The sequence below is a fragment of the Phyllostomus hastatus genome, unplaced genomic scaffold (genome assembly GCF_019186645.2).
Source record: "Phyllostomus hastatus isolate PE091 unplaced genomic scaffold, TTU_PhHast_1.1 phas_contig_198, whole genome shotgun sequence".
Classification (NCBI taxonomy): Eukaryota; Metazoa; Chordata; class Mammalia; order Chiroptera; family Phyllostomidae; genus Phyllostomus; species Phyllostomus hastatus.
In genome coordinates, this window is record NW_025333715.1 from 1,044,030 (window position 1) to 1,182,058 (window position 138,029).

Sequence of the window (138,029 nt, forward strand, 5' to 3'; positions counted from 1 at the left end):
AATGTCACGTTCATGGTGTTCCATGTATTAAAACAAAACTCTCCATCATCGCTGAACACCCTGCAATGGGATCTAAATATACGGCATCGCCCGTATTTTAAGGGATCAGTAAATTCTTGATTTACAGCCGAAACTGAAACTGAACGCTCTTTTTCTTTTTTACCTTTTATATTTCCAGCCTGGCCCTCCACGGCACTGCAGCCTGATAATAATACAGGGGGCGGGCAGAGTCGGTTCATAGTTGTGCACACGCAGAACACAGAGATTATGCTCGTGCTGTGATTTATTAATTACTGGATTCTTTTCCAGAGGAACCACTGTCATCCCACCTCTACCTCCCCAGTAGTTTTGCTTCCAGCGCGTTGATAGCGCTCTCGCAGCTGCCCTCGGAACGGGAATAAATGCGTACACAAATGTATGCTTTTAGGACCCCGTGGGCTTCGACCACCGGAAGTCCTCCCTGGGTGAGTTATTACTGCAACTTCTATTAGCAACACGAGGCTAAAAGCTCACGGACCTATCACGCATCCGACAAAGAGTTACTAAACACAAAAAGCTGTTTTCCAAATCCGTGCATCGCATCCCACGACCTAAACGCCCCTCCCCCACCTCGCCCCCCGCGGCCGCCGCCGCAGTCAGGCCCCTCCGGCGACAAAGGGCCGAAAAGAGGCGGCAGCAGCCTCCTCGTTCTCTTCCTCACTTTTGTTACTTTTTTCTACTCCAAAGGCCGGGGGACGTGCTCATGCGCAGAAGGCGCGAGTAGCGGGCACGTGGTCACTACCTGTGCCCCAGGCCGTGGGAAGTGCACGCGGAGTCCTGTGGCTGCGGCAGCGATCCGCCTGCGTGCCCACAGCACCCCTCCCCCCCCGCCGGGTCCCGAGGGACAGCATGTCCTCCCCCGGGCTTCCTTTCCTGGCGCCCCCCGCCCCCCGCCTGGGCTCTGGGGCTTCCGAAGCTGGGACACGGGTGACGTAAACCTCCTTATACCTGGGGGGCTGGCCGGTACCCCAAACCCAGAGGACCACAGTGTTGCCAGGAAGTGGAGGGTTCAACCGCTGCCCAACGAGGTCCAGCCCAGCACGGGCATCAGCGACCTGTAGGCGAGGAGCCACCCGGAGTGACCCCCACCCCGCTGCGCCCAGTCACCCGGGAGGGGCAGCAATAGCTTGGCTGCGGTTGTCCGAAGCCACTGGTGCTCAGGACTTGGGTGACACAGTGATCGAGGGACCGATCGTGCCAGACCCACGTGGGGACTGTGCACCCTGAGGAAGAAGGGTGCGGACACCTGCTACAAGGGCTCCCGGCGCCTCCCGGGGCTCCGGCTTTAAGAACTGGAGCCTCCCCGCCACTGCCGCCCAGGGCCCTCCCACCAACCCGCCCTGAGCCGCCCGCCTGCACTGGGTCCTGCAGCTGAGCAGCCCGGATAGAGGAGTCCCCATCCTGTCTCAACCAATAGGACTGAGGCTTTCCCCGTCCAATCAGAGCTGTGGCGCTCTACCACCCCCATCAACATCTTCAGCAACCAATCAGCGCTCTGCTGCTATAGCCCACCTTTACCCACCAATCAGAGAGGCTTTATTCTGACCAATTAGGATAGTGATTTTTGGAGCCCTCATTTGCATGAAGATGGACCAGCCAGGGGTGGGGCCTTCTGTCCACAGAAACCAGCTGCCCTCGGGATCGAAGAACACACTTTTTCTTCTGTGTTTATCCGTCTATTTTCTCCAGCTGGAGCCGAACCCGCGAATGTGCGGTGGCAGCGGGGCCCGCCAGGGCTGGCGCAGGGGGAGGCAGCCCGAGGCAGAGGAGAGCAGACCACAGTGGTGTCGCCAAACCCAGGCGTCTGCGGAACCCTGTCTCACCCCGGAGCCTCCCCGTGGCGGCGCTGCACCTCCATTGAGCTGTTCATGGGGGGGAGGGGGTGTCATTTCTTTCTGTGCCGCATTCCTCTCGGGGACCCCCTGATGGGTCGAGTTGGCGCCAGTGACCCAGGTTGACAGGCTCTGTAACCAGACATTATGGCTTACAAAGTAAAATCGATTTATCGTCACTTGATTAAAACTAAGTTGTTACGAGAGTGACCTCAAGTTTCAGTAATTGATGCGGCAGTTTAGTTGGAAGGGAGAAATTTAAAACCGGCCTGAAGGCGCCCGGTGACTTGTTAGCCAGTCGCGGGAAGCTGTTTCCCTCCGGCGCCCGCATCCCGAGCGGTGCGCTGGCTGTAGGACAAGCCCCGGAACGCTTCCGCCTGGGGGCTGCGTTCCGCCTGCCGTTTGCCTTGTGATTTTTCCTCCTCGCACGGCCCGTTCGCTAGAAATGAATTTCTAGGGGGTCGTGCCAGCAGTGGACACGTGACAGAGGCAGCGTGTGGCTGCAAAGGCGGGGCGGGGACCGCCTGGGCCCGGGCAGACCGTCTCCGGGCCTGGGCTGCAGGACCGCCTTTCCCGGCACAGGCGCCAGATTCCCTGCCTTCGCTGGAAAAAATCTCCTCTCTGCTTTGCTCCCGGACGCCGGTTGTACAATTATGGATGGACGCGCCTCTCCTTCGGTCCTCAGGGGTGTCCTCCCTCCGCGTCCCCTTGCTTCTGCTGCCCCCCTCCCCCCCTGGAATCTGATCGGCACAGTCACCGTGCTCTGGGGGGGACGCGTCTTTTTCTCCAGCTCCTTTCCAGTTCTGGTCCTGTGATGGCTCCTCCCGGGTTTTCTCGGTGGGGACTCTTGTTGTCACCCTGCCGTGTGTGTGGTTCGCCTTCCACGCGGGGGCCTTGTCTTCCACCGGCGCTCGAGAACGGCCCCCGTGGTCTCCCTCCGCCGCCTCTCTCTGGAGCTGCGGTTACCCGGCGCCAGGCCCTGAGCATCTGTCCCCACGTCCCTCCCCGCCTGGGGGGGAAACCCAGTCAGCTCTAGCTTCCACTTTTGCCAATCCTTTCTATGTAAAAAAAATGCGATTTTTTTTTCTAACTTCCTAAGGCTCCATTTTTTTGGTTCTTTTCACAAATTCTTGGTGCCATTTCAGCAGTTTTCAGTGCTAAGTTGCTGGTGGCCTTTTCTGTACTTGCTTAAACGTCGCAAACACACGCGTTTTGTAGGCGCGGTGCTGCCCGTCTCCCAGCCGCCCTGCTCCATCTGCGGCCCCGGGGGGCCTCAGGGTGGCGTACGCCCTGCGTCCTGTCTCTGGGCACTGGGGGCTGGTGTGCCGCCGGCCCCCCTGGCCCACGCCCGACCCGGGTGGAGAGGTGCTCTCGGGGACACTTGAGTTCGGTGTGGCAGGGGGACCGCGGCACTGGGCATCGAGAGGCCTTCTAACCTCATTTTCCGTCGTTTCGGGATTGCCAGTCGTGTGGGCGGCAGGGTGCCCACTCCGCGGGGCAGGGCTGGGCTGGGCTGGCAGCACCCATGGGCGTCGCTCCCCTTCCGCTCCACCTCCACCCTTGCCGCGATCACAGCCTTCCCCGCACTCCCCCCCTCGGAGGCCTCGGGGGTGGCTGCCGCCTGACGCCGGTCACCCGCTCGGCTGGTCGTTAACTGGTCGTGCGGAGCCCGAGAGAGCGCTGCGAACCTGTGCCCCCGTGTGCGGAGCACGGGAGGGGCTCAGGGGACAGAGCTGCTGCTGGGGCGCGGCGACCGGCACGGGCACGGGAGCAGCCGCTTCCCTCCGAGAAGCCGCCAGGGGGCAGGCAGGCTGGCACGTCCGTCCGTCCGTCCGTCTGCCGGGCGGGGGAGGGGAGGGAGGGTCGGCGGACGTGCGCCTGGGCTCCGAAAGCGCAGTGGGCGCAGCTCGAGGTGCGCTTGTCGCCCGGCACGTCACGCAGGGCGCCGCTGCACGGGGGTCGGGACCTTCCAGTAACTTGACTCTCCCGAAAGCGCATGCGTATGCTAATTTTTAATTGCAGGGAGTGCGGCGTCAGCTGTGCGCTCGGGAGACTGACAATGATCTGCTCCCCGCCCCCCCCACCCCCCTCCCCCCCGGCCCACCGTGCGAGGCTCCTGGGGAGGGGTCGCGGGACGGGAGCGGAGGGATCCGAAGCGACGTGACGTCGGACTCACACACCGGCCGCCGGGACTCTGGGGGGGGCCGGTGCTGGACCTTTGCCCCCCACGCCGGTGCCCGCAGTGCCGGCCTCCCCGTCTGCATCCACACCAGGGCCCGTCCCCACCCACCGCACCTCCGAGCGGCCGTGGCCGGTGGCCCCTGTCACCGGGCACCTGGGTCAGGCTGGCCTTCCAGCGGACACCCCGCCTCGCCCCTGGCTGGGCCCCAGCTGGGTTCGGTTGTGGCTTCTGGGTCGTGTCCTTGACCCCCACAAAGAAAAATCCGGAAGCAGAGTCTGTTCGCAGCCCCGGAGGAAGTCGCTGGGAGACCCTGGGAGCGTTGAGGGGTCCCCCAGGCTGGACCTGCCTGGGTGGAAGAGAGACCTGGGTCGTGGGTGGAGGTGGCCGCCTCAACGGTCACTCAGAGAGGTGGCAAGGGACCTGGCTCAGTGTGGCTGGTGGGTCCTGGCAGGCGGTTTCACGGGGGGGGCTGCCCACAGGGCTGCTCCCCTCCCTGAGGGCCCCTCCTGTCCTGCACCGCCGACCCTTCCCCCACCTCCGCCCCGGCCGCCGGCAGGCTGCAGGCTTGAGGCCGTGTAAGCCCGCCCGCGCCAGGCCGTGACAGCGCGTGAGGCCCAGGGGTCCTGGCCCCCGAGCCCCGAGTTCGGGGAGGCCTGTCCCCGAGAGTGGACGGAAAAGCACCCCACTCCGGCCACAGCCCAGGGCCCCTCCCTGGACCTGGCGGGTGGGCTCGGGGGCCGGCGGCATGAGTCCGGTGAGGTCAGACCCGCAGGAGGAGGGCTTGTGAGACACGGTGAATTTCCACGTTGAAGCCACAAAGTCTGGGGGTGGTTTGTCCCCAACCACAGAAAGAGCTTGAGAGACGCCCCCGCCTGGGGCTTTGTGCCTGCTGCCCGGACCCCTGCAGGGACGTGCAGGGGGACCCCGGAGCGGGGAAGACGCTGGGCTCCGGTCTCCGCCCCCCGCCCCGCTGCAGCAGCACGAGGGGCTGTGCCCCGCTCTCTGCAGAGCTTGGGGGAGGGGGAGGGGGAGGGGGGGACGCAGCAGCCTGTGGCCGGAGGAGAGGACAGCAGGGAGGGCCCGAGGGCCCAGCAGAGCCCCCCGGCACCTGCCACCGCCCCAGGCCGGGCCCCCCCACACTCCCCCACATGTCTGCAGTCCGCTTTCATAATAGGAACTGACAGGATGCAAATGAGCTTCTGAAGGAACCAGCAAAAGTGGCAATTTTTCTCATTTAATCTTCAGATGAGCTGCCTGTCTCTGGGAGCACGGTCTCATTAGGATGCGGAGACTCATTCCGTCCATCAGCACGAGATCATGGGTCTGAGGGAGGCTGGGGGGCTCCCAGCAGGGAGGCTGTCCCCGGGGCGCTCCCCGCACCCACACGGGAGACGCGAGGGTGGGGACAGCCAGGCGCAGCCCTCGGAGCCCGCAGGCAGTGAGCGGGGTGTCCTCCTGAGAGAGGGGGCGGCCTCAGGCCTGCGGGGCCGAGCCAGCCGGCACGACACGCTCCCCACAGTCTCCGGAGGCCCAGCAGGGCCTGGTCTGTGAGCGGCCGAAGAGTGGGCGTCCCTCCAACAAGGAGGGGTGGCACCCAGTGGACGGACCCCTCAGTCCTGGCCAGAGCCCGGCACGCCATCCCCGTCATTGCACCGGGCCTGGCAGAGCTCCTCCGGAGCCCGGCGCTGACCCCCTCACACGGGGAGGAAGGGGCCGCGCCCTCCGTTGAGTGGCAGAGAGGGGCCGGACCCCCGAGTCTTTGTGACTCTAGAACCTGAGTCCCGGTCTCCACGGCCAGCGCCTCTCAGGTGACATCCACACGGAGGTGCCTGGGGCTCCCGGGGCCAGTTCCTCTGCTCAGGACTGGTGCACCCGGCAGAGCCTCTGCCCGCCGGTGCCCTGCTGGTGCCCCGCCGGCCGCGCTGGCCTGTCCACCTTGGGTGAGGAGCTGCCCGAGGGGCCGCACTGGGCCACGGGGACGGCTGCTCGCAGTCAGGTTTGGAACATCCCGAAGACCTCCAGAGGCGCCAGTCAGTGCCACACAGACGCAGGTGGGGAGGCGGGGGAGGCGGGGGAGGCGGGCAGGCGGGCAGGTGGCCGCCTCCAGGCTCACAGGTGGCGTCACGCTCCGAGGCCCGTTCGAGAAGGCGCTGGCAGGCCAGCGGGCTCCTCTGAGCCTCCTCCTCTCCGGCCCTGATCCCACAAGGCGCCCCAGCTGGCGGCTCGGGGCTGCACCCAGAGCTCTGATGGGTGCTAACAGCGCCTGGAGGAGAACGCAATCTTCTAATGTTCTCCAGGAGGAGAACCTGGAGAACCTGGAGTTCCGGCCTCTGCCGGAACCCTCTCGTGTCGACAGCCCGAGGAGGCCGCTCCCTGCGCATCTGCCTGCAGAGAGCATTCAGTTAGCCGGCGTGTGCAGGGCTCCGGAGGGAGGCCTGGCCGCCACACCAGGCTTTGGAGGGAGGGGCAGGGCGGGGGACACACACACGAGGCCGGTGTAATGAAGGGCTGGGGTTCCCACACCCAGGCAGCTCTCGGGGCCCCGATGGCACAGGCCAGGGCCCACCTTCGAGGAGAGAAGAGAACCCCGGCGGAGCCCCAGGCCCCCAGGGCAGACCCCGACCCGGCCAGACACTGGGTCCTCCCGGGACAGCCAGAGCTCCCCGCTCTGAACTGGGGACCTGAGTTTCGGGAGCTCGTGCCCCCCACCCAGGCTTCAGCTAGAGCACAGCCCGACTCGGCCAGCGTCCGGCTGGTCCCCCGCACCCTCCTGGCCGGGCGGAGCCCGCCCCGGGCTGGCAGCTGGCCCAGCCCTGAGCAGAGCCGGGAGGCCCATGCAGCCATTGGGCTTCATCTGGAGGGGCCGTGCTGACCTGGCCGCACCCGAGACCTGTGACCCTTCCCTGCTGTGGCCACCCTGAGGAGCGGGGTCCATCCCCGCATGCCAGGCTGCTGCTGCTGCCCGTTCGCCCAGCCCCGTGAGGTGCACAGACACCAGTGGGACCCCGAGATGGCAGAGCCCCTGGGGAGAGTCCCCGCAGCCCTGGGCAGAAGCGCCGCACAGCCCGAGCCCCACAGGGCCCCACGGCCCCTGGTCCTGTCCCCGCTGTGGGGGACAGGGAAGATGCGGTCCCCCAGACCTGCCCCCTGGGGTGCAGCCCCCCACGCAGCCTCCTGGCTCCAGCCGCGCCTGTCAACTGTCCTGCGGGCCCCTCGAGGGGACCCTCTGTCCTCTGGGACAGACTCGGGGGCCATGCGGCTGCTGTTGGCCGGGGACCGGGCAGACGCCGCACCCCCTCTCGACCGAGGAAGGCACCTGGCCCCCCGGGTGGTCGGGTCTGGGGAGACGGCAGCTGGACGGACCCCGACTCTGCGGATGAGCCTGCTCTGCGGGCACGGCCGGCTCCTGGGGGAGGCTCAGGGTCAGGCAGCTCTGCTCCTTCTCCTTGCTCCTCGGTTACCATGGGAGACCGGGAGACTTCCGCCTGCACACCCAGCCTCCCCCGGCGGGCCGGGCTCAGCCCCTCGGGTCTGCCCACCCCCTCTCCGAGGTCAGGGCCCCCTGTCCATCCCCAGGACTCCCAGCGGGGGTGCCGTCCCCTCTCACTGAGTCCCTCCTGCTGGCCCACCCCCATCCCCCCGAAGCCTCACCCTCCACTCCACGGTCAGCTTCGGGCCTGGGTGAGCCTTCCCACCTCCGCCCCCCCCCCCATTTCTGACTTCGTAGTGCGGAGGAGCCCCACCCTGCTTCCCAATCAACACCCTGATCCCCGGCCGCCTGGTCCCCCCACACCCCCCCCCCCAGAGCCCCCGAACACCCTCTGTGAGCCGGGGGGACATGGAGGAAGGGCCACCAGGAGCAGTAGAGATGTTCCAGCTGCCTTGGGAGGGGGACCCCCCCATGTCCCACCATGGTGCCACCCGGGGATTCCAGCCTCCCCGTCCAGGGGACCCCCAATCTGCTCACCTGAGGCCCCAGCCTGGCTCTCGGATTTCGGGGCCAACACTGCCCCTCGGCGGAGCTCCCGACCCCTCACTGTCATGCTGCCCGGCCCTGTGTCACTGCAGGTGACACCGTGCAGGCCACGGCTGGCTCCCTGTCCACTGTCTGTCGGCCTTTACCTCGGCCCCACAGTCTCCTCCGCCCCCGAGTCCTCAGCACCATGGACAGTGCCAGCAACCCCGGAGGATGGGGCAGGACCCCACAGGAGTGCGGGTGGGGGAGGGGGGTTTGTGTCTCCCCCGCCCCTCCCCCCCCGCCCCCGTGGCCACCTGCTGGGGCGTGTCAATGTTCACCTTGTGCAGGTTGGGTGACCCCCTGGGGTGCAATCGTGGGGAACTAGCCGCCTCCTGCTCATAGGTGCGCTGTTCCCAGGGCCCCCCCGGAGGTCAATTTTGCAAGTTCTCGAACTTGACAGACACAGACAGGGCCGCTCGCAGCGGGGAGATGAGCCCATTTACGGCCCCGTGAAAACTCACGCAGCCCAGGGGACGGCAGCAGAGTCCCTTGTGGCCCGGACTCAGCGCCGGCCGAAGGGAAGGGGTCAGGGGCAGGAGGGCCTGGACCGGATCGCGGCAAAGACGCCTCAGGAAATTCTCAGGGTGACCCGAGGCCCACGCACCAGGGCGGGGGGCCCCCTCGGCAGCACAGCCGCCGCGCAGGCCGCACGAGCGCCCCTCAGGGGCCTGGGCCGGGCGATCTCAGGGGCCGGAGTCTGGGCGGGGCGTCCCGTCAGGGTCTGGTCACTGCACCGTCTACATGACGTTCGGCTCCGCTCCCACAGCCCGAGGGCCCCTTCCTGGTGTCAGATCCAAAGCTGGGGTCCAGACATCGGGGTGTCGGGGACGTTTTCCTGCAGGGTGGAGGCGGCAGCTCTGGGTGGGGTGCAGTGCGCTCAGTGCCCTGGCCCGGCCCAGGGACGGGGGAGGAGTGTCTCGTCCGGTGAAGACACCTCCTTCCAGTCAGAGACAGGAGGGGGCTGCCCTCTCCCCCCAGGACGATGCATTTGTTGCCCCCACTCGGCCGTTGGAACCCAGAGCCCCGGCCCCCCTTCCTGCCCCCCAAGAAGCCCACACAGCTGCTCTCGCAGACTCTCGGTCCTGCTGCGGAGCCACCCCGCCCCCAGCACACTGCTTGTCCCCCCTCACGCCCCGGGGTGGGTGCTGTCTCCCGCCCCGGGGGCCTCAGATGCCCACCCTCCTGGGAGCCTGGGGACCAGGAGTGCCCCCAAGGGTGTCGCTCTGTTTTCAAACGTCGTGAATTGAACTGTGTCCCCGGGATTCGTGTGTTGAGGTGCAGCCGCAGTCAGAGACAGGAGCGACGTGGCCGCGAGCCAGGAAACACCAGGACCGCCGGGCGGCGAGGAGGGGTCCGCCCGAGAGCCTCGAGGGGCGCCTGGTCTGCCGACACCTGGGTTCTGGGTCCCGGCCTGCACCCCAAGCCGGGTCAGGCTTCCCCAGCCGGTCGCGGCAGCCACCGCCCCGCCTCCGCCCCCGTTTACGACACCAAACACGGGGTGGCGTGTGGTCCGACAGCTGTGCCCCCGCGGGGACACACACCCGGCAGACACCTGGAGCTCGGCTGACGGACGGGCCCTGAGGAGGCCCCGTCCAAGGCACCCGAGTGACCGCCAACGGTGCAGAGAGTGGAACGGGTCCTGCGGAGGGGACGCCCGCCGCGCCCAGCACGGCCACACCTCTCCCGGAGACCGACCACGTGGGGGAGAGGAAGCCAGGCCCAGAGGAGGGGGCTGTCCGGGTCCCCTCCATCGCGGGTTTGCGGACCCCGCCTCCACATGGGCCATCTGCCACCTGGGGGGTGGCCGCAGGGGGCCCCCGACATGTGTCCGGGGTGCTGGGCTGGGCTCAGAGTAAAGCCTCTGACCTACAGGCAAGCGGATGGCCGTCCTGGGCTGGCCCCCGCCCTCCCCTCGCTGCCCTGGGGGCCCGTGCCGCCTGGAGCTCCGGCCCGAGTGGGGAGTGGGGACGTGGGGCGGGACTTCATCCTCCCGGAAGCCGCTGCCCTGCGAGCACCACCGACGGCCCAGCCCCGGGAGGCCGAGCCGCACGCTGGCGGAAAACATTCGCACAACGGCGTCTGGTGAGGGACTTCTGTCCAAAACGAGCCAGGAATTCTTAAGACTCACCGGTGAGAAAACAGCCCAGGTAAAAAGTGGGCCAAGGACGTGGGCTAAACACCTCGGGGCCGAGGGGCATCCGCCAGACAAAGGGGGCGGGGACAGCACGTGACCTGTCCCCTGGGGGGCGAGGGCATTCCCCTTGGGGGTGGGCTGCCCCTCTGGCTTGCTGGGCACGCAGGTGATTGGGGGACCCAGTGGAGGCAGGTGGCTGGGGGCAGCGTCTCCCTGTCCGGTGGGAGGTCCGGTCAGCCGGGGGACGAGAGGGGGAGGCATCGGTGAGGACTCACGGGGTCCCCGGTCTGCACATGGGGGGCACGTGCCGATGGGCACATCATGCTGGCTGGCACACACACACTATTCCCTCGCCCTGTGAGCCGAGAAGAGCCAGGAGCATCAGGCCCCCACAGCACTGAGCCCCCCGCGGTCAGGACGTCTGACCGCTCTCCCTGATTGGACGCCGGGCTCCTCCGGCCCTGGGCAGATTCGGGGACTCGGAAGCACACGGACCGTGTGGAGCAGGCCGCAGTGCCGGCCGGCAGCCAGAAAGCACACGAGAGGAAAAGACACACAGTGACCGGTGCCCGGGGACCCCGGAGCCCCGACTCCTCTGTGTGACCAAGGCTGGAACGAGGGGCCACAAAGGCAGTTAGAGGGCGGCCGTGGCCAAGACCCTAAAGAAAATGCCAGCGAACCCACACCGACACGAGTAACTGATGGAGCAACTCGTGGGAGAAAAGAGCCAACACTCCCGGGCAGAACAGTCACGAGTCATTGACGTCGTGACTCCCGTCCTTGACCGTGGCCCTGCCGAGGGACTCCCTGCCAAGGAGGCCAGGTGCAGAGGAGAAAACTGGGGAGCGTTCCCGGCGGCAGCCTGGCGGCCCCCCCAGCCCGGTGACCCGGGCCCAGCTCACGGTGATAAATCACGCTGACAGCCGGGGCCCCGGGGGGGCTCCCTCCAAAGCGGCAGCAACGCCAGACGCGTCCCATCCACAAGCCCTGCCAGCTCTGTCCGAGCTGCCAAGGCCACTGGCACCGACAGGAGGAAGGTCTCGGACAGGGTCACCCCCAGGCGGAGCCCAGGACACATGCCACCAAATGTCACGCTGGACCCGACACAGGGGCCTGGCACAGACAAGATCAAGGGGTGCCGAGTGAACCCCGGGCTTCTGGTGGCAGCGACTTGTCAGTGTGGGCTCACTGATCGCTCCGGTCGCATCCGGCTGGTGCAGGGCATTGACGAGAAACAAAGCCTGTTTCAAAAAATCAGAGCCAACACCCACAGTGACAGCCCCCGTCTGCGATGGCCCTTGCTCCCGGTGCGAGCTGGGGACTGGCCGCGCGGCTCCCATCTTGTTCTCTGGGTGTTACGTTATTTGAGTTTCCCGGCCTCAGAGCGCTCTCTCGCCTCCGCGCTGTTCCTCATGCTGATCCGTGCACCAAGGTTTCCCATCACCTCCCCCCTCTGGAACCTGGCCTGCGCTCCAGAGGCCTGGTGAGTGCTGGACAGTTCTTGCAGCACCTCGGGGCGCCTCTCTGGGATCATGGCCCCTTGGTGGTCCCTCCAGGAGCAGGTCCTCTGCGGGAGGCCCGAGGACGCAGCCAGACCATGAAGAGCACGTCCAGAGACAGGAGGGAGGGGCCCAGGCCTCCGGGACCTGCGGCTGCCGCCCGCCACCCGAGACGGGGGTGGGTTTCACGAACAGATGATGTGTGTCATCACTGGGGCTATCATGTTTTTAATGTTGGAATTAACGATCCAAGATTCCTCTACCTCATTTACGAGAAGCCCCATCACCCCTGAGCTCCAGGCGACTCGTCGGAAAGTAACGCCTGCAGCGCAGAGTGGTCTAGCTGGGAGGGAGGGCAGTCGGACCCGCAGCCGGTGGGGCTCCGGTGGGCGGGGCGGGGCCGAACTGGCCTTGGGGGCGGTTCAGGGTGGGGGTCGGCCCCGGGGAAGCTTCGGAGACGGCGAGCCGGCGGGGCGACACCCGGAAGGTGCCCGCGTGGCCCTGCCGGTCGGGAGGTGGCCGGCACCCAGACGCCGCACCCAGCACACGTCTAGCTGGGGTGGCAGCCGTGGCTGTGGGCACCGCAGGGGACAGGGCGCTGCCGGCATCGTGGCCTTGAGCTGTTCACACTGAGGCCGTTCACCGCACCGACGCCGGGACACGGCGGGGCTCCGCCCCCACCGCGGAGGCTGGCTGAGAAGCAGTGTTTGTAGCGATTGTGGCCGCTGGTTCAGCGTCCAGAGGCTGCCGCTGAGCCCCAGGGCCGGGGCGGGAGCCCTGCAGCCTTCCGCCTGGGGCAGAGTTCCCGTCAGCATGCGACACCTCTCTCCGGCCGAGGCCTCCCAGCAGCTGCGTCCACCCCGGAGACACGGAGCCCAGGGCGAGGCCGGCGGGGTGTCGCAGGGGCAGGGGCGGAGGGGGGATGCTGGGCTGGGCTTGGGGACATCCTGGCCGGTCTGCCCGGCCTCCTCCACCCTGGGGCGGGGGCCTCGGGGGTGCCCCTGCCCAGGCAGGCTCTTAGCACCCCTGACATGCGAGGCAGCCTGACATTTTAACGGCTTCACCATGTTAAGGACGTGTTTGCACACACGGCCCACGGACACTCGGAGGGGGCTGATGCCCCGCAGCGGGCGAGGGCGTGCAGGTCGGAACAGCGGGGAGGTGGGCGCCCCTCCTGCTCAGCGCAGTGCCAGGGGCTGCAAAGGTCACCTCTGGTTGGGGCACAGGCTGGGCCCCTCCGGGGGTCCCCTCGGGTGGGCAGGCGGCCCCCGTTTCGGGTCTCCTGGGTCCCCAAAGACTTCCGGGTCACGGTGTGAGCACAGCTGCCTGTTTGGGGCTGAATGGTGCCCCCAAAGCTCACCTGCTGGAGCCCCGCCCCCAGACCTCAGGATGTGACAGTGTTTGGACAGAGGCCTTGGGGGTGACGGAGTGACACCGAGGCCACTCGGTGTGTCCTGGCCCAACACGACCGGGGGCCCGAGGAGAAGGGCCCAGGACGCAGACGCGCCCAGAGGGACCCTCAGAGGACACCCTGTCTCCACCCCCGCCTCCTCCACCCCGGCCCCGGCCCGGCCCGATTCTTAGAGAACAGCGGCCTTTCCTTCTGTCCCTCCTGTTCCCCCTCGGTGGGTCCCACGCCGCCCTGTCAGGTCAGGTGGCGTTAGGGCTGCGTGTCGACCTGATGGGGCCCGTCCGTCCGTGAGTCTGTCGCTGGGGGACGCCGGGACTGGAGCTGGTGGGCGGAGACGGACCTGCTGCCACCCCACCTGTGGGAGGCCCCGCCCACTCCTTGCAGGTCCAGGTGCCGCAAGGAGGCGGAGGAGGGGAGGACGCACCTGGCGGCCAGCCCAGCCAGCGCCGGGGAGCCCGACGCTGTGCTGACGTCCAGTTAAATCTTAAGTAAGTTGCTTGGAGAGTTTTGCAAAGTCCAAGGTTACGGGAAAATAAAGGCAAATGGCCCATTTTATGGTTTCGCATCGGCCGCCACTGCACAAAAGTGGGCACCTCCATGCAGGGATGGGCGGGCGCTTCTCCCCCCGTCCACCCCGGTGCTGGCCTGGGAGCAGCGCCCGCCCTTGCCTCTCGGCCAGTTTCCTGCCGGTGGGGCCGGTCGGGGAGAGCGAGGCCCGTCTGAGGAACAGTCCCCGAGCCCCTGCCGGTCCAGCTGGGACTCCCGCTCTGCTCCCTGCTGCCCAGCGTCTTCCCAAGTCCCAGCCCTCAGCAGCCAGCGGCCTGCGGCCCCCGAGGCAGGGCAGCCGCTGCTCTGCGCAGCCCCCCGACCCCGTCTCCGCTCAGGGGGCAGCAGCCGGTCCTGCAGGGTCCCCAGCCCCAGCCTCCACCCCCCACCGGGTCTCCGGCCTCCCCTCGGGGCCCTCCGCCCATCCGCTCCCGTTCTCAGCCGACCTGCGCCCAGGGGGCTCCTCGTCCCCAAGGCCTGCGCACCTGCCCCCCTCTCAGCTGTCCCCACGCCTCCTCCTGCCACCCCTTACCTCTGGGAGGCCTCCCAGGTCCCCCTCAGCACCGCGCCCCGACCCTCCCCATTCCCACCGGCTCTGTCTGCCCACGGAGCCTTCGCTGCCCGACCGCAATGCCGTCCACTGGGGGGGGGGGGCACGCCGGCCGGGGCCACAGAGTCCGTGTCCCTTCCTCGGCGCCCAGGACAGGTGGACAAAGCCGTCCGAGGCCCCGCTCCTCCAGCGCCGGGTCCCGGGCGTCCCTCTCAGAGACTCGCCGACACCTGTCGGAAGGTCTTGTGCCACGAGCTGCCGCTTGGCGGCTGCCTTCTCCGGTGACACAGGTGACAGTGAGGGGCATGAAAACAAGTGACTCTACAGCGAGAGTGTCACGCTCCCCGGGGGCCCGCGTGCACACGGCACGCCGGCCGAGTCTGCGCTGGCGAGGTCCCCCGAACGGTGAAGGTGGACGGACAGACTGAACCCCCCGCCCCCCGACCCCGCGCTGCAGGACTGCAGCAGAGCTCCGGCGGGCGTCGGGGAGCAGCACCTCCGGGAGTGTCTCAGACACTCGGGTCACAGGGCGGTCACCGGGAGACCGACCGCCGGCCCCCGCCTCCCGGGGGGCCGGGGCTTCCTTCAGTGTCTGGGGGACACACATGGAAACCGACCCGGACCCGGCGGCACGTGAGACCTCCACACACACGTTCCGGGAGCAACGGTTTTACCGCGACGCGGAGTGCGTCTTGTGAACGCGATTCCATCACCCATGGGGGGCAAAAGGAGAACTCCGAAACGCCGACATGTGGAACGGCCGCACGGCCCACTGTCCATCCACGCCGCGATCGCCGCTCAGCCGCGGGAGGAGCCACGCACGGACTTGCACGCCCAGCGGCGTGCGAGGCCCTCCAGGGAAGCGTGTGAGGCCAAAGCCAGTCCCCAAGGCTGTGAGCTGCCCAGTGCCCGCAGGTGACACCTCTCGGGGGACGGAGGGTGGAGCAGCACCTGCCAGCAGCTGGGGGGGGGGCGGGGGGGGCGGTGAGGAAAGGCACCGCAGGGAGGCTGTGGGGGTGGGCGGGCTCCTCGCTCTCCTGACTGTGCCGTGGGGGACACGGACCTGCGGGGGGGACATGGAGAGTGCAGTGTGCACGCACACACAACACGTACCACACACACACACCACACACACATAACACACCCACACCACATGCACACACCACACCCACCACACATACACATGCCACACCCACCACATACATAACGCACACACACCACACACGCCACACACACATGCCACATGCATAACACACCCAACACACACCAGTCACATACATGCCACACACTACACACAGAACACACACACCACATATCACCCCCTACACCACACATGCCGCACACATCACACACATGCACGCCCCATGCGCACGCCACACCCACCACACATATACATCACTCACACATGCACATCCACATGTAACACACATATAACACACACATCACTCACACATGCACACACCACACACACACACACACCACACACAGAGGACGGGGAAGCAGGCAGATCTGACCAGCAGGAGGGGCAGGGCCTGGGGGGCCGGGAGGGGCCTCGCCCCGGGTCTGTCCCCAGCGCCGAGGCTCGCCCCGGGAAGACGCGGCCTCGTGCGCTCCTCCTACTGCCGGGGCCCTCTGGCCCTCCACTCAGGGAGTTTTGTAGCTGGTGACCTTTTCAGAAAGAGAAAAAGGTGGACAGAAGAGGAGGAGCAACACGTTTGAACCCCAGAAACGGGCTAACGAAGGGACAGCTGACCGAGTGATTTGGAGAAAGCTGGACCCCCAGCGACCACCAGCAATGCTGAGAGCCAGCAGCGCTCCGGAGGGTTCCGGGGGCGGGAGGACAGAGGGAGGAACGGGGGAGGGTGGGGGGGGCGGGCTGACAGGGAGGAAGGCGGGTGTCCAGGGGCTGGCACCTCTGCGGCACAGCGGGGAGCTGAGACCCCCTGAGACCCCGAGGGGTCCGTGGCTCGTCTCTGCCGCACACCCTCCCCTCCCCTCCCCTCCCCGCCCCCCTCTCCCCGCCCTGCAGCCCCCACCTCCCCTCCCCTCCCCTCCCCGCCCTGCAGCCCCCGCCTCCCCTCCCCTCCCCTCCCCTCCTCTCCCCCCTCCCCGCCCCGCCGCAGCCGCCTCCAGACGGGTTTCCAGGAAACAGCCGCGGGGGGATGAGTGTGAGGGCACCGCAGGAAACGCTGACACGCACCTGGAAGGCACACCTTCCTTGTGGGCAAGGAAGGGGGGGGACCATGCTCGGGGGAGGGGGCCACCCTGGAGGAGAGGCCGGGAGAACGGACAGAGGGGCGTTCCCAGGAACAGCGCATCCGAGTCTCCTTGTACCAAAGTTCAAGGTCAGGGAGATCTGCCTGCGTGACCTTCAGACTCTACCCCTTCACCAGGAGCCATCCATCGGTCACTGATGTCCCCCCCACCCCAAGAGGACGGAGGTCAGAACAACATCCCAGCAGCACCATCCGGGAGAAACGGGGCCTCACAGGCAGCGGGACCCTCGAGAGGGCATCAAGTCCCCCAGTAAAGAAGAAAAAGACGTCCCGGCTGGTGTGGCTCAGTGGGCTGAGCGTCGGCCTGAGAACCAAAGGGTCGCCGGTTCGACTCCCACTCAGGGCACATGCCTGGGTTGTGGGCCAGGTCCCCAGCAGGGGGCGTGCGAGAGGCAACCACACACTGATGTGTCTCTCCCTCCCTCCCTCCCCTCTGTCTGAAATAAATAAAATTGTTTAAAGCAGAAACAGACCAAAATGAAACCGAGCCTGAAGCCGCCCACAGCCCCAGGGGCGGGCGGAGAACAGCACAGCAGCTGCTGGGAGTTAAACGCGCGTCAGCCGCGGAGCAGAGCCGGCAGAGACGCCGCGAGGCCATGTGAGGCAGGCTCGCGGAGAGTCAGCAAAGCTGACGACAAGATAAAAAAACAAAAAACAAAAAAAGAAATGCCAGAAGAAGGCCCACCCTGCGGGTCCAATATCCAGATTCAACTACAAGTTGTAGGGGGGGGGAATGTTTTAAAATGGAAGGGGTGAAACCGTCAAACAGTTCAGAAATGGTTCTCAGGAAAAAGGGACCTCAGTCGATGGATGAGAAGGTGCCCCTGCCCCCCAAACAAACAGACATCTCAGCGGGGGGAGCTCAGTCCCCACCCGGGCTCGTCACTGTGCAAGTCGGCAGTGGGACGCCGGCCCTGGGCCCCGGATCCTGCTCCCAGGGAAGGGTCACAGGTCGGAGGGTCGGTGGGTCTCGAGGGCTCGACCCCCAGCAGCAGCTCGGACCTCGAGAAACCCGTGGGCACCGCCAACCTCAGGGGGAGAGGTTTCCGACCGAACGTCCTTATCCAAACCCTCAAGCGTGGTTCTCAACAGGCACAAAGGGAAGCGCGTGGGCGGCCATCCCACCCGGCAAGGCGGGGCCTGGGCACCTGCGGGCCACTGCGGGGGGGCGGTGAAGGGACGCTTGTGCAGACAGCTGACCCCAGTGCACAGGCGGACCCCTGCCCCGGACTGTGGACCCTCGGGACCCCCGGGCGCGCCTGGTCCCGGTCCTTTTCTGAGCTGGACGGGCCCTGTGCTCGAGTCCCGCCTCCCCGCACCCTGGGCCGGTCAGAGCGGCCGGTCTGTCCCCCGCCCCTGCAGGGCACAGTGGGCCCCGGGCACTCACCGCACGCGCCACCTGCCGGCGGAGTCCTCCGGGCTCCAGGACACGCTCCAGCGGCCGCCGAAACCGGGCCTCCACCTGGCAAACCTCCCTCACCTGTGTGCGGCGCTCGGGTCCAGCGCCTTCACCTGCAGAGTGGCCACGAGCCCTTTGCTTACCGTCCTTACAAAGCCAGCGCTGTCTCTCCGCCCCTTTCACACTAACCGATACAATGTTTCGGGTGCGTTCTGATGCCGGAGCGCCCGGAGGGACGTGAGAAGAAGACCCGGGGCACCGAGCCCCGGCAAGGGGGGCTCTGGGGAGAGAGAACTGCACCGGAAGGTTGGGGTGAGGGTGTGGGGGTGCGGAAGGGGCTGCTGGGGACCGAGTCCTTAGCGCGGGGGCGGGGCGGGGGCAGCGAGGGGGCGGCTCCTGTTTACTGCACTCTCAACGGCGCGTGCACCACGCCGCACACGGGAACCACGCCGCACACGTGATAATTCTCCTGGTAGAGACACGAAAGATGACAGGATTCTCTGAACAGATTTGTAATGGTAAATGCGCACAGTTAAGGGAGCTAGAAAAATGTCTAGGACAGTGTAACTTCCAAAAATAGACCCAAAAACAAGCGGTGAGGCGGCACAGACCCGCAGGCACTGAGGAGCCCGCGGCGGAGCTTTGAGGCCGGTCCGCGCCGAGTTTTCCACTGGAAGAGGCACCCACGGGCGGTCTTAGGGGTGACGCTGGGCAGACAGCCCACGGGCAGGCCCTTCCAGTTTCATAAAGAACATTCCTGCCCTGGCTGGCGTAGCTCAGTGGATGGAGCTCGGGCTGCTAACCAAAGTGTCGTTGGTTCGATTCCCAGTCAGGGCACGTGCCTGGGTTGCAGGCCACGGCCCCCAGCAACCGCACATGGATGTTTCTCTCTCTCTCTCTCTCTCTCTCCTTCCCTCCCCTCTCTAAAAATAAATAAATAAAATCTAAAAAAAATCTAAAAAAAAAAAAGAATGTCCCAGACAATAAAGATGAAAGAACTGGTTTTACGACTTGAGTGTCCTCTTGATCCCCACCCGGCAAGAACACTTTCAGAAGAGAAAACCGCAGGTCGATATCATTTATGAGCATAGATTTAAAAAAAATCAATGAAAATATTAACAGTTCCAGTGCAGTTAATCCGTTAAAAACGGCTCCTCACCACCTCAGGTGTCTGAGGAGGAAAAGGAGGCAGGGACGCCACCTGCCGAAATTCGCCACAGAAGCCCACGCAGGTGCAGGAGCCCACGCAGGGGGCTGCTTCTTGAAACCTCGACCCCACTGTTGCTGGAAGCTGGGAGGAGTGGCCAACAGGAAGGGGGCGCCCTTCACGTGACACAGGTCCCTGGTACAGAGTGACAGCCAAGAGCAGATAAACCCCCTACACACGCTCTCCTTAAAACTGGGGACGCGTGAAGACACTTGAGTAGGACAGGGAACATAAACAGTACGGAGATGAAATAGAAGAAAATTCTGTCACGCCAGACAATGTGATTATGGGCAGACGCAGCGTCCGGACGAACAGGAGTTTCCCCACGCCGCTCTGTGGAAAACTCACACGGGGCCACACCTGCCCAGGTGGCCGGCTGCCCAGGGGGGCAGCACCTGTCATCTATCAAATGACAGAAAGATTGGAGCCCCCAGGAAGGCCCAGTCGCTGACAAAGCGCGGTTTTCCCACGTTGTCCCACAAGTTCAACGCCATGCTCATGAGATTCCCAGGGGCCTTGGGGTGGAAAGGGACACACTGAGATGCAAATGTGCTGTGTTCAGCTGCGGGGTGTTGCTGAGTCACGCCTCCCTCGGGCGCGCTGGGAGGTGGGCGATGGAGGGACCCACCAGAGTTACGCCCTCCCCTGCCCCCACCCCCTCCCCCTCCCCCAGAGCCTGGCGGACACACACACAGCCCATAAAACACTCCCGAGGGCGGACCTGTTATTTCCAACAGTGAGGGCTGCCGCAGAGAGACAACAGTCTCCACTTAATGATCAGAAACAGCGCTATTTATCATGCACACTCTCCATAAAGGAGCTTCCGCATGTGTGAGGGAAAATTACTGGACCTACTCGGGGAAAAAAACATAACAAGACATCATTTTAGAGCGCTATTTAAGTAACATCCTTTGGAGGGGCCAGGCTGAGAAAAACCAGCAGGCCAACCGGCAAGGATGCTCCGTTTAAACCGGAAGGAGGAGGCAGCAGGCACAGGAGGAATAAATGCCTCTTGCAGGCGCAGGTGGAAGAGTTACAAGGTATCTTTCCATTTCCTGGATGTCTGCTCAGGTCCGTGGGACCGCCTTGCCCCTGCTCACGCGAGGGTGGATCTGCGGCTTTTCCTGGTTTCCGGAGGCGGGAGTTCGAATCAGCCATTTCAGATGCCCCCCGAGTCCCCCCTCCGCCACTCAAGCTTCTAAAGCCACGCCACCGCCCCACGCCACCGCCCCACGCCACCGCCCCACGCCACCGCCCCACGCACCACGCTGGCAACGCCACGGACTCCTGCTGGGTTGTGCTTTTGTTGCCCTTCAAGTCAAATACGCAAATTAATTTAAATATGCATACATTTTAGTTTCCTTTTTCTAACTCACGGATTGTTCAAACAATATTCCCACTTATTCAGGAATTTTTTCAGATACCGTTTTCTCCCTGATTTCTCCTTTAACTCTGTGCGATCGGAGAGCGTGGTCGGTGTTATCTTCGGTCCGCGGCGGTCTCGGAGGTCTGCTTTTCCTCCGCCGTCCCGGGGGTCTCGCCCGGCCGCCCACGTGTGCGGGGCGGTCAGGCAAAGTCGAGACTGTGTCGACTGGAATTGCAACCACTCACAGACACCGATGCGATGCGGTAGGGCCGCCCTTGAAGAGGTTCTGGCAACTCCCAGAAGCATAAGCACACCCCTACCGTGAGTGTCAGTCATTCTGCTCCTACGTGTTCGTTCCCGGGCATTTGGAATGTTCTAGAAACGCCGGTGGGATGTTGGCTGATACTGTCCACGTCTTCTCCGTACTTGCTAATTTTCTGTCCATTTGTCCTGTCAGTTGCCGGTGAGGAGCAGGGAAGTCCCTGTTTTCACTCCTCGCACGTCGTGTTCTTGCAGGCACACGCGCCCTCACCACTTTCTCTGTTCCTGCTGCGGTGACACCTTCTCGCCGGCCAGGGCCTCTCCGTGGCGCTAACACCCCTTGTCGGAGGGTCCCCTTGGTCCGAGCCGACACCCCACCGCAGCTCCCTGGTGCCTGCTGTTCTCCTGGGGAGTGTACCCCCTTCTCCCCCTTCACCGGCGGGCGTCCTCGAGGCGAAGCTGTCTGTCTGCTTAAAGCCCGCGTGGTATTCCGGCCGCTTTGTCGCATCGGCGGATCCCTGGCTTCCGATCAGCGCGTTTGTTCTGTTCGTAGTGGGTACCCGGGCTCTTGCCCTCCCCCCTCCCCCCACGGGCCTCGTCTCCCCTCGACCATCCCGAGCCTGGGTCTGGTCTCGGCCCCCCCCACCCCAGCGGTTTCATCAGCGGTTTCCGGCACGCCCCTCCCACCCACGCCTCTCTCCCCCCGGCAGGTTCCTCCGCGCCGGCGTCCGGGGCCTGTGCTGCGGGCTGGCGATCAGCCCGAGGCCCGGTCACTCCTGCAGACCACGGGGACGTCGCCGCGGAGTGTTTGTGCGTGCGCCGCCCCTCCTGGGCCCGCGCGCCCGTGGGCGGGGAGACACGGACCCTCCGTCCCCTTGGACCTACCGACGCGGAGTCACGGGGTCGTTTACACGGCCGCGCGCATTCCGCAGAACCTGCGCGCCGGCGCGCGCCCTCCTTCACTCGCGTCTCCGTGACACGTCCGCACGCTGCGCGGCGGCCGCCCGGCCGTGGGCCTTCTCGGCTCTGCCCCGCGCGCAGTGTCTCTGCTTCTGGCTCCGGGGAGAGCACCGCTCCGCTCCAGCCCCGCTGGCCTCCCGGCCGCCGTCTCCGTGGTCGGGGGTGGGGGGGCCCGTGCGTCCCGTGCGCCCCTCCTTGTCCTGGCCTCCGCTCTCTCTAACGGGCTCGCGTTTCGCCGCCCCGCGGCCGCTCTGCGGAGTGGGGCCGTCTTCCTCCTGCGTCTGTCCTGGCCTCTCCGAAGTCGGACTGTCTCGCGCTGGGCTGCAGCTCCCTGCGCCGGCCCTGTTTTGGGTGGCGACCCGTCTGAGTCTGTGTGTTCATTTTCACCAAATCTGGGGAGTCTTCCTGTCGCTTCTTCCGACGCCTCCTCCTGCCCCATGTTCTCTTCTCTTGCCAGGACCCCCCCACCCCCACCCCGCCGCCGTGGGGCTGCCTGCCGCCCTCCCCAGGTGTCTGCGGGGCTCACCTTTCCTCGCACCGACGTTCTCCGCGGGCTCCGGACCGGACGGTGGGTGCCGGTGTGCGGCAGGCTCGCCGATCCCCTGCTCTGCTGTGTCCCGTTGCTCCGGGGCTGCCGGGCCAGCTCCTGGACTGTCCTCCCAGCACCGTCCTTTCATCCCTGGAAACACCCTTCTGCGCTTTTAATAGTTTTCATTTCTCTGTTGACATTCGCTACCTGTTCACTCACTAACATCACATTCTCCTTTAATTATTTCGACACACGCCTAAGCGTCGGCAACAAACACGTTTGCCTCGCCGGGGAGACACACGGCAGACCGGGGGCGGCCCTCCTTTGGGTGGGCACGTGGGGGGCGGACGGGCTCCTGGGACCCGACGGCGACGCTGCCGGAGGAGGAGCCGCGGGGACAGAGGAGGCCAGACCTGCACCGACTGCCTCCACAGGAGGGGCCCCGGCTGCGTCCACGGAGCCGAGGCCGGAGCCGGGGGGGCGGGAGGGACAGCAGGGGGACGCCGCCCGCTCGGGGGTCACCGAGGGTCAGCGCCGATGCCCCGGCCCCGGCCACACGCCGCAGCTCCCGAGAGGGAGGTTGTCGCTGATGCAGTGTGAGCGCCGACTTGGAGCTGGTTTCCACACTGCAGGTTTGTTTCTTTTTCTCACTGAGCAGAGATCACACTTTCCCGCGTTTTCGAAGCCTGGTAAATGTCGGCGGGAAACGCGCTGTTTCGGGTGACACGTCGCGGCCGCCGCGAGCCGCCTCAGTTTTTGGAGGGCTGCCGGTCCCGTCCTGAGCTCAGCTCCCGGCAGACACCAGCCGGGGCGCGTTCACCTGGTCAGGCCACCTGGGCGTCTGTGGGTGGGTGAGGGGGGCGGGCTGTGCCGGGAAGACGCTGGGCCCCAGCTCCGGCCACAGCTGGCTGCCCGTTTCCTGGGGCGTCCCTCCTGGGGACACGGGGCGACTCTGGGACCGAGTGGGGACGGCACTCCCTCCCCTTCAGACCGGAGGTGACCGGAGGAGGGAGACCCTGGCACGCAGCGCCACCTGTGCCCCCGGCCACTGGCCACCGTGTCACCACGGCCAGCACGGCGGGCCCGTCGCAGCGCCAGGCCCGCACACCCACTGCGGCCCCCCGGGAGCGCCCCTCCCGGTGTGCCCACACACCCCCACGTCTCTCCTCCCCCGCTGCCCCGTGCCCAACGGGGGCCCCCGTGCCCTCCCCACCGCGCCTGGGTCTCTCCCGGCCGGAGTCGGCTTCTACTCGTCCACTCGTGGGGAGCCGCCTTCCAGCCCCCCAGCCATGCAGACACACAGCACATGGACCCGGCAGCCTGGCCACAGCGAGGGCCCTGGGTCCCACGACCACCACGTGTCTGCAGTCGGTGAGTGGGGGAAGAAGTGAGCCCCACCTCCAGGGACCTCGGGACGTCGGAAACGGCGGCAGGTGTCTGTCGGGGAGGTGAGGGGGAGGCAGGGCCCGGGGGAGCGCCAGGCCGGGCGCCGGGGGGCCCCCACCCCCGGGAGGAGCTCAGCGGCCACTGAGTGGGGCGCGTCCCCAGGTGACCTGCTCCCTAGAAATCTCCTTCCTTTTGTCACCTTCTCTTTTCCTTTTTCGAACATCCTCTCTGGGGTCCGTGGCTGGCAAAGCCCCCTGTGACCGGGGCCGCCTGCGATCAGGCCACTGGGTACTGCCCCCCTGCACCCTCTGGCCTGTGGGACTCGTGTTTCGGGGGCGCTACAGGAGGGGCCCGTGGGGCTGGGTAGTGGGTGTGTGCCCGCACAGGGTGCCTGGGTTTTCCTCTGCCACGCGCCCAGGTCAGCACGAGGCAGGGACACAGGAGGGCCCACGCGAGGAGCCACGGGGACCGTTCAGGGCCGCATGGCGGCGGGGGGGGGGGCGCGTCTGTCTTCAGGCCCCTCTGCGCACACAGCCGGTCCCAGAGGGAGCGAGTCCGGCAGACGAGCGAGCAGGTGGGGGGGTGCGTGCACATGGGGCGACCGAGTGCGCACTGCCCCCCGCCACACGCGCACCCCAGGGTGCCCGCCCCCCGCCCCCCCGCCCGCCCTGCGCTCCAGGAGGCGGACTTCTTCCCCCACGGCCCTCGCCTGTGGCCTCCGCTCAGCCCCCGGTGACGCAGGGGCCTCGCAGCTGTAACGAACGGGGCGTTTGAGAATCCGGAGCAGAAACGTACGTGTAATTAGTGAAAAGTCAGAGGCTCATTCTCTGCCGGTGACTCATGGCGTCCAGCCGCCCGGCCTCGCCGCCTGCCTGCGGCAGAGAGGGGCCACTGGGGGGGCTAAATGGGCAACTCGGCCAAACCGACTCCATTAGCGGCTCTGCCGTGTCCACCGTTCACGGCAGCGAGTGTGGACACGGCCAACGCGCCCCTGAAGGACGGGCGGGCCGGAGAGAGGCCGACAGCCGGGGCCACCCGCGGCGCAAGGCTCAGAGCCTGGGCGGGTGTCGGCGTCCTGGGAGCACGCACAGCCGGTCTGGCTGCTCCTGGAAGGGGGAAGGGGGGGCGATTCGGGAAGCTCAGCGGCTGCCTAGGAGCTCGTGGGACCTGGGCCCCGAGCCTGATCTGCCCCTCCCTGCGGCCCTGGGGCAGAAGGGGGCCCACAGGGTGGTGGCAGAGGGCCCACCAGAGCTCACCGCCAACGGGGGTCATGGGCACCCGGGCTTCTGGCCCCAACGGGCCCCGCCCTCCACAGCCCAGCAAGCTCCCAGTGAGGCCACGTGCCGATGCGGCCGGCCCGAAAGGCACCTGTGCCCAGATCTCCCGTGAGGGCACCCCCCAGCCGTCCCACCTGCCTGGCTCGGTAAGGCGTCACACCTCAGGTGGGTCCCAGAACCACCGGCAGTGGGGACCCTGGAGCTGAACAGGTGTCCGGGTCCCGTCCTGGCGTCCAAGGGCCTGACTCTGGACAGACCCCACGGGGCCACAGCCCTGTCACTCACGGATGGAGCGCGCCGGCCCCCACCCCCGGATGGGAAGGGAAGGGCGTCCCACTCGCTCCCGCTCCACAGCCGACCGGTGGCTGAGCGCCCACGGTCCCAAAGTCTGGGAGCGCCAGACCGCTGTCGCCCCCCTGGCGGCTGCAGGGCGTGAGCCTCCGCCTCCCCGCTCCACGGGCTCAGCACGAGCCACGTCCCCTCCGGGACCGAGAGCGGCCCCCTCTCCTTCCGAACCTCAGGGGTGGGGCGGGCTCGGGAGAGGGGGCTGCGTTGTGGTGCTCGGTGTGGGCGGGGCCGTCCCTGCGCCCCTGCAGCAGAGAGAGCCGCGTCCAGCCCTCCCAGCCACGCACCCGGAGACAGGGCCCAGGCTGGAGCGCTGGCTCTGCCCAGAGCTGGAAATTCAGGTCCCCCGGGAGCAACGCCTCCGGCAGACACACCAGAGGGCCCGCGCACAGTAGGTACGCAGTGTCTGGGAACGGTCCTGCAGTGTCCCCTGCCCCCCGGTGGCCGCCACCCGTGGGGGCGAGCACAGGGCAGTGAGCAGCACCCGCAGAGTGGGTGCCGCAGGGAGACAGGGAGGCGGGGTGCCTGGCGCCAGGCAGGCAAACGGGGCCTGAAGTGGGGGCTCCAGGACGCATGGGCCTGGGGAGGGTGGGCTGCCGTCCCCAGCCATCACCAGGGCCCAGGCAGGTCCTGGGCTGAGCGGGGGTCTGGCCCTGTGCCCCCTGCCCTCCCTCCCCGCTGCCCCTCCGTGCTCCGGGCCCACTTCCCCTCCCATCCACCCGCTCCCACTTCCCGCTGGGACCCCCCTCCCCGGGTCTCTCGGCCTCTCAGTCCGAGTGGCTGTGGCCCCCCCCATACCCCCACAGCTAGCTGGCGCCCAAGAGGGAAGGAGGGTCCCCTCATCACTCGACCTCCGCCCTCTGTCCCCGTGGCCGCCACCAGCCACGCCGGCCTCAGCCCCTCTCCCCACCGCACTGCGGGCCAGCGAACAGAAGCCATGCTTATCAAAGGGTTTTTTCCTTTATTTTCATAATTTAGCTGAATCAACACAAAATCGAATACTGTAAAACAAGAAAAGAAATGGCTGTAACATCTCAAATCTCCCGGCCTCTGCCCTCGAAGGTGGCTACACTCCCCATCGGAAGCAGCAGGCGAGAGGGGGGCGGCCGCCCCGGCCGGGACGTCTGGGCTGCTCCGGCCTCCGCGGGCCTCCTGCCCGGCCGGCCGCCGGGGACAGCGCCCCGGGCGGACTCCCCGCCGCCACCGCCGCCCTGCCCAGAGGGCCGCCCCTCCACCGGTGCCTGCACGCCGAGACACATGCCGAAGTCTGTGGTGGCTGAAAGGTAACTTAAATACTCGCAGACGCTGGGACGGATCTTAAATAAATGGATTCCTGTCCTATGTTTAGTCTACAGGTGGCGGGAACAGTGGCTATATAGTAATTTCCCCCTTCTGTTTAGTAGCAGAGAACTAGCATAACACGCCTGTTAATCGGACTCGTAGGTAGTATGCGTCCCCGGGACTCCGGGAGACGGAGGGGCCTGGCAGGGCAGGGCCAGGGCAGCGAGGGACACGGCGGTGCCCCCTCGTGGGGCCTGGTGGTCCGCCTCCCAGGTGGGAGGGCTCGGGAGGCGGGGCTCCTGCCGAGTTGCGTGCCGAGGCCCAGACCCGCGCCCCGACCTCCTGCCGTGGAGACCGGGGGGGGGACAGTCGGGGTGTCCGGGCAGGGACGGAGGGAGGGGCGGCCCGCTGCCCTCAGGGTCTGTGGACGTGACGGCTGAGGAGGGGGACACGGCCCTCCGGGAGAGGTGACATCCAAGCTCTGTACACACAGTGGCCACCAAGACAGAGGCCGAGGGGACCGGCTCTGCACAGGGTCCAGGCGCCAGGACTCGGCCTGCCCGGGCGCCCCCCGCCCTCCGCTCACCCGCCGCCCCGTCCTGCCCGCCGCGCCGCCCCCGAGGCCCCCGGGGGCACGTGGCCTCGGCCAGGGCCACCCCGTGGATTGTTAAATAGGATTTTCTACAAATATACAACATATAAAAACTGTTAAATATATAACTTTAGGCTTTGCAAAATACATTTAATGATCTCTTTCAAACGAGTGTTACTTCAGTTTCCTTTAATTGGCTTTCGGGAGCTAAATGGTGCGTCGGATGAGGCGGCGGTCCGGGGAGACCGGCCCAACATGCTCGTGGCGAGTACTGGGTCACCCCGCTACCGGGGACGGGGCGTGGAGGCGAGTCTAACCGGTTAAAACAGCGCGTTTAGTACCGTCGGGTCCATCTACGTACAGAGGGGCGGGCGGGCGGGCCGCCATCCGTGGCCTGGGGCGGCGGTGGGCGGGCTCCGCGTGAGGCCATGGCCCCCGTGTCCGTCCCGCAGGGCGGCGCCGTCCTCCGGCGGCGGCTCGGCCGGCTCAGGGCGCGCCGCGGTGTCCGTGTGGTGGGCGCCTCTGCCGCAGCCGCCCTCTCCGCCCGGCTGGCGCCCCCGTCGGCCCCGGGGCCGCGGGCCTGGGGGCGCGTCCACGTTAAAATAGATTTGCTCTTTGGTCTATCGAGTACATACTGACAGGGTAAGAAAATAAAAGTGATTCAGACAGTCCGGGCGCAGGGAGAGGCCGCGTCCGCGCCCCAGAGTCCGTCTCCCGGCCGGCGCTGTCCTCGCCGCTCCGGCCTCGGCCTCCTCCTGTGCGTCCGCGTCCTGGTCCTCTGCGGGGGGCACCGCCAGTGTCCGGCCAGGAAGGGCGGGCGAGGCTGGGCTCCCGGGGCCCCGGGGGCCCCCCTGCGTCCCAGGCCGACTCCTTCTGCAGCCGACAGACTCAGCGCAGGCGGCCCGGGGCGTGGGCTGTCCGTGTCGGGCCGAGGGGAGTCGGAGGGCGGGCCGACGGCCGAGAGCGGGGAGCATCCGTGGTGGGGCGGCCTGGCCCAGGTGTGGCCTCGCCAAGGTGGGGCCTCTCCGGGCAGCCGCGGCCCCTCGCAGGCCCCTGGGGGGCTGCGTCTGTCAGGAGACCTGAGAGGCAAACAGACAGGAGAGAGCGGTCAGCGCCCCCGACATGCCGGGTCCTCGTCGGGAACGCCCCCGGGCTGGCCTGGCTGGCACAGCGGTGCCCTGGACAGATGCCGGGTGACGTCCTCCGGGGCATGGAACTAGAGGGGGACCTGCCTCCCTTCGTGCCCTGGGGGGGACCCCCTCGCACACGAGGATGAGAGGGCACAGGCCGGCCGGGGTGGGGGTCCGGTCCCCTCCACAGGTCTCCCTCACGGGGCCCCCCGCTGCCCCCGCCCCCCACACACAGCAGGCGCTCAAGCCGCACAGAGCGGGGGGAGGTGTGTGTGGTGCCCCCGGAACCCCATGGAACTGGGGGGGCGGGCTTGTCCCTGGTCTATGGGGTGCCCGGCATCCCGGAGCCCGGGGACCGCGGCGGAGCAGCCAGCTAACAGCTGTCAGGTCTGGAACGACAGGCCCCATGTCACGGCTTTGGGGCGGCGGCGGAAGTACCTTCCGAAGGAGGGCCGGGAAGCCGCAGACCCCCGGAGCCCCGTGCCTGGCCCCCTCCCGTCCGTGTCCCTGCTGGGCCGCTGGCTCCGGGAGCTGCTGGCCCTCCTCGTCAGGGGCCACATGACTAGGGTCACCGAGGCGCCGCCCAACCCTGACCCAGGCCCGGACAAAGCTCCGGGCTCACGTCCCAAAGACTGGGGCTGGTGCCGGTCGGGAGCCCCCGCCCCCGCCCCCCAGTGGGAACCGGCTGAGCCCGGGGGTGCCAGCGCAGCCTCCCCGAGGTTCCTCCTGGACTCTGCGTCTGTGCCCCCTGCTGCGGTCCTGGCCAGCAGAGGACAGTGGGACCGGGAATGACATGGCAGGTGCCCGACCCCCTGACAGCCACACCCGGCCCTGGAGGTCGAGTGGGGGCGGGGGCGTTGGGGGCCCGGGCAGAGCTGTGGGAGCCCCAGAAGGAGGCTCCCCCGGGACGTGCACGCACAGTGCGGGGGGCGAGGGGAGGGGGTCTGAGAGCTTTAGGAACCCAGCAGTCACCACCCCCCACATGTTCCTTCTCCGGCAGCCCCTGCTTTCAAGGAAAAGGCACTGCCCGGTCCCGAGGACTCACCGTGGGCCTGCGCCCGCTGCCCCACCTCCGCTCTCGAGCAGCGGGCGTGCCGGTGGCGCTGCAGCCTGGGCGCGCACAGGCCCCTTGTCCCCGGAGCGGCCCGTGCGAGGGGCAGCCCCCGCGGAGGGCGGCCCGGCACCCCTGCGCGAGGCCCTCCCGCCCGTGAGCTCGTCTGTGGGGCGGACCCGGCTCCCGGCTCAGGTCCCACAGCGAGTCTCGGTGAGCGTGGGGTCCCCCGGCAGGGCCCCCTGGGAGCCTGCAGGGCTGCGAACACTCGGTCTGCCCAGGGAGGGGCCGGGGTCTGGGGGGGGGCGCAGCCCACTGAAGACGAGCACTTTCCCGCCAAGAGTTACCCGCCACCGGGTGTCTGCGACGTGGACATCCAGGGCAGGTCCTGGCTCCCCTCCGACCACGATAAGCCCCTCCCCCAACCGACCCGGAACCCGGGGCTCACGGCCAAGTCCCTGCTCACTCTCGGGGTTTCGAGGTACGGCCCCTTAGCAGGTCTCCCACGTGACAGCCGCCCTCCCCTTCACAGAGCACCCTTCCACAGCTCCTCTGCCTGAGAAGGAACCCCCCCACTCGGCCCCGAGCAGGTGGGTGGGGGCCCTCCAGCTGGGCCCCATCGACTCCGCAGGCGGGTCCCGGGCTGGGTCTCACGACACCCGGGACGCGGGCAGGAGCAGCCCCCAGCCCCTCAGGGTTCATCCTCGGAGCAGCTCAGCCCTGCCCGTGACCTTGGTGGGGGCCCGGCAGGGACCAGAGTGTCTTCCTGCCTCTCAGCTGCCACGCCCCACGGGGACGCCACGGGCGCGGGCCCACCTGGCAGGCCCCCTCTGGCTCCGCGGCTGGGCTGGTCACCACCCCCCGCAGCCCCGCTTGTCCCTGGGACCCCGGCTGTCCGGGCGGCACTTCAGGGGGGCGCTGCCCGGGGCGGCTCGGGCTCCGTGTGCGGCCTGGCAGCTGTGTTCTCCGTGTCCCCTGGCTGGGCCCCCCGGGCAGCTCAGCCCTCGACGTCTGCTCCAGCCCACACTGGTGGCCGCAGCTGCCCCAGCAGCCTGGGGGACCTCGGCCGCGGCCACTGCGGCTCCAGGCGGACTCCTGTCCCCAGTCACAGGCAACGAGATCGAGGGGACGCGGAGAACACAGAGCCGACGGGAGGAGGCGGCGTCAGGACCTCTCCGGCGGAGCCCAGGCCCTCAGCAGCAGTGGGGACGGGTGGGCCAGGGGCTCCCGAAGCTCCGGGTTGAAGCCCCTCCCCAGGCCGCCTCCTGGGTCCACTCTCACGGGCAACAGCCACGCGGGGATGGGGAGGTCACCCCTGCCAGGTCCGCCAGTCGCCTGCAGATCAGAGGGAGCTCGCCGGCCCAGGCCCGCCGGCCCAGGGCTGCGTCTGTCTGTCCCCAGCAGCGTGGGTCCCGGAGACGAGGCTCCCACGGCACACACCCCGACCCGTGAAGGGTCGGCGCAGGGGCGGGCAGCCTGTCCACAGCTGTGCGACCGCCGACACAGTCACCCAGAGCCCTGTCACCCCCCGCAACGAGGCCTCACACCCGTCCCCGCCCCCACCTCCCCCGGAGGTTTCCTAGCAGCGGGCCGGCACAGGATGGAGCGGCCTGTGCGTGTCTGCTGCCCTCGCCGGACCGCAGCTCTCCGGCCCCTCCCCCGCAGCAAGCGCCCGCTCTTCACCCCTTTTCCTGGCTGCGTAGCACTCCCTGGGGTGGCTGCCCCGCACCAGCAGCTGGACCCCAGCGGCTGCCCTCTGGGCTCTCAGGACACGTGTGTGCGAGTGTCTGCGTGGACACAGCTCTCAGCAGCCCCACCCAGGATGCCCCCAGGAGTAGGAACGCTGGGTCGCAGGTGACTCTGGCTGGACTTTCTGGAACTGCCGCAGTGTCCTGGGGGCAGGGTGAGGTGCAGGTGCACCCTCAGGCTCCCCCCCCAATGGACATGGGTCGGCCCAGCCCCTCCCACGCAGGTGGGCGAGGCCACCTTCCCACCGGCAGCCCCGGGAGGACGCCAGAGCCGCTGCTGCGCCCGACGGGTGGCCCCGGCCGTGTTTCAGCCCCGACCGCCCCTGACGGGGACTCGCGTCATGCTCCTTGTGGCTGTCCTTCCCCACGTCGAGTTCCAGGAACTTGCGGTCCCCACTCCGCCAGGTGCCGGCCTCCAGCGACGCCGACACTGGTGGGCGGCGGGATGCAGACTCGGGCCAGGCAGCCGCCACCTGGCCCGGTCCACTGCGTCCTCCCCAGCAGGAGGTAGACATGTGGGCGGGGGGTCACCGTCCAGAGCCCTCCCGCACACCGTGACTGGCACTTGGAGAAAACACGTGACGTCATTCATGACGTCTGAGAAGCCACTGAGACATGACGGAGGTCGCACTCTGTCTCTTCGGTCCTCCCAGGGTTCTTGTCGTGAGGCTTTGCCAAGGTCCCCGTGGGGGCCGGCCCCTCTCACCACAGGCTTTCGGGGTGTCCCACGTCTGCGGCGGCTGCTCCCGGAGCCCTCTCCCCTCCTGTCTGCTCACTTCGGTCTGACCTAAAACCGCTGGACGCGCCCGGGAGTGAGGAGGCCACCCGCCAGCACCGGCTCTGGTCCGCGGCGTGTGCTCGCAGCTGCAGGGGCGGCGGGAGGCAGGTGTGCACGCGGTGGGCGCGCGCCGGTCCCGGCGGGGCTGGCGGACATGTGCCGGGAGGGGCCGTGCCGGGAGGGGCCGTGCCGCGGGTCTCTCCCGCCAGGACTGGGCTCCGTCACGGCAGCGTGGACGCGTCCCTAACGACAGGCACGTGGACGAGCAAGGCTGCCTGCCGGTAAAGCTTTATTTGCACCGATGGCTAAGGGGGGCGGATTCGCTGGCCTCTGGTCTCGGCCGCCGCCTGTCTGCAGCTGTGCAGCTGGAAGCTGCACGCACGCGCAGACCCCCCGGGACCCTCATGGGTCCCACTCCCTCAACTGCGCCATCACCTCCCGGGGCACCTGGCGGGCCCCCCGGGGAGCCGCACCTGCGTAGCTCGTCTGTAAGCAGTGACGGTTGTACCTGCTCAACCGCACACTCACGTGGTGGCCTCTGCCGGAAGTGCCCACAGGTAGGCGGTCACGGGGACAGCCGAGGGCCCGCCGGCCCCAGGGTGCAGTGGGTGGGCTCAGGTCTTGGGGGACGCCCGGCTCCAGAGGGCCCACCTGCTCCCGCGGGCACCCAGGTCTGCCGGGGGCACCGCTCTGGCCCGGCTGATGGTTCCTGGGAGGGAGTCCGGTGTCCTCCTGCGACTTCTCCCGGGTTCGGACACGTCGTGTTTTATTCGCCTGCGACTCTGGAACATTCACGCGTGCTCTGACCTCTCGTGTCCACCCGCCGGGGGCGGTGGTTTTGTTCCTTCCAAGGACGGCAGACTGCGGTGGGCTGCAGCTTTCTGCAGGCACGGGCGACCGGCGGCCCCCGACACCTCCGCCCCAGGAGAGGGCAATTCCAGGGGGCAGGGCCCCCCCGATTCACGAGCAAACCCCCAAACTGCCAGGTGCACGGGCCTCTCGGGCGCTGTGCTGGGCGATCGTGCCCGGCCCACGGCCTCTGGGCCTCACTCGTCCGTCAAGAAAACTGGCGCATTTTCCAGTATTTTGGGAAAAAACACCTACAGTCAACGTTTCCAAGCGTGCGCCCGTTGAACCTGAGTCTGGAATTTCCGCTGGAGAGTGGCAGCGTTTTTCTCCTTCCTTAGTTATTTCTGCTGATTTCCCCCAGAAAACCACCCGTGTAATCACGTCGTCCGGACTCGGCGGTCGACACACTGACTGCGCACACGCATGCGTGAATCACTCCAGACCCCAGCTCGCGCTGACCTGCCTCGTCTCCTGTCGGGTTTATTTTCTAACTTAGAGAAAGTGGCTCCGCTCTGGGAGGTGTGCTTCTGCAGTCAGGGCTCCCCTGAAGCCCCGTCCTGACGCCCCGGAACTCTCCTGGCCCCCACCGGGGTCCCCTCGCAGCACGGAACTCCAGTGTGGGCCTCACAGCCAGTTTGAACATGGGTTTCCATCTGGGGGTCTGCTCCCGCTCAGGGCACTTCACGTGGCCAAGTGTGCTGGGGTGAGCACCGCTCAGAATGTTCCAGAACGCCAGCACCGGCACGTGCGGGCGCTGACCTCGGTGGAGAGGAGGGCTGGGCTGGCGGGAAGAGGTTCCGCTCCTTGTGTGGACCCGGCTTCCTTCCCTCCTCCCACTCGGGGAGCCTCCCCCATCGGGGGCCGGGGGGACGGTGCTCTTGACCTTGGGCTCAGCCTGCAGTGCCCCCCAGGCTTGTCCTGCCCGACGCAGACGAGGGTCCACGGGGCATAGAGGGGAGGAGCCAGAGCCTGGACCAGCAGCAGAGACTCGGGTCCGGGTCCTCCCGGCACGGCACCTGCCCGGGGTCCACGTGCCTCTCGGCGCAGGCCCCGCCCTCGGACTCCGAGGTTCTCGCCCCGAGTCTTCCTCCTCCTCCTCCTCCTCCTCGAGGCTGACCTTGATCTGCTACATTAACCTCAGGACCACCATGGAGGGTGAACGGCTGCGCTTTGCAAAGCGGTGGCTGGTGGCCGGGTAGACTCGAACATCCGCGCGTGTCTGGGCCCGCACGGGGTCCAACAGGGGACCGGTCCGTCTACCATGCACGCCTGGGGGGGCCCTGGGAGAGGGGCCGGGAAGCGGGACCCCTGAGGCCCCGAGTCTGCCCCCCAGGGGCTCAGTCGGGGGGCCCAGAGGAGTGGGCAGCCACCGCCCCCGTGGACCAGGGTGACAGGGTGGAGACGGAGGCTGTCCCCTGCAGGCGTGGCTGTGGCTGGAGGGCAGAGCTGGGCGGAGCCCCGGGCCACGGGGAAGGAACCGGCAGCCCGGAGGCTGAGCCACCCCGAGGCCCCCGACAGCCCATCCTCCAGAAAACCATTTACGGCCGACGAGAAGCCCTCGGCGCTGATCTGCCGCCTGAGAGTCAGGATGCGGGTCTGAAATCGGGTCTGAAACCGGGTCTGTCTGCCCCGGTGGTGAGGGGTGAGGTGTTTGGGTGTTTGGGCCGAGAGCTCGACCAGCCTTTCGAGGGAGCTTTGAAAGGGGGTTGCCGCCCCCCCTCCACAGGGCCAGGGGTTCCGTCAGAGCCGCAGGCCCCTCGCAGGTCCTCGTGGAGAAACCAAGCACACCGGTCCCCCCTGTGTCCCCCCTCTGCTGCTCCGCGGGACCCACCCTCCCCGCTCCTGGGAGACAGGCCGCCCAGCTCGGCCGGGCTCGCTCCGCCCGGGGGAGGGGGCCGTGCCTCCCAGGGCCAGCGGTGTCCCCTCTGGGGTGTCGAGGACCCTGAGGGTGAGCACCGCCCCCTGACCTGCCCAGGTGTGGCAGGTGTCCGTCCTGCGCCTGGAGCACGGTCAGAGGCCGGATCTTCTGAGCTGAGGGCTGGGGGGCTGCAGGGCCAGGCAGACCCAGCAGATGGACACCCGGCTCCAGGGCCCACCGACCGCAGGCCGTCCGGGGTCGCCTGCCCCTCCCAGGTGCACTGTCCATGGCTGTGAGCCCCGAGGCCCATGAGGCCGAGGGGGTGAGTGGGTTCCAGTCTCGGCCGGTGCTCGGAGCGAAGGAAGGGCCGGAGAGGTGTTCCCATGGGGAGGGGCTGGGCCCACCGAGGGGCTGTGCGTGGTGGCTGGGTGCCCCTGCCCCACCCAATGCGGGCAGCCAGGCCCCAGGACCTCTGTGGGGCTGGGGTGCAGCACGCAGGGAGCCGGGCAGGGCTTGGGGCCAGTGGAGAGGCAAAGCCTCAGTTCACACGGGGGTCCCACCTGAGCCTCGAGGGCAGGCCTGACCGCTGCTGTGGCCACGCCCCCAAGCCCCTGACCGTGGCCGGCCATCCGGAGCCTCCTGCTCTGAGCCTCACCTCCTCCGGGCGTTCGCTCAAAGGCCCCTGTCCCCGCGAGCTCTCCTGGTCCGGGGCTGCCCTGGGCCTGCGGACGACCCCACACGGATGCGCTCGCGGGGCCCCCGGGTCTGAGGGTGGCGGTGGCCACGCGGCACAGGGTCCACTCGTCTCCAGGTCCCTGCCCTGCGGCGGCAGAGCGCAGAGGGGACCCCGGGCCCAGGCGCCCCTCAGACATCCAGCTGGCGGGCCAGCACACCCAGCGGGTGTGGCGACGGGATCGCTGGCCTCTACGTGGAGCACAGACAAGCGCAGACGCGAGGCTCTGGCCCTGCCCTCGGCGCTCTCCATGGCCGCTGGGCCCCAGCGGGCCCCCCGGGCCACCCCCGGGTGCCGAGGACCCAAAGCCCCACGAACACCGAGCCCTCCGACCAACGAGGGTCCGGCAGAGGGTGGCCTGGCCCGGGTGCAGCCTCGGCCGGGGCCCCCACGCCACAGCCTGTCCTGAGGTGGGGACGGGGGGCTCCGGGGCTCTCCTGTGGTGGCCGCGCCCACCTGGTCTCTTGACCAGATGGTGCAACTGCTTGTCCGAGTTCTCCCGCAGAGGCTGCTGGGCCCAGAAGCGGGGGACAATCCCTCCTGTCCTGTGCGCTCCCCGCGGACCCTCTGCAAGGGCCCAGGCCCCCTAGTTCCCGGGACCCTGTGGCGGGAATCCTGGACAGGACCCCACAACCCTTTGGGGTCTCTTTCTCTGTCCTAAGGGCCATCACGCAGAGCCTGGGCAGGGGGACAGGCCTGGATGTCAACCCCGAGCCTCCCCAGTCCTGTCTCTTTAGAGGACCCTTCTCCCTGGGGGCAGACCCCTGAAGCCCCTCTGTGGGGCGGGGCAGCTGGGGGGGTGCTCCAACATCTCCCCCCGAGACCAGAGGACGCCCATCAGTGATCTTTCCCGGGGGGGCGCAGACCTCGCTTCTGTCCAGCAAGCCTGGGGGGCCGCTCTGTCCAACCCCACACAGTGACCATCTGATGGGATAGGACGTCTGGGGATGGCTGGGGACGGCTGGGGCGGCTGGGGACGGCTGGGGTGGCTGGGGACAGATGGACGCAGCCCCTCGGGGAGGGAGGTGTGGGGGTCTGGGAGGATGAGGGGCTGGTGGCGTCCAGCTTCCTCCCGCCCGGGCACTGCTGGTGTGAGGTCTGTCCCCCACAGGCCACGCCACAAGGCCCGCCCTGCCCGCCCTGCCCGCTACGCACCGTGGTGGTCTTTATGCGCCCGCCGGGCTGCGTGCACGTCCAGCCCGAGCGGTTGATGAGCAGGTCGCAGCCTTCGCCCTCCAGGCAGGGCCGCATGTCGCACCACTGCTTGGTCCTGATGATGCGGGCTGCGGGGCGGGAGACAGCAGTCGGTCAGTCCGGGCCGCCCGGCTCCCAGGGGCGGCAGAGCCCGGCCGCCGGGTCACCGCTCCTCCCCCGGTCACCCAGCTTTGTGTGAGCCTCCCGCCCGAGTCCGGTGCCGCTGCCGGCCATGGTGACCGAGGGCAGCGCGGACAGCCCAGGGAGCTGCTGCCAGGCCCCTTCCTGGAAGGGACGGCCCAGTGCCGTCCTTGGCCTGGACCCCCTGGGGACCAGGGAGGGAGCTCCCGGTCAGGATGCCCCTCGGGATGCAGCCAGGACAGTCTGCCCTCCCCGGGGGCGCCCTCCGCAGTCAGGCCGACCCTCTGGTGGACCTCACAGTGACCCCGCCCCCACCCTCGCCCCCCGCCTCACAGTTGACCCAATGCCGCTCCAGGGCAACGACCTCAGGGCCCCAAAACCAAGGGCCCTGAGCCCTCGTCACCTGGGGCGGGGGGTCGAGTGGGAGACAGGACTGGGCACAGCCGGTGGCCGCCACCTGCCGCCCAGGGAGTGCCAGCCGCCCAGGAGAGAGCCCGCCCCTCCCTCCCGGGCCCTCCCCGACGCTGCTGGGAGGGGCTGATGGACCGTCTTCCCCCAGGACAGAGCGCTGGCCTCTGCACCCCACCCCCGCCCGATGGCAGGGCCGCACTAGAGCGGAAGAGGGGTCTGTGGAAGGAGGGGCTCCAGGGAGGGCCGGGCATTCGGGTCCCATTGACGCGCCCCAGGGAGCATCTCAGCTCAAGGTCACGTCGCCGACACCCACACGCAGTGCCCTGCTCTGCCCCCCCCCCATGGACCCCGCTGCTGCGGAGCCGGGAAACCTGGGGCTCACAGGAAAAGGGGGGACTGTAGAGTTGGGGTCCAGGTGTCCAAAGGACAGACATGTCTCCATGTGTCTGCCCCGTGCTCAACGAGCCAACTCTGTGCCCACGCCGGCCGTCCTCGCCCGAGGGGAGGGGGCAGGTGATGGAGCTCTGCGGGGGGGGCAGCCGGGAGGGAAGGCCTGGGGCCACCCCCTGGGAGGGCCTGACGGAGGGGGGACACCCGGGGGGCCAGCCGTTCTGCCGGTTCTGGAGACCTAGGGGGCCTCCTGCAGCAGGGCCTCCACCTCCACGGGGCAGGGGCCTGGCGTGAGCAGTGTGACCCGCGGGTGCGCAGCTGGTGGGTCGGGGGACATGTGCGCACACTGGCCAGTCCTGCCGCTGGCCCAGCTGGGCCATCTCCACACCCACAGGGGCGGGCAGGCTGTCCCACGGCTGCTCACCCAGTGACGGGCTGCTTCCTGGGCCCTGCAGTGGACGGCCCTGTGTCCCCCTGGAGTCCCAGGCTGAGGCCCTGAGCCCCACCCACGGGTGCCCGTGGAGACGGGACACAGTTCCGGGTAAGTGAGGTCATGGGGGTCCTGGTCTGAGAGCACTTGTGTCCTTCCAGCCCCTATCATGTCCCCTCCCTGCCCCACGAGGACACAGCAAGGACATCGGCCGTCTGCCACCCAGGAACAGTGCTCCGACCCGGCACCCAGTGGGAGACCCCTCAGCCCCACGTTTCCAGCCTCCGGAGCCGGGAGGCAAACCTGTCCATTGTTTGAGCCTCACCCACCCAGTCCTCGGTCCCTTCTCACTGCAGCCCGAGAGGGGGGGTCAGCCAGGGGGACTCCGGGACATGGACGGGGTCCCGCCCCCGGAGGGGGCGGTGTGGGGCGGTGCTCCTGGGGGGGCCGGAGCACCCCCCACAGGCTCTGCTCGCCACTGCACGTGTGTGCGGCCAGGGGGCCTCCAGGCTGCCTGAGGCCTCTGAGGCCAGGAGCCGGCACCCAGCAGACGTGAGGGGAGGGGCCCGGCCCTGCCGTGCCAGGGAGGCGGCCGGGTGAACGTGGGTGAAGACGTCCAGGGGGTGGGGGGTGGGAGGGGGAGGCAGCGGGGAGGGCACAGGGTCCTAGCGGCCTGAGGCTGGGAGACGGGGCCCGTCCTCCCCCTGCCGCAGCCACACGGTTCGCACACATGGGCACACACGTGTGCCCCATGCACAGACCGTGTGAAACAGCACACATGACCCCCACACCCACACACATGCACACTCCCATGTGCACACAGCCACGCGTGTGGGACCACTGGAGGGCCGGGCTGCCTGGGCCGCAGCGGGCAGGCTGACACGCTCGCAGAAGGGGCAGACCCTCGGAGGCCCTGGCCGCGGTCCCTGCCGCCAGGCCGGGCCGGGGGCCTGGTGTGCGGGGGCCAGCCCTGCAGGGGGCGCTGCCGGCCGGAGCTGAGCACACACCGCCTTTGTTTGTCCGGAGCCCGGCTCTCCCCGCCGGAGCCCACTTCCTGCTGGGGGCGGTCGGAGGCTGGCCGCCACGTCCCGGGGACAAAAGGGCCTTTCATGCCCACGTCACAACTTCATCTCCTCCGGCCCAGACGCGGGAGCAGCTCCCGGCCTGGGGACAGTGTCCCCGAAGCGCGACTGTGTTGAGTGACGGCGGCTGAGGGCCGGGGACCATGGCCACAGCCCCGAGGGGCTCTGCAGGAGGGCCAGGGCCAGGGGTCATATTCCTGGCCGTGTCCCCAGCGCCTGCACCCAGGCCCAGTGGAGAGAGAGCAGGTGTGTCCAGCCCGGGCCTCGGAGACAACAGTGCAGCCCCGATGCCCGGGCCCCAGCCGGCCTGGCTGCTGGGGCCTCACTCCCTTCCCGTCCCAGACCCCCCACCTCGCACACGCACACACACACACGCACACACGCTGGGCCCCGCACACATCCACAAACGCACACACGTGCCCCCAGCGTGCACCGGGGGAGACCCCAGGGGCTCGGGCTCCGGGCAGGGCGACCCGCTCCTTCCTGGGCTCCGGGCCTCCCCGTGCGAGGACTTTCGGGTGGCCGAGGACAAGGGTCCTTGGGGTCAGAGGTCTGGGGCCCAGGAGAGCACGGGGCGAACGCCTCAGGGAGGGGCGGGCGAGGGGGACGGAGGGGGAACGCAGGCGGGCAGAGGCAGGCGTGGGGACATGGTTGCGTGTGGCGACCGCTGGCGCAGTGGAACCTTCCGTGTGCCCCCACCCGCCTCGCTCGCCCGCCCCCAGACCGGAGGAACCGGGCCGCCGGACGCCCCGCTGAGTCCTGGAGCCCGTCCTGGCGCGCGTCCACGGGCAGCCGCTGCGGCGGAGGCGGCACACGCCGTGCTGAGCCGGCCCGGGCAGATGGACGGGGACAGGCCGTGCCGATCGGCCGGGGACGCGGGGGGACGGCTGCCCGCCGCGGGCCCGGCCCTCGCTGTGCGCAGGCTGCGCGGCCCCCTCGGAGTCCGCCGTGCCCTCCCCTCCGTCCGCACGTGACTCCACTGGCTTTACTCGGCCGCCCGGAGAATGAGTCACCGGGGCAGAGCCAGCGGGGCTCCGGGGGGAGGGGGGAGCTGGGGACACGTCCTCGGAAGCAGTCACCAAGGACGGGAGGCCTTCCGGACGGTCGGGGAGGCAGCTCTCCGGCAGCCTCTGGCCCAGACGGACACGTCCCCAGACTGTCCCCGATCTTGCTGGTGACAGAGGGGTCAGGCCACACACAGCTAATCACACAGACACACACGTACGCCCGTATCCACAGGTCCCCACACACGGTCACACCCACCGACCCCCAGAGGCAGGGGCAGGCCACCTGCCCTGAGGGTCCCAGAAGGATCTGCCGCGTGAAGACTGAGCCAGGCCCGCCGCAGGCCCGTTGCGGGTGCGGTAAGGCCCCGCGGGCTGGGGGTCGAAGGGTGCCCTGGGGGCCCCACCTCCGGGACCCCAGTCACAGGCTGGCCCTGGGGACACAGAGGAATCAGGGGAGCCCGGACGGGGTGGTGCACTGACCAGTGACAGGTACGCTGGGGCACCGGGGGGATGGGCATGGCGGCCCTTGGAGCTCACCTGCCCGGGCTGGCTGCCCCGGGGCCGGGAAAGTGTGCACGAACCCGGAACTCGAGCTGGGGCGCCCCGAGTGCCCGGGAGACACTTACTTTGCTCCCGCCCCCCCCCCCCCCGCCTGAACATGCCCAGATGCTCCTGGGGAGCGAGCCGGCGGGACAGCACAGGGCCTCCGGCCCGAGGGGGCCTCCACAGCCGCTGCGGGGGGACCTGGGAGCTCTCTGTGGCATGTCCAGCCCTGGGCCTGCTCCTTCCTGCGTGGCCAGGGGGTCCCAGGGGATTCCGGGAGGAGGGAAGTTGGGGGCTGGAGGCTCGGCTTAGTAGTGGGGCGACAGTGCCCACCCCTCACAGGGGGACCCCTCACCGACACCCTCCGCCAGCCACAGGCCCGCCCCGCCCTGGAGAAGGTGGGCGGAGCTGGAGGAAGGGCCCCGGGAGTCTCAGAAGCCCACGCCTCCCACACCATGCCGTGCATCTGCAAGCCTGCAGCAGGAGCTCTGTGGGCGCCAGGTCCCGGCAGGGATGTGGGGGGGCGGGGGCAGGGAGGAGACTGCAAGGGCCCAAGCCTCTGTCCTGGGCCCCGAGGGCCACTTCCCGTCATGTTCTGCAGGTCAGCGGGGGCACCTGGGTCTGTGTCAGGGGACCAGGAGGTGGGGGGTCTCCTTGCAGCCCCTACTCCCGCCCCCCTCCCCCGCCCCCGGCCTCCCGAGCAGCCTGGGGATCCGGCACCTTCTCCCCCAGGACCCCGGACGCAGGAAGAAAGGGGCACCATCCCTTCCTCTCCACGCCAAACCCTTTCCTCACCGAGGACCAGAAAACCCTGCAGGACCCAGATTACGTCTTAAAAATCAGACTGAATTTTCTTGCTACAACTTCTAGACAGCATAATTTAGTGAGAACAGTCTCGGCAATTATTTTTTCTTTAAATAGTTGCAGTAGAATGCATTAATTTTCAAGATGGCTCTCTGATTAGTGCGATTCATTAGCGGCCCGGGAGCTGCCCCCCGGCCCCCCCGGCCCCCCAGCCCACGGAGTGGGACAGTCTCTGGCCCTGATTGCTGGACGGCGCCAGCCGCGGAAAACACTCCAAACCCGGGTAATCTGATTAGATGGAGAGAAATAAAAACACCGTTGTCGCGAGCTACCTGCTTCATTATTTCATTAGGGCTAAGCGATGTAAGGAGAGGGGAGGAAAACCCACTCCAATCATTTTTCTTGGGTGATTTTCCACACACTGACGGGAGCTCCATGAGAGGCAGAGAAAGCGAGGCAGCCGCCTTCAGCCGTAGCGTGGGGAGAGAACAGCGCGCCCCCGCCGGTTTGGGGGGCGCGGGGGCGCCGTGCTGGCGGCAGCACCGGCAGCCGCGGCAGAGCCAGGTCGGGGCGGGGACAGCCACACGTTCCTTCATTCAGACACGGGACGCGGCTTCCTTTGGGGAGGCCCGCCCTGGAGGAAGTCACCTCCCGCGTGCCCAAGTGTCCGAGGAAGAGGCAGGAGCTGGGCTGTGGCCGTCCCCCGGGAAGGGGGCACGGTGTGAGCCCGGGAGCTGGGTCCTGCCCCGGGGGGAGGGGCTGCCGCTGCAAAGAGCCGCCGAGGCCCAGCACGCGGAGCGCTTTCCCGGGGAGCCACGCCCCCGCCAAGACGCAGCCCCCTCACTGCTCACAGAGGGCCTCTCTGGGAGGCCCGGGACCTGTTTAGAAGCCTCCCTTTGTCCATCTATGCTGCCGTCTGTCTGTCCATCTGCTTGTCCATCCATCTGCCCACCCATCCATCCAATTATCCAACCACCCACCCACCCATCATCCATCCACCCACCCATCATCCACCCACCCACCCATCCATCCATCCACCCACCCATCATCCACCCATCCATCCATCCACCCACCCACCTGCCCACCCACCCATCATCCATCCATCCATCCATCCACCTGCCCACCCACCCACCCATCCACACAGCCACCCATCCACCCATCCACCCACAACCCCATCTTCCCACTTGCCCACCTCCCACCCAAACCTTTGGGGTGCTCGCCACCAGGCAGCCCCGGGCTGGCCCCCCGCCCCGCAGAGGTCAGAGATGCTGGGAGCCTCAGACAGGGTCCTGCTTGCTGGGAAGGGCCAAGGGGCGGCTCGGGACCCCTGTCCCCCAGCCTGCCTGCAGCAGCTTCAGGAGGAGGGGCTGGTGGGGGGGTGGCTGAGCAGGCAGGCTCTGTCGGCCCCCCCAGGCTCCCTTCTGACTGCTGCCTGCTGTAGTTGGGACCAGGCATTTGGCCCCCGGCCCCCTCTGAGCTTCTCCCGCAGGCCCCAGGGCGGTCCGCCCTCGGGGGCTGCGCAGAGGGGACCGGCGGCGGCCCGGGGCGCTGGGACCCGCTGAAAGCGGAGCCGTGAGGCGGCGACCTGTGTGTGCGCACCTGTCCGGAGCAGGCCGGGGAGGAGGGGGCTCCGGTGGCTGTGAAGAGACGGAGGACCGTCCAGCGTTCACGGAACCAGAGGTCCCGGCGGCTCCTGGAGGATTTTCTCCAGAGCCGACCTCTCCGCCTGCCCAAGGTCACTGCTGCACCAGGACAGCCGCGTCCATTCCCCAACCCGATCGAGCTGGTGACAGCTGGTGTAGCTCAGATTACGTAAGCCGGGCCACCGGAGACGTGCGGAGCAGCCTGATGCAGGCCACGTCCACACTCCGTGTGCCGCGTCCCCACTCGGGAGTGACCGGCACAGGGCCCAGGACGGTGGGCTCAACGATGAGCCAGGCCGCCCGGACCCCAAGACCGGGGATTGCCGCCGACCCCCAGGCCGACACAAGGCGGCGGCGTCTGCTGGGGAGCGAGAGGCAGGCGGCGTCGGGGCGACCCCCGAGACCTGCCGCTCCTTCCGGATCCAAGGACGTCACCTGTGTTTTATCTCCGACTCTGAAAGAGGCGTCTCCGTCAGGGCGGCCACACACACGGGGCGGCTGGACCCCGGCTCACTCTCGGGGCGGAGGCGAGGCGCCGACCCGCCAGCAGCGGTAGCCTCGGTGACTCCCGGGGACCTCCCCGTCTCCCGCCGACAAAGGGAAACCGAGGCCCTGGGGTGTGACCCTGGCCCTCTGGGAGGAGGGCCTGACGGCGGGGCACCCTGACGCCCATGCAGCCGGCTCAGCGACCAGCAGCTCACGCTCCAGGGGGGTCCTCCATGCATCCCCCCAGGCCCCCCGCCGTCGGGAGGCGCGAACCCGCCGCGGCTCCCAGCCTGGTGCTTGTTCCCCTTCGATTCGGCCCTGCGTGTGTTTGGGCGTCACGGCGGTCGTGGGAGAATCGTTCCCGCGAGCGGCGGCCCCCATCCCGAGGGTGGGCGGCAGGCCCCGTCTCCTTGTGGGACCCAGACCGCTCTGCCCACGCCCACCTGCCCCATCTCCCGCCTCCCCACCCGCGTGCTCGTCCCCGACGCGCTTCCCGCGCCTCGCAGGGCCGGTCTGGCCCTTCCTCCCCTCACAGGGGCCGCTCTCGGACCTGCCCCTGGCTGGGGCCCCGCGTTGTCCCTGGGGTGCCCCCCAGGGTGTGAGGCCCAGTAACGCCCAGATTTGAGCATGGACTTGGGAAGTCTGGGTCCCCCAAGCCTGTGTCCCTCCAGGACACAGGTGGCAAACACAGGGCCTGCGGGCCGAATCCGGCCCCCCACCATGTTTTACCCAGCCCAACGCCTGGTTTCTACCCGGGGGCAGCACTGAGCTCTCACTTAACAGTTAAGGAGTGGTTACATTTGTACGGTCCTGAAATGACATCCGGCCCTTAGAAGGGGACCGTGAGGCTGATACTGCCCTGGTGACAGTGAGTCTGACACCCCTGCTCTAGGAAGACGGTCATCGGCTCCACACCGCCGGACACCCTGGCCGCACAGCGTCTGCCCCCTGTCCCTCCCGGGCCCGGCCCATAACTGGCCTGTATGCCCCCCCCGCCCCACACACACACACGGAATGACGGTCCTGGGGCGGCTCCTGTCAGCCGGGAGCACCCGCGTGAACCTCTGTGGGGATAAAGGCACCTTCGTGGCAGGGCTGGTCGTCGGCAAACCTGCCCTCGGCTCTGGGCGGCTCTGTCAGGCCTCGTGCAGGCCCGGAGGAAGGAGAATGGGGTGGGGGAGCCGGTGAAGGGCGCACAGGCCGCCGCGGCACCCTGGCCTCAGGCCCTGCCCACCAGCCCAGGGGAGGGTGGGCCCTCCTGCTGCCCTTCTCTGGACGAGGGGCAGTGGGGGTGTCCCCTAGTGTCAGGGCGGAGAGGGCTGGGGTACGCGCCCCGCTGGGGTGGGGGTCCCCAGCCCCGGAGCTCCGGGGCCAGAGGTGGTGGTTGGTGGGCTTTGGGGTCCTGGCCGTGCCCCCACAGCTCCCACGTTGGGGCAGCACGTTCCCCACACCAGGCGCGTGGATGGGCGCTCACGGAGCCTCGTGGAAGCCGGGGCCCAGTGCCGGGCCCAGGGTGCTGGTCCTCCTGGGGATCCTCCCCTCCCCAAGCTCCAGGCCCTCCTGCCCCCTGCTCCACGTCTCTGTGACCGGCGGTGACAGAGGTCTAGGTCGCAGCCTGTCGCCCCACGGAGGTGGGCCACCATGGGTCAGCCCTGCCACGCCCCCTGCCCCGTACCTGCAGAGCACCCGGCTAGAACAGGTGTCCTTAAATACCTGGCAGGCGTGTGGGGTGGGGTGGCAGGGAGGGGTGGGGCACGTCTGTGGGACAAAGGCTCCGGACGGGTGGTCCTCGGGGCCTGAGCTCGGCCCTGGGCTCCCGTCGCCCCCGCGCGCACGCACAAGGCTCTGCCTGTTGCAGACGGAGCGTGGCAGAACGGGGCCCCGCCTCCCACCTGCTCCCGGACACCCGTGGGCTCCCCTCTGCGGGGCCTCCGACTCAGGAGGGCGGCCTGCTGCTGCCCGGGCAGAGGCTGCCAGCAGCCACCGGCTCACTAACCCGGCTCTCCCGGCGCAGAAAGAGTGGGAAGCGGCCAGGGGGCGGCCTGGGAGGGAAGCCCAGCGGAGAGGAGCCGCGGCGGACGCACCGCCGGGCGGGCGGGGACGCCGGGCAGCGTTTTCAAAGGACGCCTGTCATCCTCAGAGCCGGTCAGCGGGGCGCAGCTTAAGTGGAGTGGGCTGGGGAGGGCTCCAGGGGGATCCAGGAGCTGTCAGGGTCACGGGCGGGGGCAGAGCCACAGCAGAGGACGCACCCTCGGGTGGAGACCGGGTCCCAAACCCAAAGGGGAGACACCTGCCCCCCCGGGTCAGGGGGCTGTCGGCCTCAGTAGGGGCCGTGGGGGGCTCCGTGCCATCCACGCGCGTGACCCCGAGCCCCTGGCCCATAGCACCCCAGCCCCCATGGGAGTCACAGGCAATGGGGGGAGGGGGCAGATCGCATGCGGGACTGTTCAGCCTGCCCACGGGGCGTCCACCCAGCTGGGCACCGCCCGGCCCCACCTCCGCACCCAGAATCCGAGAGGAAGTCTGGGTGGGAGGCTCTGCGGGGGGACGGGAGGCGGGGCACACAGGCCAGACACGCCGTCGGTGGGGGGGAGCGGGGACGGTGGGGGGAGATGCCACAGGGAGCAGCGTCCCCGCGGCTGCGGGAACTGACCTTGAGCTGCGGTTCTATACCCAGCCCAGACGCCCCACGACACAGGCCGCGCTCCGGGGGACGCTGGCCCAACTTCCAGCAGTTTCGGCAATCTCGTGGGTTTTTTACGATCGTTTTCTGAGATGTTGGAGGGAGATCAGTACTCCCAAACAGCGAACAGCGGTTTTCTTGGGGCGGGAAAAGTGTATTTCCATCTTCTTCTTCACACTGTGCCTCTCTCTGCCGTCCGAGTCGCCCGCCACCGACAACCCCACGCTGACCGTCCAGGGCTGGTCTTACAGGAGGCGGTTCAGAGGGCGTCGCCTCACACGCCAGCCCGGGGAGCAGAGCGATTTCCCACCGGGCCCCCTCCCCGAGTCCAGCGGGGCAGGCCTCATGGCCGGGGGTCGAAACACCAGCTGAGAGTGAGGGGCGCTGGCCGCCCAGGCCCAGCAGAGGGGCGTTTACGGATCGGGGGGTGGGGGCCCCGTGAGCTGAGACCAGTGGACACCACGAGATGAAACCTGCCACTTACTGATGGTCCCGGAGCAGGTTCGCACCCACTTCACAGACGAGAACACCGAGGCTCGGGCGGGCTAAGGGGCTGCTTCGCTGACACACGGTTACTCAGGGCAAGGCTCGGGACAGGAGCCCCGTAACCGGGTGCACGGCCTGGACTCTCCTCCAGGTGCTGGGTCTCCTGGGTCTCAGGGAGAGGCAGCTCCTGTCTTTTCCCGCAAACCTGGGCTCTGGACCCTAAGACGGAGTGTCAGGGGAGCCGCGCCCCCGAGGTGCTCCAGGGGAGAGCCGTTTTGGGGGTGCAGCGTGGGTCTCGGGCTTCAGGACGGCCGGGGGGTCTCTGACACACCTGCCTGCAGCAGGCGCACCGGCACGCACGCAGGGCCCCACGGGACACGCTCGGTGCTGACTCGGGTGCCAGAGCCGACGCAGGAGGCCCGGCCGCTCCGGGTTCGCCGGGCCTGAGCGCTGACAGAGGGGGCAGGACGTGTCCTGACGTCCCCCCACCCCCCCCACAGGCGTGGAGGCCGCCCCAGGCTGCAGGTCACCCGCCCAGCTGCGCACTCCTGTGCTTCTCAGGGGAGCACCCGCAGGTCAGAGACACCCGGGTCGGGGGAGGGAGGCAACCTGTCGAAAATGCCTGGGGTCCCGGCTCCCCGTCTGGAGAAGGGGGGCCCTGCGGTGAGGTGGGGGAGGGGCACACTGCCCACAGCGCCCGTCTGTGACACTGGAGGCTCCTCCTGCCCCCCAGGGGGCCGCCGGGGGGCCACTGGGCTGGACGCCGCCGACTTGGAGGGAGCGCCAGCTTCTCCGAGCTTCTGTGCCTCACGCGTGTCGAGGCGTGATTTAACCAGGGTGTCTGCGGGGCGTGTCCCAGCCCTCCCGGGGGCGCTTCCTGACACACGCCTGTGGGCGACACCCCTCGGCCCCGGACCGATGGGCGATGGGCAGTGGGCAGTGGGCGGAGACGGTCTGACTGGCGAGATTCCGGGTTTTCATCCAACAGGTAGGTTAGCGCCGACAGTGCGGCCCTGGGGAGCGCGTCTCCCGGCGGACGCACCGCTCAGGACACGGTCACGGGAGGCACCCACGTGAAGCCGCCGTGGAGACCAGCCCATGAGTCGCCGACTCCATCCTGCAGGGGTCGCCCTCCTCCCACGTGGGGGGCTCCTTCCTGCCTGCAGGGCCCCACCAGGCGCCCAGACCCTTCATGCCCACACCCTGATGCCGTGGTGGGTCGGCAGGGTCGTTGCCGGCAGCTCCGCCCGGTGCGGGGTCTGTGCTCTCCGGGGTCTTGACCTTGGGTTCGCCCCAGGCCAGCCCCCCAAGCGCCCCCCAGCAGGTCCGCTCCCGTCCTGGGCCCAAGGGGACCCTCCTCCGAGGAGCCTGACGGGGCGTGGGGCTGACCTTGGCCAGCACTCCCCGGGGTCTGAGCTGACAGCTGGCCGCGGGCTCGGCCACGGCACAGCTGACCGGAACTCACACTGGCAGATTTACCCAGTGCCCAGCAGACGCGGCCTCCTAGCGTCTGCAGAGTGGCCGGCCCTCAGGCCCTCCTCCATCAAGTCCCCTCTGGACACCACGTCCTAACGACCTCTTCAGGGGAGAAACGCCCCGCGTCAGAGGACGGCAGCAAATCCTGCATTTATTTGACATAAAAACCACCACTTCCGAGGACCGGCAACCGGAAAAGTGCACAGAGCGGTGGGCAGCTTATTACGGGGGGGGGGGGGGGCACGGGCCCCGGCCCCTGAGCCCTGCACGGCCCACAGCAAGGTCACAAGGGGCCCCCAGAGCCCACCCCTCCGAGGGGATCTCGGTGGTCCAGACCGAGCCCTGCACTGCACTCCGAAATGCCACCTCGTGTCTGTGGGACTCGGGCTGGCTGAGACAGCCAGCCGGGCCCGGCGCGCAGACGGAGCCCGGGGCCCTGTCTCCCAGGCCCGGCTCACTGGACGGAGAGACCGGCTCCGGCAGAAGGCCGCCCGGCCCTGGGGCCTGAGAGGCCTGGGCTCACAGCCTGAGCTTTGCTCACTTCCGTGCAAAAGCCGGAGTGCAGGGGGGCACTGAGGGCAGGGCGCGCCATCGGCCACAGAGCGGGCACTGCGCAGCACCACCCCACCCTGCATGGCCCCCTTCACTTCCCGAACCATCCGAGACCGTCCGCCAGGAAGACCACCAGGCCTGGGCTGGACACCGGGTCGGGGACCGCAGGGACAGGGGGGCATCCGTCCCTTCCTCGCTTCAGGCCCCACCCTGAGATGTTCGTGCAGGTGGGAGGAGGCAGAGTTCTTCCGCGCGCAGGTGGGGGAGGGGTGCAGTGTCCACAGGACCCCCGTGCGCGATGGCCGCCCAGCTCGCGGCCCCTGAGACGCCAGGGACGACGAGGTAGGCAGGCGCGGGGCGACCGAGGTGAGGCCCACCTCTTCCCTTCTGCCTCAGAAACGTGTGCTTTACACACAGTCACGGGGGGTGAGCAAGGCTGGGGCTCCTCACTCATGGATGCTGGGTCTGCAGACGCCCCCGAGGGGAGGAAAAAACGCAGCAAGATCAATCTCAGACCACATGCGACATCGACCGGGAGAGGACCACAGACAGAGAGCCGCGGCGTGTGGACGGCACAGAGACGTCCCCGAGACCTTGGGGTGAAACTCCATTTCTGGAACAGGACCCAAAACCCAAAACGTCAAAAGAAAAGATGGACCAAGTCAATGAAGCAAAAAGTAAGAAGTTCCGGTTTCTGCTCGCCCGATCACCCACACCCGGAGCAGAGGAAAAGGCCAGGCTGGGAGGGCGTGGGAGCAGGACAAGGGAGCCAGCTCGGGGTCAGAGGCGCCAGCCAGCCAGAGCTCCCACTAACCATTTAAGAGGACGACAGAGCACCCCCTACACACGGGCAGCAGACGGAACAGACACCCCGCAGGAGATGCGATCCTGCCGACCCTGAACCTGTGAGGTCAGGCTCAGCCTCGTTACCCAGCAGAGAAGCCCAGGCCGCCCAGCACCGCGGGGAAACGGCAGCGGGCACCCAGCGGGGTGGCTAAGGTAGAAAGCCTGACAATAGCAAGTGCTGACGAGGGCGCGGAGCAAGGGGAACCTCCCAACCCTGCTGGTGGCAGGGTCAGCCGTGCGGCTGCTCTGAGGAACACTCCGGCAGCCGACTCGCACCCCCGCCCCTTCCGGGGACGAGCCTGTGACACACGAGTGTGCACATCTGCCCCGAATCACACCCGAAGGCGCACACGGCCGCCGTGCTCACAGTGACTAAAGATTCAAAGTAACCGGAACGCCCACCTTTTGTAGAGCAGGCAGACTGTGGCACAACCAAACAGTGGGTTCTGCCCAGCACTAAAAACAACAGAGTACCCCTGCACGCTACATCATCGATCTCACGGATACGAGCGGAAATCTCTCTGGCCCTTTAAAAAAATGCACCTGCAATTCTGGCGTGCTGCCACCAGGAGGCGGTGGAGCCGGAGACGCCCGGGGAACCACTAGGGCCTCCAGGCCAGGTTCTGCGGTTCGAGCTTTGCACAGGTCTGTCCCTCTTGCTGTCACAGGTCCACCCTCGGTGGTCAGGAGACGAGCACAGGGCAGGGGAGGGGGCCGGCTGAGGTCACCGGGGCAGGTGCAGGGCCCTCAGGGCGACGTAACGCCTGGGGGGCCTCCGCCCCAACCCCCGGGCGCTGCACACCCCTCGGGAGTTTTCGGACTCCGGGCGTGAGTCTCACCCTTCCCGGCGCGAGGAAGCTGTGAAATCCGCCAGCTGGACTAGGAGCCAGAGACACGTACAGCGGCAGACGGCGAAAGCCGGGCGGAAACGGCCCAGGCTCACCCAGGGGCCCTTCTCGCCGACCCCGGAGGCCGCCCTCGTCCGGTGGCCCCGACTCCCGGAGGCCCCCAGGTCCCCCGAGGGCTCCTCCTGACGCCTCAGGCCCCGCGGGGGCACGGCCGCCCCTCCTCTCCCATCCGCCAGGGGTCCCTCCTGTGCGAGCCCCGGCCGCCCGATGCCACCGGCCCCGAGGAGTTAAATCAGGGGAGCGGGGTCCGCCCCTCACTCCCTGCCCTGGGGGCCTCCGCCTTCCCCGCTCAGCCTCCCAGAGAGACCCTGACACTGCGGCCCCCCGGGCTCCGAGCGGCGGTCCCACCCTGGAGCCCCAGCCGTGTCCTCTGCCCTGGGCTGCCCTCACTCACGTTCACCCCCCGCCAGGGCTGCCTCCCGGCCCGAGTCCCCCGCCTGGTCCCGCCGGCGCCTGCGCCCAGGCCCACAGGTGAGCACACACCCTCGTCGGGGGGGGGGGGGAGTGTCACAGACTGCGCCCGGGGCCCCTCGCGTGGGTGCACCGGTCTCTGCCCCTGCAGTGTGGGCCCCCAGCCGGGGCGGCTCCGGTCTTTCCTGCCGGGGGTCCTCATCGCCCAGGAAGAGACCCACCCTCCGGCCTCCAGAACTGGTCATCCCCAGTCCCTGCTGCTCTGGTCACCTGCCTGACCTCCCCCAGCATTCACTCTTGCTGCCTGAACTTAGTGTCCAGAGAGCAGCAAAGAGATCTTTCTAGAAAGCTGTCGGACACCGGTCAGGCTCCCAGCACGTGGAGACCGGTCCCTGGGTCTCCAGCCGGTGGAGCCCGTCCAGACTCAGGGACCTGCTCCCGCCGCCCCTCGGGCCTCAGCCTGGCCAGACCCCCGCAGGCTGTGCTGGCGAAGGGGCAGGAAGGGGCTACGTCCCGTGAGCCCCAAAAGTGGGCAGGGCGGCCCTTCCGTCCTCGCCAAGAGCCGGGAGAGTGTGGGGGGCCACATTCCCCGTCGCCCCATATCCATGATCAAAGCATCTGCCAAGATCAAAATAACATTGTTTCGTCCCAATTTCCCCGGCTTTGATTTGTTCTTCATCACACTGTTTAATTTAGCCTGAAATCTCGAGCAACATCAAAGTCGGCACGAGGCTCCATGTGCATCAAAGAGCGGCCAGTTTGGGGAGGCGCCGCCGGGGGCCCCGCACGTCTGGGCCCGGGCCTGGCGCCCACCCCTCGGCACCCAGGGCCGGGGGCGCCCCACGCACGCCCAGGACCGGAGCTGGGCCCTCGGGTTGTGAGGACAGGGAGCCCCAGCCCGCAGGGAGGAGAGCGGGGCCCCTGCCATCCCTGCGCCCCTTCCCAGAGGGGCCCCGAGTTAGGAGCCGGGTCGGAGACCCCACCCTACCCCCGCCGCCCGGCCAGGCCCCCTCTGGAGCTGCGGCGGGGCCTGCGCCCGGGTCTGTCTGTGACCCCCGCAGCCCACTCCCCAGCAAGAGGGGTCGCCCCTGCCCAGAGGACGGGGCCCACGGCGTCCAGCTTCCCGGGTCCTCGTCTGGGACCCAGCCTGGCGGGGGGGGAGGGCGCAGGTCTGCTGGGGGGCTTCTCCCGCCACGAGGTCACCTCGGGGATGCCCAGGCCGGGCCCCGTGCTGGACCGTGGCACACGGGGTCACCTCTCCTCTCGCCCAGAGCCCCGCCGCAGACCGAAGCCGTGTGCTGGTGAGAACCGGACCGCACACTCGTGTGCGTGGGCGAGAGCGCAGGTGGACGGCAGGTGGGGACACGGCCCGTGCCCGTGCTCTGTGGGCACCTCCCCCAGGAAGGGGGCACCTCCCCCAGGTCCGAGGGTGCTGTTCTGTCTGCACGGCTCTCAGAGGCTCTGCCCAGGGCTGCCCAGGGGCCGGCAAGTTCCCCGGACACCCTGCCTGGCGAGTCTGCCTGCTCCTGACAACCATGGGCCCTGAGGGGCACCGACACCTCCTCCTCCAGGAAGCCTCCCTGGGACAGCACAGCTCGAGCCTCCGGTTTTCCCCACCGGTGGGCTCCTGTCTGGAGCTCCCTGCACCCCCACAACCCAGAGCACCGCTGGGACCCTTGCCTCATCCCCCGGGCCCCCGCTGAGGCCAAAGGCCTGGTCCCCTCCCACCCTGGGCCACTGTTGCCGGCCCTGGCCAGGGACGTGCTCTGTGGAACTGAGACCCCGGGGCCCCACCCTCTGGTCCCGTGCTCGGGGCCAGCCCCACCCCTGTCATTACAATAGGGCGCGTCTCCCCATTTCTGACCAGCGTTCAACAATGACGCTGCTTTCCTCAGAGGCCAGTGGTGAAAATAAAGTGACCGATCCGTGTGAGGCCTCCAGGGAGGACCCCATTTATGGGGTCCCATGGCCGCTGGGGCTTTGCCAGGGTGGGGGGCCGTTAGAAGCACCTGCATCCAGACCCCGCCCAGAGAGGCAGGGGCTCCGGACCCAGGCGCACTCTGGCGCCCTTCCCGGAGGCCACAGCACGACCCTCCCCTGGGGGAGGGGGCCCAGTGTGACAGGTCTCACCGCCCCCGATGGGGACATCTGTGATGTCCCCGAGCTACGGGGGCAGCGCAGGACAGAGAGGCCCGCAGATCCGGCTGGCGGTCAGTGCAGGACCCCGCACCCCTCCCAGAGCAGAGTCACGAGGGTCCCCGCTGCCGCGGTCGCAATCAGGGCGCCCCCCCCCCGACGCTGGGCCGCATCAGCCCCCGGGCTCCCGGGGAGCGTGTCCTGAAAGCCGCCTCCGACACCGCCCTCTCGCACAGGCGGGGACCCTCAGGGGCTGATTAGAATGTGGGAGAGCAGGTGGCGGCGTGATCAGCCCAGCACGTCCCGGGCACTCGAGTGATTATGAAGAGCCCGGACGGCGTCACTCTCGGACAGGAGCTGCGGGGGGGCGGGGCCCACGCCCCCCCGGCCCCCCAGGGCCGCCGGCTCCCCGGCTCCGGCAGTGAGCTCCGGCAGTTACGACCGTTGCAACGCCTGGTGTTATGCAGGTGTCAGGACTCAGTGACAGATGGCCCCCGGGCACCTGTCACAGCCCCGGCGCTGGGCCGTGTCCTGCAGACACTGGAGGAGCCAGGTGGTCCCCGTGCCCGGGCCCCCGGGCTGGCTGGGGGGACCCCGCTGTGGCGGGGAGATGGCCTCGGGCTAGCCGGGCAGGAAAGGGCTCCCGGGCTAACTCCGCCCTGGCTCCGTCCTGTGTACGAGGCTGACGTTTCTTTCTTTCTTTTCAATTCTATTTATTTATTTTTAGAGAGGAAAAGGAGGGAGGAAGAAAGAGAGAGAGAAACATCAATGTGCGGTTGCTGGGAGTCACGGCCTGCAACCCAGGCATGTGCCCTGACTGGGAATCGAACCTGCAACCCTTTGGTTCGCAGGCCGGCGCTCAGTCCATGGAGCCACCCCAGCCAGGGCAAATCTGTCGTTTCTTTTGTTCAGTTTATTCTGGAGTCCATTCTTCCTTTTGAGGCCATTATAAACGGAACCACTTCCTTGAGACCGTTTGCCACCCCTGTGGAGAAGCGCGATTGATCTTGCACATTGATCGGGCATCCTGCGGCCGCTCCGAACTCCCTCACTAGGGCTCTGAGGGCGTGGGTTCCCTGGACGCTCGGTGCCCACGGTCACGCGGCCTCTGGGGAGGCTGGCGTCTTCCTCTCCCGTCAGGGCGGCTGTGATTGGCTTTTCCCGCCCGGCTGCTCCGCCCGGACCCCCAGGGCCACGCCGGAGGGTGGGGGGCCCAGGCCGCCTGTTCCGGGTCCCAGGATGGAAGCACCGGTCCCCCCCCACCGAGGGCGACGTGGCCTGACGTGTCCGCAGACGCCCCGTCTCACTGCGCTCTCTCCTTCCCTCGTTCCCCGAGTTCTGATCGGGAAAACATGCTCGTCTCTGCGGAAGGTTCACTCTGCAGCTGTCCCGGGGAGGACGGGATTGGTTCTTCGTTCTGCTATTCTCGCCTGCGCTGGCTTCCGCGTGTCGATTCTGCCGCGTCCCCTGGAGACGAAGCACGCGTGGTTGCGGCCAGCCACCTCGTGCATCGGCGGCGGCGACTGGATTCGGTCCGCGGGTGTGTCCCTGAGGGTCTGGTCTCCGCCCCTCAGACCCTCAGACGTGTGGCGTCCTCCCGCTGCCTCGGTCTAACGCTCTTGGTCCCGGGTGACACCAGCCCCGCAGCACGGGTTCGAGAGTGCCTCCTCCTCTTCCGCTCGTTTGGAAGGACGGGGGAAGAACGGGTGTTCGTGCCTCTCCAAACCAGGTAGGACTCTCCAGGGAGCCGCCCGGCCCCGGGCTTCTCTGGCTGGGGGGGTCACTGCGCTCGCTACTCTGTGCCCAGGCCTGGTCAGACCCCTGCCCCCTCCTGAGCCACCCTGTGGGTCTGTGGGGGCGTGTCCCGCCCACCTGCGTCACCCAATTCGCTGGCACGGGTGTGCGCAGGGTCCCTCGTAACCTGCTGCATTCCTGAAGAGCAGGTGATGAGAGAGGGGAGTCCCCTCTCTCACTCCTGGGCCAGGGGGCGCCCCCCACCAGCCCAGCGGAAACTTCGCGCCCCCAAGAGCCGGCCTTCGGTCCGGGCGACATGGGGGGGGGGCGTTCCGGGCCCCGCGTCCTCGACGTCCGTTCTAACGCTTCCTTCCGTCGACTCGCGCTCAGCTGCCTCTCGTCTCCCTGCGTCTTCCGGCGGCACCTCTGTCATCACGGTCATTTGCTGACGGCCGCGTTCTCGTCACTGAACTTCCAGTCGGGACCGCATTTAACAAGGAGCTCACCGAATCTCTGGAAACCTCACCGTGATTCTCAGACGTGGCCGCCGCCCACCCGGCGGGACAGGTCTTGCGGAGTGGCAGAGAGCCCGGGCACCCCCTCGGGGAGGTCGGGGAGGTCATGGGGGTCGAGGCTGGCCCAGCCTCACCCACAGCTCAGAGTGGGGGCCACACGGCGGCATCTGGGATGTGCCCGAGTTTCTGAACGCACGCAAATGCGCACGGTCCCAAGTGCTGACCCACATAAAAGCGTTCCCCCAAAACGTGTGCTGCCCCCTCCCCTCTCTCTCCTCGTCCTTCCCACCAGGTCAGAGCCCTTTCCTCCCGGGGTGGGGGCGGGGCTGGGGTGGGGACCCCTGTTCCCGAGGGTGTCCGAGCTGGAACCGCGCCAGGCCGCCGCACACAGGCTGGGGAGTGGTGCACCCAGAAATGCTTTGGGCTCGGGGACACGCCGGGAGTCCCCTCCCACCTCCAGCCCCTCCCTTCAGGAAGAGAAGCTCCCTTGGTGAGCCCCTCTTCGTCCCCCAGCACCCAGGGGAGACGCTGCCCCTGCGTGCAGCGTTGCCGGCCCTGGGCAGGAAGCCGTGCCTGAGCCTTGGGGCCCCGCACGCCCGCCTGCCCTGCGGGCGGGGTCAGGTGTGTCAGGAACCAGTCCCCCTCACGCCGTCCCCGCACCTGAGCGTGTGCACCTCATCTGAACTAACGAACAGGCGAGCGAGCTAATGAGCGAGCAGCGAGCCAATTACCACGGCAGCTGCGCCCTGTCTCCCCGGCTCGCACGGCTACCGAGCGCAGGGGGTCGGCGAGCACCGCCCGGCCTGCAGCCCGCCCCCCGCGCCCCCACCCACCTGGCGCGGCCGGGGCCTGCTCTCCAGCCGACGCGGCCGGAGCACGGGCAGACTTGTTATGCACACCGCGCAACACAACAGAAAAGCAAAAATTAAATTAGCTGGCAGCCCGGAAAGTGCCCACGGCGCAAAGACGGAGAGCTGACTCACGGTCTGGCCTCCCTCGGAAATGGCCGGGTTTTAATTTGGGTCCCTGGGCGCCGGCTCCTGGGGCACCGGCCAGGTCTGGGGGGGAGGGGAGAGGCCCCGGGTTCAGATGCCCAGACCCAGATTCCGTCAGTCATCCGCAGTGACCCCACGCTCCCGTGGGCTGCCGGGGCTAATGAGGACGGGGGGGGGGGGGGGAGGTAGCAGGTTCCGAGCACCAGCCTGCGCGTGCCTCTCGCCCACCGGCCGGGGAAGAACCGGTGGGTTCAGCAACAGCGTCGAACCCGGGAGCCGGCACAGTCACCGGAGCAGGACTGCGGCAGGGAGTGGGGAGAGTCAGTTCCGTTCGCCCAGAGCCGAGATGGCCGCCCCCCGGGGCCCACACCGGCCGTGGAGCTGGGCGGGCAGAGTGGGCGCTGGCGTCCAGAGGGCGGCGAGGGCTGTGTGGTCGCGCACCCCCCGCCCCGTGGCGTGCCGGCTACCAGGTGTGGCAGGGAGGTCTGTAACGGGGACGGGTGACGTTTGCCCAGAAGCAGCGCCAGCTCCACGGCGGCCGCCCGGGATGTGGGAGGAAAGCGGACCTGGGCGGGGCGGGCAGCTGCGGACAGGACAGAGGAAGTGCCACCCGGCACGCCTGACCGACCTTCCGGCAGCGTCAGGGGCCGACGCGCCCTCGATGGGCCTCATCGAGGAAAAAGACGAGAAACCCAGCCGCAGGGACGTGTCCCAGACCCCGAGAGTGTCGCCCCCAACGGCAAGGTCGGCCTCCGTCCACAGTCTCCCGAGTGACCCCGCGGTCCCCAGGGCCCTTCAGGGCTGGCGGCACCTGGCCGAGGAGACCACGGGGAGGCAGAGGCTGGGCCTGTGAGCCCCCCGCCCCCAGACCACTGGCGGTCACCCGGCTCTGTGGGCGCAGCTCCGCCAGGCTGGGCCGGGTGCACAGGGAGCCAGGCGGCCCGTTCCCTCCAGTCCGGAGCCTCTTCTCTTCCCCTCCTGCGGGAGGCCCAGGGTCCGAGTTCCCCGCCGTGGGGGGCCCCAGGCCGACCCATAGCTCGGCCAGGTCCCTGGACGGCCTGAGGACAGGCTCAGCCATGACTCCGGCCAGGTCCCTGGTCCGTGAGTCCCCACTTCTGAGGTGGCCTCAAGGCTCCACTGATCCCTTCCTGGGGGGCCTTTCCCGCCCCACCCAGGCCCCCAGCAAGCCTCCCCCACGGTGACAGCGCCCCCCCTGGCCACAAGACCCCCCCCCAGCTCTGGTGATGAGCCAGAGGCGACGAGTGACTGACACACCGGCTCCCAGCTCGGCCCGTCCGGCAGGAGGCTCGCCCCTCGCTCCCCTCTGCCCGCGGTCGCACCGTGGGTCGTGGCCCCTGGGCCCGTCCATGTGCCCGAGCTCATTGGGGACCCGGCTCCCCGCCACCCTGGACGCCGCACCCACACCCACAGGCCAGCACTGCCCGCAGGGGCTGGCGTGCTAGACGGGACAGTCCGGCCTGAGGCCGGACCCACAGAGCGCTCTGTGGCGGGTTGGGGGGCACGTGGCTGCATCGCGGGGACACCCACGTGCGTGCGGCCTCCCCAGCCGTGCCGGGGCCCCCGGGCTCTCACCGTCCACGCAGGCGGGCCGGGCTCTCGTGGTGCCGGCGATCTGCCCCTTGCGGCAGGCACAGCGAGCCGTCTGCCGGGCGATCGTCCTCCGGGGCTGGCTGCTGTCCCGGTCCAGGGTCACAATCTCACAGGTGCCGGCGGCCAGCTGACCTGCGGGCGAGAGACACACAGATGCGGGCTGAGCGGCCGGGCCCTGGAGGCGGGCCACCAGCCGCCGGGCCCTGCGGCTGGACACGCGCCCAGAGCCCGCTCCCCGCCCCCCCCCCCAGAGGGGCCCACGGAGGCCGCTGCCCTCGGCAGCTCGGGCGGTCCTGCCGGGGACACGCCCCGTAGAAGCTGCGCACCCGGTCGGGCCGGCGAGCCCCCCTTCTACGCGGGGTGGCGTTCGCTCACGGCCCTGCCAGGGCGGACAGGAAATTAGATGTGGCCTCGTCGCCGTCACCCGGAAATAAAAGGCCACATCCTGGTCGGGGGGCCTGTCGGCTGCCAGGAGACCTGATGCAGGGACCCTGGGCAGCTCCCAGCGCATGGTCTGTGTCTGAGCTGGGCCCGGGGCCCCCACGTCCACACCGGCGAGGGTGGGGGAGCCAGCGCAGGCCTCCGCAGGCCAAGAGCGGGGGACCCTCCCGAGACCCTCCACGCCGGGCAGTCCCGGTCTCCTCTCCCCCCACAGGCTGCGGCCCACACCTGGGCACACAGACACTCACAGGCACTCAGAGAGACACACAGAGACCCCAGACTCCAGAGAGACCCCCAGCTCCAGGAGGCTCAGAGCCACACTCCTGGCCGACGGGCACAGCTTCGAGCAGGCGGGGCCCGGCCGCGAACACGCCGAGGCCCAGGGACACGCAGACTCACAGACACACGCAGAGGCCTCACGCGTGTGCAGGTGCCCTGTGGACACGAGCTCACCCCCACAGAGGCGCCGATGCAGTGCACGTGTGGCCGGAGCAGACACACACACGCACACAGGCACACACACGGAGGTGCTCCTGAAACGCACTCGGACCCCGTGCAGACACACGCACAGGAGCGCACGGGCCAGCTGGGCGTGCCCGTCACCCCTGCTGTCCGTCCCCCATGGGCGGTGCCCCTGCTCCCCATTCTCACCGCCCCCAGGACCCTGCGGGGAGGGGACCAGCCCGGTGGCCCTGGTCTGGCTCCGGGACCAGCGTGCAGAGAGGGGGCTCGTCTAGTGCGAAGGGAAGCACCACCCAGCGGGGTCGGCTGGGTTCCTCACCCCGTCTGGTCCCTGCGTCCCCGGAAGAGCACTGTCCCCGAGGCTGGGGGGGGCCAGTCTCCCAGCAGAGGGGCCGTCCTGTGCCCCCCAAGACGCCCCTCTCCCCAGAAAACCCACGCCCAGCCCGGGGTGCAGGCCGCTGTGCACGTGGCCAGCACGAGAGGTGGGCGTGGGGACCGCGCGGGTGGGGCGGCAGGGCCTCCTGGGCCGTGGGGGCCCCTCCCTCGCCCCGAGGCTGGCGCCCCCGTACCGCCCTGCAGGCTCGGGCTGCGGACTCTGACGCACGCCCGCTAATCACACACAAAATCGCACAGTGCCTCCGGGAGCAGGGCAGAAACGCGGAGACAGGGAAATGAGGACGCAGATGAGCGAATGCAGCGCAGGGAGGCGTCCGGGTCAGCGAGGTGACGCTCTCCGGGTGACAGCCGCGGTTAGAGCCTCAGACACCCGATGGCGGTTCCCACCCCGCCCCCCCCACTCCCCCGGGTCTGGGCGGGGCCGCGACCGCAGGCGGCAGGTGGCTGCCGTGACTGACAGCCGGACTCACAGACCGGCAGCTGCGTGGGCGCCGTCCCGGCTGCTGTGCAGGCTGACGGGGCTGCTCCGCTGTCCCTGGTCCTCGAGGCCGCCCACCCACAGACACCTGCAGCGGGCGGGCTGGCGTCGGCGGCCGGCTGAGGTCCGTCCCCTGGGGCTCCTGCAGCTCTGGTCGCTAAGTAACGAAGACAACAGCCAGCCTTGCGCCCCCTCCCCCCACGAAGGCACTGACAGAGCAGCGTTGGGGTGTCGGCACCCACCCAGCTGTGGCGAGCACCTGCCCCGCGCGTGGCCACCACCTGAGCTGGACCCGGGGGAGGGGCTCTCCGTGCAGGACGCCCCTCAGGCAGGCGGCCCCTCGTCCCCCCCTCTTCTCACACGCTCCCTGGTCGCCGTGGGGGAGGGTCCGTGTCGTCCAGCCTGGAGAGGCCGTGCTCGCTCATTTCCAAACGCAGTCCCGTTCCCGGCCGGGGGCGGGGCCTGGCCGCAGCTCTGGGGGGGACACCCAGCGCCCGGTGCCCTGGAGGGAACACCGCCCCGAGCCCAGCCCGTGGGGGTGCCCGACCCAGGTGAGCGCCCCCGTCCCCGTGCTCGGGACACGCGTCCACCCCCTGCCGTTTTCTCGCCGATTACCAGCGGACAAGGCGCGGGGCTCCGCTGCCAGGCCCCCGTGGCCCCTCTGTCCGAGTTCCCGAGGTGACGCGGCTGCCCCTCCACCAGGGCCCCCCCATCTTCACCCCTCAGTGCCGGGCGCTGGGGGGCTCCTGCAGACCCGGCTGCCCCTTGCGTCTCGCCCCCAGCCGCCCCCGCAGCCTCCCCGCCCTGTGCAGGGACCACATCCCCGGGCTGGACGTTGTCCCTGCCCCCTGGGGGAGCCCGCAGATGCCCACGCCCGCCGTCCCTGGAGGCTCAGGGGCCGCCCAGGACGCCTGGAGGCCGGGGTCCGTGCTGAAGGGTGAGGGTGGGCAGGGCGGCGGCCGACAGGCCCAGGATGGAGGCCCAGGGAAACCCGAGGCCCTGGGGGGCCGGGAGGAGGCAGTGTCCTCAGACGCTCGGCGGCAGGTCCCCCGGCTGAAGACGCGATCGGGTGCTGCCCAGGCGGCCGCCCAGCCGCCTGGACGCTCCGTGTCCAGGAGAACCGGCTGGTCTGAGGCCGCTTCCGCGCCCCCACCGGCCCTGCCGTGCCGCCTGCTCCCTTCGGGGGGCCCAGCCCTGCCGAGGGGGCTCAGAGGGCAGCCATGGGGCTGCCGCACGGCACCGTGAAGCTCTCCCTCAAGGAGTCTGTCCGTCCACCCAGACCGCCCTGGAGCGCTGAGCCCCCACCCTGGCCTAAGGGAGCCTGGCCAGCTCCCCGTCGTCCCGGAGAGGAACCGGGGCCTCGGGGAGGGGGGGAGGAGGCAGAGCCAGGCCCCCCAGGGTCTAGGCGGCTCCAGGCTGAGGTGGCGGCAGGGGTGGGTGGGGGAGGAGGTGGGCGGGACCGTCTGCTGTCACTGTCAAGACACGCACGGTGCGGGGGCCAGGCCAAGGTCGGGGTTTCTGTCCTCCGGGCCCTGGGCACCTCCGTGAGGGGTGCGAGCCCCAGGCCGAGGCTGAGCTGGACGGAACAGGGACACCCCCGGGGTCAGGATCTGTGACTCTGGGGCTCAGACGGGGCGCGGCAGGGAGCCCTGGGGCCCCCAGGACAGCAGGGCCGGGGAGGCAGGGCCCAGGGCCACGGGTCACAGACCCGCCCGGCTGCTGCGCGCCGGGTCACGTCTGGTCACGTCCTGTTTATTCTCGGAGCCAGACCGGGCAGCCACGCCGCCCTCGGGCGCCAGCCCCCAAGACGCCCACCGACCCCCAGACACAGGCCGCGGCCACCGTGGCCGTGTCCTGCACGCAGTCCGGGCCCTTCGGCCCCGGCAGACGGCGCAGCAGAGGGCGGCCCTGGGCGCACCCGTGTCCCCGAGGTGCCGCGGAGAAGCCGTTCAATCACACGGGGCGATGACATGAGTGTGCAGGGACGTCTGACTGGCCGGGTGACAGAACACAGACTCGGAGCGACTCTGACAGGGGCGCCCGCGGCTGGCAGTTAGCAGTCCCCGGTGTCGCCGCTGTGTGTGGGTTAGCAGGGACAGGAGGGGCCTGTGGGACCCGCCTGGGGCCCAGGTGTGCAGCCCAGCCTGGGACCAGACACGGGTCCTGGGGGCCGGGTCTCAGTCTCAGCCTCTGCCCGTGGCCCCCACCCTGCGCCTGGGGTGTGTGGGGGCCCCAGTGAGGGTGCTGCACTGTGGAAGCAGCATAGGGTCCCGGGGGTGGGGGGGCGGGCAGGGTGGGGTGGCCACAGGCAGGGGAAGCTTCTGGAAGAAGGGATGCCTGAGCGTGTGTGTGTGTGGGGGGGGGCAGCATTGGTGACAGGGGAGGCCCGGTGTCCCAGTGGCCCCGGGCGCACACCAGGTCTGCACATGCCCCCGCCCGCCCCACTGCGGTCAGGCACCTGCAGGTGGGGAGCTGGGCCTCGCCGGGCCGTCTGGGAGACAGGACACCGTGGTGACCAGGGTGCGGGTTTCCGATAGCGCTCCTGGGGGACCCGTCGGGACGTCGGGGTCAGGAACAAAACCCGTCCTCCATGTCTCTGCCCCAGAGCCGAGGACGCCCCGGGGCCCCGTCCTGGGGGGAGGCGGGTGGGTGGGGAGCTGGGTGTCCCTCCCACTAACCGCCCTGTGTAACCAGAGGACAGCATGCACTTCGCAAGGTAACCCCAAGGCAAACCCCGCCGCCGCCACGGCACCGCCCCTCAGGTCACAGCACAGAAGGGGCAGCAGGGCCCCGGAGCCCGCCGCCCGTGGGGCGCGGTCCTGGTGCCCGCAATGACCATGTGTCTGGAGGCCTGCCTCCCTCCCTGGGCGGCTCAGGCCAGGATGCCCACCCCGGGCGCTGTCCGCGGTGCTGACTCGGTGGTCATGGTCCCCCACGGTGGCAGGGGACCACTGGGTCCCACCTCCCAGGACAGGCACCCCGACTCACGCCCCACCTCTGTGCTGGGCCTGCGTTCAAAGCGCTGCTCTGTGAGAAGACATCGTTTGCAAAGTCTGGAGAGAACTATTTGAAGAAATCGCTCACGGTAACAGGACGGGGCCTGCACGGTGGCCGAGGGCGGGGGAGCCACTCGGCTGGGACGGCGGGAGGGGGGCTGGGGGGGCTCCCCTCTGCTCAGACAGGCCCCCCGTGCTCAGGGCGTCGTGTCCTGACTCGGAAGTGGCCCCCAGCGGAAGCTGGGCTCGCGGAGCTGGGCGAGGCCGTGCTGTGGCCACGCAGGCAAAGGCGCTCAGCTGGGCGCCGCTGTGAAGCCGCTGTGGTCACTACCTTTATCGTGGGCAGAACTCACCTGCCGACCTGGCTGGAGGCCAGGAGCCCGGGTGAGAGGGAGGGAGGGAGGGGCCAGGGGCTCCCCGGGGCCCACGGGCCCCTCCGAAGCGTGGTGTTCACCTTCCACACGCGCCCGCGGGCACCAGTCTTGCCCGGCGCAGGCCGGGTGTGAGCACGAGCAGGTCCCTGGGAGGCGGCTCAGGTAGGCCCTCCTCCTCTGACTCAGCACCCCCACCCACACGCCACCCAGCTGGCCAAGGGACCCCACGGCGACGGCGACAGGCCTCGCCCCAGCACCGGGTGCGGGCCCTCTGCCCCTCCCCGCCGGAGCTGACACTTGGGGTGTCCTGGCCTGGGCACAGCCCGCCCCCTCCCTGAAGCCCATGGAAGACGGCGGTGACGGGCTCAGTCGCGGCTCCCGCCCGTCCCCCCACACGGGGGCTGTCCCCAGGCGGCAGGCTCAGGGCCCTCCCTCTCCGGCCCAGGCGCACGACCGGCCGGGCTCCCACGCCAGCAGGAGCCCACGTCCCCTCCCCTGCAGGCCCGGGGCCTCCCTGACCCACAGCCGGCCCCTCCAGCCGCTGCCGCGGGAGACGGCCACTCCTCATCGGAGCTGTCCGCCCTCTTTCTGCGACGCCGTGCTCCCAAATGAAGTGACCGGTGTTTAACTTGATCCCTGGTCATATAGACACTTAGCACGGGGATTAAAAACCGGGGAAGGAAGCTCTCTGTGCGACCAGACGGAGCCTCACAGTCTCAATGTTTGAGCTGCACTGGAATTGAGTTCCCCGTTACACCCTGCCGTGCAATTCCCCACCGCGGCGCCGTGACTTCCGCAGAGCCAGCCGCGCTCGTGTGGCGGGTCCCCAAGCCCGGTTCTCCGGGGGACAGTGTGGGGCAGCCAGGGATTATCTCCGCTGACCGTGTGAGCCGCAGATAAGGGACCGAGTGACACCAGGACCTCGCTGAAGGGCCTGCAGGGCCAGCCCTGCTCACCCGACTGTAAGGACGGGTCTGGGGACTCCAGGACGGCCCCTCCCTGAGGGAAGGCCACGCCAGAGGTCAAGGTCAGACCCCGGCCTGCGGGCCAGGGCAGGGGAGGCGCGGGCGGGATCCGAGGGGCAGAGCCTCCAGCACCTGCGACCCAGAGCCAGCTCCTGCTGACATCTCCGTGACCCCGTGCCCCCGCGCCCCCCACCTCCTGACCTTAAGGAGGGGCGGAGCCTCTCCCGGGGCCCAGCCTGCAGCCCCCCTGCCAGAGGCCGGTGGGGAGAACGGGGTGACAGAGGCCAGGCCCTCCCTGGAACATTCCACAAGGACAGCTGAGGAATCCACGCTGCATGTGAAGGGCAGGCCCGCAGGCTGGAGGGGCCTGGGCTCTCCGTCCTCTCGGACCCAGGACCCCTGCCCAGGGGCAAGCATGTCCTGGGACTGGCCGGTGGGCTCTCCCAGCTACGGCCCTGCTGGGCCCCGGCCATCAGCCAGGACGGTGGTTTCGGGGCTCCCCCGGCCTGTCCTGGGGTCCCGCTGCCCAGTGTCAGGTGGAGGAAGTCAGAGGGCCGAGTGTCAGGCCCTGTGGTCGGTGGGTGCCTCCCCCTGCACCCCCCCATCCCCGACCCAAGTGCTGGGAGGCCCCCAGGCCACAGCCCGGCCCCCCGGCTCCCGCGCAGGCCCCTCGAGGCGGGGCAGAGCCCGAGCGCGAGCGGAGGACACGGGACACGGGACACGGCCTCCTCCTCCAGGCGGCCGCACCCGCGGCCGGCAGCTAGGGCCTCGCCCCATCCAACTGGCGCCCGGTCAATTATCCCCATTAATGCGCCCATTAACGAGGCGCTGCCTGCAGCTCGGGGCCGGCGGGACGCTGCTGGCTGGCAGCGCAAACCCTGGCAGTCACGCCGCGGTTTACGGCCTCGCGGAGGTCAGGAAAACGCTCGCCTGGCGTCCCTCTGCAGATGCACAGCCTGCGGCCGGCTGCCGGGCAGGGGGTTGAGGCCGCTCCTGTTGGCCCAGGGACACGGCCCAGGAGATGCAGGGAGACCCGGGCGGCCAGGGGCACTCAGGGCGGAGCCTGGCTCGTCTTCCAGCCCCGCCGTGAGGGCAGCCGGCCAGGGGGTCCCGGAGCGCCCACACAGCTAGTTCCTCCTCCCCAGCCTCCCCCTCCTCCTGTGGGAGGGGCCCGGGGGGCAGGGGAGGGCTCCCCCTCCCCCGGTGGCCAGAGACCCCTCTCAGATTTGCCTTCATTCGTCTCTGGGGGAGGGGGCCCGGGGCCCTGGGAGGGCACTGCCTCTGCCTGGGAGGTAGCACTGGGCATCCAGTCCAGCCCCGTGGCGGGGGAGCCCCTGCTCTCCGGGTAACTCCCCAGCCCTGCGGTGGGCACGGCGGCGCTGGGCTGAGACTGGTGGCCCCGACGCCCCCGCAGCGCTGGCTGGTCACGGCAGAGCCGTCTGGGGCAGTGGCCGCTGGTCCTGGAAGGAAGCGACCTGCAAGGGACCTGCCCCGGGACCTAGCCAGGCTGCCCCGGCCTCCAGCACCAGGAGCCCAGGCGGTGGCTGCGGGACAGCTGTCCCCCTCCACCCCCCCCCCCCCAAACCCCACGCAGGGCGCGCCCTGGCCCGCCGCAGGCTTGGTCTCCACTGCTGGCCGGAAGCTGGCGTCGGTCCCGCCCCCTGGCCCGGCTCCCGGGCAGGACAGGAGGGTGCTGCCGGCTGGGAGGAGCATCTGGGGCGCCCCTTCACTCCCAGGACAGGCGGCAGCTGAGGCTCCTGGGGCTGCCCCCCACCCCCAGGCGGCCCCGGCCTCCTGGCTGGGGGAGGGGCCACGCCCCAGGTACCTGGGGGGCGTGGTCATGAGCCCCGCAAGCAAAAACTGGATCTGGACCCAGACCTCACGCCTCCCACAAAAACCAACTCCAAACGGACGTGAAGGAAAAGCCCAGCAACGTGAAACTTCCGGAAGAAAACAGGAGAGGCCCTGCGTGACCTTCAGTGCATCGGCGAGCGGTTCAACGACACCCCAAAGCAGGACCCATGAAAGATAAATCACACTGCACTGCCGTTACACACTCCGTTGTCACCAGCCGCCGTCAGCAGCGTGGGAAGAGGGCCCACAGAGGGGGAGACACTCGCGAACCACATGCGTGTGCGTGATGAAGGGCCGGGGGGACCCAGAGCGCACGGGAGCCCGCACAGGTCAGCAGGGGGAACGGAGCCCCAACCCCCCTCATGTGACAGCAGGCGGACGGCCCGGGCGGGCTCCCCTCCCCGGCGGCCAGTCCACATTCAGAAAGACATTCGACCCCGCCGCCCCCCAGGGAGTTTCCGGTGATGATGACGGTGAGAGCCCCCCCGCACGCCCACCAGAGTGGCCGGAGCCCCCCAGCGTGCTCGCAAGGGAATGCTGGCGAGGGCCGGGGCCCCTGGTGGCGCGGAGACGGCGCAGCCGCCGAGGAGGCCACCTCGGGAGAGTGCTTCTTGCAGGATGGGACGCGCCGCACGCCCCGGCGGTCGCGGTCCTGGGTGTGGACCCTCACCCACCCACCCACCCACCCACCCTCCCGCCCACAGGAGCCTCGTGGGGCTTCGGACCCGTGGCCGGCCTCCAGCCGCCGCCCAGGCTCTGAGGAGCGGTGTCTCGGCCTCGGGGAGACTTCTGGAGACTCCCGCTGGCCTCTCTGCTCGAGAAGCAGGAGCGAGCGGTCACGCTGGGCGGGGGGGGGGGGGCCTGTGCTGCCGGGGTCTTTCTGGAGCAGGCGGCTCGGGAGGGACCTGGGCCCCGGCCCCACATGCGTTCGTCACGGCATCTCCCAGAACACGCGGCTCACACGGCCGCCCGGACACGTGTGTCACTGCAGGTCTCCCAGCGTCGGGGGTGGGGGTGGGACCCTCCACACAGGCACCCCTGCCCTGGGGGTCCCCTGCAGGCTGACCCCTGAGTGCGGAGGAGGAGGAGGGGACGGGAGGGGCCTAGAGGGTGTTCCGCTCTGCGTTTCTCTGGGCGCTTGACCCCCCGGGTCCCTGGGCGTGACAGTGGACGGCTGGGGGCGGGGTGGGCCCCTCCTGGGCCCCGCACCCACGAGCTTCCACAGTCCGCACCACAGACCCCACCTCGGGGTGGGGGGGGAGGGGCGTGGCCCCGGACGGCACTCACCTCCCAGCCCTGGCCTGCAGTGAGCGGTCAGCCTGCGCCCCTGACCACCCTGACCGGCAAGGCCAGCGCGCGGCAGCGGGTGACTCTGGACGCTGGGTCCTCTGACCTCAGCCCCGGGCTGCTCGCCCAGGTCCTCTGGGCCCAGACACACGGACCCGGCCCGCAGGGACAGCCAGGGCCCCAGACGGGCTGGGGACACCAGGAGACCAAGGCTCAGCCAACGGGCGGGAGGGCTGGGGAAATCGGGAGGGGCCGACGGCAGGACCCCGGGAGCCTCAGCCGGTGCTGCAGCCCCGGACCCAGGGGACGGGTCGGAGGGAGGGGCGGTTCCGGGCGCCGTGGTGCCTGCCACTCGGGGCTGGAACAGGCGGCTGACGGAGGCCGCACCAGGGCCTGCTCGTAAACCACGGTGACGAGGGAACCGGGTGGGCGTGGAACCCACCGCAGGCGGCACAGACACAGAGCAGGAGGGGAAGGACGGGCCGAGAGACTGGGCCGAGACCAGTCTCGGGGCTGGCTGCCGGCGGTCCTCCCAGAGCCACCGGGAAGGGCCCCGGGGGTGGCTGAGAGGTGGGGGGGGGTGCAGACACGGCCGCTCACGGTGCCCCGCCCCGGATGGCGGCAGGCCGGCAGGTGCCCTGCCCTGCACTTGCCCGCCGGAGGGACGGCGGGGCCTGGGGAAGTCGTTCCAGGGACAGGGAGTCCCCTGAGTTGGAGCGGTCTCCTTCAAGGCCCCCCGCTTTTATTCCCCCCGCCCTGCACCCTAAGAAGGTGTGAGGACGGCTCCCTGCAAGCTGGGGCCCCGAGGCCTGCAGGCCAGGAGCCCCCGGCCGCCGGGGGGCGCGGGCTCAGCACTCCGCCAGGGCACCGGGTCCGGAACACACGTCCTCCAGACTTGCCCACGGCACTTTGCTTGCCCGATGGGAGCGGCCAACGTAGCGATGGTTCCCCGAGGTACGGGGCCAGGGTGTGCGTGGGTGGGTGGCCGGGGGCTGCGGGGGCCCCCCCGGCAGGATGCAGACACGCCCAGGAGGGCGCTGGGCTCCACCCGCCAACTCCACCCAAGGCTTCGAGACCAGTGGCGACAAGTGTCTGTGGGAATGGTGGCCGGAGCTGCCCACCCAGAGGCCCGCCTGTCCACGGTCACTACTGCGCTGCCCATGGGGAGGAGGCAGGACACACGGGGACCGGTGGGCAGCTGATGGGAACGGGGCTCCCACAGGTGCCCCCCGAGGGCCCGGGCACGCACAGGGCCCGCGAGGCTCCCCCACCCCGTGTGGCCGTGCGTCTCCGGCGGTCGGACACAGAGGGGTCTGCCACGGCCTGTGCCACCGGCTGACCCCGGCCCAGCGAGCGGAGGCCAAGAGCAGCCCTGTCCCCACCCCCACGGTGTCACCCCTGCACGTCCCCGGAGCCCGGGGACAGACATGCGCGTCACGGCCCGGATGGGGAAGGGCGGAGTCTGGGGCTGGGGCTGCCGCAGGCCCCGTGTGGGCGGGAGGAGCCCCCAGTTTGCTGGACGTTTCCACGCTCTGCCTCCCAGGAGACTGCCGCTCTGTAAAGGAGGGCTTCAGGAGACCAGGGAAACACCAACAAAAACGGCTAAAAATAAGGCTGCGTGGACCGACCAGCGCTCAGAGATGCAGGCAGGCATGCCACGGTGCGCCGCCCACCGCTTCCCGGCAGCCTCGGGGCCCGGCAACCTGCAGGGAGGCCCGGCCGGGGCAGGAGCGCGGGCCCGGGAGGTGCCGGCACAGAGCCCGAGGTGCAGCGGAGCCCGGGGCCTTCCTCTCGGGTCCCAGGGGCCCTCACCGCCCGGAGACCCCAGGACTTATCTGCTGGGGACTGCTCTTGGGCCACCCTCCGGGCCACACCCGGCCCCCCCGTCCTCCAGGAGTGGACATGTCTGGGGTGTCCTGCTGGGGAGAAGCGAGCCTGCCCCGCAGCCCCCCGCCACCACCCCCCCCCCGGCCTCCCTTCCCTCACCCTTCTCCCTCCGACATCCGGGGAGTGTCGTGTGACAGGGACAGGGGCTGGCCACGCGGGGGGCCGACCCTCGCCTTACAGAGCAGGTGGGACGCGGCACAGACGTGCACCTGGCCCACCCCCCTCCTCCGCCCGAACGGGGTCCAGCTGCTCCCAGCGGCTCTCTGCCCGTCCCCCTCTCCTCAGACGCCACCCCCGGGCACCCGTCTGTCCTCACCCTCTGTCTCCTGGGCCCCGCCGTGGCCACCTCCAGCATTTGTGCCTCCCCTCCAGTCAGCAAGAGGCCTCTTGGCTTGGTGAGGCCCCTCAGAACCTTCCCAGCCCCCGAGGGCCCTCTCCCGTGGGTGGGCCCATGAGCCGCCCACCCTGCAGGTGGGCGCTGCGTCCGGCAGCCGGCCCCGGGGTCAGGGGCCTTGGCGAGGGGACGGGGGACAGGACCCTGGGGCAGCTTGCGATCGGCCTGGGGACCCCCGTCCCGCTCCCCAAGCCTCTGGCCCTAACGGTGCTCTCCACCTGCACCTTCCATTCTAGAAGGTTCCTTATCCCCTCTTCCTGCTCGCAGCCCCAGGGACGACAGGAGAAGAGCTCAGGGCCAGGACTCTGCACTCGGCCCCACGGCCGCATCCCCACACAGGGCGGGAAAGAGAAGCGTGCGAGGCTCCTCGACGTGAGCCACCGTGTGGGGAGAGCCGGGAGCAAAGGGGATGAGCACTGGAGACGCCTCCGACGACACGCCAGGAAACACGCCAGCCGGAGCCGGGGTGCCGGGGCCCCGGGGCAGCCGGACCCCCATTGCACTGGCTTCCCGGTTCCTCCGCAGGACACCAGCGCTCAGGCGGCCCGTGCCCTCCGGCTCCAGCGGGGGGCCTCCCTGGGCAGCCCCCACCACGGCCAGGGTCCAGGAGGGGGGGAACCAGCGCCCCATCGCCCCCCCCACTGTCCTGCACGCCGCACTGGCCCACAGGTGCCCAGAGAACCCTGAACGGTGGCAGGACCAGACTGGGGCGCCTGGAGCCTGTCGCTCTGAAATCGGCGAGACTGGAGTCTTGGCCTCCGGGGACAGGCTCCCTACCCCCCACCGTGGGGGGCTGACACTGGTCCCCAAAGCTGAGTCTATCCCGAACCTCTGAAAGCGGCCTTGTTTGGAGCAGGCGACCCTGTAGATTGGACGAGGGACCCTGAAATGAGATCGTCCTGGGTGTGGGTGGGCCAAGGACGCGACCTCACACGCGAGAAGGGAGGGAGATTTGCGACGGGGAGAGACCAGGCTGTGGGGCCTCGGGCAGAGCCTGTGGTGGCGCTGGTGGCGGCCCCAGGGGCAGAGAGGGGCCCGGAAGGACCCAGAGCCCCCGGGGGACCCGGCCCAGCCCACCGTGGACTAGGAGACCACAACACCCGGCCCTCTGTGACGGCCACCCAGGCGGCGGGACACCCACGTCACCACCTTGGTCTGAGGGCGTTTTCACACTCGGCTGTCCTGACGCCCCAGGGAGGGACGAGACCCCTCAGGGCCAGACCCGCAGGGACCACCCCCACCGGCGCCCCCATCAGCTCGCCGCAGCCCCGGCCGCCCGGGCAGCCTCAGACGCACTGCCCACCGCCGCCCCGTCCGCCGCCCCTTGGCTGGGCGCCCGCCGCCCCGGCACGCAGTAGGTGCTTGGCAGACACCTGCCCGCCGGCACGGCATCTGTGCCACGGTTCCGCTGCGCCGCGCGTCACCCCACCGGGAGAAAGCGACTCCGGCCTTGCTGCACGGGCAGAGCCAGCGCCGTTGCCATAAATAGGAAGTAACCATAAAAATAAACACACAGCCATCAAAGGGAGAGATGCCCGTGCGCCCCCATAAAGCCATCTTCCGTGCCAGCAGCGGCGCGCGCCCTGGCTCCCGGAGACGCGGGGCCGGTGCGCACGAGGCACGTGGGACGTCTCCGCCGTGCACCCGGCCCCGGCCTCCCGGGGACGCCGGCGTCTGCCGCAGCCTGCCGCCCAAGGGGCGTCCCTTCCGTGGGTCTGGACGCCCCGACAGGAGACCCCCAACAGAGAGACCGCCTGCCCCCCAGCCCCCCCAGAGACAGACCCGCAGCCCTGGCCACCGGTGTGGGTCCCGCCGGGGCCCGGGGATGCCGGAGCATGTTGCACGGGCCTGTGGCCTAAACCGGCGGCAACGGACCCTCCCACGGCCCTGGAGCCACGAGGCCCACACCCTGCGTGGGCTGGCGTGAGCCCCCTCCACGGGTCCGGGGGGCCCTGTGGTCTCTCCTGTGCCTCTTCTCTGGTCTGCAGAGTCTGGGTGGGCCCTAAGCCAGCAGGGCCTCGTCGGGAGAGCCTTACCACCTCAACCACACCTGCGAGGCCTTGGTTTCCAAGGGAGGCCACACCCACAGGTCCCGGCGGGCCTGTCCTTGGGTCCCCGCACGGCCCCCACAGCTGCTCTCTGCTCTCTGCACATGCACCTGAGCTCAGCCCTGCCTCCAGGTCCCGCCCGGTCTGCACTGCCCCCATGCACTGCCGGTCCGGCATACAGCAGGCGACCAATACGTGCACGTCGAGCTGGACTGGCATGCCTGTCAGAGCGTCGCCCAGGCAACCAGCCCTGGGCATGGGCACTGGGGCTGTGCGGGCTGAGCCCCCCCCCCCCGCCCACTGCTGGAGTCGCTAATAAAACCCACCCTCCCCAGGCAGAAGCCGGTGTTGACGAAATGTGTGTTTTAAAGGCAGGGGGAGCCCCTCACAGTACGCATGGCGAGGAACACACAGCCAGGGTGGGCGGGCACGGTCTGGGGTCATGGGTTCCAGCAGGCTCCGGCCTTGGCGCCCTCACCGCAACCTGGAGCCTTCCCACACCCGGCCCCAGTCCCTGCCCGAGCCGGGGCCTGACCAGGTGCTGCAGCCCCGGGCTGCAGGCCCGTCTGCCGGGCGCCCCTCAGCCACCCCAAGCTCCTGCTATCCTTTCCGTCCTGCTGAGGAGGAGACCGAGGTTCCTAGTGGCCCGGTGACTTGCCTGACACCAGCGGGAACCAGCTTCCTGTTCCCGCAGGCTGTGCGCCCCAGCCTGCGTGACCCACGCTAGGCGCACGGTCTGCCGGCGGCCGGAATGGGGGAGGGGCGGCGGGTGCACAGGGAGCCTGGGCAGCCCCCACGCCGAGGCCCCCCCGGGGGCCCACCCAGCAGGACAGACACATCCACGGGCCCGAGACTCGGTGCAGGGCTCGCTGACCGGGGACGTGGCCGGCCTCCCGCGCTTCCTCCGTGAACGTGCACTTCCACAGGCCGTGGCGTGGCTGTGTGGGTGTGTGGAAACTTCTGGAGGCCCAGGCTGCAGAAGTCCAGCTGAGGGGACTGGCTGCGGAGGCCTCGCCCTCAGCCTGCCCTCCTCCAGCACCTGCGGTGTGCGCACATGTGTGCACGCACATGTGTGTTTGTGAGCACCATGTGTGCACACACGTGTGTGCGCCAGCACCCTGTGTGTGTGCACTCGTGTGCGCCGACATATGCATTGCATGTACACACGTGTGTGAGTGCTCTGCACGTGCACACGTGTGCATTGCACGTATATGTGTGTTTGCATGTGCACACGTGTGTTTGTGAGTATCCTGTGTGCATGCACACATGTGTGTGAGAGTAGGGGCACAGCTGTGTCCCACACTCAGAGAGGCGGGTCCGGGGCGGACGGTTTCCGGACGAAGGAGGACGTCCCGAGGGGAGGGCTGTGGTTGCTGCAGCGGGGAGTTGGGGGGGGCCCTGGGGTCCTGCAAGCCTGGGTGTGAGGTGCCCCGCACACCCACTGGGCGCCGTGTGCAAGCATCCACACATCCGAGGATATGGGCACACACTCCACACTCCACGTGGGACACTACCCGCTACACAGGCTCACGCTGGGACACGCCCCGCCCCTGTGGTGCCCCGTGTGCGGGCCCCGCCCACAGACGTGGGGGTGCGGGCCCCGCCCCCTCCCAGCGAGCTGCCACCCGGGCCCTCGCTCCCCCACCAGGAGCTCGCGGCGCAGTCCCAGCAGTGTGCACCTTCACGTGCCACTGCATCCGTGCACAGGCTACGCAAGTGTGCCACCAAAGGCTGATTACTAGAGCGCGTGCGTGGCGCACTGGCCTAGCAGACGACATCACCCGCGTCATGCTCCCCACAGCGCAGGTCAGTGCCAACCTGCGCCACCTGAGGAAGAGTGCGCCCGTGGGAACTGACTGCAGGAGCGCGAGCGTGAAATTTATGCAAGCGTGAGAAACTCCCGGCCTCCCGAGGCCCTAGGGAGCACGGAGGAGCCATCCCATCTGCACGGGAGTCAGCGCCTGACATGGCTTCTGAGTCGCCGCAGAGCGGTCAGATCGCAGCGCTGGGAGCACAAACCACGGCATGGCGTGGGCTCTGCACAGTCCCAGCCGCAGCGAGTGGCGAAGGCAAGTGACGGTAACAGAGCCGGTCACTCCTCGTGCCTTTCGACGCACTCGCAGCGACTGGAGACCTGGCCTTCCAGACCGGCTGAATACGTGCGGAGCAGGGCAGGCCCTCTGCACGCAGCCCGGCCGGGAGACTCCGCGGCCTGGGCACCCGGCTGCTTCCAGGCAGCGCCACCAGCCCCGTCCGGGTGGGCGTGTGCTCCAGCTGCGCGGGAGGTGTCCAGAGACTGTGGCGGCAAACACGAGGCCCAGGGGCCGAGTCCAGCCCTCCACCGTGTTCTCTCCGGCCCAGCACCTTGTTTCTCCCCAGCGGCATCAGCGCCCAGCTCCTGGCCCCTAGTTGAGGAGTGGTTACATTTATACATAGTCCTAAAGTCACATTTGGCCTTTGGAGGGTGACCCCCAGGCTGATGTGGCCCCCGGCACCAGGGCCTCCCACCCCCTGCAGGCATGGACCCTGTGGACAGAGCGGGCGCAGCCTGGGGCCCAGACCCCGGGAACAGCGCCCCCTGCTGCCGAAGCTTCCGCAGGGCCAGGGCCGCCACCACCCTCTGCGTTCAACCAACACTACCGGCGCGGCGGTGCCGGCAGCTGAGCTGCGTCAGCCCTGGGTCCTCGGTCCACCCCTTCCGACAGACGGATGGTCGTCACAGACATGCTGACGCGCTGCTCACTCGCTGCTGTCCCATGAGGGCTGCGGCCACCAGTGACCAGTGGTGACCCTGCGGGCAATGGGTGCCCCTCCCTGTCGAGGGTTCGAGGGAGGACGCCCCCTTCCGGGCTCACGGGCTGAGCACATCCATGAGAGTCGAGTCCTGTTCCCTCGAGCAGCCCTCGGCCCCAAGAGCCCTGAGAGCCTCGGGTGGCCCAGAGGGAGGGGCTGGAAGGGGGGCCGGGGCGTCCCTGGAAAGGGTTCCCCACAGGAGGCTCCCGGGCAGCTGCCAGCCTGCCCACAGGGGGCACGCTCCCTCCACGGAAGGACCTAGAGAGAGACTGAGACCCCGGCCCCGCCGGCCTGGCCTGCTGCTGCCTCCCATGCCCCAAACCCCGCACACTCGGCGCCCAGGAGCCGGCCGGCGGGGCGCCGGCCTCCACACGCCCCCTCCGCGGTCCGTCCTTATTCTTCCCGGAACATCGAGATCCAGATGAGAGCCGTGCCCGGCTGGGCGCTGTGATCCTGGGGTGACGGGGACACTGGGTGGGAGCCCGGCGCAGCCCGCGCGAAGGGGAGGCGGAACGCGGTGATTGCAGCTGTTCCCTGCACCCCGTGCTCTGAGAGCGAATACCCCCCGGCAGACGAGAGGGAGAGGGGGCCGAGGCCGGCACCCCCCGCTCCCCTCCCACGTGCTCTGCGCCTCCTCACTCGGCCAGGCCTCCACCCCGCTCCCCGGGACCCCCGCCCCCACTCCGACCGCGGTTGGCAAACGCAGGGCGTCGGCATTCACCAGAGGTCGTGGCTCCGGCTGGCAGGGGGCCCTCAGGGGGTCCTGAGGGGCCAGCCCCCACCTGGCCCCACACAGCACCCACGGCCATGCCCGGGCTGCTACCCGCCCGGGGCGGGTGTCTCGGTGGGCGGGACTTTGACTGCTGACAAAGACGGTGCCGGCCGAGGCCACAGCCAGGGGCCACGGGGCGCCCCTCCCCGGGTCACGGCCCCGCTCCTATCTGCACAAGCGCTGCAGACGGCCTGGCCGGAGGGGACCCTCGGCCGGGGCTGGCCTGGCGGCACACAAAGGGCGGAGACGGGGACACGGCCCCGAGTCCCCTCCTGTCCCTCTGCACAGGCTGGAGTGGCGGAAATGGCGATTGAAGCGGCTCTCTCCGCTCGCCCGCAGACAACAAGTCCCGGTTGTCTGCCGCCGGTCTCACTCCCTCCCCCCTCCCCCTCCCCCCTGCTGGCCGGCGCACTGCTGGAAGAAAGTGGCCTGGAACCTGCAGCCCACGGCCGCCGGGACTGGGGCTGGCTCCCACCCTCCCCAGGGCCTGCCCGGGGCTCCTGACCCCGCGGGGCCGGAAGGGGCATCTCGGGGAAGACAGGGCACCACTGCAGCCCTGGCCGCTCACGGAGATGGGACAGAGGGACCCTGTCCCCGTGGAGCGAACACAGCCGCCCAGGGTGGACACAGGACACCCAAGGACATGGGAGAGCTCTGCGGAGGGGGCGAGGCCTGCAGACCCCCGGGCCGAGCCAGCGCCCCTGCTCCCGGCCCCAGCCCCAGCTCCGCCCCCCAGACCGGGGACGGACGCGCCCGTGTCCCCAGCAGGCCCGACGCCGGGGTTTCCGCGGGGGGCTCTCCAGGGCCGGTCACGGGAGGAAAGGGCTCCACGCCCCCAGCGCCGTCACCCTCGCAGGCGCGGTCCTGCCAGACTGCCATCTGCTGCCCCCGGGGGCGGCCGCTCCTTCCTCTGGACCGGGACACTCCGTCCGCACGACTTGGCCTGCGGGGCGCAGCGCCCCCGGGGACGCCCCCCGCCCCCGAGGGTGGGCGCCAGGGCGGTGTCTGGCGGCAGGGCCCCCCGGGGCTTCCTTCACTCTCTCCCCCGTCACAGCTGGAAAATCGGGGACCCTCGCCCTCATCACAGAAAAGCCCCGAACATGGCACTGTGGACCCGAGAGGCACAGAGAGAGAGAGAGGTGCACTGGCTCTTCGTCATGTGCCCCCTTTTCAAAGGGGGTCCCCCAAAGAGGAAGGTCAGTGGGGTTACGGTGGAAAGCTGCAGCCCAATAAGGCCCAGCTGCAAAGGGACCCGTGGCTACGGGGGGGGGGGGCGAGGCTCCCCTAGACACAGAGCAGCCCTCTGGGGATGGGCCGGCCCCAGGGGACCGCCGCCCCCCAGAGCCACCACCCTCCGCTGAGGCGGGTCACTAAGCCACCGGGGGGAGGGGCGGGTTCGGCTCCAGGGAGGCCGGCCCGTCCCTGGCAGAGCAGGCCAGGCCTGCCGCAAAGCCTGGGCTCGGCCGCCTCTCCCTCCAGGGCCGGGACCCGGAGTCCAGAGAGGGAGAGGGACACCAGGCCGGCGGAGCAGGTGGCCAGGCCGGGGCTGGCCTCCCACACCTCCCTGCTCCCCGGGGAGCCAGCGGCTCGCTAACGAGGAGGGAAGCCGCTGAATGTGGCGAGCCCTGCCTTTGTAGGGACCCGGGGCTAACGAGGGTCTGCCTGCCTCGCCGGCCACGCCAGCTCCCCTCCGTGCTGGGGCGTGGGGTGGGGGGGGGCACGGCGCCGGGTGGCACAGGTGGCAGGGTGTCTCAGGGCAAGGGCACGCCGGCCGAGGGCGGTGGGGGAGCCTGTGGGCTGCTCTGCGAGGGCCGGCCTGGGGGAGCCTCGGGTGCACGGGGCCGTGCCCCAGGAGAGCCCATTCCGGGACCAGGAAGTTTCCAGGAGGACCCAAGGTACCGCAGCGCCACCCACCATCCCGGCCCCTGAACCCCGGGGCCCTGGGTGCGGGGCTCCCCGGCCCTGGAGATGCCTGCAGCTGCCAGGGTCTGGCCATCAACATGTGCGCCTCCACCAAGTCCCGTGAGCGGGATCTCAGAGCCCCGTGCTCAGCAGGCGCTGAGCGGACGCGGCAAACTCGGTGCGGAGCCCTGGCGCTCAGGTGGTGAAGCCCCAGCTCCGGAACCCGCGGGTCCCCGACGAGGTCCGGAAGGCGACGCGGCAGCGGAGTGCAAGAGCGCAGGCCTCACCCTGGGCTCCCGCCCGCCCTCAGCCCGGCGCTCGGCCCGCCAGCATGGAGCGCTGGTGCCATCTACCGAGGCCCGCGGAGAGCGGGCGGCCGCCGCCGCCAACCGGCCGAGAGGGGCAGGAGACGGGCACCGCAGCCTCGGCCTGGGCCCGGACTCCCGGCGGCGCGGCGGCACCGAGGCCACCCGCCGCCCGCCCGACCCCGCGGGCCGCCCGCGAACCCCGATGTGCGCGGGCAGCGGGCGCCGCAGGAGCGCGGGTAGGGCTCCGTCACCGGCCCCACCGGCCCCTCCGGCCCCGCCAGCCCCGCAGTAGCGCTCCGCGAGCCCTGGCCGAGCGCGGCGGCAGGGGCGGCGGAACGTGCTGGAAGCCCAGCCGAGCGCAGGGACGGCGCCCGGGGACAATTACCTTCTCTCAGGAACTGCGCGTGGATCACCAGGACGAGGAAGCAGCAGAGCGCGGCGCCGGCGAGTGCCCAGAGCGCCTTCAGGAGCTGCATCGCGGAGTGCCCTCTCGGCCGACGCCCCCGAAGTCGCGCAGCGAAGGTCCAGGCGCCGCATCAGCGCCCCGCCGGGTGCAGCCGCCGCGGCCGCCCGCTTGCGCCCTCCATCCGCCGCCGGCGCCGCGTTCCGCCGCGACTGGAGGCGCCTCTCCGGGCGGCGATCCGCGTCTTTTTGGGCAGGGGGAGGGGGAGCGGGGGGCGCGGGGAGGGGGCGGGCGGGGGCGGGGAGGTTAGCACAAAGTCTCGGGCCGCGGCGGCCGCCGTTCCGGCCACTCGGCCACCATCGCGGGTTGCGGGGCGCCGGGGGCCCGGGCGCGGGGGGGTGGCCGCCGCGGCCCCATGAATCAGCCCCGCCGCCGCCCCCGGAGCCGCGCGGCCAGCAGGGCCGGGACGGCCGGCCGCGGACTGCGCAACGGCCCGGGCGCTGGGGGGTCCCGCGCGGCCCTGGCCCTTCGCTGCTCCGCGGCGCCTTTCTCCGCCTCCTTCGCCGCCGCCGCCGCCGCCGCCGCCTCCCGCGCTCGCTCCGGCCCGGGGCTCAGGGGGCCGCCGCGCTGTCACCTCCTCCGCGGAGGGCCCGGCTCGGGCCCGGGGCTGCGCACGGGGCGCGGGGCTGCCGCACCATCGCCGCCGCCGGGGCCGGTACGGCCCGGCCGAGCTCGCGCCGATCGAACTTGAGCGGCCCGGGGCTGGTGGGCCGGTTCCCTCCCCCCCTCCCCGGGACGATGCCGGCCTCCGCGCTCCCCGGAGCCCGCGCCTCCGCCGCTGCGGCCGGACGAGGCCCGGGCCCGCGCTCCCGCGGTGCTCGCGCTGCTGGCTCTGCCGGTGCGGGTGGCGGTGGTGGCGGCGGTGGTGGCGGGGCGGCCGCGCCGACAGGTGGGGCCGGCGACGCTGCGCGCCTGGCCGCCCGCGGGACGCCGCTGCTCCGGCCCGGGGATGCGCGCCCGCCGCTCGCTCGGCTCGGCCCGGCCGCTCCTGGGGAAGCGTCCGGAGGGGAGCGGGGACCAGGCCCCCGCGGCGATCGGACTCCGGCCCGCCGCCGTCCGCGCTCCGCCCGGCCGCCGATGCGCACTGGGCCGCGGAGGGGACCCGGGGGATCCCCGCCGCCCTGCAGCGCCCCCGCCTGGCGCGCCGGCGGGTCTGGCGGGGCCGGTCCAGCGGAAAACCGCGGGTCGGGCTCCACCTAGGTGCGCTGGTGCCTCACTGCAAAGCGGGCTGCGCGGGCGGGGGAGCGGCGCTCGCGAGGCCTCGGAGCGCCCAGCCCCCTCGCACACCACGGTCCCCGGAGGGACAGGGAGTCAGGCCCAGTGGCCATCGCGCTGCCCAGGGCTGACACTCGGTGGCTCCTGAAAGTCGGCACCTCCTACTGGAAACGACACAGCATGTCCCGGGCCCCGTGCGTGGCGTCCTCCCTGCGGCTGCCCGGCATCGGGTCGCACAGGCTCGCAGCGCCTGCCAAGGGGCTGCTCCAGATACGCCGCGGGCGCCGCCTGCCGCGGCCTGTCCCTCCTCCAGGAAGGGCCAGGATTTGTTTCTGGCCAGTTCTCCTCGCCGTGCCCCCTCCCCCCAGTCCCCCCTGGCAGCGCACAGAGGCCTCAAGGCACCTTTGAGCTGAATTTCAAATTCATTTTCAAATGCCCGGCAAAGGGTGGGGGCAGGGAGAGGGCAGGGAGGCCCCTCTGTCCCTACCTGCGCACCCCGCTGTGGGGGACCAGGCCAGCGCCCCGCGCGGTCCTCGTGGGGTGCGGCAGGCAGGGCTGGAGAACCGGACACCGGGGCTGGCACCCGGGCTGTGTCCTTCCCGCGCAGAGCCACGTGCCAGGAAGGGGAAGAGGCCGGACCTGGAGGGTCCTTGGAGGTCAGACAGGTCAAGCCCGGCGGTGTACAACTGGGGAAACTGAGGTCCGAGAAGGCTCAGACGCTCTCGTACCGACCCCAGCAATGAAGGGCAGGCCTCCGCTGGTCCAGACCGGCGCTTACTCTGCGGGGCGCCGCCCCGGGTCAGAGGCGAGGCCCCTGGAGAAGCAAATCCACACCTGCGGCCGCGTCGCGCTCCGGGGGGCTCCCCTGCATCCCAGGGCGGCTTCTGAGACGGGACGCTGGGCCCAAGCCCTCCCCTGGAGACGCGGCCCCAGCCTCCTGCTCACCCAACAGCTCAGGACCCGGCCGGGCCTTCTTGCCTCCCCCTTGGCCGTCCCCCCGCCCCGCAGACCACCACGCCCTGCAAGCCGCTCACCCTGCACCTCCGCCTCGCCGCCCCCACCCCCAGGCATTTTCCAGGGCTGCCCCGGCTGCAGTGACCAGCAGGAGCCGCCCTGCCGGGCAGGCACAGCCTGACCTCCGCCAAGGTCACGGCCTCGGAGGCGCACCTGCAGCGGCGCTCAGGGCCCGGGTGGCAAGGCCCTGGGGATCCCGGCGCGCGCACCCGCCCAGCATCCCCAAAGGGGCACGGCCAGGGAACAAAGCCCACCCCAGCATCGCTGCGTCCCCCCCAGTCCGGTGCGGATGACTTGAGATTTTGGGATTTTCACCACCGGAACTTGACAGAACCACCCATTTCGGGGCTCTCCCGTGAAGGGGAGGGAAGGAAAGCACCTGCCCGAAGGGCAGTGCGGCCCAGACTCATCTCCCCGGGTGGGGCCGGAGGCCTGCGTCCCGTGCGGGGGACCAGAGCACCCCCCCTCACCCCCGGCACCACCAGAACGTCCACCAGGGCGTGCGCAGGGTGTGCCGGCGCCCTTAGTGGCGGGGGCAGGTGTGGGGCGGGGAGCCCGCGGCCAGTGCCCAGAGGCTCGGGGGGCGGAGCGCAGCGTGGGGGCGGAGCTTCGTTTGCGAGTCTCTGACGTCACCGCGGCTGAGCAGTGCGAGCCAGGCTGTGTCGCTACCAGCAGAACGACCTCCGTGCCCCGTGGCAGCTCGCGCGACGATCTCGGAACGGCGCTCGCGTCCCCCCTCGTGTCAAGCTGCCGCTGTCCCGCCACGAGACGTTCTGTGTAATGTTCTGATAAAGAAGCAAGCACCTCACCTTATCAGAGAAGATTTTTCAGCATTCGATAAAACTGCCTCTCGATATAATTGGTTTCTTGGCAATCTCGCGCATTTCATTCTCCTCTTCGACGGGGTGCACGGGCTCCGCGAGATCGCACGGAACAGACTGGGGCCCCCCCCGCCCCACGCGCGATGGAGAGCGTGAGGCTCGGGGAGGGGCCCAGAGGCAGGGCGGTGCCCGGGGGACACAGGCCACGCCTCTCCCAGGGAGGCCCACGGGCCCCACACCCTGCCCGTCCCCCGGGGGCCTGCGGCCAGCCCTCCGGGCCGGGCAGGAGACCTGCGGGGTCCTGCTGACCGGTCACTGCCCACTCACCCTGTTTTCCCAGAGCGAATGGCTTGTGTCACATCCCGAGTCTTACAGTCGACACGTGGACAGAGGTCAGAAAAGTAGTTACAGTGGAAAAACTACACACCACAGTGAGACGCCACCTCCCACGGGTCGGAGTGGCCGTCATCAGTCCATCAGCAAACAGCGAGTGCTGGCGAGGATGTGGAGAGAGGGGACCTCCTTTCCACTGTCGGTGGGGATGAACGCAGACCGGGGCAGCCACTGTGGGGAGCAGTGTGGAAATGCCTCAAAATACTAAAGACGGGTCTGCCTTTTCACCCGGCGACCCCACCTCTGGGAGTCTGTCCAGAGGGACCCACAACGCTATCTCAGCAGGACACCAGCCCCCCTGTGTTCGCTGCAGCGTTGTTCACGCCTGTCGAACTGCGGAAGCAGCCCAGTGCCCACCAGCAGGTGAGCGGGTGAAACCACCGTGGGACATCTACAGAATGGAATACTACTCGGCTGCAAAAAAGAAGAAAAATGACCCCTTGCACTGGTATGGGTGGACCTGGAGAATATTCTGCTAAGTGAAACAAGCCAGTCCGAGAAAGACAAACACCATACGATCTCGCTCATCTGTGGAATCTAATGAACAAGCTGAACTCACAAGCAAAACAGAGACAGACTCACAGATGGAGAGCAGATGACAGCCGAGGGTGGGGGGAGGGGCGGGGCGGGAGGAGGGAGCAGAAAGGAGAAAGCACTCGTGGGTAACGGTGCGCTGCGTGCGGGGGTGAGTGTGAGGGGAATAAATGGTGATTGAGAAAAATAGAATTAAAAAATAAAACTAAAAAAAATCCCTAAATAAAAGATACATCCATCGCAACGACCTTGCCCATCGTGAATGGTGGCGGGGGGGAGGGTGGAGTGTTGGGCGGAGGGCGGGCAGGGTTTCTGGCTGGCCGGTGGGGAGCGGGGCGCGGACAGCCAGGGGTGGGCGAGTCAGAGCAAGACGGCGGCCCCCCCAGTCACGGTGCTGGGTCCAGATAAACCCGGACGACGCAGGAGCCGGGGACCGGGATGGGGGTGGACACTCTGCGGAGCGTCCTGGGGAGGAACCCGGGGCGCGGGAGGGGGGCAGAATCTTGCTTTTCACTCCAAAGCCTCCTTTGCAATGCGAGTGTTTTCCAGCATGCGGGTCTCTTCATGTGCTGTGGTCGGAGGAATACCAGCTCCATGAAAATAACCTGAAGGGGGGCTGAGCTGGAAATGCCAGCTGGAGAGGCTGGGGCGGGGCAGGCAGAGCGCCCGAGCTCTGGCCCAGGGCCTGGCGACGGGGTCCCAGGTTTGGGGCCAGGACGGCCACCTCTGCAGCCCCCCTGCAGAGCCCCCGGGGCCCCGGGGGGGAGGGAGGGGCCGGAGCCCTGTGTGGGAGGGTCTCGGGGGGCTGTCGCTGAGCCAGAGCGTTGAATTGGGCCCCAAAGACATGGTGTGTCTGCTGAAAGCCGTGCATGTATGCACACATGTGCACCACAAACATGCATGTGAACACACAGGGGCACATGGGAAATGCATATGCAACCACATGTGGTGACACGTGAGTGCATGTGTGTGCAGACACTTCCACATGTGTACACATGTGCAGGTATGTGCCGCAAATGCACGTGTGCACGTGAACACACCCCGGTGTGCAAGCATACGTGCACACACCTCGCACACACACAGCCGTGCACACACACATGCGAGGCCCTGGCACCGCAGTCTCCCCGGGTCCCGGGCGTGCAGGTGGGCTCCAGCCTCAGGACTCGGGCCCCTCACTGCCCTGACCCCGCAGGCGGCCTCCTGCGGCCCTGCTCCAGCAGCCCCTTCCCGGGGTCCAGGCTTCAGAGGCCTGGAGCGCCCCCTGCTGGGTGAGCTGCAGAAGGAGCTGAGGGGCTCGGACTGCCAAGCTGCGCCTGCAGACCTGCCGAGACCCAGGGGACGCCGGGACCCAGGTGACGTGCAGCGTTGGCAGAGGGCAGGTGCGGCTGAGAGGAGGGAAGAAGTGAAGGCCCAGCCTGCGTCAGGCTGGGCCAGGGTGCAGAGGGCGGGGCAGAGCCTTGACCTCGGCCCGAGGAGGGGGGCAATGTCACAGGCAGGGGAGAGGCCCCCGGGCCTGATCGCGGGAGCCTGGGCGTCACAGTCGCTCCGCACCCACAAGGGTCCCGCTTGTTCAGCTTCTGTGCCGGGGCAGTGTGGGCCCAGGGGCCTCTCGTGACACGTGACAGGAACATGGGCACAACACACAGGGCACACGTGGGGGGCATGCAACACATGACGGCACATTACACATAACACAGCTCAGGACACACAGCACATGTGACGGGGCACCGAGCACCTGTGGCTGGGTACATGCAACACACATGCCAGCGCCACAGGGAACATGTGGCGATCACACGACACATGGCTGAGCAACGTCACACCACAACAGAAGCACACGTGATGTGTGCACAAAGGGGGCACATGCAACATGCGACAGGGGTCTCAGGGCACTGTGGTGAGGCATGCGGCATGCATGACAGGGACACGTGGAACACACATGGCATGCATGTGGTGGGGTGCCGGGGCACATGCAATACCTGTGATGGGCACGTGTAATACCTGTGATGGGCACATGTGAGTGCATGGCAGGAGGCCCATGTAACACCTTGACCAAGGGAGGTGTGTGACATGCATGATGGGGGGCACCCGACACATGCAACTGAAGGCGGCCCGTGACACGCATCTCAGGGAAAGCGAGAGCCGTGTAAAGCTTTCACGGGGGTGACAGGCGACCAGACTCACTGAAAGGGTTAGCTCCCAGACACGTGTGTGCTATGTGTGTGCATGACATGTGCCGGGCACGTGCTGGGAGGTAACATGTCCTCAGAACACCCTCTGTCCCTTGTCCATACGTCCAACCAGCCACCCATCACCCACCCATCACACGTTTACTCCTACACACATCCGTCCGCCCATCTGCCCGTGCGTCCATCCATCTGTCCACTCGTCCACCCATTCCCCCAGCCACCACCCAGACATCTGTCACCCATCCTTCACCCATCACCCATTATCCATCACGGGTGGCCGTCTGTGTCCCTGCCCCACTGCCCGCCTGGGGACAGCCACCGCCCGACCCCACCGCCGGCGCCGAGCAGGGCCCCCCCGCCTGCCCTGCCTTCCCTGCACGCAGCCACGACACGGGTCCTCACCTGTGCCCTAGGCCCAGCCCAGGCCTGAGCCCCTGTGTCCCTCCCGCAGCCCCGTCCAGCCTCCCACCGGCCCCTGGCCGCCCCCCAGGGAAGCTCCGGCCCAGCAGGGGATGGTTCCTGCTCCTGCCCACCAGCCCCCCAGCGTGAGGAGACGGGAGAAAGAGAGCCAGCGGCCTCCTGAGCTGGGACACTCCCAGCTCTGGACCAGCCAGAGTCCAGGATGCCTCCACTGGTAGCACAGGTGCCCACCAGCCGCCCTAGCTGCCCGGGCCCCAGAGCCTCACCCCTTTCCCACATGGCCGCCTGCCCTGCCGGCCCCGAGCCCCTCATAACTGCCCGGCTGCTTCCCCCCACCCAGGCGGAGGCCTGCAGCCCGCACGGGTCACGGGTGACCAGGCCCTGTGGACAGCCTCCCTCAGTCTCCGTCCTGAGCGGTCCCCTCTGGCCACCGGCATGAGCGTCCGTGTCCACAGGCTGCTGGGGAAGCTAGAGACAGCGTGTGTGCTGCCCACAGCCCCTTGTCACAGGGGTGGGTGGCTGCATGGCCCCTCTCTCCCTGGGGCCCCCGACGCCCCATTATGGGCCCTGCTGGGCCCCCCCCACCGTACCCCCCACCCCGAGACTCGGCCGTGAGCCCAGGTGGCGCTGTGGGGGGACTGGCAATGGGGACACCGTGGTCTCCAGGCTGGGACTGGCCCTGCGGGTCCCTGTCCAGGGTCCAGGCCACCACTGGAGGTGCCAGCCTGCAGGGAGGCTGGGCAGCTCAATGTCACACAGCCACCCCCTCCGTGTCAGGGCCACCCCTGGGAACCTCCCTGCCCCGCGCCCACCCCTGTCTACAAAGGGGCAGGGGAGCGAGGTTTGGGGTTTCAGCAGTAACCGTCACTGTGGCAGCTGGCGTTGTTTGGCGCCAGGAGCTGGCCCTGTCCCCAGAGGACTGTCGCTAATTCCTGAGGAGGAGGCCTGGGCCCCGAGCCCCGGAGCCGGCCAGGGCAGGACCCCGGGGACCACCGGCCGGAAGCCCAGCCTGCCGCCCCTGCCAGGCCCCCCCGGCCTTGGGACTGAAGTGACCGTCCCAGGCCACCTCTCCAGAGTGCGTGTGCGGTCTGGGACGCGACCCCACGCCACCACGCCGAGAGCCGGGAACACCAACTTCTAAATAAGGTCGCGGCCCCGGCCAGAGCATCAGAAATGGCTTATTGATTTTAAAAACGCAGGGAGCATTGTTTGTGAAAGTGGTTGATGGCCAGGGCCAGCGCCCGGAACGTTCTAACAGGGCTGCCGGGGCTCTGCGGCCGAAGTCACCTCAATAACAACGGAGTCAATCATCCCAGCGCAGTGGACCCGCGGTCCTCGGCCGGCTGACGGGGACGGACGGCGGCTGCACGGTGCCTCACACCCAGTCGGGGGCCCACCCCAGGCCCCCGGGTTTGGGTGCATTTTCACCATCGTGAGTGGGGAGACGTGGGGAGACACCCCCGCCGCGGCTGAGCACCAGCAGTCCAGCATGCGCCCTGACCGGCCTCCCTGTCCGCCAAGCGGCTGGACGGTCTCAGGGTCACACAGCGGAGCAGTGTCACTGTGAGGGCGTCCTGCATCCCACGGAGGAAAGGCTTTGTCCGGGTTGTCCTGCCCGTCACCAGCTCTGCGCGGCGTCCGTCCTCCGCGGGAGGGACCCTCTGAGTGTGACCCTGGCTGCTCTGACCCGCGGGGCCTCGTCGGCCCGGCGGCCCCAGAGCTGCGGCACCGCAGCTTTCCCGACGAAACAGCGCCATAAAGGCCATCCGCCATCGCTGTCCGGTGCGTGCCACGCGGCACAGAGAGACCGGGGCAGCCACTGCCAGGCGTCGGGGAGGGCACGGTCAGGGTCAGGGGGGCCCACGAGGCCCGGGTGGCCAGATCCCTGCTCGTCCCGGGAGGCAGCGTCTCCTGGTCGGCCCAGTGACCCGGCGAACCCGGGACGAACGGGGCCTGCGTTCCGAATGAACAGCCGCCACAGGCCAGAGGCGGCGGGAGAGAGCGTGGCGCGGCGGGGACCCACGGGGCCCGGCCCCGTTTCGGGAGGTCGATGTCTTTGAGGACACGCCCCCGTCAGCGGTCCGCTGCCGGGAAGCGCGGGTGGCCCGGGGCTGCCGGACCCCGGGGGCGGAGGCTGTTAGAACACCCGGGTCAGCTCCGGCGGGGGCGTGTACGGGGGGGGCACGTCTAGACCAGGGTGGGCTGCCCACCAGTGGCCGCAGGAGCCCCAAACGCCCCCCGGGCGGGCGGGCAGCAGATGAGAGTGTGCCGCGCAGACCCGGGCGGCGATTTGCCGGCTGCCGGCAAATTGGACCTAAGCGGGCATTAGGATGCAGCCGCGGAGCGGGGCGGCGCGGTAATGGCCGCATCGGGATGTGGCGCCGTGGCCCTGGAAGCGGAGGAGCTGACTTCAGCGCGGCCTCGTCCCCCGGGAGCCCGCCGCCGTCCCTCCGCCGGAGCCGGGGCTGGTCTGACATGCGGAACACGCGGGGGCGGCGGCTCAGGAGGGCAGACAGCCCCCCCCCTGCTCAGGAGGGAGGGGGGGCAGGCTGCTGCGGCTGCCAGGCCTTTGGGGGGCCTCGTCTGTCTGGGCATGCGGGGGGCGCGTGGCCGGTCGTCCGGGTGTCTGTGCGGCGCCCGTCACTGCGGGAGCCAGGCCTGCCGGTCAAGGACACGCACACGCAGCACCTTCACGGCACCAGGCGCCCTCAGGCTCCCCAGGGGGGCTGCTCTCACTCGCCCTGACTGCCGTGTGCGGGGGCGGGGGGCCCCGGGGCCCCGTGTGCACACAGCTGTCCTCTCCCCGGGTCCCCACATGTCCCCGTGCGTGTGTCGGTGTCCTGACCACCTCGTCTTCTAAGGACACTGGTCACGCTGGCCCAGGGCCACCCCAGGGACTCATTCTCACGACCTTACCTCTTCAAAGGCTTCATTTCGAACGCAGTGGCCCTGAGGGGGACATCAGCACGTGCACCTGGGGACACAGACAACCCACGACAGCCCCCAGTGCGGGGCCTGCTGCCGCCACCAGCCGTGACCCACACCTGGCCCTCGGGCCCCGTGACGCTGGGGCGAGGGCGCCCAGACCCCGCTGGGCCCTGCTGGCCCCCCAGGTCAGCCTGGGACTCGGGTCCCCGATGGGGCAGGCAGCACTGGCCGGCCTGAGATGAAGCTGTTAACTCCGCGCAGGGCGGCAGGCGTGCGGGCGCGTGCCAGCTCCGGCTCCTGAGTGACGCCGACTGCTTCTCCCTGCCGTGTGCGGGACCGAGACGGAGCGGTCCCAGAGTGCCCCCCTGGGGCCTGGGGCCCCCACGGGCTGCTCTGCGGGAGGGCCGGGGAGCCCAGGCCCCTCGGGGTCCCCCAGCGCCCAGGACAGACCCAGCTCCTGTCCAGACCCCCCACACTGTGCCACTCTGAGGTTCAAGGAGACGTCGCCTCCCGTGGGTGCTGCCGTCGTCACCTTTCAGACCTACCCGTATGCCCACCTCCGCCCTCCAGGGGCCGACGTCAGAGCCCAGGGCCTTAGCCAGGTCCCTGGGCCCCAAACCCCCCGAGGACCCCACCCAAGCGGCAGAACTCCCGGCGGAGGTGCTGAGGGGGAGGAGGGGCAGGAAGCCGGGCCCTCACCCAGCCCCAGTGCCTCGGTCTGGGAGGGCGCTGCTCCCCGATGGTGGGCCCCCCGCCCCCGCCCCCTCAGTCCCGAGGCTCAGCCCCAGCTCCTCTCCTCGTCTCCCATCTCCCGTGTTCGGGCACTCCCCGGCCCCCTCAGCTGCGGCGGGGGGGCTGGGACAAGGGCACCCCAGCAGGGCCGCCCCCTCCTCTGAGCCCTTCAGAAGGGCCGGGGCTGCCTGGCTGCAGGATGCCCCAGGCCGCTGTCCGTCAACACATGGGGAGGCCCCCCGCTGCCCCGGGCTCTGCGGGGGTCTTAACTGTTCCCTTTCATCCTGGTTTCCATCTCCATCTCCACCACACTGCTGCCGTGTCTGAGGACGCACACGCAGACGCAACGCAGGACCCAGCCAGCAGAACAAGCGGGCGAGTGGTGAGGGGACAGAAGGGACCAGACATCTGCCTGGGCAGCCGAAGCCGGCGATCCCCGCCCCCCCGGCGGTTCACCGAGAGTGCTGAGCCCAGAGTCCCCCCCCCCCCAGCAATGCCGACCTCCTCCCCGGTCCACAGACATTCACAGCCCCCCTCCCCCCACCCGAATGCAGGGGCTGACCTGGGGGCGCCATGACCAGGGAGGGGCAGCTGCCCAAGAGCTCAGTGGTCCCAGGACCGGAGTCCCCCCACTTCCTCCCACACCCTGAGGCCAGGCGGGCCGCCTCCTGCCGCCACCGCCGCAGACTCCGAACCCTGGCTGCCTCGTGGCGCCCACAGTGGCCCGAGGCCCGATCCGGCCAGAGCCCCCGCCGGTCAAGGCTCCCGGGGACACTGACCACAGAGTCTCTGCAGGGACGACCCCCAAACCCACGTCTGGGGGCCGACTCGCGCACTTGTCGGTGGAACGGAGCACACTCACGGGGGGTCTGGGTCAGAGGGGGCTCGTCACTTGGTGATGCTCAAATCACACCCCAGACGCCGGGAAACTCCGAAATAATAACAATGTGGTGGTCTCATCTGTTAAAACAATAGCTTTTAATATTCATTTGTTACTGGCAATAAATGGCCATAATAACGCGGTGATGAGGCTGCGCGACCTTCACTGACCCTCAGCCTCCTCGCTGGCAATCTCATTAAAATGACACTTTCTGCCTCATTCTTTGAAATCCATAATGCTCTCCTTCCCAGAATTTCCCAAGCCTCCCCAAAGAGTAATTAACTCGTGTGATTAAAAATGTAATATGTTGGGAACATTTTTTTGCTTTACGGAGGTACCAGGTTAAAAGTTTTAATAGGCACTGTATTAATCATAAATCACTTTGATTAAAAAAAGCCTCACGGAACGAGAAGTAAACGGAAAGCTTCACCGTCAACGCTGGGTTGGGGCAATTTCTCTCCCACCCTAATTTGTATTAATGGGGAAAAGGGCCGAACTGAACCAGCAGTCAAACTTCTGCGCCTTCAAGGCCTCCGCCCACGCTCCAGAGACGCCGCCGGGCGGGGAGCCAAGCCAGAGCGCCTGAGGGGTGTCTCTTCCCCTGCCCCCTCAATGCCCCGCCCCTATTCCCCTCTCCGCCCCCCAGACCCCGCACCCTCTCCCCGCCCCAGGCCTGTGAGCTGCCCTCCCCGGGAGAGGTGCCCAGGCCCTGCCGGTGTTGGCCAAGGGCACGGCCAGCGTGTGGACAGGTTCTCTCTCCCCACGGTCCACCAAAGGGCACCCCTGGACCCATGCCACGCCCCAGGGCAGAGCCTGGGTCACGGTGGCTTCCAGGGGGTGTGGGGTGGATGGACGGACGGAGGAGGAACAGCGTGGGATGAGATCCACCGCAGTGCCCAGGAGCCGGGCCGGGCCGGTCCACACGTGATAAATATTTATTTCCGGTTTTCCCAGTTGTCAGCGTGATAAACGGACCCCTGACAAAATCGATGCATCGGGTAAGCCGAGCTAATCCACAGCAGACCCTCCTGCGGGGGTGTCCCCACTTTGCCTGCCCCTCGGCGCTCGGAGAGGAGGGGTGGGCGGGGAGTCCGCGGTTACCGCAGAGCCAGGCCCCTCGGGCCCGGGGCCGCTGGGCCAGAGACTGCGAGATCCCGGCCGTCCCGCGGCGGGGCGGGGGCAGAGCGACAGGGCCCGGGGCGGCCCTGGGTGTGGGCCGGTGTGCCGGGAATGGAGACGCGGGCCCCAGAGGGGGGCCTCGGGAAGGACGTGCCGGGACACGATCTTCCGATCTTCCGCAGGGCAGCTCGGCCTCGTCCCGCGTCCCGCCTGGCCAGCTGCCCTCAGGAGGGGAATCCCTCCGCGGGGCGAGGGGGTGCAGGGGCAGAGCCCCGGCCGTGGGGGTCGCGCCTGAGTGGCGCCGCTGTGCTCCAGCCCGTGTCCTTGGTCGCAGCCGCCACCGTCCCCCTCGACCCCGCACCTGGCCCAGAAGGCCCCTAATTCGATCTTGCAAGTGTGCCCCCAACAAGCTCCCCGGGGCCCGTGGCAGCGGGGCCGCTCGGGCCGGGGGAGCGGTGGGGGGCGGCCGAGCTCCACCGAGCAGGGACAGGGGTCTCCAGGAGGGCGGGAGCCGGCTGGTCGCCGCCTGCGTCTCCCTCTCTCCCGCCGGACCCTCCTTCCCAGACGGCGCCGCAGCCCGTGGCAGCGAGCGGGGGCGCCGCCCGGCCCGCTACTACGCCGCGCACGCAACGGCGCGCACAGAAAACGTTTGGTGACAGGCCCGGGCGCGCCTATATTTAGAGCTGAACTTCAAGTCAAATATCAGAGTCTGGAATAGAATTCCTGATGGGCTGGTCCCTCCGCGCGGGCCGAGGGGGGAGCCCCACCCCCCGCCCACCTCGGTGGGGGCGGGGCTTCTGCGCCGGCTCACTGTGGACCGCCCGGCCTGCTGCGCCTCCCCCCATCCCCCGGCCCAGCAGGCGAACGCAGAGCAGAAGGAGACCCCACGGGGGGGGGGGGACACGGGGCTGCCCCGTGTCTGCTTTCACGGGGCTCCGCGTCCTGCTCAGCGAGACGCGCGGGGTGTCACCTCGCCCCTACGCCTCGGGGCCAGAGGGCTCTGAACGAGCCGTTGCGTGGGGGGGGGGGGGGTACCCAGAGCAGCCGGGCGGGGGAGGGCTCCGCACACCCGGAAGCCGCCCGGGGGACCACGCAAGGCGGGAACCCCGGCCGACCCTCGGGGTCCGTTCTCCACAGTAGAGCGCCTTCCTCGGGAGGGGAGGGGGCCCGGGCACCTGCTCGCTCTCACGGAGGGAGGGGTCGAGGTCGTTCCCTGATGGGAGCCCCAGACCAGGACGCGCCGTCCGCACTCCAGGAGCCGCTGGCTGAGCGGCCTGGGCGCTGCGCCGTCCCCACCAGGGGTCCAAGGCACTCAGGTGCACAAGGCGCTGGGACCCTCAGGAGCGGTCAGAGTGGGTCGGCCTGGGGATGAGACACTCCCGCGGGGCCGGGTCTGTGGGTGTGAGCGGGAAGTCCCCGGGGCGGGTCCCTCAAGCCCAACGCAGGTCACCTTCCAGTGAAGAGTGTGGGGTGCACCGCGGGAGCCCAGCCCCGCGCCCAGGGAAGGCGGGCTCGTGCTGCCGGACGACTCCGCCCCTCCTCAGTCCAGCCACCGCTCTGCCCGTAGAGGAGGGGGCACCCACCCCGACACCTGCCTTCCCGTGAGGACAGCCCCGGGCACAGGACCCCTCCCCCAGCAGGGCAACCCTGGGCGGCGCCCAGCTCTGGGGGGCCAGGCCCCCACACCCAGCGCCCTCCGGCCTTGACACCCTCATCCAGCTCCAGGGAGCTCTCCGGGGTCCTGTCCCCTCCTGCCCGCTGTCCAGTGAGGGCAAAGGCCCAGCCACCTGTGCCCTGCCGACCTGACCAACCCACACTGTTCTCCGCATGCCCACCCCCTGGCCCCAACAATGTCAGGATCTCTGCAAGAGAGCCCATCGGGCACCTGAGACCAGCTGGTGGGGAAGGTGTCACCACCCGCCACCCCCCCTGCCCCTGCCCCGGAAGGCCTCACTGCTTGCCGCGCCCTCGAGTCCACCCCGGGTTCACCCGAGTCCCACGGGAACCACTTCTCCTGTCCCTGCCGGGCAGGCCCCCCCGCCCCCGTCCTGGCGAGCCGCTCCTCCCGGCAGCCCGGTGCCTGCCCCCCAGACCAGAGCCCGGTGCCCACCCCCCAGACCAGAGGCGTCTCCTCTGGACCCACCGCCGGGAGGAAGGAGGCGAGTGCCACCGATGAGCGTCAGACCGGACGCCCTGTAGGCCCGTGCCCGCGCCCGCGCCCCCGGAGAAAGAGCAGTGCCCACGGGGGAGAGGGGCGGTGCGCCCAGTGCACGTCCACCCGGGGCGGGCGTCCGAGCCCGTCTCCTGGGACCCCAGGCCCCGGGTCAGGGTTACTTCAATGCTCCTCGACTCCGTTCCTCCTTTGGGGCAGAGCCGGCCGTGGGCAGCACCGCACAGGTGTCACGGCACCGCGTGAGTCACCACGTGTGAGTCACCTGGACCGGTGCCCGGTGAGCTGTCCAGGTGCCGGCACTGGAAACGGTGCTGTAGGGGGCCCTAGCACTCCCAGCGGCGGGCGTGGCCCCATCACCCTGTGCTCGGTCCTCCCACCCGCAGTGCGCCCCGGGGCTGCGGCTCCGGCCACCGTGCAGGCCACAGGGGCAGTGACAGCCCGGGATGGGTCCCCACCCAGTGCCTCCAGGCCCGGCGGCCTGTGCCCTGCCCCTGCCCCAGGCACCCTCGCCCCCTGTCGTTGTCACAAGCAGGACAGACAGACGTGGCCAGAGTCAGCCCAAGCCCTCCGGGACACCTGAGCCGCTCTGGGTCACTTGCCGTGGCTGTAGGTGTGGCCTCGGGTCCCCCTCCCCGAATGCCACCTGGTGAGGAGCGAGGCTCGGACTCAGGGCGGGCCCCTCCCTGAAGCGCAGGTGAAGACATGTGCTGCCCCACGGCGTGGGGTCCCGTGGGTCTGGGCCCGCCCTCCAGCCCCAGCTCTGCGTCCACCGCCCGCTGCCTCCAGGGGGCCGGTCCCCTCCTTGGGGGCGGCGTCTGCGGACGATGCAAACGTTCTGCGTGTGGGCGTCCACCACGTTCCGGCTGCCTGCGCTGGGCGACCGTGCATGCAGGCCAGCCTGCCCTTGGCCTCTGGGGACCGCCGGAGGACGGAGGTGGGGGAGGGCCCGGTCTGGCTGGGGGAGGACCGCTGTGCTCACAACCACAACCCGCATGCCCCTCTGACCACTCTGTCCAGTCGGCTTGGCCACGGCCTCCACGTGGGCGGCACGGCATCACGTCACCTCTGTCACCTTGTCCCCAGAGAGACGGTGACATCAGTGAGGATGAGCAGCCAGCGCGTGGGAGGCACCTGCTGTGGACGGGCTGGAGCGAGCCGGCCAGGGGCTGGACGGCCCAGAGGACACCCGGGCCCCCTCCCTGATGCTGCACTGGGCCGGGTCACCTGCCTCAGCCAGTGGGACATCGGGGACGCGCAGGGGCAGGAGGTGACCAGGAGCTCGGCCTAGGCTTCCGAGGCGAGGCCCTTGTGACTCTCCAGCCTGCCGGCCACCTGGACCCCGGCACATCCACACCCCTGCCCTGGAGCCTGGCACCTAACGTGGCACCTGCTGTGGCTGGCCCGCAGCCCACGGCTAAGCCACGCAGCCGACCCACTGACATGGAGCTGGTGAGCCACTGAGTCTGGGCGACGGCTGCCCGAGAGACACTCACACCGCGTGCAGATGGCCGTCCTGGAGGAGGGTGAGTGCACTCAGCCTCACGGACCGGGTCCTGCGAGGCGGGGCGGGGAGGGGCCTGGGGAGGGGGGAGCTCTCAGGACCGTGGCAGCAGGCGGCACCTCCAGTCAAGCTGCAATGCCCGCCACGGCCGCATTACGGTTCACCTACGGAAGGGACGCCCCGCCGGGGAGCCCCACCCCGGGAGCGCCGGGGCCTGGCCTGGATCTGGGCTCCCCACAGTGGGGCGCCTCCGGCTGCTGTCAGGACGTCCTGGGCTGGGACGTCAGGGTCCCCACACCCGCTAGAACTCGGGAGGATCCCGGGGGACGGGCACACACAGACACAGGTGGCGGCGTCCTAGTTTGGCCGATGGCTCTGTCACCAAAGGGCCACCGGGCGTGGGCCAGGTGGTCCCAGACACTTTCTCAGGGCCTCCCGCGGGGCAGGGCCACAGCACCCGCCTCCCGGCAGCGGTTTCCAAACCTGAGTGGACAGCAGGCCCCTGGGGAGGGGAGGGAGAGCTGCACCCCCAGATTCAGGAGCTGGGGCGGGGGGTTGGAGCCCGAGTGTCTAACCCACCCCCAGCTGATGCCCCGGCTGCAGGCCCTGGGACCCCAGGCCGAGGGCCACCGGTTCGGGGAGGCGTGGTGAGGGGGAAACACAGCGTGACCTGCGACAGGGCTCCCACCAGACGGGGTGTCCCCGAGTGCGCGTGTGCTGTCAGCTTCTGTGCCACCACCACTTAGTTAAAGTCTCCTGGCGGCCTGAACGCCGGCCCGGTGACCCTTGCCAGGGCCCCCGCCCCTCACCTGGCAGCGCAGGGTTCCGGAACACCGCAGGCAAACGGCCCTCACTGCCCCGGAAGCCGCCCCTTGAAAGGTAAGGCGCCGCAAACTCCAGTGGAAGGGCTGCGTGGGGGGCACCGGGACCCCAGCAGCGCCCCTGACAGGTTGGAACCACGGGACTCGGCACCCCAACACCAGCCCCGGGGCCCCTGCCTTCAGCTCCTGGGGTTCGAAGGGCAGGGGCAGGGCCCCATCCCGACTCCCACTGGCACAGGGGCCTCCCCGGATGGAGGAGGCCGAGGCGGCCGGGCTGCAGGCTGCGCAGCCGCTCCCCGGGAACCGGGACGTGGGCAGGCGTCCGATCCCCCCCCCCCCGCCCCGCCCGCCCCCCCCCGCGGGGCCGGTGCCGGCGCGGCTCCGCGGAGTTGGCAGCGCCCTCCCGGGAGCTGGAAACGCGTTTTCGCTACCATTTCTAGTCTTCTTCTATTTATCAAACTTAGCTCCTCTTTTGGTGGAGTTACAGCAGACTTGGACGGCACCCGGAAAAACAAACTCCCGAGAAACAAGCCCCAGATCGAGACCGGCCAGCTGGCTCCCGGCCGCCTCGGCCAGCCTCTCGGAGGCAGGGGGCGGGCACTGCCGCTCGGATGGCGGCCACCCTCGCCCCGCCGCGGCGCTGGGGCTTCGCGGGCGCCGCCGGAGCCAGAGCTCGGGGACCTGCCAGCCCGGCACCGGCACCGGCGCCTGGGCTTTTCCAGAACCACAGGGCGAGCGTCTGACTGCTGCACGCCAGGGGGTGCAGGCAGCGTGCGAGGAGGTGCACCCCCGGGACGGCGCACAGGAGGCCAAGGGCCTGGCACCGGGAATGCCGGATCCCACCCCCCGCCGGGCTGGGCGGTCCACACGGCTGACCCCCTTGGGCCTGGGAGGGACGGGGGCAGATTGAGGACTTCAGCCTGAGCCTGACCCCTCCTGGACGCTCACCCCGTGCGGTTCTCCAAACCCGGGTTCCGACACAGGCCCCCCAGCCTCGCCTCGCCTGGAGTGCCGGCAGCATCGCGGATCATGAGGACAGCGGGGACTCGGCGAGTCCGACAGGCGGCCCCCCCCAAGGCCCCTCTGGGAGGCCGAGACCCACGGGCGTCCTTGCCGCAGGAGGCAGGGCACCTGGCGACAGAAAACATGACCGCCGTACTGGACGCCTCAAACCCTCCACGCTGACGCTGAGCACCTGAAAGTGGGGACTGTGGGCAAAAATGCCACCACCGAAACCCGGGGGGGTGGCTTCCTCTGCCCACTGGCTACCCCCGCTCAGACCCCTCAAGGGTCAGGTCCCCGTGAGGTCGGAGACCAGCCCGGGCAGCCGCTGCCCGGGACTGGTGCCTTCGTGCACCCTGCCCCGGCTCTGCTGAGTCCCGGGGCCCCCGGACCCTCGTAGTGGGAGGCTCAGCAGCCAGGACACGCCCAGCTCAGGAAGGGCCCTCCGGCACCCAAGTGGGTGGCCAGGTCCAAGTGAGCCCCGGCCTGGCCTGGGTGGTGGGTGCTGGAAGCCCCAGTGTCGGGGGCTCCTCCCGGGCCGGGCTGCCGTGGCCCCAGGATGGGGAGAACGCAGCGGCACACCCTGGGGCATGCCCAGATTCTGCCCCCTCCAAGACTGCTCTCAGCCCCAGGGGCTGCTTCTGAAAGGGCCCCTGCAGGAGGGGACCGCTGGCCAGGGCCTGCTTGGCGCGAGGCCCTCCCCTCCAGGAGACATTCCTCCTGAGTGTCCGGAAAGGTCGCCTCCCTCTGGGCGCCAGCCGCACAGCCACGATCACACGTTACGATCCCTCCACGAAAGTCTTTAAGCTCCACCAACGCTACTGCAGAAGACGACACAGGCAGGTCAGTCTCCCGCCCGGGTGGGGGGCTTCCCTCGGCTGGTGGGTGTTTGGCGACGAGGTGGGTGCCACTCACCAGCGCTCACGCTCTGCAGAACCGAACGGGAGTCAACGCCGGCACAGACGACCTTGACCGTCTCCTCGCACACACTAGACCCGGGCGTGTGCCGGGTGCCAGGACTGGGCTGGCGGAGGTCCGGGGGGAGCAGGGTTGCCCCGGCCCGCGCCCGAGGGTGGGCTCTGGGGGCCCCTGGGCAGCTCGAGGCAGCTCTGGACATGCCCTTGGCCAAGCTCACCCCCGACCTGGGGCCCCCCACCTGCCCGGCCCCTGCCCACAGCTCGCACAGCCCCAGGACGTGGGCAGAGAGACGCCCCCGGTGTTCGCCCAGGCTCCGGGCAGGCCCACGGCCGGCTGGGCTGGCCGTTTGCTTCACGGGCGCGGGCAGGGGTGCAGACTTAATCAGCAAAGATGGGGTCACACTGTGGGGGGAGGGGGCCTGGTCCAGCGAGACCGGGGGGCTCCCAGGAGGAGGAGGCGGGGCAGACAGGTGGACCCTGTGAGGACGGAGGCTCCCAGCTCCACCGGCGGCCCCACCGGGAAGAAGCCCCCCCACCACTGTGGGCCGTCCGAACAGCAGGCGGGTGCAGGGCCCCGCACAGCCCAAGGAGCACAGCATCTCCTGGGGCGCGGCGTCACCACGGCTCCGGGGGCAGCACCTGAAGCCCAGACAGAGTCTTCGGGGCCAAACGCCCGTCCGGCCACCGGCTGAGAGCAGAGGCCCCCGGGAAGGGGTGCGGGCCTGGACCCAGGACAAGGGGTGGCCGAGCCCCAGCGCGGGCTGCGGAAGGGACTCCCACGGCCCACCCCAGCCTCCCGACGCCGACGGCGGGAGGGCCCCCGCAGCCCTGCGGCAGGCAGACGCACGTCACCACTGAGAACTCACACCTCGGCTGGAGCTGAGACAGCCCTGGGGCGCTGCCAGATGCCCAGCACGGCGGCGCTGCCTTCCCGCAGGTGCGGCCGCCGGGGCCCAGGCCCGCGTCTCCCAGCCAGAGAAGCCCTGAGTCCCAGGCCCGGGGCCCACGCCCAGGGGGTTTGGGGCTGTGGGAAGGGCTGTGGCTGGGCCTCAGACATGCGGGGGGTGGCGGGGAGGTGTGGCGGCTCGCCCTGCCTCTTCCCAGCCCCGTGTCCGTGGACACGCCCCCACCAGGTGGCCGGTCCCCAGTGCGAGCCCTGTCCCAGGGCCCTTGCGAGGACGTGAGATGCGCCCACACACACCGCCCGCCGCCAGGCCGGGCGCCGCCGCGATGCTTCCAGCCCCGAGGCCCCGGACCCCGGGGGGCTGGCGCAGCGACAGACAAGCGGGAGTGCCCGGGAGATGCGTTTATTCGTGCCTGTGCGTGTGTGTGCGTGTGCGCTGCGTCCCTTACACGGCGCACACCGCGGAGGCCTCCAAAGGAGGGGGTCGTCGATGACAGAGCCGTGTCTCCTGCACGGACCCCGCAGCGGGGCTCCGTGCCCCCCCCCCACCGGGGGCCGTGGAGGCTGCTGTGGTCACACCCGACGGGTCCCGCCACCAGGTCTCTGGAACGGCTGCCGGAAGCCGAGAGACGCCGCGGTTCCCGGCCCGCCTGGCGGTGCGGGTCAGGGAGCAGGGGTCCCGAGTGCACGTGTGGCCATGCATGTGCACAGGGGCCCGCTCCGTGTGTGGGGTGAGCAGACATGCACATGTGATGCACATGCATGGCCCTTTGTGCGCACACACGTGTCAGCACACAACAGTCCACGGAAACACATGGGCTGCCCGTCTCGCCTGGGTGCATGTAGCCCTTGCAAAAGTGCCCTCTGCCCACACACGCACATGTTAGATGACTCGGAGTGTGCATGTGGGTGTGCAGAGGACGCACTTGGAGTCAGACACACCAGCCTAAAGAACTGTTCCAACTTCCCGGGAGCCACACGCACATGCACACGTGTTCACACGTGCACACACACACACACACACACACACATCAGAACCAGAACCCCCCCCCGGGGGGGGGAAGGTGCCCCCGACCCCTGTCAGCGCCACCGGGGGCCCTGGAGCATCCCAGGGGCCGGGCCCGGGCCAGGCACTCAGGGGCTGGGTCCCAGCCCAGGCTCCCGGGGGTGGGGGAGGGGGGGCTGCCAGATGGGGTGGGGAAGGGACAGAGGAGGGGCCGGTGGCATCGCCACAGGCTGGGCTGGCAGAGCTGGCCGGGGGCAGGCAAAGTGCCCGGTGAGACTGGGAGGGGGACGCGAGGACAAGGGGGGCTCAGGAACCCTCCTCCCTGAGACCACTGCTCCAACTTCGGTGCCGCCGGGACTCCCTGCCCCCCCCCCCAGGTCCACTGCTCGAAGCCCCGCCACCAGCGCCCGACCCCGCGGGCACCTCGTTCGAGCTCCACCCACCTCTCGTTCCCTTAAATTGGGCCCCAGCGACGCCCCCAGCTTCATGCCCCGGAGCACCCTGGGCCCCTGCCCTCGGAGCTACTGCAGACGCAGCTGCCCCTGCGCAGGCCGGACCCCAGTGGTCGCCGTGTCCAGGCCCTGCCCTGACCTCCCAGGGCGGAAGGCAGTGCACGGCCCCCATCTCCTCCAGCACCCCCCCAGCCCGGGGCGGAGCAGCCCCCCTAGAGCCCCACGGAAGGGGCATCTGACCGTGGGCTCACCCCAGGGGTCGGCTCTGACCACGGCCTCCCTCTCACCTGGCCCTCGGCTCCCTCCCGGCCCCTGCCTGGCGCCCGGGTCCTCCCTCGTACCCGAACATCCCGTCGGCCCCCAGGCAGACCGTGCGAGGTCACCCCCCGGGGGGCCTGAGCAGACCCAGCCTGCCTGTCCCCACCTCCCCTGCCTGTCCCCACCTCCCCTGCCTGTCCCCACCTCCCCTTCCTGTCCCCACCTCCCCTGCCTGTCCCCACCTCACCTGCCTGTCCTCACCTCCACTGCCTGTCCCCACCTCCCCTGCCTGGCCCTGCCTAACCTGTGCTCACGCCACCTGCTGGGATGGTGCCAGCTGGAAGGAGGGACGGTGGCGTCCCCTCTGCTGGGCCCTCCACATGCCCGTCAGCTGCCACCCCAGGAGCTGGAGCTCTGGCTCCCCGGCCTCCTCGGTAAAGGCTGAGGTGCTGAGCCCGGGCACACACCACGCCCTGGGGCCCTCTGGCCTCGTCCCCCCAAAAGTAGCTGAGCTCCGCCACACTGGGCCCCACACAGGCTCTGGCCACGTGTTCTCGTCCCGTCTGCAGACACTGGTGTCTCTGCCCGGAGGGGACGGGCAGCTGGGGACGGGGGGACTGAGAAGGGGGCATGTGGACAAGCGCTCCTCCCGCGGACGGTGCAGTGTGGGGCTTCACTCCGGCCGGCGGCCTGGACGCCCAGGGGGCCTCCTCAGGGGAAAGTGTGGTGTCGGGGGGCAGAGGCCGGGCCACGGCTCAGCAGGCGGGGCTCCGGGGCCTGCAGGGCTGCAGCTCTGAGGCCGGCCGGGGCCATCACTCATTGATTCGCTCATTTGCTCATTCATTCATTCATTCATTCATTCGCTCATTCATTCGTTCACTCACCCGTTCAGCTGTTCGTCTCGCACTCTCTGCTCCAGCGGCCCTGCGTGCTGAGGGCCGGAAGGCGGGGCTCCCTGGGTCCCTGGACACAGCAGCTCTGAGGCCGTGGCCCTCTCCCCTCCTGCCCCAACTGTCCCACCCGGCTGGACTGGCCCCCAGATGGGGCGAGGGTGGGACCTGAGGAGGGGCCCCGGGGCCCGACCGCCACCTCGCTGCGTTTGACGCCTGGTCTCTCCGGACGCGCACCCGGCACGCGCCACCAGACCAGGCTGGGCCGGGCCTCCGGGGGGCGTGGCCGCCGAGTTCACGGGCAAAGAAACCGCCGGGGAAGATTCCAAGGACGGCCCGGCTTCCTCCCTCCCTGCTCTGGCGGCTGATGTCACTGCTAATTTTTCCTAATGACACGTTCGAGAAACAAAGCAAAACAAAGTAACCGTCAACTCAGCGCTGACAGCAACGTGTTTTGACAGCGCGTCTCCGTGCCGATCCCCCTCTCCCCGCGCGAGTGCCGCCGCGCCACGCGGCCGCCGCGTTCTTCTCCCGGCGAAACTCCCAGGCTCAGACGGCGGTGGGGTGGACAGGCCGGTGCGCTCGTGGGGACGTGGTCACTCTTGCGAGGACCAGGACGGAGGAGGCAACGAGAGCCGTCCCCGGGGGGTCCCGGTGCAGCCGGCACCCGGCAGTTGGCCGTGCAGAGCCGGCGAGCACGGCAGGAAGGACGCAGCCCCGGGACCAGGGGCTCCGGGGGCTCCTGGCTGCAGACGGCCGCCGCACAGGTGCCGCTGTGGCCGGGTGCCCACTGCACCTGGCCCCGCCGCGCCCGCCGGAAGGGAGCTCCCTCCCTGTGAGACCGGCCCGGGCCCGTCTTACTCGGGTGCAGCACCCCCTCCGGGGCCTCGCTGCCTCGGGCGCTGCCACCCCACGCCAAGGCTGCGACCTCGGGCAGGCAGGTGTCCGGTGGATGGTCCCTGCCTCGCGCCAACCCCCCTCCCACGGCCTGCAGCCTCAAGGGCGCCGGTCCTTCCTGCCTGCGTGCAGCGGTGGGGGTCTCCCGGCCTGGCCTGGCCTGGGGGTCACGGGGGAGTCCTGACCCCGGACCTCAGATCGGGGCTGTGTCCCCAGAGGAGGAGCGACGGCGTCAGAAACCCGCTCTGTGGCGAGGTCCTCGGGGCGGGCGGAGGGTTCGGGAAGGAGGCCTTGGGGTGCCGGTTCTCAGGAGCCGCCGGACGGACAGGCTCGGGGCGGGGAGGGAGGGGCGGACGCAGATCTTGGTGGCGCCAGCCCTGGACCCCGCAACCTCCTGCCCCAACGCAGGATGGCCCCCAGCCTGGCGCTTCGGGCTGGGGGGGGTCAGGCTTGAGCTCTCCTGCCCATTCAGGCTCCAGGGACTCGGGGGGATGGGCCAGTGGTGTCGAGGGACAGCCTCGGGCCGCGTGGGCACAGCCAGCCTCGACGTCCCCAGCTCCGTCTCGGTCCTTGGAGAACCACGGTCCCACCGGCCACGGCTCAGGGAGCGACGGTGAGCAGGCCCGGGTGGCCGGGCCACGTGTCCGAGGAGTCCACAGGAGCCGTGCGGGCCTCAAACCGCAGGGACCCCCGCAGCAGGGAGCTGCACCGTGGGTAAACGTTCCCACCTCATTAGCGGTGCTCCTGACCCACCACATTGATTTTACGTCAACCGGGGTCACGGGCCGCAGCGTGGGAAGCGCCGGGCTCGCTGGAGACTGCGGGGGGGGGGGGGGGCCCGGGAAGACGGCCTCGGTGGTGGCAGATGGGGGGGGTGCGTGGTTTGGGGGGTCTTCTCTGTCACTGAGACGGATGTGGGTGGAGATGGTGAAAACGAAGATGATAGGGAGAAAGAGAGAGAGAAGCCCCTTCCCCAGAAAGGTTATCGGGGAGCCTGCCACCCTCGGTGGGCGGGCCAGGGGAGGGGCGGGGGCAGGGAGGCGGCCTCTGGGGTCCCCCTGGGTCTCTGCGGGTCCAGCCCCCAGAAGCTCGCGTGCACCCCGTGGCGCCCAGCCTGGCTGTGTGACCCGCAGACTCCGAGGGATGCGGTCTCTTCCGCGGGGACACACGGCGAGGACAGAGCGCGAAAGGGCCCATCCACCCTGGGCCCTCTCTGCCCGGAGCTCCTGGCCGGCAGCCCAGGGGGCCCCCACTCCTGGACGACAGCGGCACCCCAGCTGGGCCTTCCCCGGCCCTTCCCGCCCCGCCCCCTGGCCGGGCCACCCAGAGCAGGAGCAGGACGCTGACACCCGCAAGCGGCCACACTTCACCCTGCGGGTGGACCCCCACCTGGGTTCGCAGACGTGACCCTGCCGACAAAGGCCACCCAGCAGGGACCAGACGCTTCAGTGACAGAGGCAAGATGGACGGGCCACTCCCAGCGGCCAGGCCGCCCTCCCCGCCCGCCGGGCTGGGCACCGGCCCCTGAGCTGGCAGTGAGCCCCCGCTGGGTGGCGGCTGGCGCCTGGCGACCGCCCTGGGCTCTGCACGCATGACCGGGGGGCAGGCCTGCCGGGGGCACCGCAGACGAGAACGAGGGGACAGAGGTGTGCAGGACGGACGGACGGACGGATGGACGGATGGACGGACAGCGTGCAGGCTCAGGGAGAGTCCCGGCCCCGGGCCTGCAGGCTGCTGTCTGTGCTCTAGGACCTCCCGCTCCCCGCTGCGTGAGGTGGCAGACAAACAAACCCACTCCCGGGGGAGACCTCCGCAGGGCACTGGCGCCGTCTGTGCGAAGGGCCCGGACGTGCACACCCACAGGCAGCGTTGAGCCGCCTAGGTGAGGCCGGCAGGTGACGAGGAGGGGACATGCAGAAACGGGCGAGAGGACCCCCAGGGCAGTGTCCTCCCCGTGCCAGAGCCCCACATCAGCCGGGGACAGGAGACGCCACTGGAACAAGAGACCCCAGCCCCCTCCCGGGGCCCTCCCTGGCCCCACCCCGCCCCATGGACACCCGGTGCGGCAGCTCCTAGGGCGCCTCGCACGGCCGGAGTTTGCTCTCTCCGCCCCGAAGTCCAAGATCAAGGTGTCGGCCGGGCTGGGTCCTTCTGAGGCCGAGAGGGAGGCCGTGCCCAGGCCGTGCCAGCTCCCGCAGTGTGCCGACCGCCCTTGGCGTCCTTGCGTCCCTGCTAACGGCGTCTCTCCCGTCCCTGCTCCGTCCTCACGCGTCCCCCACGCCTGTGCGTGCCTGCGAGTCCTCTTCTCTCCGGGACCTCCGTCTCGGGGTCAGGGCGCGCCCCACTCCAGCAGGACCCCATCTTCACTAGTCCAGCACATCCACGAAGACCATAGTTCCAAACAGGATCACGTCGGCCATCCGAGGGGGACGTGACTTTTGCGAGGACGCTCTGCACCCCGGTGACACGGTCCTGCCATCGTCCCTGTCTCCGGGAGGAGACCTCGCACAGAGAGGTTGGGTAAGTGGCCTGAGCTGGCCCAGCTGCGATGCGGCCGAGCCGAGACTGGGCTCAGGCAGGAGAGCGGCTCCTGCCACTTCCCTCCCTGCACAGGTCCACGGGGGTTCGGCCACAGGCCAGTGGCGGGCCAGGTGGGGCGACAGAGGCCTCGCGAGGGCGCAGCGAGCTGCGGTCGTACCGCGTTCGGGCTGAGCCGCCCCCTGGGGCTGGTCCACAGCTCACCCGGCCCAGGGCTGCGTCCCGACACCGAGAGCCACGCCCCCCACCTCGGGGTCACACAGTAAACGGAGTAGGGCATTGGGACCAGAGTTATTAAAAGTGAAAAATCTTCCAGGAGAAGGTGCGGGGGGGGGGGGTTCTGGGAGCCTCTATCTCCCACAAACACGTAATGAAATTTAAATCGAATCTGGTTTAGAATCATTTACCTTTTGACACCGTGTATCAGCACACTGTGCATCGGCCGGGAAAGCAAATCACCTTTCCAGCAGAATGAAAAATTACTCTGTCTCTTCCGATTTCATGTTAATTTTCAAATTTAAACGACCCCCAGGGCTCCCGGCTCGGGGTCAGCCCCGAGGGGCCGGGGGGCGGCAGTGGTCCGGGCCATCCGGGAGCCCCCTGGCCCGCACTGCGGGCTCGGGGCCCCCTCCTTCCTGGGCCCAGGACGGGTGCTGGGGCCCGGGCTGCCCGCCGGCTCCTCCCACTGGGCGGGACAGCGGTGCTTCCCTCGTCCTGGGGTGCGGACCTGGCCTCCCGTGTCCAACGCAGAGGGGCGAGCGCTCTGCCCCTCGCAGTGACCGTCTGTGCCGCGCTGTGGGGGACGCTGGGCAGACCCCCCCACTTTACGGGGTCCTGGGACAAACATCGTCTTCGTGGAGGAGGGTATAGTTTCCTCACCTGTAAAGGACACGGCCCCCCAGCCCACCTGGCCCCTGAAGGGTATCGTGGGGCTTTTGAGGTGCCTGCTGGGCAGGAGGGGGCCTGGGCCATCCTGCCCACGGCGGGAGTCACTGCTGGGACCCCAGGTCCCCGTGAGGTCTTGGTGGCGATGATGACGGTGAGGACGGATGGGGACAGCAGCCGGGCGGCCCTTCTGACCGAGTCACTCACCTGCACTGACCTGGGGGAGCCCCAGGGGCAAGCGGCCCTCTGCCACCCGTCCCCCGTCACACAGACCAGTGACCGAGGAGGGGAGGCAAGTCGCCCGTGTCGTGGCCCCTGCAGGTGGCCGCTGAGAACCACGCAGGCTCTGGGGTGTCGGGAGGACCCGGCACGAAGACGCCAGCGCCCCTGCGACCACAGCCCTCTCGCTTCGGAGCGGGGGACAAGCGGCCACCCCTGCGGCCTTGGCTGCGGTCGGGGGCGGGGGACACGCTCCGTGCCGGCCCAGGCCTGCTTCCCCCGACCGCCCCGGGCAGGGGGTGGACGTCCAGCTGCCGTCACCGAGAGACACTTGGACTCTGTGGGAGCCCTGTGGCCGAGCCGCTGGGCTGAGTCCGGAGCCTGAGTGCTCACACCCAGCGGGGCAGAGGGGACAGGCACCCCAGCAGGGCCCGAGGGGCCCGGCTCCAAGCACCACGTCTGAGGCCACCCCCAGGAGGGGCGGAGCCCATGGCCCTGATGTGGGAGCCCTGGACACAGGTCCACACAGAGGGCCTGCAGCACCCTCCACCTCAGAGCCCGGCGCCCTGAGCGGCACCGAGACTTGGACAGCGGGGCCCCCGCCCGGCCTCCCAGCCACTGGTCTCACACCCCAGTCCTCGGTGCCCGGACCCTGCGCCCAATCTCGGGTCGCCCCAGCTCCGGGCCCTGGAGGACGGAGAGGCAGCAGGGTGCCCACCGAGTGTGGGCTGCAGGCCCCGCAGGGAGCAGCGGAATGCCGGGCCGGCTCGGGAGGTGCCCCGGAGTCCTATTCAACCGCCGGACGCGCCCGCCCGGCCCCCGCCCTGAGGACCGTGGCCGGCGTCCAGAGAAGACGTGGGGCCTGGGCCCCTCCGGAGGCCGCTGCTATTTCTCAATTAGCTGGACAGACAAAGGGGCTTTTCACGAGGGCTGTCCCCCGGGCGGTCACGTGGGAGCGTCCCCGGGCTGCAGACACAGCGGCTTTGCCGGGGTCTCGCCCCCGCGGTGCCTGCCCAGAGAGGACGGGCCGGGAAGGGCTGGGAAGAGGGAAGCAGAGGTGGGAGGCGGCCAGGCCCCGGGCTGGACGCGGCCCCCCGGCCCCGCTGCTGCCGCCACCGCGGGGCACGGGGACCCGGTGTTCAGGCAGCAGGAGGCGCTGCTCCCCACGGGGCACAGTCATGGCCTTGGGGCCTCGAGTTGGGCCCAGGCAGCAGCCCGGGGTGTCTGCACAGTCACAGGAGCCACCGGCGTCCTGGGCGCAACTACAGCGCCCCCCTGGGGCCCAGGTCGGGTCGGGGAGCTGGCGCCTGCACCCTCCAGCCCCACCTGGAGCCCTAAGACCCCCGGAGGGAGGCAGGAAGCAGGGCGGGGCTGGGTGCGTCCTCAGAGGTGGGTGGGTCGGCCCAGGGGTGCTGCCTCCATGTGCTCAGCCCCCCCACCCCCCCACCTGCCCCCACAGGACCAGGACCCCTGGGGGCCAGGCAGCTGAGCCGGGCCTGGAACAGAGCCACGGTCGTTGTCTCCCTGCTCGGGGTGAGAAGAGACAACCGCATGTCTGAGACATGTTCCGGAATCTTCCTCCGGATGTGCCCGTGCCTGGTCCAAGGGGCCTCTGGGCCTCTGCCTCCTGGGAGCTGTGAGGTTGGGGGCTTCCGGGGCCACCCGGGGGGCTTCCCTGGCGGGGCAGAAGAGGTGACCGGCGGTGACCGACTGCTTAGTGGGTGGGGGCCCTCTGGGGCGTCGGGCGTCTTGCAGAACACGGCGGAGGCGGTGGCCACGCGACGCTGTGACGGCTACACGCTTACGAAGCGCACACTTCGAAACGGACGACTTTGCATGTGAAGCTCACGTCCACACGCAATCTCTCCCGAAGCCACGCGGACGGCCACACTCTCTGCAGGGGGCGGGGCGGGGCGGGGCAGGGGTCGCTGCCTAGAGGCCACCGCGCCCTGCGGGTCCTGCACGCGGTGCCGGGGCGTGGCCCCCGGGGAAGCGCTGGCCTTTGGGGGTAGGTGGCCCCGCCCCCAGAGGGCGGGGCGTCCCCGAGGGGCGGGCTCTGCCTGCCAGCCCTACACCCAGCGGGCGGGCGGCTGTCCCTTTCCTGCGGCCGTGAACCCCCCGCCCTTCCTGCCGTGCGCGCTGCCGGCATCCGGTGTTAGCCTCACTTCCGCCCCGCGAACCCGCGCGGCCCGGAGGAGGTCCCGGGGCCGGGGACGGGGGCGGGGAGCGGCGAGGCGCCAGCGAGGCAAGCGGGCGCGCGGTACGGCGAGCACCAGGAAGGGTACCGGGAGAAGCCGTTAATACGCAGTTAAAAAATTCTTAATCTCCCCGAGCATATGCTGTTCCGCCGAATTTTGATCAACTTAGATGTAAAACCTCCCCGCGCCTCCACTCGGGTTTCGCCGCCATCTGGTTTAATTAGTCCTCGGGTAGCAGCCACCGCGCTAATGGGGCCACGGCGGGCCCACCGCAGCGCGGCTGCCACGGCGCCGCGCCGCTCCAAGGTCGTCTCTCCGCGGCCGGGAGGTCAGGCGGCGTGGCCGGGGGGCGGCGGGCACGGGCAGGCGTGGCCGGTGTGGGGGTCTCTGTGCTCGGGCCCCTGGAGGAAGGACACCCCCACAAAGACTGATGGAGACCTCAAGGGCCCAGGCTGGGGGCTGGGGGCTGGGACGGGAGTCCCTGTGGGGCCCGGTGCCTCCTGCTTGGAGTGGGTCATCCCCCACCCCCACCCCCGCAGACTCCGATGCCCCTGCCTAGCACAAGGTGGGCGCGCTGGAAGCCGGGCTGGGGCAGGCCCCACCGAACCCCTAAAAGTGGAAACAACAGCACTGGTCCTGCACGGTTTGCAAGTGAGGGATGACGGTCCAGCTGCCACCGCAGCCCCCTGATGGCCACGTGACGTTCCGAGACGGCCCTCAGGGGACAGAGAGCCACACGCCAAGAGGGTTTTCCCTTGTCGCTGTGCCTGCCGGGAAGCTCGGTCCCAGGAGCTCCCGGAGCCCAGGCTGATGCGTCGCACCTGGGATCAGTCACCAGACTGACAACGGTGAGGGGACAGGCCCAGCACAGAAGCCACCGGGGGGGGGGGTCCCAGGACCCTCGAGGTCACCCAGCGGCCGAGGGTGCCCCAAGATGCTGGGCCCGGTCCCTGAAGCAGCGGCCGAGCACACGTCCCCTCGATCCAGCACGCTGCTGAGGGACGCGAGATCGCTGCCCCCATCCCCCGCCGCACTGCGCACGGGACACCGCGGACCCCACGGGACTGCCCGGGGAGAGCCTGCCCACGGGGTCCCAGGAGGGCTGCGAGGTCCGCCGACCAATGCTGTGACCTCGCAGTGAGAGGTCACAGGCCCTCAGAGCTTTTCCAATCGATCTGACGATGCCCCGGTGCCGTGGCATTAAATAATCGGCGGGCCTGCTCACCACAGCGGGGCGGGTGCCGGCGGCGTCCCTGACTCCACAGCGCCCCCGCCTGGCCGCGGCCACGCCGCCTGAGATGGAGGGTTTCAGAGGTGCTGTGTGCCTTCCATTTCTGACACCCGGGGACACGGGCCAGCGCGGGGCCACCTTTAGGAGCTCGGGGTGGAGGGGGTGCCCGCCGGCGGCAGAGGGAGGGCCCTGCCGAGCCCCGCGACTCTGTCCCCAGGGAAGGGACCCGGCTGTGGCTCTGTCTCAGCACGACGTGCGTTAAACTCACCCTGACAGCTGGCCGTGGGACAGAGCGGAGAGGGCAGGCCTGCGTGCCGACGAGGCCCCCTGGGGGGGGCCTCCAAGGCAGCGGCGAGGACGGCGAGGAGGAGGGAGCGCCGGGCACTGGCTGGCTGGCCCAGTTTGCGGGGGCAGGAGCCTGAGGCCCGCTGCCCGGGTGGCCCTCCCCTGGGGGCCTGCAGCCGGGGCAGCTCCCTCCCTCCAGTCCCTGCAGGAAACAAAAGCACCCACAGGCCTGACGGGCCGAGGGGGCAACCCCCACATGGGCACCGACCACGGCGCCAGCCCCTGGCCACGTGCTGACCAGCTCACCCTCCGGGCGGTCCCCAGCTGCCGGTGACACGGCAGCTCCGCTCCAGAGGAGCAGAGCCGCGCCGGGCTGTGTTCAGGGTCCTGGCCGGCCCTACAGTCACGTGGTGTCACCACCAGGCGTGTCTGCGCCACAGGACCCGCCTCGGGCCTGGCTCTGTTGCGTCAGGGGAGGCTGGGGCCGGGCTGGGCCGACGCGGGGCTCTGCGTGGACAGGACACTGACTCCCGGAGCCCCCGGAGTCGGCGTGGGCCCTCACCGTGCCGTCTGCCACCCGGAACCTCTCAGGCCCAAACCCATGTTGGGGGCAGGTGGGCACCTCTCCTGTGGCCCCCAGGTCACCTTGGAATGAACTTGGGCTCAGTGTCCTGGCTGCAGCGGCTGCCTGCCCAGCCCTGCTGTGCCTGGCTCCGTACCGTACAGCCTTTGCACCCCATGCCTCCTGCCCCGTGGGCAGGGCCCGCCCTGCCACAGGCGGGGGAGGGGCGGGCGAGGGAAGCTGCCCTCATCCATGTTTCAGTGGACTGCACTGTGGCCCTGCCCTGTGCGCTTCCTTCTCTGCCCGCCGGAGGGCAGTGCTGGCCAGACGGGTTTCACAGTGGGGCCCGGCCAGCAGGGCGGCCTGCTGGAGGTCCCCGCGCACGGGGTCACGCACTGTGTGTTCTGAGCAGAACGCAGCAGGGCCAGCACGGTAACTCTGGGTGGCAGGCAGGACCAGCAGACGAGGACTGGCCACGAGGACCCCTGCGGGCCTTAAATTCGCTCAGCCTCCCCCCTCAGTCAGAGGATTGGACAGGGGCTAGAGGCCCTTCGACCCCCAGGTAGAAACACCGAACACAGCTAGTACTCAAGGTCAGGGTCACAGAAGCAGACACCTTATGTCCATACTACCCCTGTCAGCGAAACCAGCATCGGAGCCTTGTTCATACTCAAGTGTAAATGACTGACGGGGGCAGCTGACCTGGGCTGACATGGTGACAGAAGGACAGGCCCACCTCTGCGGAGGACTTCGTGTGAGAACAGAACAGACAACAGGAGTGGGTGTGGGCCCTGCTGACACGCAGGGGAGCTCAGCACACACGGGGCCGGGGAGGCCGGCAGGACCGTCCCAGGAGGCAGGTCAGCTCACCGCGTCCACCTGTGTCGCACACGGGAGAGGACGGGCTGAGTCTGGGACCGGACGTCTCACTGCGAAGGCTCCACTCACATGCGGCTCGGGGTGGCGAGGACCCGGGGGCACCAGCTCCCCCAGCTCCAGGGGTCACGGCTGCGCTGAGCGTCTGCGGCCACAGGTGGCCTGGCCGCCACTGACCCCCAGCCCAGCACAGCCTCCCACTCAGGTTCCCTCTAGTGTGACGAGTGACCCTTCGATGGTGCTCAGCACCCCCACCCCCCGTGTTTTTGGGAAGCTCCCCCCACCATTGCTGGGGCCAAACCGGGCACAAGGTGACACCTGGCGAAGGTCCCAGGCCCGGCTTGGGGACGGCTGGAAGCTCGGTGTCCTGGGTCCAGTGTGTGCACTGCCCCCACCCTCCGGGTCCCAGTGGGTGGGCAGCGCTGGTGTGTGGAGTGGACAGAGACCCTGGTCTCCGCTCTCCTGCCCGCTTCTCGGGGTGGAACAGGAACCAGCTACCCCCCGCCACCCCCGAGACAGTGCTGGCGGCCTGGGGCCTTCCACGGTCTCCATGACGACAGCATCGGGTGCTGCGTCCTCCCCATGGGCCCCTGGGCTTCCGGCGGGCGGCGGCCAGGGCCGCTGGCGTCTGCGAACACGAGTCCCCACACCTCTGGACCTCCGAGGCCAAGGGGACAGCGGAGCCTGGGCTGGCGGGTGGGCACCGGCCAGCACCTGCAAGCGTGTCTCCTTCTCGATGCGCTCAGCCCCCGTTCGACCAAAGCCCGGTCTTCGGAGACAGGTGCCTGGTGCGTCACACAGCGGCTGACAGAGACCTGGCGGCTGGTCCCCCAACAGGAGTATGCCCACCTGGACGCAGAGGCCGCCGGTGGCCCCCCGCTGACGTCCCGTCACTCTGGTGACGAGTTCTGTTCTCCATCCGGGGGACCCGTGTCTCACAGGGCGGGGTTCCCCAGGAGACACATGTCAGGGTCTCAGCGTGGAGACACCATGGGGGATCCGGGTGGCCTGGGAGGACCGGGTGAGCGGGACACCGGCCTCTGCCCGGGAGGCAGGACTCAGCGGCCCTCCCCCACCCCCTGTCACAGCAGTGCAGCGGCCTGGGAACATCCCGGAGCCCCAGGAGCCCACGCCCGGGGCAGCCCGAGGACGATGTCAGCTGTGCTCCAGACGGGCCCTCCGGCAGGGTGGCACTCCAGAACAAAGATCAGCGAAAACACAGCCAGCGTGTTTTCCCGAGCCCAGCCACTTTGAGACAACTTCTGAGACGTTAGCATTTTAGGTGCTAAGAACCGTGACATGGATGCTCTCCAGAAAGCTGCTCCGTTCTCTGCCCAGAACGCAGCGCCACGGCTCACAGCCACGGGCGGGCGTCACGACGCTGTCCTCAGTGCTGGGTGACACCACACACACCCCAGATCCGGAAAACGCACGAGCGTGCTTCTCCCTCACGCCCCCCGACACCCACCGCTGGGAGCCCGCGGGCCCAGGCACAGCCCGGAGCCCACCTGTGTCCCGAGGGGCTTAGCCGGCCGGGGAGACCCACCCCTCTGTTCTCTCGCCAGCCGGGGGCCTGAAAGCGAGTGGGGGAGCTCAGAGTCGGGAGCCAGGTGAGCCCCGGGAGGAGGTGGCAGGTCAGAGTGACGATGCCACCTAGGGGAGGGGCTCCGGGCAGCTAGCGGCGTGGGGCGGTGTGGCCGGACCTCCGGGGTGCGCGGAACACACCAGTCACCAGACACCCCATGGGCAGGCCAGCCCGGCCTCAGCCCCCCTCCGGGGGCCCCCCAGCCCGGCCCGAGGTGGCTGTCAGCCGGGGAAGGGGCCACAGGGAGCTGGAACCCCGCGGGAGGGTGACCACCAGCGAGACCACCGGCGGCTCACTTCCGAGCGGCCGTGTCCGGACGGGGAGGGCGGCGCGCCCGCCCAGGGTCAGCGGGAGGGTCTCTTCCCCAGGAAGTGCACTCGGACCGAGGCCCGTTAGCTCCACGGCGCAGTCGCCCGACGGGGTTCGCCCTCCAGCCCAGCTGGGCGGGAGTGGGCTCCGCAGCCGCCCCTCGGCGGGGGGGGGCGGCCCGCCTGCTGCACCTGCTCCCACAGAGGGTCCCGCCCTCGGAGACTGGCGGGAAGACGGTGCTGCCACCCGAGCCCCGACCCCCGACCAGGGTGGGCGGGGCCGCCCTGAGGAGGGAGGGGCCCCAGGAGGAAGGGGAAGCCCGACCTCCTGCCTGGGGGCCTGGCACCCTGCGTGCCCAGTGGGTCTGAGGGCCCGGCCAGCACCACCGATGGGGCCGCCGCAGGCTGTGCCTCCCCCCCCCCGCCCCCGAGAACTGAAATGAAGGCAGCGCCCAGGCGGCCGAGGGTCCTGCCAGCAGAACCTTCCGGAGGGAAAAGCACTCCCAGCATCCATTCCTCGGGCTCTAACGAGAACTCTCCGGAACCAGGCCCAGGGACCCGGCCGCCGCTGGGAAGGGTGGGTGTAGTGAACACGAGTGAGGATGACGGGAAGGGGGCACAGGCCTCCCTGTCACCAGGATCGGGGACGTCTGATCACCCCGAAATGGCGCTGTCCCCACCAGCAGCGTGGTCACGTGTGGGAGACAAGACTCGAAGGCTCAGAGGAGGGGCTCGGGCCGGCGGGCCACCCCCGGGACCCGGGAGAGCCTGGGGGTGCGCGGGGACGGCGCCTGGGCGGGGTCCTCCACCCCCACGGCAGAGCCCACTGCAGGCGGCCCTGGGGGACGAGCGGCAGGAGCTCCAGGAGGTGGGGGGGACTCTGCCGGGGACCCGGCCCCCAGGCCCAGGCCTCCTCCCCGGGGATGCCGCTGGCACAGGACGCTGGGGTGGGGCCCCCTGTGAGCCACGGGCCGGGGATCCCAGGGCCTGCTCCCCTCGCCGGAGACCCGAGAGCTTCCGCTCCAGGCTCCTGCCAACCCCGCTAACAAGCACGTGGGTGCCGCGGAGCCTCGGGGAGCCCCTGCCCCAAACACGGGCGACGGAGAGACAAGAAGAAGTGTCCTGATCCTCTGCCAGCTGCTCCCCGGCTCCAGAAAGCCGAACCACAACGACAGCTGCACCGCTGCGAGGGGGCGGGGGGTGGGCACGGGGCCCAAGCTGGAGGCCTCACAGCACAGAGTGTGGAGGGCAGCGCAGGCGGGCGCTGGGCGGGTCTGTGTGGCCTGCAGGACGCCCGGGCCGGCCCAGGGCCCTCACAGGAGCCAGCGGCGCACTGGGGCGGCGGCCACCTCAGACCCCAGCCCGGCGGGTCCGTGAACAGCGTGCGAGGCAGCACGTAGGACACTGCAGGCTCTGCCGCCCGCGACCACCCCCAAACCAGCAGCCCCGCCGGCCTCCCCTCGTCCTCGGGGCCCCTCCCGTCCACGCCCCCAGCACACAGGTGACCGGGTCCACCTAGCGAGTCCGCCTGTCGCCCGGCTGCTGTCCACGGTGCCCTGGGTGACAGGTGGCGTTCTGCGGAGTTTATGAACTCCGGAGCACCCGGCTTTAATGCGAGAACGAGCCCTTCCACACCAGCACAGCTGCGGAGCTATATAAAGAAATGGGGATTTTAATGTTCTGCTTTTTTGCCCTTTTCTAGAACCACATTATCATAACATTTTCCCATAATTACGCCATAAAAGTCACCTGAAAATACTTCGGGCCACAAGAGTTGATCTGCATATTTCATCCTGTGGATGTTGGAGTGGCGGGTCCTGAGTGGGGAGTTCCCGAGCGGGAGCCAGCCGGGAGGCGGGCGCGCCGGGCCAGTACACGGGCACGTGGCCGTTGGGGCCCTGCCGGGGCGTGGGTCCCCCTGCGGCTGCGGCAGCCCCGGGGAAGGGGACGGGACGGGACCCCGGAGGGGCAGGGGAGGGCAGGCAGCCTGCCTGGGGCCACCATCGCCCAGAAGGACAGGGTTCTAGACCTGCCCTCCCCCGGGGCCCTGCCCGCTGACGCCCCGCGGTGGAGTTCAGCTCGCAGGAGCCCCGGTTCCTTCCGGCGGCGGCAGCAGCAATGGCAGCAACGTCGCGGAGTCTCTCTGGGGCGGGAAGGCACAGACCACACCCAGGCGGCCCTCGGCAAGAACGCAGTGGGAGAGAAGACGAGGAGGAGCAGACCTCCGGCCCGAGGCGGCCCCCCACGAAGCCCCCAGTGTGCCTGCCCGACGCCACCGCCACCCCCCCAGAGCCTCAGAGACGAGAGGTAAACAGCAGGAGAGTGACGCGCCCCGATCTCTCCTAAATAAGCAATCAATTGTATTTATAAAGGAGGCGCGGCACCGGGGGCCCACGCTCGGTTAATATTCTAACGGATTAAGACAATTTTGAAGCGGTTTGTAATTTCGTGTCGGAGCTGCTGCAGGGGGCACGGGGTTCGGCCGGCGCGAAGGCACCGCTCGATTCTGACCGGACGGACGTGGGTCCGCCCGGCCTGTTCGAACGGGGGACACCCCGCCCCCACGGACGCCCCTGCGTCTTCACGCGCGAGCCGAGCGTGGCCTGCGCGTGTCCCAGTTGAGGTGTAGGGTGCCGAGGCTCTCACCCTCCTGTGGCTGCGAGCGTCCTGGGCGTCAGCACCGCCAGCACGGGGGAGGCCGGAGCGCAAAACCCGGGGCGCCAGAGCGGCCCCGCTGCCCCCGAGGGCCCCGTCGGGGTGGGAGGGCGGCCTGAGTCAGCGCCTTCCAAGCCTGGACCGCGGCGGTGGAGGCTTCCCGGGACCAGGGGGAGGCAGCGGCGGGAGCCCACCTCTCCTCCCTGCCCACGGTCCCTGCTGCCAAGGGGACGGACGCGCCCAGGGACGGAGGACGCATCTTAAAGAAAGCCCCCGCCCCGCTTCTGCTTTTCCTGGCAATTCTTCCCCAATAGGAGAAAATGACAAGGCTGTGTCACTATAGCAACTAGCCCCACGGGCGGCGGGAGGACGCGCGGGCTGCAGGTCTGTCTCCGGCCAGAGGGTGGAGCCCATCGCCCTGGAGATGGATCCCAGGCGCCGGCGGAGGAGGGAGGCCGGTCCCGGGGCCCAGGTTCCCCGAAAACCAGGCCGAGGAATAATCGGGTTTTCTTGCCGCCGCACCAGGAAGTGAGCGCCCGGCGCACGGCAGAGACAGGCTCAGATTGACGAGGCCAGGCGACTGAAGAATCCTGGAGGAGACGGATCGCTTTCCCTAATTAATATGATACAAATGTATCTGCTCCCTGGCACGGAAACACGGCGAGTAATAAAAATCCCGACTGATAACAAAAACAATTTACAAACAAGGGTGCCGGCGATCCTTCATCTCGGCTCTCCTGGGAAGGAGAGCGGGAACCACAGGGGCCGGGGCGGCTGCGGCTGCGTCTCATGGGCTGTATCAATGCTTTAAGAAACAAAGTGTGTATTTCGTTCCCCAGGACCGCTGTTCCGGGCTGTAAATTATTACTGTGTCTGTTTTCTCTTCCCGTGAAATGCATTAATTTCTCCAAGTGCGTGTCTGGGGTAACGGGTGCGTCTGTCACTAGGCTGCGTGGGTCCGGAAACACCTAGGAAAGGACAGGCGGCCGAGCTCCTGTCACGGTGATTTCCGCCGCTCCGGACACCACTGCTCCCGGACACCACTGCTCCTGGACGGACAGACGGAGGGACGTCCTTGTCGGTGGGAGGGCCGTTCCCAGAGAGGGGAGGGGGGCCTCCTCCAGGCGGGCCGAGTAGGTGAGGCTGGTGGCGGCTCCCTCCCTCCCCGGAGCGGCTGGCGGGTCTGGCCTCTGCTCAGACCCCTGGCTTGGAGCGGGCAGGCCCTCCATCCGGGGAGGTGCATGGGCGGGCAGCGGGGGAGGACCGGGCGGAGGGACGGACTGCTCGCAGCAGGGAACGGCGGGGACCAGGAGCCTGCCGGCGGTGCTGGGCGTGTGTGGTGTCGGAGCCGCAGGGCGGGGGTGTCCTGTACTCGGCAACGACGAGCGACTGCTCTTCCCCACCTGGCGGGCCGCCTCCAGGCCAGCCTGCGGTCTCCAGGACTCCGCTGGGCCCCAAGGACGCCACCGCCAGAGCCGGCCAGGGATGGCGCCACAGGCCCCTCCCCACACACCGAGGAATGAGCCCCTCTCCCCGGATGCCACCAGGAAGGGCGAGCAAATGGCACTTCCTCCGAGTGGCGGGAGTTTATCTGCAGTTAACCCCCTCCGTCCATGAGGAAGCTTCCCCAGGGCCCTCGGGTGCCCAGGGGCACCAGCCAAATGGCAAGGGGTGCGGGCGGGGATGGGTGGGGGGGCGGGGCGGAGCAAACGTCTCTCAAACCCCAGACCCGCTCCCAGCGCCGGGGCTGGGAGCGCTCTCCCGGGGGCTGTGCCGACCGGGATTCGGGGACACAGCCCAGTGGGAACCTTCCTGCTCCGTGGCCCTCCCCACACGGTGCCCAGCTGTCCCCGGCAGTTGCAGGGAAACACGCCGCCACCCCGGACCGAGCGAGAAGCTTCTGGCCCCGGGCGCCCGGCTCACCGCACAGTTCCCGAGGGCTGGGCCGTCCCAGGGCTCGGGCGACCACCCCAGGGCCCTGGGCTCCGTGGCGACCCACTGCATTCCCATTCGGGGAGCAGCGAGAGGCTCGGACTGCGAGCCAGGACACCCCGGCTGGGGCTGCGAGGTGGTGGCTGGGGGAGGAGGCTCAGCACTAGCCTTTTTTTTTTTTTTTTCATTTTAAAAGAATGCATATTTTCCCACCCCCTCCCCGGCCCGTGCCCATGTCGATTCCCCGTGACAGGTGTTCCCCAGCACCCCTCCTCTCGCCCCGCTGACACGGGGAGGACCCGGAGCCTGTGCCAGGCGGCCAGCCGGGGAGCCAGCAGCCCGCGCCATCCCGGCCGAGCCTGTGCCCAGGACGCTGGCCGCCCCCCACCCGCCCCACCAGCTGCCACCGCAGGCCTGGGGCTCTGGCGGCCCGCCCCCGCTCCAGTCCCGGGACGGTGCCCCAGACTCCACACACTCCCCTCATTCTCCCGGGTGGAAGCCTGTGCCCACTTACCCACTTACCCGAGCTGACCCTGAGCCGGGCGCCAGGTCCCCCACGGCCCCCAACCACTTCAGCCCTGGCCTGAGCCCGGCGCCCAGCAGCCGCCGCGGCGCCCCGCCCCCCCTCCCGGCCCTGAACCGGCCGCCGCTCGTCGGACCTGCTGGGTCACCGCCTCAGACCCCCAGGACAGGACTCAAGAAACGCCCGTGGTGGCTGCTTAGCCCGTCCAGGCAGCCCAGCCCTCACTCCTCGATTTCTGAGAAAGCTCCGGTGAGCCTGCGGCTTCCCAGGAAGCAGGAGCTCCAGCCCCTGTCCCAGCCCAAGCCTCACTCCCCCCCCCCCCCAGGCGCCCCTCTCAAGAGCTCGGCCGCCGCCGCCGCCCCCCCCCTCCCCTGGCGGGAGTGCAGCCGGCAGACAGCGCTGGGCAGGGCGCTCCGCGGACCCCCCAGCAGTGCAGCCCGCCCTCCTCGGACCCGCTGCCGCCTCCCGAGCGCCGGGCGCGGCCGGGAAGTGTCGGCTCCGCTCGGGTCGCCGGCCTGGGCCGGAGCGGCGGCAGCGCGCCGGGCAGCCGCGGGCATCGCCGCTCAGGGACGCGCCGCGCCACCCGGGGCCTGGCGCCCGGGCCCTGCTCCGGAGTCCGGGGAGCGAGTCTCGGGCAGCTGTGCCGGCCTCCGGAGTGTGCCCGAGCGCCGGGAGGCCGCGCGGACCCTCACCCTCCCGGCCCCGCGGAGGGCCGGCTGGAACGCGGGGGACGGTGCGCCCCGAGACCGCAACTCCACACAGACTCTGGGCGGCCCGCGAGGCGCCGGCCGGGGCCCCAGCCAGCGGCGAGGGCCGGGGCCGGGGCTGGCGGGGGGGCCGTTCGGGTGCCCGACCGCGCGGTACTCACTGCAGTAGGCGATGAGCAGGCTGGCCAGGATCATGAACGCCCAAAAAGTTGAGGACATGCTGGGCAGGGCGGTCGCATCTTGCCGGCTGCTGGTCCTGGGCGATGGCGCCATTGAAGCCGCGGCGCCCGCGCGGGGGGCAGCAGCGCGTCTCAGCAGCCGGCCCTGCCCGCGCCCCCGCGCCGGCCTCCACGTGCGGGCCCCGCGCGCGCCATCCTCCGCCGCCGCCGCCGCCGCCGCCGCGCCCGGGCTCCGGCCCAACGCGCCCCGCGCCGGCCCACCCCGCGCCCGCGCCCGCGCCCGTGCCCGCGCCCGCCGAGCCCGGGGACGCCGGCCCCGCCACCCTGGGCGTCGCTAAGCGCCGGGGCTCGGCGCGCCAGCTACCAATGCGAGGGAAGAGCCCGATGCGCGTGCCTGGAGCCGCGGGGGCGCCGCGGGGGCCCCACGCGGGCCCGGGGACTGGCGGGGGAGGCGGGCGGAGGGACGCCGTGCCCGAGCGGAGCCTGGGGATGGTGCGGGCGTCCCCGCAGCCTGGGCGCCTCGCAGGGAGCCGGAAGTTTAGGGACTTGGGCGCCCTCCTCTTGCCCCCGCGGGGCCTGCGAAGCTGGGATGGGAGGTCGCGCCTGGGGTGGACGCCCCGAGTTGTTCCGAGGCTAGGGTGCTTTGGCCCGCGCATCCCTGTTTGTTCCTGGCTGGGCGTTGGCGTCCCCCGGAGAGTGTGGCTTGGGACCCGGGTCCGCGCAGAGTCAGCCCAGGCCAGGCCCCTGTCTCCCGTCCCTGTGCTCTCTGCGCTGGCCGTGGTGAGCCGGCCCCTCGCGCATCTCCCCACCAGGCCCCCGGGCTCGTGTCTTCAGCCCCCGTCCAGGGGCCAGTCCCTTCGAGGGGGACTCCCTGGGCAGGGTGACAGAGACTCCGTTCCGGCCCAAAGCAGGTGTCACCGCAACACGGGTTGGTGTCTGCGAAGAGCGGGAAGGTGGAGGAAGTGGGTTTTCCCCGGGCTGGTGGCCCAGCGCCACCCGCCCTGTCCTGGGGGCTCCGAGAGATGGCTGCTGGCCGGGTGCTCAGCGGGCCTCTGGCCCCCGCCCCGGCCCTGGGGCTCTGGCTCCTCGGGGACCTTCAGGTGTGTGAGCGGCCGAGAGAAATGCATGCTCCCGGGGGGACCAGGAAGGTCTTCCGGGCCTGGGCGAGGAGGGGGAGCCCGGAGCCCCTCCCAGGATCCAGTCGAGGGCCCGGGCACGGGACTGACATCGGGGAGAAGCAAAGGTGGTCACGGCGTCACCCCTGCCCCGGGAACCCTGGCTGCCTGGCCGCTGAGGGACCGGGTGGCGGCCAGGCGCAGACAGCTCCCCAGAACATGTCCACACCCGCACACACACACACACACACACACACACACCACATGTGTGTACATGCACACCACACTCACTCACACACACACGCCACTCACAGACACCACACAGCACCCTCCCTATGTGTACCACACACGTACAGACATGTACACATGTGTGCATGAACACAGCAGTCACAGATACCACACTCACACTCCCTACACACCCACACCTGTGTGCACATGCACACACACACACCATACGCGTCCCACTCACACACACACACGGTGCACACACAGATACCACACCCTACACGTAGCACACACCATGCACACACATGCACACACATGCACAACACACACCGCCCACACGTGTGCACACGCGACGTGAGCACGCACCGCCCACACCACCTGCACACGCCCCGGCGAGGCCAGGCCGAGAGGAGCAGGCCCGGCGGCCAGGGGACACCCCACTGTCATGGGACCGTGCACAGACGGGTGTCCTGTGAGCACTCTGCTTCCGTCTGGTCCGAGCTCCACCGCCCTCCCTCCACGTGCTGCCCGGTCCCGACCGGCCTCCTGCGCCCCCGCTGGCAGAGAGGTGGCAGCGGGCCCTGGGCCCCGAGAGGGGCCTGCTTTCCGGCCCCAGGGCACGGGGCGGGTGGCCGGGGCGCAGAGGAGGAAGGTGGGAATGGCTGTCCCGCGTGGCCAGCGCCAAGACGGGTGGGGACAAGGAGCCCACTAGGGCAGGGGCGAGGACCATCCGTCCCAGACCAGCCTGTGGGGTGCACGGGGCTGCGCCCGGCAGCTTCCAGGACAGAGCTGTTCAGACAGCTCTGGTGCCACACCCAGGACACACACACACACACACACAACTGAAACGGAGTCGCTCCAAACCCCCCTTCTCTCCCGGGTTCCCCTGCCCCTCCTCTCTGCCCACACTCACTTCCCGAGACGCTGGTGGCCCACCCCATCGCCCCACCCTCGTGTGCGCCGTCTCGCCCCTCGTTGGGTGGGTGTGGGGGCTTGGGTGCCGCCTCCAGCTTGGTGCTCGGCCCCTGAGATGTTTGCAGCTGCCCCATTAGGGGGTTGATGTGTCAAAGAAAAAAAAATCAATGACACCGATGAGAGATTTTACCTGGAACATCGGGAGAGGGACCTGCGTGGTGGGCTGTGCAAGGGGAGAGCTCACGCCCGCTCTGGATGCGACAAGGGCCCGTGGGGTGTCTGGACACGAGCGGGCGGGGGCGGGGGTGGGGGCGGGGGGTGGGCACTCACCAAGGGGGCGCATCAGGGGAGAGGGAAGTTGGGCTTGACGGAGCCGGCAGGCTGGTGGCTGAAGGCAGCCCCGAGCTCCGATGTCACCTGGGGGACAGGGGTGACAAAGCCGGTCCGATGCTGAGGGAGGGCGTTCTGGTTACTCGGACTCAGCCAGGTTCTTGCTAAAACGGAGTCGCGCGAGGACGGGCACCGGTGGGCCGGGGAGAGGAAGGTTCAGGACCCCCGCTGAAGGCCGACCGGGCAGAACTCGCTTTGGGGGAGAAGTCGGGGACGCTGGCTAGTTCGCGCCGCGGACTGAGAACTCCTGCAAAGCGGAGGAAGGGCTCGGAGCCCTGGGCACTTGAGCCCGGGACCCAGGGCGAGGGGCCGCCTGGAGCCCAGGGGAGGCCAGAGAGGGAGAGGAGCTGGGGCGGGAGACGAGACGGGGGGCTCGGACCACCCAGCCCGCTGCGGACGCAGCCGGGGAGCAGCCCAGAGGCAGGGCCTGCCGCTGGCTCCGGGGCGCTGGGAAGAGACCAGGATGGGGGCCGAGGGGCTGGGGGTGGGGAGCAGAGCCCTGGATTCCGTTGCTAGGAAACGGAAAGCCGAGTTCTGGATCCCCGCCGCACCTCGGAGTGACGGCGCGCGGCTGCTGCTGCTGGCTGGTTTGGATGGCTCGCGGGGGCTGACAGGGCGCCCGGTGTGGAGCCCCAGACAAGTTTATCGGAGAGACACGGCGCCACCTTCGCTCCCGGCCGGGCAGACGCGGGCCGGCACTGACCCGACCCTGAGAAGACCAGGAGTGTCGCCCACACCAGGGCGGCAGTCACAGGGCCGCTGAGACCGGCCCGTGGGAGGGGTGTCCTGCACCGAGGGGGGCTCCAGGCTCTTGGGGTGCGCTGGGCCCTTGGGGTGCGCCGGGAACGGAGAGGCGGGTGGAGGAGGCATGGCTCCCAGGGTGGTCGGCCAGGGCCCTCCGTCCGAGTCCGGGCAGCAACCTCGGCCCCTCTGTCTTAGGACACAGGCGTGTCTCGTCCCCGCTCTGCCCTTAGAGCCAGGCACCTTGGCGTGGACTTCCGGTCCCTCCACTCCTCCTCGGGGGGTCCCTGGGCTCCCAGGCCGACGGGGGCTCCCAGACGCCCTGAGCCCCAGGCTGAGGGTTTCGCTGGGGGAGGTGCCGGGGGTCTTCTCCGAGGCGGGGCCGTGGGACGGGACCCGCACCTCAGGACGAGGCAGGCACCCCTGTGTGAAGGACTGGTCTCCGCTGGGGAGGCAGAGGGCCGGCCGGGGCAGCGCGCCCTCTCTGAGACGAGCGACCGACTTCACGGACGCAGCCGGAGTCGTGGCCGCCATGCTGCGGACTCCACGCCAGCGCAGGCGCGGCCCCGGGTCCCTCGCCCGTGGAGGCGGCTCCCCCCGGTTCTGAGAAGCCTCAGGAGGAGCGAGCACCTGTCGTCACAGGTGTGCAGGAGGCTGAGTGGGAGGACCGGGACCTGTTCCTGGTCACACTGACGGGGGGGGGGGTGCCGGGGGGTGGTGCAGCTGAGGGGACACCAGGGAGTCCGGCCCCAGACACCAGCTCTGAGTCCAGGCCACTCCCCCACTGCCCCCCCCCCCGTCACAAAATCAGGTCCATTGAGGAAGAATTTTGTGAAAGGGAGAGAGAAGGAAAAACCTCGTGTTCCTCCGCCCCGCCCCTCAGCGTCCCCCCCTGCAGCACGTGTGAGCGGCGTTCACACTTCCGTCTCACACGTGCACTCGGCACACCCACGGCGAGCAGCCTCCCGGGCAGGAACGAGCCTGGTTCAGCGGGTCGCGCACCCCCCAGCCCCCCGAGTGTCGTTTTCCCAGCAGCCTGAAGGCTGGGGCGGCATACGAGCCGCCACTTACCTCATCCATCATTCTGTTTTTGGGGGACGCCGAGACTAGTTCCAGTGTTCTGGTTTTCCCTGTTAAACATCGCAGCAATGAACAGGCTGGCACTTAAATGTTTTTCTGTAGTGACGGTGATTTATAAAAAAACATTATAGGACTAGAATGGTGGGGTCGAAATAAGGACGCAGTGTGAGGGCCTGGCTGTAAGTTGCCAAGTGAATTTCTTAGAAATGTCGTGTTCACCTCCACTTTCCCCGGGGCAGCTGGGGGCGCCGGCTCCCACCTGCCTGGCTCGGCCCGGACCCGGTCCCCCCGCCCCTGGCGTGGGGGGCCATGGCCCGGGCGACAGCCAGTCGTCCGCGTGGCTTGGTCCGTGCATCGGCTCCAACGAGGGTGAGCGATGCTCAGGTGCGCGTCTCGGAACATTCCGGGCCAGCTGCTCGCGTCCTGGGGCGAGTCCCCTCCCGGCGCCTGCGTGCGCCTTCTTATTGCTGGTCAGCGAGACGTCTTCGCGTGAGGAATGAATTCCTTCCCATTGCTGGAAACGCAAGACACACCCAGAGCGGTGAACGAGACAGCAGCAGGTGCGTACAATGCCTCCGCCCGCCGCAGAGGGTGTTTCCGGCTGTCGGAGCTGTCCCGCGCGGGGCTCTCCTTCTGGAGACGCAGACGGGCCGTGAGTGGGCGCGGGGCCGAGGGGCCTGGTCGGCTGCGTCTGTTGTCACGGGGAACGGCTTCACACGGGCGTCACTGGGGGTCTCCGGGAAGGGGGACCGACAGGAGGGAGCGAGGGGCGGGGTCTGGAGGAAGAATTCTCGGTTCCCGGGGGACCTCAGTCCGCCTCTCTGATGGCCGTCAGTGGCCAGGATGAGGCCCGCCCGCGCCATGAAACGTCGTCGGTTTTATTCGAAGTCTCCTGGTTTAAATGCTGATCACGTGGGGAAAACACCTTCACTGCGACGTCCAAGCCGAGGTGGACCTCGGACCACACAGCCAGGCGCCGGGGCCTGGCCGGGGCCGCACAGAGCACTGCCCCTCTGGGTGGTGGAGAGGCGGCCGCTCCCTAAGCGTGGACACGTGTGCACCTGTGAACGCGTGACCACGACCAGAGGATGAACGCGCCTGTCTCCGCAAACCGCTGCCACCGCCCCGCGTCGCTCGCCCGCCGCCGGGCCACCCGCCGCTCCCGCCGCGGCGCCTCGGTCTGCGGCGCCCGGGTCCCGGTAAACACGCGCTCCGGCGGCCGCCCTCCTCCCCCCCTGCGCCCTGTCCCGCTCCGCGCAAGGGTTTCGCATCTGTCCGCGTCCCTCGCGTCCCTGCCGCCGACAGGGTCCCGTGCGCCGACGCGACACTTCGTGCGCGAATTCAGCCTCTGGATGGACACGCGTGGGTGCGCGATTTGGGCCGTCACAGACGAAGCGGAGGTGGGGATTCGCGCCTGCGTGTCTCGGGGGCAGCGGAACGTCGGGCGCCGCCGCCGCGAGGCGCTGGACTGTCCAGAAAACGCGGAAACTCTTCCCCCCCGGAGTTCCACCCGCCCACGTGCCCGCCACGCGTGGCTAGGTAGGTGCCTTCCCAGCGACCGCCCTCCCGGTGCGTGCGAGGTGGCGCCCGGGGGCCTGCGATTGGCGTTTTATCCTGACCAATGGCGTCCAGAGTCTGCGCGTGCTCATTTGCATATGCAAATGAGCACGGGTCCGGCGAGGCACCGCACGTGCGTGTTCTGCGGAGCCGCTGTTTTTCTGATTTTCCAGAGTTCTTTGCGCCTGCCGGAGAGAGTGTGCCGTCAGCCGGCGGTTCGAGGACGTTCTCTCCCGCTCCCCCTGGTCGGGCGGCGCCCGCCGCAGAGAGAGGTTTTCAAGTCCAGTCCCTCCGCGCGTCCTTCCGCTGGACGCCTCTTCTGGTGTCGGAGTTCAGAAACTTTCACCCAGCTCCGAACCACTCATTTTTCGGGTGCGTCTCCTTCTAGAAGCTTTAGAGGGTTCGGTTTCGCGTTTCGATCTATGTTTTGTTTGCGGTTCGTTTTTGTCCATAGAATGAGTCACAGAGATAAGTTTGATTTTTAAAAGAATATTTTATTTATCTATTTTCAGAGAGGGAAGGGAAGGAGAAAGAGAGAGAGAGAAACATCCATGTGCGGTTGCTGGGGACCGTGGCCTACAACCCAGGCATGTGCCCTGACTGGGAATCGAACCTGCGACGCTTTGGTTCGCAGCCCGCACTCAATCCACTGAGCTACGCCAGCCAGGGCAAGATAAGTTTGATTTTTTTTATCAGCGTGGATATTCAGCGGTTCTGGCTCCGTTTGTTTAAAAAAATTACCCTTCCTCCGCCGGGTTTTCTCTGCAGCTTTGTCAAAAATCGGCAGACGGAACGGCGGGGCTGTTCCGGGCCCTTGTCTGTTGGTCTGTTGGTCTGTCCATCTGTCCTTCCACACCGTCTCAGCTGCTGGGGCTTTACGTCCGGCAGTCTTAGCCTTCTCTGTTTTTTTTCTGCTAAAAATGTTTTGACCTTTCTAGATCGTTCCTATTTCTATATAAATTTTGGAATCGGTTTGTCAGCTTTTAGGAAGAAGAATGCCGCGTTTTTTATTGGAGTTTGATGTCATGTATAAATCAACTTGGGGGGTTGTCACTTCACAGCACTGAGTCTCCTGACGCACGGACTCCGTCTGTCCCTCCACTTTGGTCTCACGGAGTTCCTCTGAGCCGCAGTTCGTCGTTTTCCCTCGACGGGCATTCCCAACCTTTGCCGCGTGTATTATGTCTCGGTGCTGTGTGAAGGGGCTTTCCCTCCAGCGTTCATTGTTTGCTCCTGGACCACAAAATCCCCCTGACTTGTGCACGGGTCTTGTATCCTGGAAACCCGATCACTCAGACACAGCGCCTTCCTTGTGGATTCCATCCAGTCTCCCACGTAAGCAGTCCTCGCGCCTGCGAGTCAAGACGGCTTCGTTTCTTCTTCCGAACCCGGGTGGACTCTTCTCTCGCCTTACCGCATCGGCCAGGACTCCGCGCGCCGGGGTCGGTGTGAGCGGTGGGGACCCACGCCGCCGTCTGGTTTCCGGTGCCAGGAGGACACTCTCCCGCCTCTCGCCAGCACACCTGAGGGCGGCTGCAGGTTTTGCTCAGGAGCTGCCGAGGCCAGGGAAGTTCCCTACGTGCCTCGCTCTGGGAGGGTTTTTTTTAAAAAAAACCTCACAAACGGATACTGAGTTTTTGGAATGCTCTTCCCGTGTCTGCTGAGATCAGCGTATCACCCCCTCCACCACCGCACACACCGGGGACGGCCTCAGCCGTGTCCCACTTCCACACCACCCAGGAAGCGCGCCGTCTCCTTCGGAGGTCGTCTCCGATCCGCCAGACTCCTCTAGAAGCGCGTGCCTTAGCATCTAAGTATCTGCAGGGGTTTCCAGAGATGCTGGCAACGCACGCGCTGTGTCCGGCACGAACCCTGTGCAATCGCACGAGGCATTCCCGGCGCCCAGAGGACGGTCAGTGGAGGTGCCGTCCCGTGTGCCCCGGGGGACACCTTGCGGGCAGCGGGGCGCTCCGTGAGCCGAGTCGGCACCGAGCCGGTTGGCGATGCCGTCGCCTGGTCCGCGCCCTCGGTGGCCCTTGGGCTCATCCCCCAGGCTCCGGAGAGTCACTGCCGCCTCTGGCTCGGACTGCGGATCTGTCTGTCTGTCTGTCCTTGCAGTTCTGTCCGGTGGTGCTCCACGCACCTGGACATTCTGTGGTTCGGGGCTGCTGCGTTCTCCCGGTGCATGGCTCCCCCCATTGTTCCAAACGACCGTGTTTGCAACTGGTCATCCTTTGCTACGACATCAGCTTCTCCTGACACTAATACATCCACTCCATTAGCATAGTGTGTCGTCCCCATTCTTCCCCATTCCACCAATTTGCGTCTTTATTGTTGAGGGGAATTACTTTCAGACGGCGCGCAGTTAGGACTCCCAGTTTTATCCGATCTGACAGTCTCCGCTCTTCAGTGGGCTGTGTAGAGAGGTGACCTCTGATGTGATTATTCAGCGGGTGAGATTTAAGTCCACCGCAGTACGCATAAATATCCTGTACTTGTCTCGCCCGCCGTTCCCCCATTTCCTTCTTTTCCTGCCCTCCCAGGAATTAATTGAATGTTTGACGGCGCACTTTTTTTCCCTCTGGCCTGTCCATGGTCACCCCTCGTTTCCCGCCCTGGAGTTTGCATGTCACAGTCCCGCCCCGGCCCCTGACGCGCTGGTGCACCGTGAGCAGCCCGCGCCGTTGTGCCGTCGTCACCGCTTCCGCTGTCCCCGTGGGAGGAGCGCCCCCGCTCCGTGTTAACTCCCTGCTGCTGGCCGGAGCCCTCGCGGGAACACTTCTTGCAGAGCGGGGCTGCCGGTCATGGGTTCTCCCGTGTCCCGAACGTCCTGGGTAGGGTCTCTTCCGCCGCCACTTCTGAAAACCCTGTCTCCGAAGCACAGGACGCCGGGGGGACGGGGCTGCTCTGCTCATCCCTGCCGTGCTTTGGAGACGGCGCCTCTGGGTCCTCTCTCCCCAGTGCTGTTCTCGACAGGGAGTTGGCTGCCCTCCCCACACACGCCCCGCCCCCCCCAGTCACCTGGGCAGGTCCGTGTTCCTCGGTGCCACCCACACAAATCCATGTCCCCTCGTGTCACCCGTGTGAGTCCGTGTTCCTCTGGACGTGATGTGTCCCGGGTCCCAGGCCACTTTTACGTTGTGCCTTTGTCTCCACCCGTGGTTTCGGAGGACGGTTCCGATGCGCCTGGATGCACCCTCCCGGGACCGGCGTTCTCCGCGCTGCTTGGATCTACGGGTTCAGAACCGTTGCATAAAATCTGCAAATATTTAAGCCATTATTTCTTCAAATATTTTTCCTCCTTGTGTTCCTTGCAAGACTCCCAGGACGCGCAGCTTAACATGATCCCACAGCTTAATAATGCGCTATTTTTAACGCCGTTTCCTTTTGAAGAGTTTCTCTTGCTGTCTTCAAATTCATCAATCTCTTCTTCTGTAATTTTTAATCTGCTATTCAACCTATCGGTGCAGTTTCATCACAGGTGTTGTAGATGCATCTCCGGAATTTTAATTTGGGCCTTGAGAAAAGATCTCCCCCTGTCTGCAAGGAGCTGGGAGCTCCGTGCACCTGAGGAGTGTGTGCTGTTTTCACAATGTGCAACGATGTTTCAATGCCTGTCGCAGCACCTGCATCCATCAGTGGGGGCTGGTTCCGTGCGTGCACACTGGAGCTCCTCGTTCCCCGCTGAGTGTCCTGGTGCGCAGGGGCCCTGGGGACTTCCAGCGGCACCACAGGCACGGGGGTGGGGGGTGTTGCTGGCCGGGTGTTGCCGACTGTGGTGTTTCTGTAAATGTTTTCGAGCCTTGAACAGGGGTTGCAGTTCCTTTCCGAAGCCGTTGGGTCGTCGCGGGTCTTGCCCTCCGAGGTGTTTGCAGCTGGGACGGGAGCAGCGTGTGGTGCAGGGGTGCCTGCCTCCCCCCGATGCCGAGAGGACCCCCACATGCCGAGTCTCCTCTGCTCTTCACGGCCCTGGGGGTCCTGTCCGCTGGGCTGTGGGTGCGGTGCTCTGCCCGGCCGTGTGGACGACGGGACGCCCTCTCACGCCGCGGGTGGCGCTACCTGGGCTGGGGCAGAGGTCGGCCCCCAGGATGCACCCCCGAGGGCCTCGGCGTCCTCTCCCTGGGCGGGTCTCTCCTCTTCCGCGTCCTGCAGCCAATCTCTTGCCAGCCTGGCCTCCCTGCCCGCCGGCGGCGCCCCCTCGACTCGGAGAGCCTGGCGGGCTCCAGCGGCCCCGCCTCCCCGCGCCGCAGCTTGGGTGGTCTCTCTCCGCAGGGAGTCGGGGCCACGCTGCTCCCCGGTTTGCTTCCATCTTCTCAGGGGTCACTGTCCTCTGCTGCCTCGGGCCCAGGACCTTCAAACCACCGTTGCGCACACCGCGGCTGTTTTTGGTGGGTTCCGGGGGGAGGGTATATTTAGCCACTGTCAGGCCGTCATTTTTAGAAGCAACATTCTTTTTCTTTTTGTGTTTTTTTATAGTTAAAACAGTTTGACTCCATCAAGTGTGTGAGAAAATAGGTGCCTCTTCGGTTACTCAAAGCTCAGAGAAATGGGCCGTGGTTCTGCCGTCCCCGCGCTGGGCCCTGGGCAGGGGGGGGAGACTCGGCCACGCAGCCCCCAGCCCCGGGGTCTCCGCCGAGCTGGGGACAGTCACTCGGGTGTGACGACAGGGAGCGTGAGTCTGCGGGGGCACTGCCGCATCGGCGGTGGGGGAGGGGGGGCAGGGTTCCGGCGCAGGACGCCCTGGGTGGCTGCCGAATGGACAGGAAGTTACTCCCCGAGCCGATCAGGCGCTGAGAGGGCACAGAAACGGGGAGAACCGGCCGAGGGAAGGCCCAGGGACAGAGGGGCGTCCAGAGAGCTCGGGCCGCTGGGCGAGGCCGGGCTCCGTGCGTCCGGGGAGGGACGGCAGGGCTCCCAGCTGGAATGCGTCTGTCATTCCTGTCGGGCGGGGGGTGGTCCTGGAAGCCGGGGGCTTTGTCGGCGGGGGTTGGGGGGCCTGACTGAGCCGCAGGCAGAAGGGCCTGTTGGAGCCCTGGCTGAGGGTGCGTGGGCCGGAGCAGGGAGCCGCAGGGGGCTCAGGAGCCGGGCTCCCCCCCCTCCCCGCCACCGAGGGGCCCGGAGGCGGCCGTCAGCAGACAGAGCGCAGACAGCTGGGGGGCCGTCGTCTCCGAGGGATGTTCCGTAGCGCTCAGGGGCTGCGTTCCTTCTGTCCGGGGAGGCAGCAAGCTGGTTTTATTCTCGTTTCCTTATAAATACGTCACGATCTTACAGGCCCATTGAATTGATGAAGGGTAAATTAACACCCGGGATTTCGTAGAAAATACTCCGGGGGAAATGAGCCACTAAGTACACGGACAGGAGAACAAACAAACAAGCAAGCAGATGGGAACAGACAGGCCAATGGCTCTCGAGTCCAGCCCAGGCCAGCTGGAACGGCCCCCGGGGGTCCGCAGGCCGTGGGCATGTCTGTCCACTGCCGTCCCCTCGGCAGCGGGGTGGTCCCCAGTCACTCTGTGCAGCACCTCAGGCCCAGAGAGAACGGGCCTGTGGCACCCGGGAGCTGGGCACTCGGAGAGCCGTGGCCAGCCCCGGATCGGAGGACGAGGGGCCCTGGGGGTGGGTCTGTCTGCCGTGCCGAAGGTCGTCCTCTCTGTGGCCGAGACCTTCCTGTGCCCCCGCCTGGGAGGGCCGCCCTCGGGCACCCACCCAGCTGCCACCTTGCAGAGTCCTGTGTCTCGGTTCCTGGCCAAGACTCCCACAGTCTTGGCACCCAAGGGGTGACACTTCTTCTGGTTTTGGTCCACTGTCCTGTGTTCAGTCTGCATGTTCCCGCATGTGCACAGACGTGAGCGAGGCTGCCGCGACCCTACTGGCCCAGGAGACGTGTGACAGGTCCTGTCTTCCCCGAAACCCCTGGCCCCTGTGGTGGCCCGGACCCTGAGTGGCGACAGCATCCATCTGCACCCAGCGGCCCCACAGCGCCGATGCGGTGGGCCACCTCGGGACGATGGTGCCGGAAGCTGCTGGTCAGCCGGCTCCACGAGACCTGTTTCCCCCAAATTGCTTTCGGGAAGTATGTCTCAAAACCGACCTTTCCCCTGGAACGGTCTGGTTCACGGAGACACCGCGAGGCCATTCCAGAGCGCCCCCGCCTGCCGCACCTGCTCGCCCGTCACGGGCATCGCCACGCTCACAGGTGCGCTGGGCCTGTGCTGACGCCCTGTTTTAGACCAGAACCCCGTTTTCCTCGGCTCTCCGTGGTTTTCTCTGGTGCCTTTTTCTTTCCTGCTCCCTCGTCCTCAGAGCCCAAGGCTTGGAGTTGCCGTGTCCCCCGAGTCCCTCTGGGCCTCACCGGCCTCGGGAACGTCCCCCCCTCCAGACTCCCCCCCATCCAGACGCCCCCAGCGGCAGCTGCGGGCGGAGCGGCTGGCGTCTGGGGATTTGCCTGCTGCTTCCCTCAGAACGGACCCGGGTCACGCACACGCATGTGGACAGAAGACCACAGGTGTGAAGTGACATCCTCCTCACCGCACGTCACGGCAGGGCACACGCTGTCCGCCGGCCCGGAGGCTGCGTGCGCCGTGGGCCCTGGCCACCGGGCTGAGAGGCCCGTCCGTCCCCTTGGGAAGGAGGTCCCGGCGCACGGCCCCCGCGGCCAGGAGGGCGGGCGTCTGTCCGCAAGTCACTTGGAACCGTCCCCCCTTTCCTCAGGCCTTGCTCCACGCCGGCGTGGATCTGGGTCGTCACACTGCATGGGGCCCATGTCATCGCTCGGGCGGACGGCCCAGGTCGCCGGCCTTTCTGCTGCCGCACCCTCGCCGTGGCCGGTGTCGCCCCGCCAGCGCCCGCCCTGGGTGTCTCCCACCGTGTCCCGACCCGCGTGTCCACCTGTCTGCCCGGCAGGGCGGCCGTGGGAGCAGACGCTGACCTGGGGGCAGGGCCCGCGTTAGGGCGGCCGGGAGGTCGCCGTGGGGACGGCTCCGGCAGGCTGGGCAGCCTCAGTACGGGGACGTCGTATTTCCCGCCTGTTTCCCCGCCGCAGGAGACGACACTGCCGCGGACCGGTGTGCGTGATGCAGGCGAACAACGTCGTGGCTGTGTACGTGTCGACATCGCACACGATTGTCGTGACAGGGCTCCTTAACACGGGGGTCCCCGCAGCTGCAGACCGGGGCCGCCCGCGAGGCCGGCTCCGACCTCGGGTGCAGGCTGAGCGAGGCTGCGATGAACCAGCGGCCGGACGAAGCCCCGCCCCCCGCCCAAGCCCCGCCCCCCTGCAGCGGCCTTCCCGGCTGCCGAGCCGCGGAGGCCGCCGACGCGCCCGTGGGTGGACGGGCGGTGAAGGGGACGCGGTCTGCGCGAGGCCAGGATGCTGCCCGGCCGGAGGAAGAAGACGCTGCCGCGTGCACGCGCGTGAGTGGGCCCTGCGGCCGTGGCGCTGGATGCGGCGAGTCGCAGAGAGAAGCCCCGGGTGAGCCCACCTGTACGGGGACCGGAGAACACGGGTCGCGGGTGCGGAGGGCAGACTGGCCCGGTTTCCACCGGACACGCTGGGGTGAGCCCCCGGCCCGCCGTGGACGCCCAGGCCCCCCCCCCCCGGGCTGCAGGCCCGCTCGCATGGGGGCTCTGCAGGGGAGTGTCCCCAGGAAGGACCCCGGGCTCCTGGTGCCTTCATCTGGACACCGACTGCAGTGACCTGCCCTCTGCCACGGCTCTGTGGGTGACAACGGGGGGGACATCCCCCGGTTACCCCCCCCCCCCGTTTTCCCCGAGACCTCGCCAGAACAGACGTCCACAGGCGAGGAGGGTCTGCGTGAGCTGCGCCACCCCCCAGGAACGGCCGCACCCTGGCACGGTCGTCGGACTGGGACACCTCGCTCCGGGACAGAGGGGAGGCGCCCATGCACAGAGGACCCGTCCTCTCCAGGGCCCTGGGGTGCTGAGCGCCGCGGCGCCGCGTCCTGCCGGGTGCTCAGCCCGGGGGCCTCCTGCCGGGCCCCTCCTGGGCCTGGCCGCAGCCGCCCGGACCTCCCTCAGTCGGGAAGGCGGATCCGGGCACCTCGGCCGGGCCGAGGACACGCCGGCCCCACGTTGGCTTCAGTCCTTGGACCTTGAGACCCAGAGGTCTACGGGCCGATGCTTTTTCCAGGGAGCTGTGTTCTGAATTATCGCATAATTAAGATGCTAATGGCCATCTACAGAACCTCTCGGCTCGCTCCGATGCCTCTCTGGACGATAAGCCCGTCCCCTTTGTTACAGGGGAAAACAGCGTTGAGAGCAAAATCTCTCCTAAATCACCGTTGGCATCTTTTTTTCCCAACACTGAGAAGGAATTTAGTGATGCTCGCTAATGTTCTGTGCGCGAATAAATTGCGGGAATGCGTCCACTCACAATCCATTTCCAAGTGAGAGGCCCACCTGCCTTCCGCTCTGGGGCCCGGGAGGCCCCGCCCGGCCCCCGCTCCGGAGCACGGCTTCTCAGCCAAGGTCCTGACGGGGGTGCTCTGAGGACCTCCCTGGGAAGCCCGCCCGTGGGTTTGCCGGGCCTGGCGTGAGGTCAGCCCGCGGCTGGGCGGCAGCCCCAGGAGAGGCTGAGCCTGGAGGTGCAGCCCCTCCGTGACCAGAGACCCGGGCTCGCGTGGGCAGCACGCGGCCTAACACAGGGACGACACGGGATTCTCACAGCCCCCGCACACGGACTGCCTGCCAAGGGCCCGTGGTCCTTCTTGGGCCCCCTCCTCCATCCAGGGGGAGTCAGCGTGGACAGCCAGCGGGGCCTGGGGACGGTTTGAGGGGCCAAAGGCCCCACGACCGGCGTGTGCAGAGGCAGGCAAAGCCTCCCCTGGGCCACTGCCCCTGCGGTGGCCCCGACCCACCCTCACCGCGGGGCAGGGGGTCCCACTGATACTTCCAACCAGAGGCCAGGGGGCATGGGGCAGGGGGAGGCCTGGCGGCCACTGTGCCAACTGTGTTCTCCCCCCACCAGGGTGGGACCTGACCAGCCCCGAGGAAGCCCAGCCCCTGCCCTGCGGCACAAGGGAGGGACTTGATCACCTCGACCGCCCAAGGCCCCGCCTCTCACCCTGGACCAGTGCTCCGCCTGCTTTTGCTTTGCCCTTTGCGACTGGGCGGGTCTCTCCCTTCCAGAGTGGGCTCCGGCCCCTCCCGTGCACCCACGTGACCCCCCCCAAACCCCACCATGTTTCTTTCCAGGGTTGGGGGAGGGCAGGGCCGAGCTGCCTCCCTGGGCTGAGCTGCCTCCTCGGCGGCCGCCCCTCTGGCCTCCTCGGACCTCCGAGTCTTCATCTACTGCTCTGCCCAGGACGCTGTTTCACCCCAAATGCTGACATTTTTATTCACTTCTCTTCTCCCCACAATGAACGTCAGGATTCTGCTCGCTGGGGTCCCAGCTGCCGGTAGACGGGCCCCATGTCTTGTGGCTAAGAGAACTGCCTGGTTATTAAATACAACTATTAACTTCTTCTTCTGTCTCTGCAATCTACCAAACTATTATATACTGTTGATTATTGCCATTGTAGTTAACATAAAAATCAAAGAGTCATTTATCTGCATAAAAATGTAATCCTAAGAAATCTCACCAAGAAAATTAACTTCTGGGATATAATTTGACTCCAGGTGAAATTATTCGTGCTTTTTATAGAAAGACAAACAGGCTGCAAACTAAGTGGGCTCGGAGCGTTTGAAGAAGTAATTCAAGGCACCGTTTCATTTACAGCCGAGTGAAAAAACACAGAGAAATGGACAGAATGTTATCAGAACTCGTCTGTGTGAAAAAGAACTCGTTGGAGATTGGAACAGGAATTTAAAGAGACACTTAAATAAAGGTCACACTAAAGCCAGACACGTGTTCGTGGTCGTTGCGTGGATGTGGGCAGAGTGAGGAGGGGCGACTGGGAAGGCAGCTCGGAGGAAACCGCCCCAAACACGGCGGCGGAACTCCGCAGGCCGGAACGCGCCGGTCCCAGCCCCGGCTCAGACTGCGTGGGAGCGCAGGGGGCCGCGACACCGCGAGGAAATGCGGTAACAAACGAACAAACCAGGGCAGACCCAGGCGACGTGGAGCCCACGTAGAGCAGAGTGGGCACAGCCTCGGCGAGGAAAACACAGGTTTTGATTCAACCAAGGCCATATGGAAATGCGCTCATCGATAGAAAAATGTATCATTTCATATCACACTCAGAAATAATATTCAGGTGGTTGAAAACTGAATCTAAAAACTTATTTATTTATTTATTTTAGAGAGAGGAAGGGAAGGAGAAAAAGAGGGAGAGAAACATTCATGTGTGGTTGCCTCTTGAGCACCCCCTACTGGGGGCCCGGCCCATAACCCAGGCATGTGCTCTGACTGGGAATCAAACCAGCGACCCTTTGGTTCACAGGCTGGTACTCAATCCACTGAGCCACACCAGCCAGGGCTTAAAAAAAAGCAACATTTTAAATATTTTGTAAGATATCTTCTGGTAGCAACGCGTGCTGTTACGCAGTCTGTGGAGATGTGTACTTCTTTCATCCAAAGCCTGTTCCCTCCCTGGACCAGGTTTCTCCGGGGTGGCCCACGTGTCCCCCTTCACCCGTCCACGCTCACCGTGAGTCCAGGGGTCGCCTTGCTGTGACGCCTCTCCCGCCGGTCACCGACTGTCCTGCTCCTGCGTTTCGCCATTCTTTCTGATGCTTTCACTGGTGAGAGCAGCTACATTTCCACGGGGTTGAAGCGAAAGGACACCATGTCCTCTGACACCTCTCCGCCCCCCCCACCCCGCCGCTTTCGCTCTTCCGGGTCGGGGTCTGCTTCTGGACTCCGCTCCGAGGCCCTCCGAGTGTCTCTTCTGTCACTAGAACCCCGTCTCCATCACGGCAGCTCCAGCGGGTCTCCCAGGAACAACACTGGGCCGTGTGCTTCCGCTGATTTTACCATTTCCCAAAAACGTTAAATCCGCAGGTTTGATTCCCAGTCAGGGCACATGCCTGGGTTGAAGGCCACGGCCCCCAGCAACCGCACATTGATGTTTCTCTCTCTCTTTCTCCCTCCCTTCCTTCTCTAAAAATAAATAAATAAAATCTTTAAAAAAACCTTGAACTCTTCTGGTTCCTTTGTTTTCTTACACAAATGTTAGCACCCACCACGACAACAGAGACACGGCTGGAAGCTGGCGGCGTGGAGCCAGAAAGCGCACCCGAACCCTTCAGCCATTCGGGGAGGGCAGCGTCTCCACGGCACCGAGCCTTCCAATCCGCAAACAGGGCGGGTCCCTCCGTGTATTTCGTTTCTTTCGCCAGGATGTCACCGTTTTCAGAACACAGTGGTTCAACTGCATCGCTGTGCCTAAGTCGCTTATATTCTTTTGATTCTTTTGTAAAGGGCACCTTAAAGTTCCAGCTTACACCTGCTCGCTGCTGGGGGTTTTGTGTGCTCACCTTGTCGTCTGCAACCCGGCTAAGCCGGCTTGCGGCTCCAGGAGTATTTTATACATGCATTTCGTGGTGATGACAAATTCTGTCAGCTTTAGTGTATCTGATAAAAAATGCGTTTTGTTTTTATTTTTGAAATCCGTCTTCACTTGATGTAGAAATCAAGGCTGAGACTCCTTCCCTTCGCCCCTTTAAAGAGGCCGCTCCTCCGGCCCTCGCTTGGATGGCTCCTGAAGATAAATCCACTGTCATCTTTACTGCTGTTCTTCCGTATGTGACTATTTGTATCTGCTTTTAAGACTTTCTCTTTATCAGGGGTTCTGGGCGATTGTATCAGGACTCATCCTGTAGCTCTGTTCCTGTTGCTTCGGGCTTCTCGGATCCCCGAGTTCCTAGTTTCCGTGATGCTGGCACACATTTCTGTCACCGTTTCTTCAAGGGTGTCTCCCTGTGTCCCTGGGGACACTGGGCACAGGGGTCTCGGGCCGCTGGAAGCCCTCCCATAGACCAGCGACGCTCCCTGAACCTTTTCTGCCCTTTGTACATTTCAGTGTGGATTCCGTTGCTTCATTTTCGAGTTCTTTCACATCCTCTTCTACAAGGTCCAACCTGCCTTGGCCCCCTGGGGTGGGGTTTCCCCCGCACACGCCGTGTTCTCGTCCCTACCCGCCCGTCTCTTTATCTCCCGCGCGTCTGCGGACCGCGCTGGATCCCTGGGGTGCGGAACGACGGCTCTCGCGCCCTTTCCTGCTGATCCTCAGCGTCAGCGATGGGCGGGCTTTCATCGATCTCGCCCGTGGTTCTGGGCTGAGAACGCCTGTGCCTTCGCCTGCCTGGCAGTTGTTGAACAGGTGCCAGACGCGGTTAATTGGATTGCGTTGAGTGTCGAGCATTTTCACATGCACAAGACGCGCCTGAGCTTTGTCCTGACGCGCAGCTGTGACACTCGGAAACGGCTTCATCCTTGCAGGGACGTTGCCACGTTCGTCAGGCAGGGCCGGCGCTCTGCGGAGGCAGGGCTCGTGTTCCCCGAATGCTGGGGCGTGACCTTGTGCAAAGTCTAGCCAACGTCCCACAAATTACGAAGACGTTTACTGGGCTGGTGGGCGTGGCCTGTGCTCCCAGCCCCGTGCACATTGGGGGTGTCATTCCCTTTATTATTTTGGGGTCCTTCTTTCCTGACCCAGGGGGTGCCCACCCTGGTGGGAGTGTGTTGCCCCTCAAGCGCTGGCTGTATCCTGCACACGCCAGCCACTTGTCCGGCTCAGACTCCCAGCTCAGTCCCCCCCCCAACTCCGGCCGTCTGCCGGGCCCCCGACCTGTGTGTGGCCCAGGGCACTCCAGCCCCCGTGGCGGCAGCGGTCCCAGGTGGCATCACCTCGGTGTCCCCACTGCAGGGGCCCTGGTCCTTCGTTGCCTGGTACCCAGTGTCTCAAAACCGCCTTTATTTTTTATTTCTCATGTACGTTGTCTGTCTGTGTTGTTGTTTCAGGCAAGATCGAAATCCGCTGCTTTTTCTTCATCTCTGTCAGAAGCGAACATCACTTCTGTGGCTCATACTGAATTTTTAAAAAGACCTGACAACGTGGAAAATGAAGACGCATGGGCCCGTGTGGGTCCGGGCGGGCGGCTGAGTAGGTGCACAGGAGGGACGGCGGGAGGGCTCCGAGCGCCGTGGGTGGCCGTCCTCCCCCCGGGGGGGGGAGGTTTGTCTCCGAGGGTGGGCGAGACTCAGGGGCTGGATTCCAAAGAACAAGCCCCCAAGCAAAAACAGCCACTGTGTGGCGGAGAAGCCCGGAGACTCTGTGCCACGTGGAGCGAGCAGCGGAGGTCAGCAGCTCCCGCCGCCGGTCGAGGGGACTCTGCACGTCGCTAAGGGGATGTGAAGAGCCGGGCACTGCCTGTCGTGGTGGTTTCCAGACCCGTAACCCCAGTGTCACCGTGACAGACACGGCAGAGAAGGCCCCCGTCAGTGGCTCCGGGGACCCCCGCCCAGCACCGTCGGCGATGCAACTACTGCGTTCCCGGTATCGAGCCCTGGACACGGGCGGGGTGTTCACCGAGGGCCACACCCTGGGGCAGTCAGAGAGGCGCTCCCGGGAGCCCTGGCAGGGCCCCCACAGGCTCCCCATCCGATGGGAACACAGATGCCGAGTCACACAGTGGCGTCCAGACGGCCACCAGCAGGGATGAGACTCAGCCTCACGCAACAACACGAAGAACTTCACAAACCGTGGAGCAGAAGAAGCTGGACACGGTGACACGTGTCGGGTTCCGTCTACGTGGTGAGTGAGACGGGGGACACGTCTGTGCTGTCACGGACAGGACAGCGGGCAGCCGTCGGGGGAGCGGGGCAGCGACATGAGGGACACCAGGCACTCTCAGGGGACAGTCGTGTCCTGCTTCCGGGTCGGAGCTTTGGGTTCGTGGGCGTGTTCTGTCCGGGAGGACCCAGCCCACCACACAGCCTCCTGTCTCCGCTGTCGGGCAGCAAGACGGCGACGACACTCGGCGGAGGGAGTGGGATTGGCTCTCCTCGCCCGCGGTCTTCTTGTCTCACCTTTGAAACAGCTTTAATAAAACAAAACAAATACGCACGTAAAACAAGAATCGAAAATCTCATGCGCTGGAGTCTCCCCACCTCCTCCTCCCAACCCCCCTATGAGGGCAACAGCCGGCATTAGCTTCGCATCCAGAAATCGGTCTCTTTCTCTGGAAGACTTTGGTCTTCCTCGCACAGAGTGCTGGGGCTCAGGGATGTTTTAAGGATTGCCGAATAGGAAGGACTCTCCGGGTTAGTGATTTTGAATGACATTCTGGCCACCCTTGACTCCTTAGGACACTGAAACGACCCAGAGCACACCCACACACCGAGGTGGACAGGGCAATGCCCGATGCCCAGCCTTGGCGGCAGGAGCAAAGGCGGGAAAAATACATGTGACCTGCACGGCCAAACCTGGACCCAAGGGTCTTCAGAAAAACACGGAGAAAATCCCACCCCGGCGCGCACGTAGGAGGATGGCCCGTCCGTCCGGGCAGCTGACTTTGCTCCCAGCCCACAGATGCTGGCGCCCGTGGGCTTGGGCAGGAGGCGTGCACCTTCCTCCTGGCCGCTCCGAGGGGAAGCGCCGCCCACTCGTCCCTCCCTGCGGTCCAGGACGAGGTGCTGGACAGAGCTCCTCGTTGTTGCAGTCCCGTCCTTGTCAGCCGGTCAGCAAGTGCCCATCCAGAGAGCTGCGCTTCCAGCCCTCTCTCCCGGTTTACCTGCCGCGCAGCGCCTGCGGGGAAA

At 68.4% G+C, this 138,029-nt stretch overlaps 1 protein-coding gene across 2 annotated transcripts; it reads right to left on the reverse strand.

Annotated features, from left to right (window-relative positions):
* Positions 1 to 26,181: 26,181 nt before the first annotated feature.
* On the reverse strand, positions 26,182 to 117,431 carry TAFA5 (TAFA chemokine like family member 5). Of its 2 annotated transcripts, none has more exons than XM_045834963.1 (4): positions 117,270 to 117,431; positions 57,704 to 57,853; positions 36,393 to 36,520; positions 26,182 to 28,169 (listed from the first exon to the last, which is right to left on the reverse strand). In XM_045834963.1, the coding sequence occupies exons 1-4, from the start codon at positions 117,379 to 117,381 to the stop codon at positions 28,161 to 28,163; spliced, it is 399 nt and encodes a 132-aa protein (XP_045690919.1). In that variant the 5' UTR covers positions 117,382 to 117,431; the 3' UTR covers positions 26,182 to 28,160. The 2 variants fall into 2 exon arrangements, with proteins under 2 accessions (XP_045690919.1, XP_045690920.1); XM_045834964.1 differs by lacking the exon at positions 117,270 to 117,431 and adding an exon at positions 77,464 to 77,670.
* Positions 117,432 to 138,029: the final 20,598 nt, after the last annotated feature.

Bases quoted from the DNA above. Each gene is read 5' to 3' on its own strand.
- TAFA5 (XM_045834963.1), bottom strand. From the start codon at position 117,381: ATGGCGCCATCGCCCAGGACCAGCAGCCGGCAAGATGCGACCGCCCTG. The intron at 57,854-117,269 runs GTGAGTACCGCG...TCTCGCCCGCAG, and splicing joins CCTGCTCATCGCCTACTGCA to GTCAGCTGGCCGCCGGCACC. The intron at 36,521-57,703 runs GTGAGAGCCCGG...CCCGCCCCGCAG, and splicing joins CCGGCCCGCCTGCGTGGACG to CCCGCATCATCAGGACCAAG.